Source organism: Myotis nattereri, assembly GCF_964212035.1.
Source record: "Myotis nattereri genome assembly, chromosome: X".
NCBI classification, from domain to species: domain Eukaryota; kingdom Metazoa; phylum Chordata; class Mammalia; order Chiroptera; family Vespertilionidae; genus Myotis; species Myotis nattereri.
In genome coordinates this window covers 2406049-2527944 of record NC_138078.1, presented here as the reverse complement: position 1 = coordinate 2527944, position 121896 = coordinate 2406049, and the positions used below count along the sequence as shown (strand labels likewise).

The 121896-nt window shown below is 58.7% G+C and overlaps 3 protein-coding genes across 3 annotated transcripts in view; 2 read left to right on the top strand and 1 right to left on the bottom strand.

Annotated features, from left to right (window-relative positions):
* Window positions 1-2628: 2628 nt before the first annotated feature.
* Window positions 2629-63982, top strand: ANOS1 (anosmin 1; the record flags this gene model as incomplete). Its single annotated transcript, XM_081081965.1, has 14 exons — window positions 2629-2832; window positions 21242-21289; window positions 36668-36730; window positions 37852-38074; window positions 40451-40635; window positions 43403-43532; window positions 45968-46170; window positions 48851-48995; window positions 52927-53073; window positions 54530-54627; window positions 56744-56915; window positions 58680-58900; window positions 60842-60980; window positions 62433-63982. 14 exons carry the CDS (start codon window positions 2629-2631, stop codon window positions 62489-62491), a joined length of 2037 nt encoding a protein of 678 aa, XP_080938091.1. The 3' UTR covers window positions 62492-63982.
* A 43655-nt stretch (window positions 63983-107637) lies between these two features.
* PNPLA4 (patatin like domain 4, phospholipase and triacylglycerol lipase) lies at window positions 107638-116850 on the top strand. The gene is made up of 7 exons (XM_081080909.1): window positions 107638-107698; window positions 108697-108885; window positions 110982-111076; window positions 112737-112872; window positions 114028-114093; window positions 115809-115961; window positions 116704-116850. Exons 2-7 carry the CDS (start codon window positions 108706-108708, stop codon window positions 116833-116835), a joined length of 762 nt encoding a protein of 253 aa, XP_080937035.1. The 5' UTR covers window positions 107638-107698; window positions 108697-108705; the 3' UTR covers window positions 116836-116850.
* A 4-nt stretch (window positions 116851-116854) lies between these two features.
* The window catches only part of STS (steroid sulfatase), a 189908-nt gene continuing 184866 nt past the window's right edge, over window positions 116855-121896 (bottom strand). The window contains exon 10 of the mRNA XM_081080908.1: window positions 116855-117048. Within this exon, the coding sequence (XP_080937034.1) occupies window positions 117008-117048 (41 nt within the window). The 3' untranslated portion in view covers window positions 116855-117007. The remainder of the gene's footprint in view (window positions 117049-121896) is intronic.

Here is a 121896-nt window from a genome sequence, read left to right as displayed (position 1 = left end):
GAGCCCTGAGCGCTGCGGCTGCTGTGCTTGCCAGCCGTGAGCCCGGCTCCTGGCCGAGCAGCGCTCCCCCTGTGGGAGTGCAGTACGTTGAGCGTCTGCCCCCTGGTGGTCAGTGCGCGTCATGGCGACCGGTCCTTCCGCCGTTCGGTCAATTTGCATAGCAGCCTTTGATTACATAGGAGGATATTAAGGACGCTGAAGGTACTTCTGAAAGATTGCTGTTTGCAATTCTCAGCATGTTTTTGTTTTTTTCTTAAAAGTTATATTTTTATTGATTCCAGAGGGGAAGGGAGAGGGAGGGAGAGAGAGAGATAGAAACATCAGTGAAGAGAGAGAATCGTGGACCGGCTGCCTCCTGCACACCCCCTCCTGGGGAGGGAGCCCGCAACCCGGGCATGTGCCCTGACGGGAATCAAACCGTGACCTCCTGGTTCATAGGTCGAAGCTCAACCACTGAGCCACGCCAGCCGGGCCTGAGCCCCTTTTTAAACACACTTGAGCTCAGGGGAGCTCACACCAGCACCCTCATGTTTCCGGCTGCAGTGGGCGAGACCTTGTCCTGCTAACGCCTACGGCTGAGTCGCCACATACCCGGACCTTCGTAGAAATGAACGTCGAGCTGGTGGCTGAGGAACCGTGAACTACATGCGGCCCCGTCTCTGGCACGGCCTGTCTGGTGATCACGCGGGCCACACACTCGCTGCCTGGGGGCCCTGGTGGACAGAAGTAGCACACGGAGCAGTTCCTTCCATTGGCCGCGTTGCCTGGACCACATGCCGGCGGACAGGTAAGCTGGTGAGCTGGCGGCAGACCCTCGGGTGTAAGGCAGTAGCTGCAGGTGGTGTCGAGCGGGGAAAGGATTGCACACTGCAACTTGCAAACAAACCCCACGCACTGCACAAAGAGGCCTGAACTCAGTGCTGTGTCCATGAGCAGGCTGGGTGCCCGGGGCCCTGGCTGTGCCCACGGAGGCCCTGGGAGGTGTGTCCCCCATGAGGCTGGGTGCCCTGGGCCCTGGCTGTGCCCACGGAGGCCCTGAGAGGTGTGTCCCCCATGAGGCTGGGTGCCCGGGGCCCTGGCTGTGCCCACGGAGGCCCTGAGAGGTGTGTCCCCCATGAGGCTGGGTGCCCTGGGCCCTGGCTGTGCCCACGGAGGCCCTGGGAGGTGTGTCCCCCATGAGGCTGGGTGCCCTGGGCCCTGGCTATGCCCACGGAGGCCCTGGGAGGTGTGTTCCCCATGAGGCTGGGTGCCCTGGGCCCTGGCTGTGCCCACGGAGGCCCTGGGAGGTGTGTCCCCCATGAGGCTGGGTGCCCTGGGCCCTGGCTATGCCCACGGAGGCCCTGGGAGGTGTGTCCCCCATGAGGCTGGGTGCCTGCTGGGTGCTCACAGGGTCCCTGGGTTTGGAACCTGGAAGCCCTTCTGGTTGGGAATGGGGTGACTTGAGTCAGTTGTTCCACATGGACTATGGGGGTGTGGGGCGGGGAGCATCCGTCTTGTTGGCTCGATTGGGCTGCATAAACACCCCAGGCCCAGATCCGGCCTCCAGGGTCCCCTCCTGCTCCCCCTGCGCCTGCACCTGGCCAGCCAGGGCTTAGCAGTGCCACTGCCCGCGGAGCTGGGTGGCGGGGGGTGGGGGGGTGAGGGGTGGGGGGGTGGGGTGGGTGTAATACATCCCCTGGCCCGTCTCCTGCACGGCCCTGTCTGCAGGGGGGACGTGTGTGGCGAACAAGCTTCGGGGAAGATCCCAACAGACGATGGCAGCCGTTTCACTGCTGAAAGGCAGAATGGAGGGGCGCGGGGCAGGTGCCAGGGGAAGAGAGGGTTGCGGACAGATTCCTGGTGTGAATAGCTCGCTCCCATGGGCGAGCGGCGCTTCTAGAAACCACACCTGGGGAAGCAGGTGTGGGCCCACTTAGCGCATGCCATGGGCTGTGTACTCAGGCCCCTTTCCAGGTAATCATAAGGGAAGGGGGGGGGGCGAAGGGAGGGAGGGAGGGAGGGAGGGGGAAGGAGAGAGCTGGGCGGGGGGCGAGGAGGGGGGAAGGAAGCAGGAGGGAGGGATGAAGGGAGGGGAGAAGGAAGGGTGCGGGAGGGAGGAAGGAAGAAAACCTGGACCCTTTCCAGCCTGGCTCAGCCCGTGCCCACCACCTGGGGAGGCAAAGCCAGACGCGCAAGGCGTGGACGGACGCAGTGGGGCCCCTGACCCCCCCTTCCCGAGGCCGCAGCTCCCGGCCCAGGCCCGGGCGTGTCCACACCTGACGTTGACCTGGATGGCGGGGCGGGAAGGAGCGAGCGCGGCGGGTGGGGTAGCCTGCGTGGGAGGCCGAGCCCCCCGGAGACGAGTGCGCGCTGGGCACCCGTCACCACCGCCCTCCCTTTGCGCGCGCCCCGGCTGGCAGCCCTCAGACCCGCCCACCTCCCGGCCCCTCCTGTCACTCACTCTCCTCCCAGCCAATGGCGCGGCGTCTGTCCCCACCTCCCCGCCCCCGAGGCCGCGCGGGGCGGGAGGCGGGCGGCGGGCGGGGAGCGCCGGGGCCGGAGTTGAATGATTGAACTTTGCAGCCGAGTCGCAGCGCCGCGCGGTCCCCGGCGGAGCTGGGAGCCTCGGCCCCGCGCCCCACCGCAGCCATGGTGCCCCGGGCGCCCGGCGCGGCGCTGACCCTCTGCCTCTGGCTGGCGGCCTGCGGGCGCAGCCTGGCGGCCGGCCCGGGGGCGGCGGCGCGGCGGCCGGACGAGTCGTGGTCGGCCGGGAGCGTCCCGCGCGCCCGCTGCGCCTCCCGGTGCCTCAGCCTGCAGCTCACGCGCCTCTCCGCCTTCTTCCAGCTCTTCCAGGTACGGAGACGCGCCGGCCTCCGCCGCTGCGGGCGCGCGGGGACGCACGGGGGCGCACGGGGGGCGCACGGGGGGCGCACGGGGGGCGCACGGGGGCGCACGGGGGGCGCACGGGGGGCGCGCGCCTCGGCCTCGGCGCCCAACTTCTCGCCAGCGCGGCCGGCAGGTCCGCTGTCCCTCCGCCTGGACTCGCAGCCCGGGGGCTCGGACCCTCTTTCCAGCCGCCTCCCGCCGCGGGAAAGAGAAGCCGGGCTGCAGCCCGCCTCCCCAGCTGCCTTCCCCCGGCGGCCGACCGCGGGCGCTGTCCTTGCGGAGGGAGCGCAGCCCGGCAGATTCCGACGGTGGGCGTGCGGGGTCGGTAGTTTCCCGGGACTGCGGCGCGCGCGGACCCGGCGCTGGTGGCGAGGCGGGGCCGGGTGCTGGGGGGGCAGCGGGGGGAGGGCGTCGGCGCCGTGGGCGCAGCGAGCGAGGCGGGAGGCGGGGGGCGCGCCCAGGACCCGCGAGACGTGCCCGGCCCCGCAGGTGCCGGCGGGCCGATGCTTGAAGCCTCGGGGAGGGCACCCCGGCCGAGGCGCGTGGGGCCGGGCGTGGTGGTGCGCGCGCCCCCGTTCCGAGCCCCAACGCTTCGGGGTCTTGTCAGTGAATTCGGAAGAGATGGAGGGGACGCGGGGCCAGAGGGGCGGCGTGCGGATGCTCCCAGCAGATCCGGGGGCCGTCATTATCCGCCCACCCCCGAGGGTGGGGAGCGTGTGTGAGTGTCTGGGGGGCGCAGGTGCAGGGGAAAGCGCGCTGGGCACAGTGGCGAGACCCCAATGGGGACCCGGGCGCCGGGTGCGGGGCGCACGGCCGCCGCGAGGGGCTGGGCGGAGGCGCACCGCGCAGCTGCCCGGCCCCAGGGCCCCGAGCGCGCGCTCTCTGAGCCCTTCCTCTCCGGCGCCCATGGCCTCCATCTGCCCTCGCCCCCGCCCCCGCCCTCACCTTCCCACCTGTTGTCGGGTCCGGCTTCTCGCCCGCGGAGGCCGGGAGGAGCCGGGCAGAGGCGGGGTGGGGGTGGGAGGCCTCTGCCCTGAAGATACAGGCTGGCCCCAGCCAGGGTGGCTCAGCCCGTCTTCGGACGGGAGGGTCCTGGGTTCGAATCCCGTCAAGGGCACTTTCCCGGGTTTGCGGCTCCAACCCCAGCCCTGGTCGGGGCGCCTGCGGGAGGCAGTCAATCAATGTCTCTCTCTCACGTCGGCGTTTCTCTCTCCCTGTCTTTCCTCCCGTCCCTTCCACTCTCTCTAAAAATCAACAATAAAATTTTTTTAAAAAGGAGGAAAAAACCCACTCCGGGTGGAGATTTCCTGTAGGATTTTAGGAATTTGCCTGAGTGCGCGGCTCTGTTTCTTCTCCGAGAAGCAGCACGTAGCGGTCCCCCTGGATGTGGGGGAGGGCGGACCGAGGCCCCCTCTCCCGCGGCGGTGGCATTCCTGGAGGGCTTCCTGGAGGAGGCGCCTCCCGCGCCACCAACCTGGCTCCGACCCCGCCCCGCCCCGCCCCGCCCGCCGGGAGGGTCACCCACGCTGCTGTTTCAACCACAGAAAGAGAAACAAAAAAAACAAACAAAAAACGCCACAAAACAGGGCCGCGCGCTCCCTCCCCGGGAAGAAACAGTCTCCTTTAATTTCTTGCTGCTTCTTTGTGCGGAGCCGCCGCCGGTGAAACCAGGGCAGCCAGCGCCCTGAAAGGCTCCCCTTGTGGGCTGTTGGCGGGGCTTCCCTCGGAAGAGAAACTGCTGACAGCGCGCGCAGCGCCCGGGAATCCTGATCACATTTTAATTAGCTGCCCGCGGGGCAGGCGGGCAGGCAGGGCGCGGTGCCCGCACGGGCAGGCGCTGGGAGGCTGCCCGCACCTGTATCCCGGCCCACTTACCCGCATGGCACCAGCACACGCTGCTTGCACATCGTCACGCTTTCCTGCTCCCCCCTTTTTTTTTAAAAAAAAAAAAAGTTTTATAGATTTCAGAGCGGAAGGGAGAGGGAGAGAGAGAGAGACATCCATGAGGAGAGAGCATCATGGCCCCGCTGCCCCCTGCACGCCCCCCCCCCTTGGGGAATCGAGCCCCCAGCCCCTCCCTGGTGCAGCTGCCTGCGGGCATGAGGATGGGCGAGAGGCCAGTTCCCGGGGACACTCGGACGCCAATGACTGGCCACCCACCAAACACAGCAGGTGCTGGCAGCGGGCGGGGGCGGCTGCGGGGGGGGGGGGGGTGAGGACAGCCAGAGCTATATTCTGGGATCCATCAGCGTGGGCATCGCCCGCCCAGGCCCTCCAGGCACCGCGCCCAGGTCCCTGCAGGCGGCAGAGGGTGACAGAGACCTGGGGCGAGGAGGCGTGAGCAGGGAGAGGTTGGGCGAGGCCTGGGGTGCCGGGGCGGGGCGCCAGGGAGCGGGGAGCCGGGAGCCGTGCCTGGGAAGGCGAGCGGGCGCCATGTGACCTGAGGCTCCAGCACCCACCTGACTTCACATACCAGACGCAGAGGGGAAGCCACTGAGGGCCTCAATCTGGGGGCGATGGAGCCCGAGCCCCGGGAGCAGGTGCCCTGCTGAGCACCGGCCACGGCTCCGGTTAATGCCGGCGGAGCTGGCGTAGTGGGTGCTGTACGTCTGGGGCGCAGAGTTCGGGCACAGGGCTGGCCCACTGGCATGGTGGCTCTGCATGGCACCGCTCATCGTGTGCCAGCCTATGATGCTCCCGTGAGCTCCCGTGGCACGGACCTGGGCCCGCATGGCACCGACCGGCTCTATGCCATTTCCTCAAACCACTAGAACTGCGGTCGGCAAACTCATTCGTCAACAGACCCAAATATCAACAGCACCACGACTGACATTTCTTTGGAGAGCCAACTTTTTTGAACTTCAACTACATAGGCAGGTACATGGTTATTCACTGAATGAGGGTGCTCCCAAGGCTTAGGAAGAGCCACACTCAAGGGGCCAAAGAGCCGCATGCGGCTCGCGAGCCGCGGTTTGCCGACCACGGCCCTAGAAGGTGAAAGGAGAGGGGAAAGGGCGAGATCTTGCGGAAGACAGCCCGTCCCTGTTAAGGCGACTCTCCTTTCGCTGGAGAGGGACTCCCTGCCCTGTGCAGGCTGGGGGGTCGCCGTGGAGACCACGGGTGGTGACAGCGGCCAGCTGAGCCTCGGACCTGGCGGGAGGGCCACCCCAGTGTGGACTGGCACGCCCGCCACTCGCTCCTTCCTGGCCTCTGCTTCCTCAGAGGCGGCTCCAGCGCTCTGCCTGCCTCCAGCGGCCAAAACGCCGAGGTCCAGCAACACCGTGGAATACTACGCAGCCATGAAAAAGGAATAACTCTCACCCTTCGCCACAGCACGGCGGGACCTGGAGGGCATCACGCTGAGCGAAACGAGCCGATCGGAGAAAGGCACGTACCCCACGACCTCACTCCTACGTGGAATCCAAGTAACAACGTGAACTGATGAACGAAAACAGACTCTCAACGATAAAGATTGAAAAATAAAACCGCTCGGCCTGCACGGAAGGGAGGCGGTGCAGCTTCTCTACTGGGACCGGGAGAGGCGGGTGGGACCTCGCGGGAAGCTACATGCAGGTGCTGGCAGCCTCGGGTGCCCCCCGGCCCTAGAGAGGTATTCGTGGTGTCCCTGGGGTGGCTAGGCTGCCGCTAGACACGGAGGCTGCGCCCAGCGGTAATTGGGAGCTGTTTGTTTTGGCAAAAGGGAGCTAAGCCGCCAAGGAAAAGCAAGCAAACAATTAAGATGTGCGAGGCCCCAGGTCAGCCTGGCTCGAGGGTTTGTGGGGAGTGCACTCAGCCGGGGCGTGGCCTCGCCTGTGAGGAGGTGTCTGCGGGCGGGCGGCCAGGTGTTTGGGGAGCCCCCGGGGCGGGGGGAGGGTGTGGTCGGGTGAGGGGGGGCGGGGGGAGGGAGGGAGAGAGGCCACCCTCAAGCTTGTGCTGTACATTCGCGGCTGGGGCCTCTGCATCCCCGGACGCGTTCGTCAGGACCCCCGAATTTGACCCAAACTGCACATGAGGCCACTCATGGCCAGTTTCTGTGTTTTTAACCCAGTGCTTCTCCTTGAACATGAGTTAAAAGTCAGTCTTATTGTGCCCGGCCGGCGTGGCTCAGTGGGTGAGCGTTGACCTAGGAACCAGGAGATCAGGGTTCGATTCCTGGTCAAGGGCACAGGCCCTGGTTGCGGGTCGAACCCAAATATGGGGCGTGCGGGAGGCAGGCAGATCCATGATTCTCATCATTGGTGTTTCTACCTCTCTCCCTCTTCCTTCCTCTCAGAAATCAATAAAACATATATCTACATATCTATAAAAATAAAGCATAATATGCCAATTAGACCAGATGAAGCGTGCAAAGACATCATTCCAGAAGTCCTTCCAGATGACCTTCCAGATGACGCTGCGGCAGTGGGGGCTGAGGCAGAGGCGGCCACCATGGGGCAGAGGCCAAGGCAGAGGAGGTTAGGGGCGATCAGGCAGGCGAGTGGTTAGGGGCGATCAGGCAGGCGAGTGGTTAGGGGCGATCAGGCAGGCAGGCCAGTGGTTAGGGGTGATCAGGCAGGCAGGTGAGTGGTTAGGGGCAATCAGGCAGGCAGAGTGGTTAGGGGCGATCAGGCAGGCCGGTGAGTGGTTAGGGGCAATCAGGCAGGCAGAGTGGTTAGGGGCGATCAGGCAGATAGGCGAGCTATTAGGGGCGATCAGGCAGGCAGGCCAGAGGTTAGGGGCGATCAGGCAGATAGGCGAGCTATTAGGGGCGATCAGGCAGGCAGGCCAGTGGTTAGGGGCGATCAGGCAGGCAGGCAAGCGGTTAGGGGCGATCAGGCAGGCAGGCGAGTGGTTAGGGGTGATCAGGCAGGCAGGCGAGCTGTTAGGGGCGATCAGGCAGGCAGGCGAGCGATTAGGGGCGATCAGGCAGGCAGGCGAGCTGTTAGGGGCGATCAGGCAGGCAGGCGAGCGGTTAGGGGCGATCAGGCAGGCAGGCAGGTGAGCGGTTAGGAGCTGGCAGTCCCAGATTGCAAGAGGGCTGTGTGGGATCGGGCCTAAACCGGCAGTCGGACATCCCCTGAGGGGTTCCGGATTGTGAGAGGGTGCAGGCTGGGCCGAGGGACACCCCCCCCCCCCCCGGCTCCCATGCACCGATTTCGTGCACCGGACCTCTAGTATATCTACATTTAAAAAGTCAGTCTTATTGTAGAACGTTTTAAAAACACATTGGAAAACACTTGCGGCCTTCTTCGTGTCCATTTTGCCCCGTCCCGTTAGAGGACAAACGCTGTGTGTATATTTATATAGTTTGTATATTTTAAAACGTGTGTGTGTGTGTGTGTGTGTGTGTGTGTGTGTGTGTGTGGAGGCCCGAATTAAAAAGTTAGCGCTATGGGTGCAGATGCTCACACCTTAAAAGCATCCCCATGAACGCGTCCGTGGTGATATTTCTCTCGAAGGGCCTCACGCGAGTTCATTGCGTCAGCTCCCCGTGTGCGTGTCCCCGTGCGTGGGTGCCGACGTGAGGGTTGGGGAGAGAGGCTTAGGAGCCTGTTACTGGCACGGCGGGTACTGACCTAGAAACGGGGGCGTTTCCTTGTGCAGTTGGCGCTGCTTTCCCGAAATCTGACTCTTACACGGTTTTGCGAGTGGGGGGCGGGGGCTTGAAATGACAGTCGGTGAAACGTATCCCTGTTACCCAAATCTTTAAAAAATATATACCATTAGCCCCGGCCGGTGTGGCTCCGTGGATAGAGCGTCGGCCTGCGGACTGAAGGGTCCCGGGTTCGATTCCTGGTCAAGGGCATGTACTTTGGTTGTGGGCACCTCCCCAGTAGGAGATGTGCAGGAGGCAGCTGATCGATGTTTCTCGCTCATCGATGTTTCTAACTCTCTATCTCTCTCTCCCTTCCTCTCTGTAAAAAATCAATAAAAAATATATTTTTAAAAATCCATGGAAAAAATATCCTCCAGTGAGTCGCTTGCTCGTTGCGCCAATCAGATACATCCCTGGGTCTCCCCGGCCCAGGCCAGCGTGCGGCCGCCGTGAACTGGTCCAACGCACGCTCCCGACATTGCCGTTCTCTGCACCGGCGTCTTCGGAAAAAGTGGGGTTTCCTTCGGATTCGCAGAGACAGTGAGAACAGGTCCAGGGCAGGTCCCTCGGCAGCTGGGCGTGGCGACCCCTGGCCCTGGCCGGCTGCCGGCTCCCGCACCGGCTGCTAATGGCTTGCAGACGCTGCCTCGGAGATGAAGCTTGGACCCCGTGCATCCTGCAGGAACGGGAGGCGTCGCCCCCTGGATGAGGGCCGGTCACGGGCAGGGCTCGCTGCTGAGGGCAGAGGGAGGCCAGCTGGCCGGTCAGCTCAGGGCGGGGTGGGGGGGCCTCCACGCCCCTGACCATTGCCTGGGACGGGCTCCGGCAGGGCTGTGGCTGAGACAGACCCCTACCAGCTCCCCCGCCAGCTCTCCTGCCTGCCCCTCCCCTCCCCGAGCTGCACCCCCTACATCACACGCACACACCCAGCCGCCTGCCTTCAGGGGCACCTGACGGGGTCACACGTGTGTGCTGGCGGTCAGGCACATGCACAGGGCACAGGCCCGGGTTGCGGGCTCCAGCCCCAGTGGGGCGCGTGCAGGAGGCGGCCGATGCATGATTCTCTCTCATCATCGATGTTTCTCTCTCTCTCCCTCTCCCTCTCCCTTCCTCTCTCAGAAATCAACAAAAACATATTAAAAAATAAAATAAAGAAGCCACACAACATCCGGGGATCGCAGCCTTTACTTTAGGCAAAGGGCCATAGAAAAGTTAAAACAAAAAAAAAAAAAGCAAGTTCCTCCTCACTGCCGCCGTCTGAAATCCCGCGGCTAATTCCCAAACAAGTGACAGCCCCCCGAGTCCAGAAACGGAGACGCAGAGCGGGGAGGGCATCCGATGAGGCGGGCAACGTCCGTTCCGCCCGCGATTCATCACTGTCCAGGCCCCCACCCGTCATCCCGGCGTCCGTCCGTCCGTCCGGGGGACGAGAGCAGGGGCCGGAGTTCGTTGCCCCGAGGGGTTCAGGGATGTTTCCTCTGTCTCCAGTTCGCACCTTCTTTCCTGCTCCGCTGTCAGAGTCTGCAGCGCCGGTCACTGATGTTGGGGACACGCCCACTGGCCTCCTGCACGCCCCCTGCTCCTTCTCCCTTCATCTCCTCTTCTTCCTCCTCATCCTCCTCCCTCTCCTTTTTTTAAAAATATATATTTTATTGATTTTTTACAGAGAGGAAGGGAGAGGGATAGAGAGTTAGAGACATCGATCAGCTGCCTCCTGCACACCCCCCACTGGGGATGTGCCTGCAACCCAGGTACATGTCCTTGACCGGGAATCGAACCCAGGACCCTTCAGGCCGACGCTCTGTCCACTGAGCCACACTGGCCAGGGCCTCCCTCTCCTTGTTCTCCTCCCGTACACACCCCTCCCAAACAGGGCTTGGGATCGAGCCTGCAACCCAGGCCCACGTCCTTGACGAGGAATCGAACCCGTGACCCTTGGGGTTTGAGCGCCTGCCACCGGGGCATGTCCCCCGGACTGGGAATCCAACCGCGACCCCCCTGGTGCATAAGCGGCCGCTCAACCCCTGAGCCACACCAGCCAGCCCGTAGCCCGCTATTTGTGCCGCGGCGGACATCTGGTCGACCCACTCCTGTTCCGGCATCCTGCCCGATGGACAGACGGACGGACGGACGGACGGACGGCTCACACAGAGACGGAGTCACAGACTGTGCCTGGCCAGCCGGCCGCAAGGGGCTTGCCTCTGGAGCTGAACAGGGAGGAGGACAAGGCCAAGTTTATGCCGGGGGCGGGGGGCGGGGGGAGGGACCGGTTACCATCAGAAAAGGGGGAGCAGGGAGTTGGAGGCGGTTGCCACGACAACGCGGTGGGAGCCGGGATGCTTTTCAGTTTCTCCAGCGGCCGGGAAGGGCCGCGACGCCCCCTGAACACCGCCCTTGTCTGGTTCCCATGTCCTCCCACCGCCCCCCCCTCCCACGAGTGGGGCTGGTGGGGCCCATAGAGCGAGGACTCGGCCTCTCAGATCCAAACTCCGGCCCCAGAGGCCCGTGCTCACTCCTGAGGCTGGCGGCCCTCAGCAGACGCCATGCCCACACACGTCCTCCGTGCGCACAAATGCCTGCTCTGTCCCCCCGTCTCCCCCTGCCTCCCCTCCCTCCCTCTCCCTCCTCCCCTGTCCCCTCTCTCCGCTCGGACACTTGGCCGATGACCCCAGAACAGGGCCCGCACGTCTGGGAGGCCCTTTTCCCACGGGGCCCCGGAATCTGTGAGGCAGTGGGGACCGTCGCCTCCGGGGTCGTTTCTGCGTTTCTGTATCTGGAATCGGGAGATGGCGTCCTTGCAGCTGCAGGGGAAGGAGGGAGACCGCCGGACAGAGTGTGTTCACAGCCGTCACCTGGACCACGGGCCAGCGCGGTCAGAGGGGGGCTGACCGCACAGGACAGACATCTGTCCGCAAACTCACCTTCCTGTTACTCAGGAGGCGTGCGCTTGGATAATACACAATCCTGCCTAATAAAAGGCTAATATGCAAATCGGCCGAACGGCGGAACGGCCAGTCGCTATGGCGTGCACTGGCCACCGGGGGGCAGGCACTCAATGCAGGAGCTGCCCCCTGGTGGTCAGTGCGCTCCCACAGCCAACCACCCGGGGGCCCTTCTCCCCGGCCAACCTCCCCTGGCCCCGATCAGCCCCGATCTCTGGCCAGGCCGAGGGATTGATCCCATGCACAAGTTTGTGCACTGGGCCTCTAGTATTTAGATATGTATACATTCATCTGAATACCATATCTATCTATCTATCATCTATCTATCTATATCTATCTATCTATCTATCTAAGTATCTATCTACACATCTATCTCTCCACATATCTATCTATCTATCTATTATCTATCTATCTACATATCTAAGTATCTATCTACACATCTATCTCTCCACCTATCTATCTATCTATCTATCTATCTATCTATCTATCTATCTACATATCTATGTATCTATCTAGACATCTATCTCTCCACATATCTATCTATCTATCTATCTATCTATCTATCTATCTATCTATCATCTATCTATCTATCTATCTATCTACATATCTATGTATCTATCTACACATCTACCCCTCCACATATCTATCTATCTATCTATCTATCTATCTATCTATCTATCTATCTATGTATCTATCTATCTACCTACATATCTAAGTATGTAGCTACACATCTATCTCTCTATCTACATATGTATCTACCTACCTATCTACATGTCTATCTATGTACATATTTATGTATCTATCTACATATCTATGTATCTATCTACACATCTATCTCTCCACATATCTATTTATCATCTATCTATCTATCCACTGACCTATCTATCCATCCATCTATGACTCTTCTTACATGTTCAGATTTCTTCGTTGAAAGAATAAACTCCAATATGCCCACCCACCCACCAACGGATTGCACCCACAATATCCTCTTTCGCACACAACATGGGCGTTTGGAAAGCTGCTCCCTCATGCCTCCCCCTGAGATGCAGGAAAGGGTGAGGCACTTGCGTCCGTAAAATGCAACGAGGAAAAACCCTGCTTCCATCATTGCCAGCCCTTCGTTTGGTTTTTGTTTTGTTGATTTTTTAAAAATACGTATTTTTATTGATTTCAGAGAAGGAGAGAGAGAGAGAGAGAGAGAGAGAGAGAGAGAGAGAAACATCCATGAGGAGAGGGAATCATGGACCGGCTGCCTCCTGCGCGCCCCCTACTGGGGATCGAGCCCGCAACCCGGGAACCGAACCCTGACCTCCTGGTTTCTAGGTCGACGCCCAACCACTGAGCCACCCTGGCCGGCCGGGCCCACCTCCCTGCCTGCCTGCAGCCTCTTTCCCTCCAAACGTCGGCTAGGGCTTGGTCTGTTCTTTGTTTTTACTTACTTGGGGGACAGCCCTGACATCCTGGCCCCGTAGAACTTCTCCGCTGAAGCAGGATGCCTGACCGGAGCTCGAGGTCCTAGCTGGATCGCCTCTGTGTAAGGAGGCCAGCCCGCCGGGTCCTACGCTGTCCCTGTGGCTGGGACACCCCCCCTGGTGCTCGGGGTCCCGCCCGGAGCACCTTGTTCTTGGAGCTGATGTCTTTGGGGGCGCGGTCTGTCCCTGGCCAGTGACTGCCCTGTCTCCGCCATCGCCCTCCATTCATCACGTCCTCCCCAGCGACCGCTCATTAAAGCACGTTCCCCCTGGAAGTCGGCGGGAAGGTAAGGCAGAGCCGTGATGAATGGCCCCGACCCCGCTAGCCCGCGGCCGGCACGACGGCTCCCAGGCCCCCCGTGGGTGTGATTAATCGCCCCGCACTCTCCAACCGACGGCGCATACATCAGCGCCAGGAGGAAGCACGCGTCGCCGGGAAGCAGCGAGACACAAATCCCATTTTTCACACAAAATCGGGAAAAACGGGGGTCTCTAGTCATTCTTTCACCTGCTTACATTCCCCCCCTCCCCATGCAAATGAAACGCAACGCGTCTAAATCTTGACTCTCCGGCCTCTAGGGGTCGAACAAGGTGGGAGATTTCGCCCTGACATTAGCCTGGCATTTATGGGGTGTATTCCAGGATGTGTTCCTAAAACTTTCTGTAGAGCCTGACCTAGGAACCAGGAGGTCCCGGGTTCGATTCCCGGTCAAGGGCACCTGCCCGGGTTGCAGGCTCGATCCCCAGCAGGGGGCGTGCAGGAGGCAGCTGATCCGTGATTCTCTCTCCTCGCTGACGATTCGCTCTCTCTCTCTCTCTCTCTCTCCCTCTCCCTCCCTCTTTGAAATCAATGCAAATATCTTAAAAAAACACTCTGAGCCCGGCTGGTGTGGCTCAGGGGTGGAGCATCGGCCTGTTAACCAGGAGGTCAGGGTTCGAGTCCCGGTCAGGGCAGGAATGTCACGGAGGACTCCCGGGGGCTCCGTGTCCTGCCGTTGCGCGTTATGAAATCGAGTCACATAGGACCTTCCCTCTGATACTCCCAACACATTGCCCCTGGAGCTGATGTCTTTGCACAATGTGTGTTTCTCGTTTGGCGTCTCATTCGGTCTGGGTCCCAGGTGGTCCTGTGGTTCTCGTGTGGTGTCGGCCTTTGTCTTGGGCCTTGCAGTTATTTTGGGAGGAGTTATTAGAGTTAGGGAATGAGCATCAAATGTCGGCAGGTAGAAGGTCCCCTTTGCTATGTATCTAGTTACTAGAGGCCCAGTGCACGAAATTTGTGCACAGCTAGGGGGTCCCTAGCGGCTGCCGGATGCCGGCTGCTGGCCAGGGCCTTCCTTCCTTCTGCACTGCCCCCTGGTGGTCAGTGCACGTCATAGCAAGCGGTCGAGCTCCCAGTGGGTTGAATTCCCACCCAAGGGGACAATTTGCATATTAGGCTTTTATATATATAGGTTTATTTACTTTTATTGATTTCAGAGAGGGAGAGAGAGAGAAAAATATCCATGATGAGAGAATCATGGGTCGGCTGCCTCCTGCATGTCCCCCACTGGGGACGGGGCCTGCAACCCGGGCCTGTGCCCTGACCGGGAATCGAACCATGACCTCCTGGTTCCTAGGTCGACGCTCCACCCCTGAGCCACTCTGGCCGGGCCCCTTTGCTCTGCACTGGATCTGAGAGGTTTGCTAGGAACTCAGGGGTGGAAACGCCAGTACGACGGGTACCAGGCCCCGGGGACACTGTACCCCCTCTCCTTGGAAAGCCCCTGGTGTTGGAAGACAATGACATGTCATTAGCGCGTTCTGCGCGTCTTGTTTTCGGCCGGGAGGCGGATTCCGTGGCCCTCAGCGCTCTTCTCCGACGAGTAATTGCACGGTGTCATCGGGGCGGAATGCCACGGTTTACAAACATTTCCAGGGGGGTTTGGGATCGCATTCTGGTCGGGGCGGCCGGGCCTGGCCCTGCGGGGAAAAAACCTCACGCCGTCGCAGGCGGGGTGACAGGGGTGCCGGCCACACAGGCAGTTGGCGTAGAGGCGGCTGTTGGCCACTTCCAGGAGGGCCGCAGGGTCTGGGTCCCGGGTGGACCTGTGAGTCACGGCGAGGAAGCCAGAATTCCAGGAGCTCAGGCCGCCGGCTGGTGTGGCTCAGTGGTTGGGCGTCCACCTAGGAACCAGGAGGTCAGGGTTCGATTCCTGGTCGGGGCACGTGCCCGGGTTGCGGGCTTGATCCCCAGTGGCGGGGGGCGGTGGGGTGCAGGAGGCAGCCGGTCCATGATTCTCTCTCATCATGGATGTTTCTCTCTCTCCTTTTCTCTCTGAATTCAATCAAAACATATTTTTTAAAAAATCAATGGAAAAAGATCCTCAAGTGAGGAATAAAAAAACAGCTTTTGCCCTGACCGGTGTGGCTCAGTGGATAGAGTGTCGGCCTGCGGACTGAAGGGTCCCGGGTTCGAATCCAGTCAAGGGCATGTACCTGGGTTTGGGCTCCATCCCCAGTGGGGGGCGTGCAGGAGGCGGCTGATTAATGTGTCTCTCTCATCGATGTTTCTCACTCTCTATCCCTCTCCCTTCCTCTCTGTAAAAAATCCATAATATATATATATATATGTATATATATATATATATATTTAAAAAAAACCCCAGCTTTTAATTGCTCATGCTAACGGCTCACGCACAAGAACACCTCCCGCACGCCACCCTTCCCGGGCGGGACAAGGTCGAACGCCCAGCGAGCTTGGCGACCTCCCGAACCCTGACCCCCGGCTGGCGGTCGGCCTTTGGTTTCTGCTAAAATTCCTCCTCTGTGGCGATGCGTGAGCACCCCTCGTCGCTCAGAGCCACTCACAGCAATCAGCAGCGGCTTGCGGGCTGGCGCCCGTGTATGTTTCCAGACAGCGACAGTCCGGGGGGGCCGCCGAGGCCAGCCTCGGTGACGTCTCCAGGTGGCTTTCCCCGTCCCTCGGGCATTTTTCTCTGCTTCCTTCACGGTGTCGGCTCCTCGCGGAAACTGCCAACGGCGCTGACCTGGCTTTTTCCAAACGCGTCGCTGGTTGGGGCGCCCAGCGTCCTGCTAGAGCTGCTTTTATTTATCTAGTTTGTTTCTTAAAATTATATTTTTATTGATTTCAGAGAGAAAAGGAGAGGGAGAGAAACATCCATGAGGAGAGAGAATCACGGATCGGCCGCCTCCTGCACGCCCCGCGCTGGGGATGGAGCCCGCAACCCGGGCCTGTGCCCCTGACCGGGAATCGAACCCGGGACCCTTCAGTCCGCAGGCCGACGCTCTAGCCGCTGAGCCACACCGGCCGGGGCTGACGCTGCTTTTAAAAGCCTGGATGAGAGCATGGCCCAGATGCAAGTGGAAACATACTGAGATGATGTGTTTTGTGGTGGATATTCTGGGGAGAAACAGTTCTTATTTTCAGGAAAAAAAATGAATCAACCTGAAGGGAGGCGGCCACCATCCCAAACGACCTCGGCCCCTGGGGGAAGGGCTTGCCGGGCCCGGCCGGCGTGGCTCCGTGGTTGAGCATCGACCTAGGAACCAGGAGGCCTGGGTTCGATTCCCGGTCAAGGGCACAGGCCCGGGTTGCGGGCTCCATCCCCAGTGGGGGGCGTGCAGGAGGCAGCCGATCCGTGATTCTCTCTCATCATGGACGTTTCTCTCTCTCCCTCTCCCTTCTTATCTGAAATCAATAAAAAACATATTAAAAAAGAGACAAAAGGTCAACACATCAACGAATGACAAGTGCTGGTGAGGATGCGGAGAAAAAGGAGCCCTCATGCACTGCTGGCGGGAATGCAGACGGGTGTTTCCTCAAAAAACTAAAAATGGAACTCCCATCGGACCCAGTGATCCCACTTCTAGTCAAGGAATATATATCCCAAGATCCTAGAAACACCCACCAGAAAGGACATATGCACCCTATGTTCACAGCAGCGCCATTGACAATCGCTAAGAGGTGGAAACAGCCCAAATGCCCATCAGCAGAGTGGATTAAAGATCTATGGTCCATCCACACCATGGAATAGTGTGCAGCCCTGAAAAAGGAAGACCTCTTACCATTGGCTACAGCACGGAGGGACCCGGAGAGCAGGACGCTGAGCGAAATAAGCCGGTCGGAGAAAGATACACATCACACGACCATTTGTGGATTATAATGAACAGCATAAACCGATGAACCCAAATAGAGCCAGGGAAGCATCGAACATACCGTCCGACCTCAGAGGGAAGGCGGGGGAGCGGGGCTTCGGGGAGGGGGTAAGACGTCAACCAAAGGACTTGTGTGCGTGCCTCTGAGCATAACCCCTGGACACAGACAGCAGGGGGGTGAGGGCATGCGGCTGCCCTTCTCCGGGGACCTGTCTGTCTTCATGGATCAGGTCCCGGGAACAAGGCCCCGGCTGTTCCACCCACAGCCGCCTGCCCCTGGCTCACACGTCCGCCCTGTGTAACCTGAGTCCCGTGGGAAAGGTTAGCCATTACGTTTCATGAAAACCGGTCAGCCCTGGCCGGTGTGGCTCAGTGGGTAGAGCGTCCACCTGCTCAGGGTGGGCCGTCTCTCGGCAAAACCCATGTCTCCCGTCTCGAAGGCTTCCGGGCGTTCGTGGCATTTTGTGGAGCAGACGTGACCCACTGGCATTTTCTCCTGGTCACATACATTTTGTAAAATCCGTTTTTATTGCCCCCCTGGCTGGTGCGGCTCAGTGGGTAGGGCGTCGGCCTGCGGACTGAAGGGTCCCGGGTTCGATTCCGGTCAAGGGCATGTACCTTGGTTGCGGGCACATCCCCAGGAGGGGGTGTGCAGGAGGCAGCTGATTGATGTTTCTCTCTATCCCTCTCCCTTCCTCTCTGTAAAAAAATCAATAAAATATATTTTAAAAAATAAGATAAAATATATGTTTATTGATCTCAGAGAGGAAGGGAGATGGAGAGAGAGAAACATCGATGACGAGAGAGAATCATGGACTGGCTGCCTCCTGCACGCCCCACACTGGGGACCGAGCTCGCAACCCCAGGCCCGTGCCCTCGACCGGGAATCCAACCCGAGACCCTTCAGTCCGCAGGCCGGCGGTCTACCCACTGAGCCGCACCGGCCAGGGCTGACCGGTTTTCTTCCCTTGAGCTTTTTGAAGGATTATGTTTGCTTCAAGGGGAAAGATATCAGAAGGCCGGGGACGGGGAACTCAGCATGTGCTGTGCAAAGGGCGTCCGGGGCTGGCGACGACGGCGCTCTGTCAGGCCTTTGATGGCCTCGCCGGCAACATCCACGTTTGATCTGGCAACGCCGATGAGAGACGGTGCGACCTCGTTATTGCGTGCGATCCCCGCTGTCTGATCCCCACCCCCCGGGGGGGGTGTCGGGGGCCCAGGGATGATCCTCCAAAGCCAGCGTCTCTCCCGCCTAATGCGCTTGGCCCTTTCATGTGCCTGGCTTTAGGCCAGAGCAAGACTTCGCCGCAAACCCCGTGGTCGGGCGGCTTAGCGGGTGAAGGGATTGTGCTGCGCCTGAACCCCCCCTCAGCCCCCCATCCCACCCCCCGGGGGCGGGAGGTTGCAATGCAATGGCTGCGGGTGTTTCTGCAGGGCCCGCCTGCCCAGGAGCCGGCCAGGTGGGCGGCACAGGGGAGGGGCCGGTGCGCACAGCTGGGCCCCACACAGCGGTGGTGGCGGCCGTCGGCGAGTTCATCGGGGCTTTACCCACACCCCTGAGGGCGGCAGGCAGGCCCCTTAGAAGTCCGTCCTCTGTGGAGGCCGCTGAGTGAGGGAGGAGCAGGCATGGCGGGTGCAGGAGCTCAAACGGGGAGGGGCTGATTTGAGAGAGCAGGAGACTCCCAGCACGAAGAGGAAGCAGACACATTTCGGGGTGTGTGTGCGCGTGTGTGCGTGTGTGTGTGGAAAACTTCTGCATGGAAAAGCCCCTTGAATGAGGTCTCAGGACAGATGAGCCCGGCCAGCGTGGCTCAGTGGTTGAGCGTCGACCTGCGAACCAAGAAGTTACGTTCGATTCCCGCTCGGGGCACGTGCCCGGGTTGGAGGCTCGACCCCCAGTGGGGGGCATGCGGGAGGCGGCCGGTGGATGTTTCTCTCTCCCTCCCTCTCCCTTCTTCTCTGAAATCAGTAGAAACGTATTGAGAAAACAACAATGACAAACAGTAACCATGCAGACCAGCAAAGGAACATCGATAACCCAGCCGTGGCCTCCCCCGGACGTCCGCCTCTGTAGTTTGCTAAATACCTGGCATGGATTATCTTTTAATCTCCCAGCCTCCTGCCCCATGCCCTCTTCAGTCATAAATAAGAGCCATTTCCAATCAAATCCTCTTCTGTGCTTGCTCGCCGAGGTCCCAGATGGCTTGTTCTAACGACAGAGCTTTTTGTGTTATGGCCAGAGGCCTGGTGCACGAAATTCGTGCATGGAGGGGAGGCCCACAGCCAGGCCTGCACCCTCTCCAATCCGGACCCCTCGGGGGATGTCTGACTGCCGGTTTAGGCCCGATCCCACACTAAACCGATAGTCAGACATCCCTCTCGCAATCCGGGACCGTTGGCTTCTAAGCACTCACCTGCCTGCCTGCCTGATTGCCCCCAACCCCTCTGCCTGTTGGCCTGATCGCCCCTAACTGCCCTCCCCTGCCGGCCTGATCGCCCCTAACTGCCCTCCCCTGCCAGCCTGATCGCCCGTAACTGCCCTCCCCTGCAGGCCTGATGCCCCTAACTGCTCTCCCCTGCCAGCCTGATCGCCCCTAACTGCTCTCCCCTGCCTGCCTGAATGCCCCTAACCCCTCTGTCTGCCTGATCACCCCTAACTGCTCTCCCCTGCCTGCCTGATCACCCCTAACTGCCCTCCCCTGCCAGCCTGATCGCCCGTAACTGCCCTCCCCTGCAGGCCTGATCGCCCGTAACTGCCCTCCCCTGCAGGCCTGAATGCCCCTAACCCCTCTGTCTGCCTGATCACCCCTAACTGCTCTCCCCTGCTGGCCTGATCGCCCCTAACTGCCCTCCCCTGCCAGCCTGATCGCCCGTAACTGCCCTCCCCTGCAGGCCTGATGCCCCTAACTGCTCTCCCCTGCCTGCCTGATTGCCCCTAACCCCTCTGTCTGCCTGATCACCCCTAACTGCTTTCCCCTGCTGGCCTGATCGCCCCTAACTGCTCTCCCCTGCTGGCCTGATCACCAATAACTGCTCTCCCCTGCCGGCCTGATCACCCCTAACTGCTCTCCCCTGCCTGCCTGATCACCCCTAACTGCTCTCCCCTGCCTGCCTGATTGCCCCTAACCCCTCTGTCTGCCTGATCACCCCTAACTGCCCTCCCCTGCCTGCCTGATCGCCCCTCACTGCCCTCCCCTGCCGGCCGGATCGCCCCTCACTGCCCTCCCCTGCCGGCCTGATCGCCCCTCACTGCCCTCCCCTGCCGGCCTGATCGCCCCTCACTGCCCTCCCCTGCCGGCCTGATCACCCCTAACTGCTCCCCCCTGCCGGCCTGATCACCCCTAACTGCCCTCCCCTGCCTGCCTGATCGCCCCTCACTGCCCTCCCCTGCCGGCCTGATCACCCCTAACTGCTCCCCCCTGCCGGCCTGATCACCCCTAACTGCTCTCCCATGCCGGCCTGATCGCCCCCAACTGCCCTCCCCTGCCGGCCTGATCGCCCCTAACCCCTCTGCCTTTGTCCTAACACTTGTTTGCTATTGAGCGGGCGCCAGGCCACGTGATGTGGTCTGTGTGTGTGTGTGTGTGTGTGATTTCGATCGTTCCTGCGACCTCACCCAGGAGGTGTCGTCCTTTGGGACCTGGGGGTAAACTGAGACCCTGGGCTCCTTAGTCCCCGGCTGCTGTCACCCCTCCTCTAACGGGGAGAGGCGGCTTTTCACCTGAGGCCCGGCTGCGCCGCTCGCCCGCGCTGTGAGCCGCGTGAGATGAGGAGCCGCGTGAGATGAGGAGCCGCAGGGCGCCCAGCTCCTGACTTGGCGCAAATCTCTGTAGGCAGGAGCTGTCTGCGGCCCATCGTCCTGCGGGTCTGCGCTCCGTGCTCGGAGGAAGGGAGAGGGAGAGAGAGAGAAACACCCATGATGGGAGAGAACCATGGACCGGCCGCCTCCTGCACGCCCCCCACTGGGGACGGAGCCCGCAACCCGGGCGTGTGCCCTGGAGCGGGAATCGAACCCGGGACCTCCTGGTTCCTAGCTCGCCGACGCTCAGCCACGGAGCCACGCCCCCGGGCCCCACTTACCGGTTTAGGGAGAGAGAAACGACCCAGGAAGCCAGCGTCCGGCTCCTGTCGGTGCAGATCTTTCAAAACGCCGCCCGCACCCACGGCCACGCGTGCGGGTCCCGCCGGGCGGCCCTGTAACCTGTCCACGTGTCTTTCTCTCGTTGCAGAGCAACGGCTCCCTGGACTGGTGCCAGAGTCACAAGCAGTGCTCCAAGGTACGTGCGTGCGTGCCGGGGTTCCCCTAAAAAGCGGCTAATTTAGCAAAAATGACAGAGTCCCAGGGAGTCGCCGACGTGGCAGAGAGAGAAGGCAGGCACCCTTCGCCCGGCGCCCACCGGCCGTTACACGTGAGGCTTTTGTAGGACGCGACGGAAGCACAAAATTGATGCTGGTGCAACGTGCACACACGCACGCTCTCTCTCTCTCTCTCTCTCTCTCTCTCTCTCACACACACACACACACACACACACACACACACACGTCTGTGGGGTTTATCACAGGTGCAGCTGCAACTAGTGTAGCCACCGCTGAAATCAAGATCCATGTGCCTTATATTTCCTCTTTATTCTGTCAATATTTTAAAAAAATAGACTTTTATTGATTTCAGAGACGGGGAGAGAGAGAGAGAGAAACACCCATGATGAGAGAGAATCATGGCTCGGCCGCCTCCTGCACGCCCCCCACTGGGGATCGAGCCCCACAACCCGGGCGTGGGCCCCGGGCAGGAATCGAACCCTGACCTCCTGGTTCACGGTTCGACTCAGCCACCGAGCCACGCCCGCCAGGCCCGGTTTCGCCTTTAACATGCTGTTCCCTGCAACCCGGGCACGGATGGTGGTTGTCTGGGTGACAGCCGGCTGGGCCCTGGGGTGCACGTCTGCCCTTCCTTCTCCTTTCAGGGGTCGTGACTCACTCCCTTGACGTAGCTTTCCATTGGGCTGCGGGGAGACGTGTGGAAAAGCCGCGGTTACGGCCGGGCCGGTGCCTGGCCTGTCGCTCTGATCTCAGCGGGCGTTGGGTTCTTGGCGGCCACAGGGCCAACCTCCTCGTCGCGCTCCTGGCGGCTCGGAGCCGGTGGAGAGGCGGGGAGGGCGGGCTGTGCTGGGGTGAACATCTGGGCGGCCTCCTGGGGCACTCGGGGGGGGGGGGGGCTCAGGCCCCGGGAAGGCACCCCACCGTGGCTCTTGAGGGTCTGTGTTTGCTGTGAGATGCTCGCTGGCTCACGTGGCAGCAGCCGGGGGTCCGTCGACAGGGCCCAGGGGCACCACGTCTCCCGCAAAGGGAGGGGGCGGGAAAACGGGGCTGGCGATGCCAGGAAACCGCCCATCGAAATCACGGGTGCGTTCCCTGTCGGAAGGCACCCTCCGACCCCGGTTTATCCGACTCTCACAGACTCTCTGTAGCCGACTGCAAGGAAAGCTCGTGTTCATTAGCACCTCTTGCCCATCAGATTTTTAAAAAATATTTTCGTTGATTTCCGCGCAGAAGGGAGAGCGAGAGAGAGAGAGAGAGAGAGAGAGAGAGAGAGAGAGAGAGAGAGAGAGACATCCATGAGGAGAGAGAATCACGGATCGGCCGCCTCCTGCATGCCCCACACTGGGGGTCAAGCCCGCAACCCGGGCCTGTGCCCTTGACCGGGAATCGAACCCTGACCTCCTGGGTCCTAGGTCGATGCTCAGCCGCCGAGCCACGCCAGCTGGGCACCCGTCCATCGTGTTCCAACCGTTGGCGAATGACCAGTTATTTCATAGGCGGAGCCCTCGGGGCCAATGGTCGTCCGGGGCTGGTTACGTTGGTGGAACCGGGAGAGAGAGCTCCTTGCAGGAAACTCACCGAATGGGGCAATTAGTTCATCCCCTGGGGTGCGAAACCCACTTTGCACCAGTGACCGGCATCCCCGTGGGCATCACCCCTGACTGCGGGGAGCCGGGGCGACCCTGGGCACGTAGGCTGTGACCGGGCTCAGAAGCCGGGAAATGCCACGAAAACGGGGATAGGGTGCGGATTTGTGGGATGAAACGGGGTCCGGGCATGAGGGCGAGTGGCTTTTGTCCGCCTGCAGCGCTGGGCGCCCTGGTCGGCCTGGTCCTCACAGACCTTCATTCCCCAGGAGCCGGTCGGTCGGGGGGACGGGCTTTCACGGCAGATAACGAAGGGACCGCTCTGCAGGGCGCCTTTCAGAGCTCAGAGCCGGCGGTGGGGGGCGGGGGGTGGGCGAGTTCATTCTCCATTTGTGCAGCGAAGGAACGCTCACGGGGTACGGTGTGTAAAGACCCCCCCTCCCCCGTCTCCAGCGCCTCAGGGGCAGCGACGAGGGCGATTTCCGTGACCCCCAGGCCTCCCTTCCCCGGGCGTAGCCGCAGGCTGGCAGGACGTGGGGCACGAGTGGGGCGCGCAGGAGAGCAGGCCGGGGTCGGAATGCGGGGTCGCAAGCGTGGCCTCATTAAACAGCACGCGTTTCATTCGGGCCACAGCAGGCACGGAATCCCGGCCGGGTCTCCCACGGGGAGCGCTCTGTCCGGGAGCTGGACGCTTGGCCAGGACAGCTGGGCAGGGTCAGGCATCAGCACCTGCAGACGTGGCCGGTCAGCCTCTCGCAGGCTTCCATGGGATATGGTCCAGGGGGCAGGGGGCTGTGGGCCTGCACGGGGCATGGTCCAGGGGGCAGGGGGCTGTGGGCCTGCACGGGGCATGGTCCAGGGGGCAGGGGGCTGTGGGCCTGCACGGGGCGCCGTCCAGGGGGCAGGGGGCTGTGGGCCTGCACGGGGCGCCGTCCAGGGGGCAGGGGGCTGTGGGCCTGCACGGGGCGCCGTCCAGGGGGCAGGGGGCTGTGGGCCTGCACGGGGCGCCGTCCAGGGGGCAGGGGGCTGTGGGCCTGCACGGGGCGCCGTCCAGGGGGCAGGGGGCTGTGGGCCTGCACGGGGCGCCGTCCAGGGGGCAGGGGGCTGTGGGCCTGCACGGGGCGCCGTCCAGGGGGCAGGGGGCTGTGGGCCTGCACGGGGCGCCGTCCAGGGGGCAGGGGGCTGTGGGCCTGCACGGGGCATGGTCCAGGGGGCAGGGGGCTGTGGGCCTTCACGGGGTGCCGTCCAGGGGGCAGGGGGCTGTGGGCCTTCACGGGGCGCCGTCCAGGGGGCAGGGGGCTGTGGGTCTGCACGGGGCATGGTCCAGGGGGCAGGGGGCTGTGGGTCTGCACGGGGCGCCGTCCAGGGGGCAGGGGGCTGTGGGTCTGCACGGGGCATGGTCCAGGGGGCAGGGGGCTGTGGGCCTGCACGGGGCGCCGTCCAGGGGGCAGGGGGCTGTGGGCCTGCACGGGGCGCCGTCCAGGGGGCAGGGGGCTGTAGGTCTGCACGGGGCGCGGTCCAGGGGGCAGGGGGCTGTGGGCCTGCACGGGGCGCCGTCCAGGGGGCAGGGGGCTGTGGGCCTGCACGGGGCGCCGTCCAGGGGGCAGGGGGCTGTGGGTCTGCACGGGGCGCGGTCCAGGGGGCAGGGGGCTGTGGGCCTGCACGGGGCATGGTCCAGGTGGCAGGGGGCTGTGGGCCTGCACGGGGCGCCGTCCAGGGGGCAGGGGGCTGTGGGCCTGCACGGGCATGGTCCAGGGGGCAGGGGGCTGTGGGTCTGCACGGGGCATGGTCCAGGGGGCAGGGGGCTGTGGGTCTGCACGGGGCATGGTCCAGGGGGCAGGGGGCTGTGGGCCTGCACGGGGCACCGCCAGGGGGCAGGGGGCTGTGGGTCTGCACGGGGCATGGTCCAGGGGGCAGGGGGCTGTGGGCCTGCACGGGGCCCGGTCCAGGGGGCAGGGGGCTGTGGGTCTGCACGGGGCATGGTCCAGGGGGCAGGGGGCTGTGGGTCTGCACGGGGCCCGGTCCAGGGGGCAGGGGGCTGTGGGTCTGCACGGGGCATGGTCCAGGGGGCAGGGGGCTGTGGGCCTGCACGGGGCGCCATCCAGGGGGCAGGCGGCCGCCTGGCCGGCCCTGGCCCCATGTGTGTCCCCACAGGCCTGCCTGAAGCTGGCCCTTGGCCGGCCGCTGGCTCTCCCGCTGAGAAGTTGATTGAACTTGGGTGGCTGCCGCTGCCGGAGCTGTTTCCCAAGAGAAAGCAAATGCACAAAAGACGGGGGACCCAGGCCCCGCGCTGGGCGGGGGGACGGAGGGGGGTGTGTGTGCCTGGCTCCCGGGGAGGGCCCGCCTGGGTGCTGCGTTTCGCATCCCAGGGCAGTGCATTGTCCCGTCCTGTGTGAGCGAAGAGCCTGCACTCGGGGTAACCCTCGCTCCCCCGCCCCCCCGCCCAGAGATGTGGGGGGGGGCACTGTGGGAACCAAACGCCCCTTTCACGCGTTTGTCTGCCTCAGTGAGCACAGTGTCCTGCGCCCGGGTCCGGGGCCCTGCCTTTCTCCAGCACCGCGGGCACGGAGCACCCCCCCGCGCCCCCCATGCTCTGGGGAGAGGGGACGCCAAGTGTGCGGCCTCATCCGTGAGCTGGACGTCTCGCCACCTCGAACCCCGTCCCTCACCAAGAGCCGGCCGCCCCGTTAACACAGACGGGAGTTGGAGGACCCCGTGCCCGGCCGGCCTGGCTCAGGGGGTGAGCGTCGGCCTAGGAACCAGGCGGTCAGGGTTCGATCCCGGTCCAGGGCACAGGCCCGGGTTGCAGGCTCCTCCCCGGCCGGGGCCCTGGCAGCCACCAGCTCTGCCCGCAGCCCCCACGGGGAGCCAGGGCACCCTGGCCGGCCGGGGAGATGGGCCGGGGAGATGGCCTCCTGGCCTGGCGCCTCGCAAGGAGCCGCGGGTGGGTCAGGGCAGATACTGCAGGAAGCCAGGAGCGTCCGTCCTGCTCGCGTGCCGGGGAAGGACACGGATCCCGCCCCCAGCCTGGCGAGGGTTCGGCAGAAGATCAGAGCGGCCTGATTCTCTGGTGCCGGACGCGGCTCTCTGTGCCGGGCGGGGTCGGGCCTGGGCGGGCCCCGTGGATTCCGTGCGTCTCCGGGCGCAGGCCCGGCCTCTCGGCCTGGCGAGGGCTTTGGGCCGGACAGCGCGCTCTCTGGGTATAAACAGCCTTTGCTGTGGTACGTGACCGTCCCCTCAGACCTCCTCCTGCAGACCCAGGGCTCAGGTTCCCGGCTGGGGGCGGCGGGCAGCGTCAGCTCCGGCCCTGGGGCTGTAGGTGCAAGTGCGGGCGGGCAGGGCCTGGGGCCACAGCGGCCAGGAGGTCATTCCCCTCAAGGCCGAGGCCAAAGGGACTTCGCTGCATGATCCCCGAGGGCCACAGCCGCTCTGGTCAACAGCCTGGCGCCCCCCGGCCATCTCCCCTGGAAACAGCCGCGGCTTCCCAGCTGCACATGAGTGACGGTTTCGAGTCTCCTCCTTCTCTCACGCCTTGCGCGTTTCCTGCGCACCTACTGTGTGCCCAGGACGGTGTCGGGTCCCGGCGATGCCAGGAGGAGGAGTGGGCATGGTCACGGAGCTGTGTGACAGGGGGGCGGGCGGGGGGGATGTCAGGGGGATGGCGCCCTCTGGGGCTGCCCGTTGGACCCCCCCGCCCCCCACTCCCGTCCTGCTCCTTGGATCGCGCAGTGTGGCCGCAAGGCCGCCGCCTCTGGCTGACACGCGTCCCCACGGCCCGGGCCTGGTTCTCCGACTGTTACAGGCATCCCTCCGTCCCTCTCTGTACTGTTTCTGTTTAAAAAAAAAAATACTTTCATTGATGTGTCCCCCCGGCAGGTGGGGCACCGGCAGACAGGCTCAGGGGCCGAGCGTGCCAGCTGCCGGTGGCTGCCCCGGGGGCACCCGGCTCAGCCCCGTGGCCTCTGGAGGAAGGTCAGTCCCCATGAGACGCTGGACTCCCTGCAGCCGCGCTGGCCCCCGGGCAGCCGTCATGGGCGGCAGACGTCTCTGACACGGGTGCCCGGTCAGCGTGGGCGACCGTCAGCTTACGAGCCAGGAGGTTACGGGTTCGAGTCCCGGTCAAGGGCACAGGCCCCGGTTGCGGGCTCCATCCCCAGTGGGGGGCGTGCAGGAGGCGGCCGATCGGCGATTCTCTCTCGTCATTGAGGTTTCTATCTCGCTCTCTCTCTCTCCCTTCCTCTCTGAAATCAATAAAAAAATACATTAAAAAGCAAGCTGACGCTGATTTGAGGGGCGTCCCTGCACCCGACGGTCCCCGGGTGGATTCCCGGGCGGGCACCTGCCGATTAAACCTGTTGTTTTATTATTATTATTATTTTTATGTTGTTGTCTGAGCAACAGGTGAGACCGCAGCCAGCAGCAGGGAGGGGGCCGGGCTCTGGGAGACTGATGGGTGGGCATCAGGCGGTGGGCAGCCCTGCAGGGCGGGGAGGGGGGCGGGAAGGGGGGAGGGGGGAGGGCCCCCGAAACAGGCCCCGCTCTGTGTCCCTCCCTCCCCCCTCCCGTGAGGGGACCCAGGCGGGAGGGAGGACAGACGGATGCGCCCCCAGAAGGCAGGCCTCCCGCACCCCCCACCTGCTGACAAAGCAGCCTTTCAGGTCCCCGGGGAACAGCCCTGCCTTTCAGCCCGGCGTGAAATCGGGAAATCGCCCGAGAGGCCCAGCCAGGGCTGAGCGAGCCGCCGGTGGGGGTGCTGGGCCCTGGGGGAGGGGGTGGGACTGAGCCCTGGGGGGGGGGGTGCTGAGCCTGGGGGTGTGGGGCTGAGCCCTGGGGGGGTGTGCTGAGCCTTGGGGGTGTGGGGCTGGGCCCTGGAGGGGGGTGCTGGGCCCTGGGGAGGGGGTGGGACTGAGCCCTGGGGGTAGGGGTGGGATTGAGATCTGGGGGTGTGGGGCTGAGCCCTGGGGGTGTGGGGCTGAGCCGGGGGGGGGGGTGCTGAGCCCTGGGGGGGGGTGCTGAGCCCTGGGGGGGGTGCTGAGCCCTGGGGGGGTGCTGGGCCCTGGGGGTGGGGGTGGGACTGAGCCCTGGGGGGGGGTGCTGGACCTGGACAGGGTGCTGAGCCCTGGGGGTGTGGGGCTGAGCCCTGGGGGGGGGGTGCTGAGCCCTGGGGTGGGGGGCTGAGCCCTGGGGGGGGGTGTGCTGAGCCTTGGGGGTGTGGGGCTGAGCCCTGGGGGGGGGGGGTGCTGGGCCCTTGGGAGGGGGTGGGACTGAGCCCTGGGGGTAGGGGTGGGATTGAGATCTGGGGGTGTGGGGCTGAGCCCTGGGGGTGTGGGGCTGAGCCCAGCGGGGGGGGGGGGGTGCTGAGCCCTGGGGGGGTGGGGCTGAGCCCTGGGGGGGTGGGATTGAGCCCTGGGGGGGGGGTGCTGAGCCCTGGGGGAGGGGTGCTGGGCCCTGGGGAGGAGGTGGGGCTGAGCCCTGGGGGGGTGGGGCTGAGCCCTGGGGGGGTGGGATTGAGCCCTGGGGGGGGGTGCTGAGCCCTGGGGGGGGGTGCTGGGCCCTGGGGAGGAGGTGGGGCTGAGCCCTGGGGGGGTGGGGCTGAGCCCTGGGGGGGTGGGGCTGAACCCTGGGGGGGTGGGATTGAGCCCTGGGGGGGGTGCTGAGCCCTGGGGGGGGTGCTGGGCCCTGGGGAGGAGGTGGGGCTGAGCCCTGGGGGGGTGGGGCTGAGCCCTGGGGGGGTGGGATTGAGCCCTGGGGGGGGGTGCTGAGCCCTGGGGGGGTGGGGCTGAGCCCTGGGGGGGTGGGATTGAGCCCTGGGGGGGGTGCTGAGCCCTGGGGGGGGGTGCTGGGCCCGGGGGAGGAGGTGGGGCTGAGCCTTGGGGGGGTGGGATTGAGCCCTGGGGGGGGTGCTCAGCCCTGGGGGGGGTGCTGGGCCCTGGGGAGGAGGTGGGGCTGAGCCCTGGGGGGGTGGGGCTGAGCCCTGGGGGGGTGGGATTGAGCCCTGGGGGGGGTGCTGAGCCCTGGGGGGGGGTGCTGGGCCCTGGGGAGGAGGTGGGATTGAGCCCTGGGGGGGGGGTGCTGAGCCCTGGGGGTGGGGGTGGGGCTGAGCCCTGGGGGTGGGGGTGGGGTTGAGCCCTGGGGGGGGGTGCTGAGCCCTGGGGGGGGTGCTGAGCCCTGGGGGGGGTGGGGCTGAGCCCTGGGGGTGGGGGTGGTGCTGAGCCCTGGGGGGGGGTGGGGCTGAGCCCTGGGGGTGGGGGTGGTGCTGAGCCCTGGGGGGGGTGGGGCTGAGCCCTGGGGGTGTGGGGCTGAGCCCTAGGGGTGTGGGGCTGAGCCCTGGGAGGGGGTTCTTAGCCCTGGGGGGGTGGGGCTGAGCCTGGGGGTGGGGCTGAGCCTGGGGGGGGGTGCTGAGCCCTGGGGGTGTGGGGCTGAGCCCTGGGGGTGGGGCTGAGCCCTGAGGGTGGGGCTGAGCCTTGGGGGGGGGTGCTGAGCCCTGGGGGTGTGGGGCTGAGCCCTGGGGGGGTGGGGCTGAGCCCTGGGGGTGGGATTGAGCCCTGGGGGGGGTGCTGAGCCCTGGGGGTGTGGGGCTGAGCCCTAGGGGGGTGGGGCTGAGCCCTGGGGGGGGTGCTGAGCCCTGGGAGGGGGTTCTGAACCCTGGGGGGGTGGGGCTGAGCCCCGGGGGTGGGGGGCTGGGAGGGCCCTGGGAGCCACAGGAGAGGCAGCAAAGTGTTCGGGAAGGCCCCGCCCCGCTGGACTCTGAGGGGCTTTAGGCCCCCCGCCCCCCAGACCCCACCCATCCCCCCCCCCCCCGTCCTTGGGGTGTGGACGCAGGGGAGGGGCCGGGCGGTCCTCTCTGCCCCGGGGTGGGGGGGGGCCGCCGGGTTTGCGCCGTAAGAACCCGGGAATCCTGGTGGAGAAGCTCGTCCCCCCACGCACGGCCCTGCCCGGGGGTCGCGCGTGGAACCGGAGGACCCGCCTGGCCTCGCGCGCACGGCAGCGGCTCACGGGCTCCACGCGGGGGTCATCGGGGGTCCAGTTCCCGGCGTCCGGGACCCGCTCCCGCAGCTGTTCCCGGGGAGGGGGGCGGGGGGGGGCGTCGAACATACCTGCGCCCCGAGGCAGCCCTGGCCGGGGTGGCTCAGTGGGTAGCGCGCCGGCCCGCACACCCCGGGCTCATGGGCTCCCTTTGCGGTCAGGGGCACATCCAAGTTTCTCTCTCGCCTCGATGTGGCTCTCTCCCTCCCACCCGGACTCTTAAATAAAGAAATCGAGCCCTGGCCGGGGTGGCTCAGTGGGTAGCGCGCCGGCCCGCACACCCCGGGCTCATGGGCTCCCTTTGCGGTCAGGGGCACATCCAAGTTTCTCTCTCGCCTCGATGTGTCTCTCTCTCCCTCCCACCCGGACTCTTAAATAAAGAAATCGAGCCCTGGCTGGGGTGGCTCAGTGGGTAGTGCGCCAGCCCGCTCACCCCGGGCTCATGGGCTCCCTTTGCGGTCAGGGGCACATCCAAGTTTCTCTCTCGCCTCGATGTGTCTCTCTCTCCCTACCACCCGGACTCTTAAATAAAGAAATCGAGCCCTGGCCGGGGTGGCTCAGTGGGTAGCGCGTCGGCCCGCACACCCCAGGCTCATGGGCTCCCTTTGCGGTCAGAGGCACATCCAAGTTTCTCTCTCGCCTCGATGTGTCTCTCTCCCTCCCACCCGGACTCTTAAATAAAGAAATCGAGCCCTGGCCGGGGTGGCTCAGTGGGTAGCGCGCCAGCCCGCACACCCCGGGCTCATGGGCTCCCTTTGCGGTCAGGGGCACATCCAAGTTTCTCTCTCGCCTCGATGTGTCTCTCTCTCCCTCCCACCCGGACTCTTAAATAAAGAAATCGAGCCCTGGCCGGGGTGGCTCAGTGGGTAGCGCGCCAGCCCGCACACCCCGGGCTCATGGGCTCCCTTTGCGGTCAGGGGCACATCCAAGTTTCTCTCTCACCTCGATGTGTCTCTCTCCCTCCCACCCGGACTCTTAAATAAAGAAATCGAGCCCTGGCCGGGGTGGCTCAGTGGGTAGCGCGCCGGCCCGCACACCCCGGGCTCATGGGCTCCCTTTGCGGTCAGGGGCACATCCAAGTTTCTCTCTCGCCTCGATGTGTCTCTCTCTCCCTCCCACCCGGACTCTTAAATAAAGAAATCGAGCCCTGGCCGGGGTGGCTCAGTGGATAGCGCGCCGGCCCGCACACCCCAGGCTCATGGGCTCCCTTTGCGGTCAGAGGCACATCCAAGTTTCTCTCTCGCCTCGATGTGTCTCTCTCTCCCTCCCACCCGGACTCTTAAATAAAGAAATCGAGCCCTGGCCGGGGTGGCTCAGTGGGTAGAGCGTTGGCCTGCGGACTGAAGGGTCCTGGGTTCGATTCCGGCCAAGGGCATGCACCTGGGTTGCGGGCACATCCCCAGTGGGGGGCGCGCAGGAGGCGGCTGATCCATGTTTCTCTCTCATCGATGTTTCCGACTCACTATCCCTTCTCCCCTTCCTCTCTGTAAAAAAATCAATAAAATATATTTAAAAAAAATAAAAATAAAAAGCAATTGCTGGTCCCCAAACAGCCCCAACCCCGGGATCCCCGCCCCCCCCCCGACGGGCAGCTCAGTGTCGCCCGTGATCAGGGCCCCCCCTCTCCATCACGCACACGTCCCCGCCACCCCCTGTTCCCGCTCCACCTCTGGGGAGCCGTGGAGAGGACGCCCCGTTCCCTGCAGCAGGCGGCCCCCCAGGCCCAGCGGAACGGGGTCGGGCAGGGGTGCACGAACGTGTCGGAGGCAGGGCCCGCAGACACCCCCTGGGCTTGTCACTCGTCAGGTGCCACCCGCCGGGCTGTAAATGCCGACGAAGCAGGGGACCCATCGCCCTGCAGAGGGAGGAGGGAGATCATTTCCGCCCTTCACGGTGGGGTGGGCGAGGCTTGGCTTTGATGCCGGAGGAGGGTTTATGGGGTGCAAAGCCGGGCGGGGCGCGGCCGGAGGCTGATGGCACCCTGGCCGGTGAGCGCAGTTCCTGGGTTATATCATGAGAAACGGGGGGCATCACACAGCCACGGGAGCCGACCTGGGACCTCCCGTCGGCCCGACAGCCTGGGCCCAGATTGGGGGGCCCCGGAGGCACCTGGCCCCCATGACTCTCTAGCCCTGGACTTGGGGCCCCCGGGACTAGCTGGCCTCAGACCAGGGAATTCCCAGGACGGCCTGGCCCCAGGCTGCGGGGCCCCCCAAATTGCCTGGCCCTGGACTGGGGGGCTCCCTAGCTGTGCTTGACCCACTCACTCACTCACAGGCGGCACAAAGCCTGCAGGAGGCTGGCTCGGCTGCTCCTGGGGGGACGCGCTGTCCAGGCAGCAGGAGGCCGCCCCTGCAAACTGCTCACCCCTCCACCCCCATTTCCTCTCTTGGACGGACGGCTGCTAAGTCAGGGCCCATCTCCTCCGCCCCCAGGCCCGTGCCCGCGGCGGTTCGTCGGCCGGAGGAACGTGTGGCCTCTGAGATGTCTGGTCGTTTAAGATGACGTGATGCATTTTAAGTTTGGACCGGGTTTGCAACGTTCTAGAAAAGTTATGAGAAGAGCACACACTAATATGTCTATTTAATTATAAAGCTGTACTGATAAAAGGGTAGTATGCTGATTAGACCGGACGGACTGGACGTCTTCCTGGCGTCATTCTGGACATCCTTCCTGACAAGGCTGGAGCCCAGGGGAAGCCACCCGGGGTCCCGGGTGCCTGCAGCCGGCCCGAGGAGGGGAGCCTGGGTCCCGGGTGTGGGGGCCGAGTCAGAGGCAGTTAGGGGGTGAACAGGTAGGCAGGGGAGCAGTTAGGGGGCGAACAGGCAGGCAGGGGAGCGGTTAGGGGGCGATCAGGCCAGCAGGGGAGCGGTTAGGGGGCAACCAGGCCAGCAGGGGAGCGGTTAGGGGTCGATCAGGCCAGCAGGGGAGCGGTTAGGGGGCAACCAGGCCAGCAGGGGAGCGGTTAGGGGGCGACCAGGCCAGCAGGGGAGCGGTTAGGGGGCAATCAGGCCAGCAGGGGAGCAGTTAGGGGGCAATCAGGCCAGCAGGGGAAAAGTTAGGGGGCAACCAGGCCAGCAGGGGAGCAGTTAGGGGGCAATCAGGCCAGCAGGGGAGCGGTTAGGGGGCAACCAGGCCAGCAGGGGAGCGGTTAGGGGGCGATCAGACCAGCAGGGGAGCGGTTAGGGGGCAGCCAGGCCAGCAGGGGAGCGGTTAGGGGGCGATCAGACCAGCAGGGGAACAGTTAGGGGCAATTAGACAGGCAGCCAAGCAGTTAGGAGCCAGCAGTCCCAGATTGCAAGAGGGATATTTGCTGGTTTAGACCCGATCCCGTAGTCGGACATCCCCCAAGGGGTTCTGGATCGGAGAGGGTGCAGGCTGGGCATTTGGACACCCCTCCACCCGTGCATGAATTTCGTGCACCGGGCCTCTAGTAATTGATATAATAACAGCATTATAAATACATTGATATTAAAACAATAATATATTAACAGTATAACTACAATAACAATGCTTATACATAATTATTATTATATACATAATTGTTATATACTTACGGTTTCTCTCCCCACCCCCCGCCCCAACACAGACCATTAAAAATAAGTTGAATGGCTTGGCCAGTGTGGCTCAGTGGTTGAGCGTCGACCTAGGAACCAGGAGGTCAGGGTTCGATTTCCGGTTAAGGGCACATTCCCGGGTTGCAGGCTCCATCCCCGGGGGGGGGGGGGGGCGTGCGGGAGGCAGCCGATCCATGATTCTCTCTCATCATGGATGTTTATCTCTCTCTCTCCCTCTCCCTTCCTCTCTGAAATCAATGAATATATATATACATTTTTTTTAAATTAGCATGATCACTTGGAGAAGCCGGAAATGTTTTCCTCTTGGCGGATGTGGGAGCGGCTGTCATTTCCCTGCTCTGTGGCTTTAGTTTAAATAATTTAGCTGGCGGAGAGCACGGTGGGAGATCGAGCTTTGGCACTTGGACTCTGGGGTCTACGTTTGGCAGCTTGCACAGGGCGCCTTGGACGGAAAAGGTTGTGCGCCCCTTAGTACCACTAGAGGCCCCGCGCACGGCATTCGTGCACTGGGTGGGGGGGGTCCCTCAGCCCGGCCTGTGCCCCCTTGCACTCCGGGACCCCTCAGGGGGTGTCCGACTGCCTCAGAGGCGGGAAAGACTCCCACCACCACTGCTGGGCTCACCAGCCATGAGCCCGGCTTCTGAGAGCGGCATTCCCCCTGTGGGGGCGCACTGACCACCAGGGGGCAGCTCCGCATTGAGCGTCTGCCCCCTGGTGGTCAGTGCACAGCATAGCGACCAGTTGTTCCACCGTTCGGTCGATTTGCATATTAGGCTTTTATTATATAGGACTAGAGGCCCGGTGCACAAAAATTTGTGCACTTGGGGGAGGTGAGGGGTCCCTCAGCCCGGCCTGTGCCCTCTCGCAGTCCGGGACCCCTCGGGAGATAACGACCTGCTGGCTTAGGCCTGCTCCCGGGTGGCAGAGGGCAGGCCCAATCCCTAGGTGCAGCCCCTGGTCGGGCTCAGAGCAGGGCCGATTGGGGAGTTGGGGCACCGCCCTGTCATGCACAGAGCAGGGCAGATCTGGAGGTTGCAATGCCACCCTCAGTCACGCTCAGGGTAGGGCCGATTGGGGGGTTGGGGCGCCGCCCCCTGTCACACTCAAGGCAGGGGCGATGGGGAGGTTGTGGTGCCACCCTGTCATGCACAGAGCAGGGCCCATCAGGGGGGTTGGGGCGCTGCCCCCTGTCACACACAGAGCAGGGCCCGTCAGGGGGTTGGGGAGCTCCCCCCTATCAGGCACAGAGCTGGGCCCGTCAGGGGGTTGGGGCGCTGCCCCCTGTCACGCACATGATCACTTGGAGAAGCAGGAAGTGTTCTTGGCGGATGTGGGAGAGGAGCGGCTGTCATTTCCCTGCGTTGAGCGTCTGCCCCCTGGTGGTCAGTGCATGGCATAGCGGCCGGTTGTTCCGCCGTTCGGTCGATTTGCACATTAGCCTTTTATTATATGGGACTGTGAGATGTAGCGTCAGGCACGGCTGATGGGAGGTTATGGGGAGGGGGGCACGCAGGCAGCTAAAACTGAACCCACGATGAATTGCGTGGGCCGCGCCCGGTCGGCAGACAGATTCAGGATGAGCAGGACACGTGCGCCACGGATGGCTGCCATCAGCAGCTCGGAAACACGCCCTGTGGGTCCACGACACGTGTTCTTCAAGGGGCGTGTGGCTGACCCCCACGCCGTGAGGATGGGCTGCCCGGGACTGCGGGTCCCGCCACGGAGGACGGACACTCCAATCCGTGGGTGTCTGTCGGCGTGAGCGTGCACCCACGCGCATACGTGTGGGGTCGCGTGCTGGTCACACAGGTTCCACTGTGGCAGAAGGCAAGGACGGCAGCCCTGGCCGGTCTGGCTCGGGGGTGAGCGCGTCAGACCGGAGGGTCTCGGGTTCGAATCCCGGCCACGGGCACGCGTACCTCGGTCGCCGGTATTGCTTATCCAAACTGCCCTGCGTGTCGCCTGCGCACCGGGCACCTTCCCGTTGGGCGGACGTGGGCGTGGGGGTGCGTCTCTACCCTGGCTCCTGGTCGGAATCACATCCCATCCCACGAGTAGAATGCAGGGCCCTCTGTCCAGGCAAGTGGTCCCCAACCTCGTCTTGGCCACGCCCCCCGACCCAGCATCTCTAACGTCCAGATGTCCCCCCCACCCCAACCGTAACATGGAATTCTTATTCTTCCAAAAGTGAACTCCGGCACTGGCTGGTGTGGCTCAGTGGATAGAGCGTCGGCCTGCGGGCTGAAGGGTCCCGGGTTCGATTCCAGCCAAGGGCACACACATGCCCGGGTGGCAGGCTTGATCCCCCCAGTGTGGTGCCTGCCGGAGGCAGCCCATCCATGATTCTCTCTCATCACTGACGTTTCTGTCTCTCTCTCCCTCTCCCTTCCTCTCTGAAATCAATAAAAATGTTTTTTTTTTAAAGAGAGCTACTCCTGTAAAATAAGTAAATAAATTTTTTTAAAAAGTGAACTCCTATTCACACAGAGGAAGCCTGAAAGGCCGTTCACTTGGTCTACACACACGTCCAAAGAACACGGCCTCCATGAAAGGGAAAAGTAAAAGAACGGAAGGACCACGGGAGTCCTGAGGAAGAAATCACTAAGAAATGGTTAAAACAATAATAATAATAATAGTAATAATAATAATAATATGAAGGGATAGGAAAAAATAGCCAATAGTTTCAGAACATAGAACAGATGCCTGAAATGCATAAATATGCCACCATATATATTTATACTAGAGGCCCGGTGCACGAAATCCGTGCACTGATAGGATCCCTAGCGGCTGCCGGCTGTCGGCCGTGGCCTCCCCCCTTCCCCCGGCCGGCCCCGCCCCCTGGTCGAACTCCCGGACGGACGCCCTCCCGGTCGAGGGGACAATTTGCGTACCACACTTTTATTATATAGGACACTGCATAGGGTGCCCCGAGGGCCGTAAGAAATGCAGAAAATTCACTGTGAATCACTCATTCGCGAATTGCCCCCCTTAAGAACCAAACGACCCCCCTGGGGGGGGTGTGCCCCAGGTTGAGGACCGCTGGCCCAGGAGGGGGGGGGCGTGGAGAAGTGAGGGGCACAGGTGAGCTCTATCTTCCTGCCGTGGTTTCTCCCCGTGTTGCTAATGCCTCTTACTGTCCATCTCCCAGTGCCTGGCGCCCTGCAAGGAGACGCGGGACCTGCAGAAGGAGGGGTGTCTGAGCTTCTGTGAGGTAAGTGGGGCGGCCGCCCAGGTGCCTGCGTGTGCCTGCGTCCCGGCTGACGGGGACCAACGGGGGGTCACCGTCCGTCTGTAGCTGGGGGTCAGTTACTGTGTGTGTGTGTGTGTGTGTGTGTGAGAGAGAGAGAGAGAGACAGAGAGAGAGAGACAGAGAATGCAGATAAAAAAGAAAAATACTTCCCTGGCCTGTGTGGCTCAATGGGTAGAGCATCGTCCGGCGGACTGAAGGGTCCCGGGTTCGATTCCTGGTCAAGGGCACATGCCCGGGTTGCGGGCTGGATCCCCAGTAGGGGGCGTGCAGGAGACAGCCGGTCCACGATTCTCTCTCATCACTGATGTTTCTGTCTCTCTCTCTCCCTCTCCTTTCCTCTCTGAAATCAATAAAAAAAACTTTTAAAAGAAAAATCTATCCCCAGTATGCCGTCTTCTTGGGCTCCCTGGGGCTACCGCTAACCTGTCGTGGGTCATAATCCTGTAGGACGCGAGCATAAATAGGACTTCTTCTTTTTTTTAATCCTCCCCGAGGATATTTTCCCATTGATTTTTAGAGAGAGTGGGAGAGAGAGAGAGAAACATCGATGCGAGAGAAACACATGGACGGGTTGCCTCCTGCATGCACCCTTCGACCAGGGCCCAGGCCGGGGAGGAGCCTGCCACGGAGGTCCGTGCCCTTGACCGGAATCGAACCCAGGACCCTCTGGTCTGCAGGCTGACGCTCTATCCACTGAGCCACGCTGGCCAGGGCTAAACACGACTTCTGCAGTGGGAAGGAAGGGAGCGCATTTGCTCTGTCTACCATTTGGACGGAAGAATGGTTCTGACTTCCCTCCCTTTGCGACGTTGTGTGCGGGGCTGAGCGGAATTGCTCTGGTCTCCCTTTGCGACGTCGTGTTCAGGGCTGAGCGGAATTGTTCTGGTCTCCCTTTGCGACGTCGTGTGCGGGGCTGAGCGGAATTGTTCTGGCCTCCCTTTGCGACGTCGTGTGTGGGGCTGAGCGGAATTGTTCTGGTCTCCCTCTGCGACGTCGTGTGCGGGGCTGAGCAGAATTGCCCTGGTCTCCCTCTGCAATGTCGTGTGCGGGGCTGAGCGGAATTGCCCTGGTCTCCCCCACAGCCTCTGTTCCCCAAGCGGAGCCACGAGTGCCTGACCAGCTGTGAGTTCCTGCAGCACGTGCTGGCCGTCAAGCAGGGGGACTGCCCGGCCCCCGAGAGGGCCAGTGGCTTTGCGGCCGCCTGCGTGGAGAGCTGTGAGCGGGACCGCGAGTGCTCGGGGGTGAAGAAGTGTTGCTCCAATGGCTGTGGGCACACCTGCCAGGTGCCCAAGATGCTGTACAAAGGTAGGAGCCTGCGGGTATAGGAGGGCGCCGTTTCCCGCCCCCCCACCCCCGTCCCCTGCATCCCCGGGGTCCCTGTGTGCTGGGGAGGGGTCAACCAAGGGGCCCGATTGCACAGAACGATAAAAGCCTAAGGAAATCTACTCTGGGAATCTAACAAACAAAACGAATTAGCCAACAAAATAAGCCCCGAGCCCGGCCGGCGTGGCTCAGGGGTTGGGCGTCGACCTATGAACCAGGAGGTCACGGTTCAATTCCCGGTCAGAGCAAATGCAGGGATCGGGCCTAAGACGGCAGTCGGACATCCCCCGAGGGGTCCCAGATTGGAGAGGGTGCAGGCTGGGCTGAGGGACACCCCCTCCCATGCATGAATTTCATGCACCGGGCCTCTAGACTATAATAAGAAAAGCATGATATGCTAATTAGACCGGACAGCCTTCCAGACGTCCTTCTGGACGACCTTCCGGACAAAGCCGAGCCCCTTGCACGCATTTCGTGCGCCATGGAAGTCAGTGTCATAAGATGTTCCCCCGCCCCCCTGGGGTCATGGGGCTTACAACGTTTCTGTAAAAGGAAAACCCCTGAGCCCCAACAGAGAGCGGGCGGGGGCCGAGCTGTCATGACCGAGCCCGCTGTGTGGGCGAAGGACTTGCAACGCTGGAGGGTGTCCCTCCTGTGAAGCCCACATCGGCCTCAGGGGACGCCCCGGCAGCGTGAGGAACACACACAGAAAAGGCCGTGGAGCCCGGGCCGGTGTGGCTCAGTGGTTAGAGCGTCGGCCGGCGGACCGAAGGGTCCCGGGTTCGATCCCCGGTCAAGGGCACAGACCTCGGTTGCAGGCTCCTCCCCGGCCTGTGCCCTGGACGAGGCCCGTGCAGAAGACGACCCATCGAGGTGTTTCTCTCTCCCTTTAATGTTTCTCTCTCTCCCTCCCTCCCTCTCTCTTTCGCTCCCTCTAAAAATCAATGGGAAAATATCCCCAGGCGAGGATTCTCTCCCTCTCCCTTCCTCTCTGAACCCAATGGACATTTATCTACACTAATAACATCTCGTGCACTAGGGGCCCGGTGCACGAAATTCATAAAAAAACGAAAGAAAGCGAAGGCCCTCCAGGTTACTCGGGGGGACGCGTGTCCGGAACCAGGGACCCACGTGGACCCTGTTAGAACCAGGGGCCGAGACTCCTGGGAGAGGGGCCGGTCTGGCCTCGGGGCCTGGAGGTCGCCAACGTGAAACCGCGATGGGAACGGGGGCGGGGCCCGGCCGGGTGGCTCAGTGGGTGAGCGTCGACCGATGGACCAGGAGGTCACGGTTCGATTCCTCGTCAGGGCACTCGATCCCCAGCAGGGGGCGTGCAGGAGGCAGCCGGTCCAGGATTCCCTCTGGTCACTGATGTTTCTCTCTCTCGCCCTCTCCCTTCCTCTCTGAAATCAATTTTAAAAAAGTATTTTTTTTTTAAAGAAAGGAGGCAGACGAGAATTGCCTGTGGTTCCTCCTCCCCCTCAGCCTGGGTCTGAGCGCCCCACACCCCCGCAGTTGGGGGCGATCAGGCCGGCGGGGGGGAGGGCAGTTGGGGGCAATCAGGCCGGCGGGGGGGGGGCCAGTTGGGGGCAATTAGGCTGGCGGGGGGCACAGTTGGGGGCGAGCAGGCCGGTGGGGGTGGGCAGTTGGGGGCGATCAGGCCAGCGGGCGGGGCAGTTGGGGGCAATCAGGCCGGTGGGGGGGCAGTTGGGGGCAAGCAGGCCGGCAGGGGAGGGCAGTTAGGGGCGATCAGGCCGGCGGGGGGACAGTTGGGGGCGATCAGGCCGGCAGGGGAGGGCAGTTAGGGGCGATCAGACCGGCAGGGGGCAGTTGGGGGCGATCAGGCTGGCAGGGGGGGCAGTTGGGGGCGATCAGCCCAGCAAGGGGGGCAGTTGGGGGCGATCAGGCCGGCAGGGGAGGGCAGTTAGGGGCGATCAGACCGGCAGGGGGGCAGTTGGGGGCGATCAGGCTGGCAGGGGGGGCAGTTGGGGGCGATAAGCCCAGCAAGGGGGGCAGTTGGGGGCGATCAGGCCGGCAGGGGAGGGCAGTTAGGGGCGATCAGGCTGGCAGGGGGGGCAGTTGGGGGCGATCAGCCCAGCAAGGGGGGCAGTTGGGGGCGATCAGGCCGGCAGGGTCGGGCAGTTAGGGGCGATCAGGCTGGCAGGGGGGGCAGTTGGGGGCGATCAGCCCAGCAAGGGGGGCAGTTGGGGGCGATCAGGGTGGCAGAGGGGCAGTTGGGGGCGATCAGGCCGGCGGGGGGGGCAGTTGGGGGCGATCAGGCAGGCAGGGGAGGGCAGTTAGGGGCGATCAGGCTGGCAGGGGGGGCAGCCGGCAGTCACGGGCGCGGTCCCGTTGCAGGCGTCCCCCTAAAGCCCAGGAAGGAGCTGCGGTTCGCGGAACTGCCCTCCGGGCACCTGGAGGTCAGGTGGTCCTCGAGGTTCAACGTGTCCATCGAGCCGGTGACCTACGTGCTGCAGCGGAGGTGGAACGCGGGCCTGCACCCCAGCGAGGACGAGGCCACGGCCTGGCAGACAGTGGGGCAGGTGAGTGCGGGGCTGGGGGGTGCTTCTCCTTCCGGCCGGGCCCCCCACACCTGCAGGTGCCGCACGGACCCCGGCCGGCAGGGCTCGGTGGCTGAGCATGGACCTAGGAACCAGGAGGTCAGGGTTCGATTCCCGGTCGGGGCACATGCCTAGCTGTGGGCTCCATCCCCAACCAGTGGGGGGCGTGCAGGAGGCAGCCGATGCATGATTCTCTCTCATCATGGATGTTTCTATCCGTCTCTCCCTCTCCCTTCCTCTCTGAACTCAATAGAAATATATCTATACTACTAAAAGGGTAATATGCTAATTAGACCGGGAGACCTTCCGGACGTCCTTCTGGACAAAGCCATGGTGGCAGGGCTGAGGCCGAGGCGGTTAGGGGCGATCAAGCCAGGAGGGGAGGGCAGTTGGGGGCGATCAGGCCGGCACGGGGGTGGGGTTGGGGGCGATCAGGCCTGCAGGGGGGTGGGGTTGGGGGCGATCAGGCCTGCAGGGGGGGGCAGTTTGGGGTGAGCAGGCCGTCAGGCAGAGTGGTTAGGGGCGATCAGGCAGGCAGGCAGGTGAGCAGTTAGGAGCCAGCAGTCCCGGTTTGCGAGAGGGACGTCTGATTGCCGGTTTAGGCCCGATCCCTGTGGACATCCCCCGGGGTAGGGGGTACCAGATTGGAGAGGGTGCAGGCCGGGCTGAGGGACAACCCCACCCCCCGTGCATGAATTTCGTGCACCGGGCCTCTAGTATTTTTATAAACTAGCGATCTACGCCGCCGTCCCTCCGGCAGCCCGAAGCAGGGTCCACGTGGGCGTCGCGTGGGCATCTGCTGGAGACGGGCTGGCCAGCTCCTCGCGACACCTGACTGTGGGCTCCTTGTGCTGCAAACCCCGTGCAAGGAGATAACTTTCTAATCCGAGTGCGGACACTTCCTCCGAGAACTGCCCTTCCTGGAGATAAGCCGGCAGCCGGCGAGAGCCAGGCCAAGGCCACCGTCCAGGACCCGTTCATCCGACATGCAATCAGGAAGTGCCTTCTCTCCGTGTCTCCTGAGTCTGAGCCTGTGTTCCGCCCGGACCCGCGTGGCCGGGCAGACGCCTATCCGCCGGCCGGGGGGAGCCCCCCATGGCTCGCCAACCCTGCCAGGGGCTGTCTGCTCTGTCTCGGCCCCTTGACAAGGCGATCGGCCGCGTTTATCTCGGCCCGGCCCCTGCCTCTCGGCCCCGGGCGGAGAGAGCACAATATCCCCTTTTCTTTCCAAAGCTGTTAAACGGACACCGGGTGCAAGGCGTCTATCCCGAGATAGAGAGAGAATAAAGCAGCCCTGCCGGCGAGGCTCAGGGGTTGGGCGTCGACCTAGGAACCAGGAGGTCAGGGTTCGATTCCCGGTCAAGGGCACAGGCCCGGGTTGAGGGCTCGACCCGCAGTGGGGGGCGTGCAGGAGGCAGCTGATCCGTGATTCTCTCTCATCATGGATGCTTCTCTCTCTGAAACCAATCTATACTAATAAAAGGGTAATATGCTAATTAGACCGGGAGACCTTCCGGGCAGCCTTCCGGACAAAGCCATGGTGGTGGAGCTGAGGCAGAGGCAGATTAGGGGCGATCAGGCAGGCAGGGGTGGGGCAGTTAGGGGTGATCAGGGTGGCAGGGGGAGGAGTTGGGGGCGATCAGGCCGGCAGGCAGAGTGGTTAGGGGCGATCAGGCCGGCAGAGGTGGGGCAGTTAGGGGCGATCAGGGTGGCAGGGGGCAGTTGGGGGCGATCAGGCCGGCAGGCAGAGTGGTTAGGGGCGATCAGGCCGGCAGGGGTGGGGCAGTTAGGGGTGATCAGGGTGGCAGGGGTGGGGCAGTTAGGGGTGATCAGGGTGGCAGGGGTGGGGCAGTTAGGGGTGATCAGGGTGGCAGGGGGCAGTTGGGGGCGATCAGGCCAGCAGGCAGAGTGGTTAGGGGCGATCAGGCCGGCAGAGGTGGGGCAGTTAGGGGCGATCAGGCCGGCAGGGGTGGGGCAGTTAGGGGTGATCAGGGTGGCAGGGGGCAGTTGGGGGCGATCAGGCCGGCAGGCAGAGTGGTTAGGGGCGATCAGGCCGGCAGGCGTGGGGCAGTTAGGGGTGATCAGGCTGGCAGGGGGTTGGAGTTGGGGGCAATCAGGCCGGCAGGCAGGCGAGCAGTTAGGAGCCAGCGGTCCCGGATTGCGAGAGGGACGTCCCAGATTGGAGAGGGTGCAGGCTGGGCTGAGGGACACCCCCCACCTGTGCACAAATTTCGTGCACTGGGCCTCTAGTAAATATATATTTTAAAAAGCACACACTGCCATGCCCAGGTGTTCAGCGAGGGGATTCGGGCCTTTTGTCAACAGTAGGATCCCCCCAAGCAGAATAAACTCTGAACTAATTTAAAGGCCCCAACATAACTGAGACGTTCGATGCAAAAGAAGCATCTTAAATGGAGGGGGAAACCTGGCCAAGTGAATCCCGTAATTCTATTCTCTACCCATTTTGTAAAAAAAAACAAAACAACCACCACCCCTGGCCAGTGCGGCTCAGTGGTTAGAGCGCCGGCCCTCGGACCGAAGGGTCCTGGGTTCGATTCGCGGTCAAGGGCGTGTACCTTGGCTGCGGGCTCGACCCCCAGCTCCGGTTGGGGTGTGAGAGGGAGGCGCCCCAGCCTCAGGGTGGGAGGGGGGCGAGGTCTCAGCTGCCCGGACCCTCGAGCTTGTCTTTGGAAACGGACCCCCTGCCGTGTGAGAATAAGGGGCTCCCCTGTGCTTTGTGACCCCCCAGACCACGGACGAGCGGGCGCGGCTGGCGGACATCCGGCCCAGCCGGTGGTACCAGTTCCGGGTGGCGGCCGTCAACGTGCACGGGACCCGCGGCTTCACGGCTCCCAGCAAGCACTTCCACTCCTCCAGGGGTGAGCATGCCCACTCCTGTACCCCACTTCCTCCCAGGGACCCCAGCAGGCACTTCCGCTCCTCCAGGGGTGAGCATGCCCCTCCTGCACCCCATCTTCCCCCAGGCCCCCCAGCAGGCACCTCCACTCCTCCAGGGGTGAGCATTCCCCTCCTGCACCCCACCCTCCCCCCAGGCCCCCCAGCAGGCACCTCCACTCCTCCAGGGGTGAGCATGCCCCCTCCTGCACCCCATCCTCCCCGCAGGCACCCCGGCAGGCACCTCCACTCCTCCAGGGGTGAGCATGCCCCCTCCTGCACCCCATCCTCCCCGCAGGCACCCCGGCAGGCACCTCCACTCCTCCAGGGGTGAGCATGCCCCCTCCTGCACCCCATCCTCCCCGCAGGCACCCCGGCAGGCACCTCCACTCCTCCAGGGGTGAGCATGCCCCCTCCTGCACCCCATCCTCCCCGCAGGCACCCCGGCAGGCACCTCCACTCCTCCAGGGGTGAGCATGCCCCCTCCTGCACCCCATCCTCCCCGCAGGCACCCCAGCAGGCACCTCCACTCCTCCAGGGGTGAGCATGCCCCCTCCTGTACCCCACCCTCCCCCCAGGTCCCCTAGCAGGCACCTCCATTCCTCCAGGGGTGAGCATGCCCCCTCCTGCACCCCACCCTCCCCCCAGGGACCCCGGCAGGCACCTCCACTCCTCCAGGGGTGAGCATACCCCCTCCTGCACCCCATCCTCCCCCCAGGCCCCCCAGCAAGCACTTCCACTCCTCCAGGGGTGAGCATGCCCCCTCCTGCACCCCATCCTCCCCCCAGGCCCCCCAGCAAGCACGTCCACTCCTCCAGGGGTGAGCATGCCCCCTCCTGCACCCCATCCTCCCCCCAGGCCTCCCAGCAAGCACTTCCACTCCTCCAGGGGTGAGCATGCCCCCTCCTGCACCCCACCCTCCCCCGGATTCCCCCAGCAAGCACCTCCACTCCTCCAGGGGTGAGCATGCCCCCTCCTGCACCCCACCCTCCCCCGGATCCCCCCAGCAAGCACCTCCACTCCTCCAGGGGTGAGCATGCCCCCTCCTGCACCCCACCCTCCCCCGGATCCCCCCAGCAAGCACCTCCACTCCTCCAGGGGTGAGCATGCCCCCTCCTGCACCCCACCCTCCTCCCGAACAACCCTGAAAATAACCGTCAGATTAAGTAGAGAAAGAAAGAGCAACTTGACGAAAGGGCTTCCGTGAAGCTCAGGCTCGCTGCCCAGCATTCCTGGGCCCGAACCCCGATCTTCATGGAAAAAAACCCCAAATTCCTGTCGGTCTCTCCTTTACGGGGAAACTTCAATACATGAGTCTACGGTTCACCGGGCTGGGTTGGCGAACAAGCGAGTTAATTTCCTTTTAACGCATTTGCTTCCCCAAAACATAGAACACCTATTTTTACAGAAACGTCTCACTTTTCACACATGGGGTAGGCAGTTTCCACGCTTTTTCTTTTCGAGACGAATACCATTTGTGGGTATTTTTTTAAAATATATTTTTATTGACCTCAGAGAGGAAGGGAGAGGGAGAGAGAGAGAGAAACATCCATGATGAGAGAGAATCATAGATCGGCTGCCTCCCGCACGCCCCCTACTGGGGATCGAGCCTGCAACCCGGGCACGTGCTCTGACCTGGAATCGAACCCTGACCTCCTGGTTCATAGGTCGATGCTCAACCACTGAGCCACACTGGCCGGGCAAGAGGGGCCTTATTTATTACTGGTTTCCAGCTGGTATTGTACATACCGGGTGTCCCCCCAAGGGGTATACACACTTTCACAGCCGTGAGCTCCATTTCGAAAATGAAATGTATCCTATATAATAAAAGCCTACTATGCCAAGTGTCCGGTCGACCGGTCGGCCGTTCAACCAATCAAAACGTAACATGCTAATGATATGCTGAGGCTGCTCAACCGCTCGCTATGATGTGCACTGACCACCAGGGGGCAGTTGACTGGTCGACCAGTCGCTATGACGTGCACTGACCACCAGGGGGCAGATGCTCTGACCGGTAGGTGAGCTTGCTGCTGGGGTCCGGCCGATCAGGACTGAACGAGATGGGCCAGACATGCCCTGGAGCCCGCCCACAGTCCCTCCCCCACTGGCCAACCTCCCGTGTCCCTCCCCAGCCCAGATCGTGCACCAGTGGGGTTCCTCGGCCCAACCTGTGACCTTTCACATCCAGGCTGAGGGCCTCCCCCTCCACCCCCCGACTGCACGAATTTCGTGCACCAGGCCTCCGGTTTTAATAAACACGGCCTTCATAATTATTCAAAGTGTGTGACCACATTTTGGGGGGACACCGTATGGAGAGGACAGTGCCCCGTGCCCTGTGGTCAGCACGGGTGCACAGATCCCCACTCCGTGTCCCGCTCGGTGCGGGGCTCCCATGGCCGCCCCTCTCCTGGGATTCCAGACCCGTCGGCCCCTGCGGCTCCCGCCCGCCTCCGGCTCGCCAACGCCACCAGCCACGGCGACGGGAGTGTGACTGTCACGCTGGCCTGGGACGGGCCCCAGGAGCCCGACGTCCCCGTGCACCACTACAAGGTCTTCTGGAGCTGGGCCGCCCGCGGCGTGGGGGTTCCTGCCAGGAAGAGGCGCAGGACGTCTGTGGACGGGGTAAGAGGTCGAGTGCCCTTGGGGCCATGCCAGCTCCTGGCTGCTGCCCGCCGAGCTAACGCAGGGCCCATGTTCCACAGTCCGTTCGCGCTTCTGTGACTCCGGGTCTGTTTCTGGTCATCGGAGGGGAGGCAGGGGAGGTTGGGAGGGGCGAGACCAACCAATGAACGTGTGTGTGTGTGTGTGTGCATCAGCGTGGACACAGACGATGGGGTGGGGAGGGCCTGGGCGGGGGGCGGGGGGGAACGGGAGCGGCTGTAAGAGGTCAATGAGGGAAGAAGGAGGACCTATGTCATACCTTCAACAATAAAGATTAACAGAAAAGAAAATATTTTTACAGCAAAAAAAAAAAAAAGAAAAAAGGAGCAGATGGAGGAAGTGGAACGTTCCCCCTTCACCCTTATAGTCTCACCCAGGAGACCATAGAGAGTCAGAGTGGAAGAGGTCAATGAGGGAAGAAGGAGGACCTAGGTCATACCTTCAACAATAAAGATTAACAGAAAAAATATATATTTTTTTACAGCAAAAAAAAAAAAAAAAAAAAAAGGAGCAGATGGAGGGAGTGGAACGTTCCCCCCTTCACCCTTATAGTCTCACCCAGGAGACTATTGAGAGTCAGAGTGGAAGAGGTCAATGAGGGAAGAAGGAGGACCTAGGTAATACCTTCAACAATAAAGATTAACAGAAAAAAATATATATTTTTACAGCAAAAAAAAAAAAAAAGGAGCAGATGTAGGGAGTGGAATGTTCCCCCCTTCACCCTTATAGTCTCACCCAGGAGACTATAGAGAGTCAGAGAGGTCAGAGAGTCCCGATGCCTTCTTTTTATTTTTTATTTTTTAAACAATTAGCGATAATCGTGCCTCGTCGGCTACGGTACCGCCACGGCTCACAGCGAGGACGCTGCCTTTGGCGTCGCAGGTGCCGACACCTGCATGTAGCCCAGGGAGCCGCTCGCTCCCGAAAGGCCAGCGGCAACGGGCACAGGCACGATCCCCCGGGACCCCGTCCGCGGGCCGGCGCAGAGCGTAGCACACGCGTGGTCCATGGCACGGGAGCCGCCACTTCCTTTCCTCGCGGCTGAGACCGCGTTGCTTCGAGTTGTTACAAAGTTGCACAAACCCGGTTCCCCCGGGGCCATAAGGAAACAAACACACGTTGGAAAGTCAGCAAAAATAGCAACAGCGTTTATCTTATTTATTTTTTATTTTTTGCGCTGAAGATGCAGCATCTCTGCCATGTGTTTATTAATTTTTTAAAATATATTTTTATGGGATTTCAGAGAGGAAGAGAGGGAGGAGAGAGAGAGAGAGAGAGAGAGAGAGAGAGAGAGAGAGAGAGAGAAACAATGTTGAGAGCGAACCATGGACCGGCTGCCTCCTGCACGCCACCTACTGGGGATGGAGCCCGCAACCCCGGGCATGTGCCCTTGACCGGGAATCGGACCCTGACCTCCTGGTTCCTAGGCCGATGCTCAACCACTGAGCCCTGCCGGTCGGGCATCTGTGCCATTTAGAATTATAAAATACGTCTCCAAAAGCTACCCTTGATATTTAGCTGTGATAGTCTTTGGGGGTTATGCTATTTTAGTTTATTATTATTATCTATAATAATAAAAGCATAATATGCTAATTAGATCGGACAGCCAAAAAACCTTCAGGATGACCTTCCGGACGAAGCCAAATTTCGTGCATCAGGCTTCTAGTTTTAGTTTATAATCATCATCATCATCATAATCATAATAATTATTATTATTAAAAATAAATATGGTTGTTGGTTTTGAGAGAGGGAGGGAGGGATAGAGAGAAACATCCATGTGAGAGAGAAACGTTGAAGGGTTGCCTCCCATACCTGCTCCAATGGGGGGTTGAACCCAAAACCTGGGCACGCGCCCGGACCAGGAAATCGAACGCGCAACCTTTTGATGCACAGGATGATGCACCAACCCACCGAACCACTGGCCAGGGCTCTCCCTCCGTTATTTTTATTTTTATTTTTTTAAAATATATTTTATTGATTTTTTACAGAGAGGAAGGGAGAGGGATAGAGAGTTAGAAACATCGATGAGAGAGAAACATCGATCAGCTGCCTCCTGCACACCCCCTACTGGGGATGTGCCCACAACCAAGGTACATGCCCTTGCCCAGAATCGAACCTGGGACCCTTGAGTCTGCAGGCCGATGCTCTATCCACTGAGCCATACAAGTTAGGGCTGGATTTGCAGGTCTTAAAGAGGAACTCAGGCCCTGGCCAGTGTAGCTCAGTGGCTAGAGCATCAGCTTGCGGACTGCAGGGTCCTGGGTTTGATTCCGGTCAAGGGCACATACCTCGGTTGCAGGCTCCTCCCTGGCCTGGGTCCTGGTCAGGGCGCGTGCAGGAGGCAACCCATCGATGTGTCTCTCTCACATCAATGTTTCTCTCTGTGTCTCTCCCTCTGTCTTCCACTCTCTCAAAAAATCAATGGGAAAATATCCTCAAGTGAGGATTGAAAATTATATATATATTAAAAATTAAAATTAAAAAAAGAGGAAGACAGGGGTGAGCTTAGAAAGTTATCTGTGAGCATGAGGAAACTGTGGTCTGACTCTGGAATGGGGGAGCGGCCTCCTGCGGGAGGGGTGGGGGTGGGGCTGGGAGGCGGGGTGGCCTGTGACTGGGGTGCCCTCCACCTGTCCCCCAGTCCCAGAACTCCGTGGTCCTGGAGGGCCTGCAGCCAGACTCCGACTACAGCGTGGAGCTGCAGGCCGTGGCCTACTGGGGGCAGATGCGCCTCAAGAGCGCGAAGGTCGCCCTGCACTTCACCCCGCCGCCCGCCGCCAGCAACAGTGAGTATCTCCCGGGCTCATCAGCCCCGCGCCCACCTGCCCAGCAACCATGGGGGGGTTACCGTGCAGAGAGAGAGCATTTCATTTGCAATCTACATGTGGCCGACTTTTTACAATATCTACACTAATAAAAGAGAAAGATGCAAATTGACCGTACCTTCGTGACGCCTACCAGCCAATCAGGAGTGAGTATGCAAATTAACCCAGCAAAGCTGGTGGGTTAATTTGCATACGCACAGTGGCCATGGGTGGGGTGGGACACAGGCGGAAAGGTGGCTCCGGCCAGAGCGAAGGCAGTGCTGGCAGCCAGGGGAAGGAAGGCCCATTCTTGCACGAATCTTCATGCATTGGGCCTCTAATATATATATATATATATATATATATATATATATATATATATATATATATATATATATATATTTTTATTTACAGACGAAGGTTGAGGGAGAGAGAGAGATAGAAACATCCATGAGGAGAGAGAATCATGGACCGGCTGCCTCCTGCACGCCCCCTACTGAGGATCGAGCCCACAACCCGGGCATGTGCCCTTGACCGGGAATCAAACCTGTGACCTCCTGGCTCCTAGGCCGACGCTCAACCACGGAGTCACGCCGGCCGGGCCTGCCACTTCTTTTCTTATAAAATTAAAGTAGTAGCCAAACTAGGAATTCTGTGTCTACTCTTCCTCAAATACCCATTTTGGACCCAATGTCCCTTGGGAGGTGTGAGTCGTATAGGAGATTTCTCCCTCTTTTCAGCCCCGCCCACCAGATCCCCACCTGCCCGCCCCCCCCCGCCTCACGGCTCCCCCTCCCTCCGCCCGCCTCCTCCTCTCCTTCTGCTTTTTTTCCAACAAACAAACCGCATTCCTTCCCGGTGAGCAGCTGGAATGGGATTGCAGGCTCCCATCACGTCATGTATTCATTCCTTCCCACAGCCAGGAACCAGGAGGAAAAAAAGTCCCCATTTGCTTGGGTGCCATCGGAGCATTTTCTGGTTTATGTACTGGAGGCCCCGGTGCACGAAATCGGTGCACATTAAGGTCCCGCGGCCTGGCCTCCCCGGCTACCCGCCTCCCCCTTCCCTCGCTACCGCCGCTGGTCGCCCGCCATGTTCAGCGCCACCCCCTGGTGGTCAGCGCACGTCATAGCGATCGATCGAACTCCCGCTCTCCCGGTTGAACTCCTGCGCGGACAATTTGCATGTTAGCCTTTTACATACATAGACTAGAGGCCCGGGGCACGGATTTGTGCCCCGGTGGGGTCCCTCGGCCTGGCCTGCGGGGATCGGGCCGAAACCAGCTCTCCGACATCCCCCGAGGGGTCCTGGATTGCAAGAGGGTGGGTCTCAGGTGACACACCCCAGAATCGGGGTCCCTCCTCTCTGGTTCTGGGTGCATCACCCAAGAACTGCAGCTGCCAAGTCATCGCAGCTCATCAGCTCCTGTGCTGACTGCCTGCCCCCTGGTGGTCAGTGCATGTCATAGCTACAGGTTGGAGCGTCTGCCCCCTGGTGGTCAGTGCACGTCATAGCTACCAGTTGGAGTGTCTGCCCTCTGGTGGTCAGTGTGCGTCATAGCGAACGGTCAGGCGGTCAAATGGTCAGATGGTTGCTTAGGCTTTTATATATATAGTTTTGTGTTGTTTTTAATCCTCACCCGAGGACATTTTCCCATTAATTATTTTTTAGAGCGAGTGGGAGAGAGGGGGAGAGACAGAGAGAGACATCCATGTGAGAGAGACACATCGATGGGTTGCCTCCTGCACGCGCCCCGACCAGGGCTGGGAAACCTGCCACCCAGGCACGCGCCGCCCTTGACCGGAATCGAACCCGGGACCCTGCAGTCTGAGGGCCGGTGCTCTGCCCACTGAGCCACACTGGCTAGGGCCACTGGGTACTTGTAACCCCATCCGCAGGCCACACACAACGACCCATTTGAAAGGGAGCCTGTGGTCTTCAGTCCGACGGTGAACTAACGCCCGCTGATGCCTTGGCCGGACCAGACCCCATGATGGCAGGGGGGGCTGGGGAGAGCCCTTTGCAGGGAGCTGGGTGATTGTCGGCCCCCCATTGCCCCCTTACCTCCCCCTCCTCCTCCCCCCGCCTCCTCCTGGCCCAGCCGCTGCCTCTCCAGCTGTTGGCAGGGTGCGGCTGCCTCTCCCGCCGGAGCAGCCGGCCAGGTGGTGACGTAGAATAAGAAGTATGTGTTGGGCGTCGGTCTAGATTCCCAGCACCCCCTGGAATTTCCCCAAGCGGTGAGCGGGATGAAGGCGTCTTTGTTGTGGGGCTGCTGGAGGCTCCTGGGGGGAGGGAGGCGGGGGGGGGGCTGGTCTGCACCCACCTGGGGTTAGAGGACAGGAATGGCCAGCCCCACCCTCCCCTCCCCAGCTGGGGGCAGCGGGCGGGGCTGCATCACGAGGGGCACCTCGAAGGACCCATGGCCATCAGTCGCACCTGCATTAGACAGCCTCCTTAAGAACAGAAAGGATGGGGTCGGAGAGCTTGGGGTGGGTGCCCGGGAGCCGATTGGGGGCCTGTGGGGTTCCCGGGAGCCGATTGGGGGCCTGTGGGGTTCCCGGGAGCCAATTGGGGGCCTGTGGGGTGCCTGGAGAGGGTGAGGGGCTGTACTCCCCACCCCCTTCCTCACCCCGTTGGCTATGTGTCTCCTCCATCTGCCTGTGCCTGAGTTTTCTAGTTGGTTTTTTTTTCATTTCATTTCTTAAAAATATATATTTTTACAGATTTCAGAGAGGAAGGGAGAGGGTGGGAGAGTTAGAAACATCAGTGATGAGAGAGAATCATGGACCGGCCGCCTCCTGCACACCCCCTACTGGGGATGGAGCCTGCCACCTGGGCCTGTCCCCTGACGGGGATTCGAACCCTGACCTCCTGGTTCCCAGGTCGACGCTCACGCACTGAGCCACGCCGGCGGGGCCTGAGCTTTCTCCTTTATCATAAACCCGTGACCGAGTGAGGAAAGGGTCCCCGGGTTCCGGAAGCCGCCCCAGCAAATGCGTGGAGTCTTGCTCCTGGGTCTGGGGGTGTCTGATTGACAGCCCTGGGTCCCAGGATGGTGGGTGTGTGGGATGGGGACTGAGCCCCTCACCTGTGAGCCCCTCACCTTTGAGCCCTTCCACCCTCTGAAGGTCAGAGTGAGCAGTCGAACTCGCGCTCTGCCGGTCGAACTCCTGAGCGGACAATGTGCATATGAGCCTTTTATATAGAGAGAGAGGCTAGAGGCCCGGTGCATGGATTCGTGCACCAACCGGTGGGGTCCCTCGGCCTGGCCTGCGGGGATCGGGCCGAAACCGGCTCCCCGACACCCCCCGAGGGTTCCCGGATTGTGCGAGGGCGTCAGCGCTGCGGTGCACGTCTGCGCACCGGCTGGGGTGCAGCAGACCCGCCTGGGGGCGCGGGAGGCACCCTGAGGCACACCCTGCATTCGGGTGAAGGGCGCTTAAGCCGAGGACGTGCGCCTCAGCTCTGCAGACACGGATGCGAGCCATTTAAGCTGAAATATTCCGAGTATGCGTCTGGCCCATGTCCTGGGGCCCTGGGGGGGGGGGGGTGCCTGAGCAGCACCTCTCTCTCTCTCTCTCTCTCTCTCTCTCTCTCTCTCTCTCTCTCTCTCTCTCTCTCGGATTCTGCAAGCTATGCCTTCACACCGAATCCAGCCCCCGTCTGTTTTTAAAAATCTGTTTTCATTCATTTTTAGAGAGAGAGGAAAAGAGAGAGAGAGAGAGAGAAACATCAAGGATGAGAGAATCATGCATTGGCCGCCTCCTGCACGCCCCCCACTGGGGATCGAGCCCGCAACCCGGGCCTGTGCCCGTGACCGGGAATCGAACCCCGATCTCCTGGTTCCTGGGCCGACGCTCACCCTCGAGCATGACCTCTGACCCGTCCCCCGGACCCTTGTCCTTGGTTGCAGACGACCCGCTCAGGAAGGACAGAAGAGGGCCGATGCGGCCACAGCCCCCTGCTCCGCGGCGCCGGCCCGCCCGCCGGCTGGAGGTGGGCGCCCCCTTCTTCCAGGACGGCCGGCTGCAGGCGAAGGTTTACTGGAAAAGGACAGCAGGTACGCGGGGGCCTGGTCACTGCCATCGGCTCCCGGGCGGCCGGTCGGCCGGTCGCACAGCCTGTCAGGGTCCTGGGGGGTGGGGTGGGGAGTCGGGGGGCAGGGTGGACGCATGTCGGGCCACACGATGGCTCTCGAGGAACACGGCTGCTCCACACAACGCCGTTCCGTTGAGACTGGGGCGGGGATCCAACCTGCAACTTGTCGACGTGCCCTCGGCCGGCAGTCGAACCCGGGACCCCTTGGTGTGCCGCCGGAGCGCTGACCATTGAGCCGCACCGGCCAGGGCTGCTCCGGCCTCCTGTCCTGGGAGGCGGCCTCACGCCCGGTGCCCAGGGCGGCGTCGCTGAGGGGAGTGCCGTGCACTCACTCCCTGCAGACGGGCATCCCGCAATCCTGTTAAAAAGCCACAATTCTTGCCCTGGCCGGTGTGGCTCAGTGGATAGAGCGTCGACCTGCGGACTCAAGGGTCCCGGGTTCGATTCCGGCCAAGGGCATGGACCTGGGTTGCGGGCACATCCCCAGTGGGGGGTGTGCAGGAGGCAGCTGGTCGATGTTTCTCTCTCATCGATGTTTCTAACCCTCTATCCCTCTCCCTTCCTCTCTGTAAAAATCAATACAAAATATATTTTTAAAAAAACCATAATTCTGTTAAAAAAAAAACCCCACAATTCTCTTAAAAAAAAAACCAACCAACCAGCAGACTGGCCTGGATGCGTGGCTCAGTGCATGGAGCGTCAACCTGCGGACCGAAGTCGGTCCCGGGTTCGAGTCTGGCCAAGGGGCACGCTCCTGGGTTGCAGGCGCGATCCCCGGCCCCGGTCGGTCCCCGGGGCGCGTGCAGGAGGCCACCCACCGACGCGTCTCTGCCGTTGACGTTTCTCCCCCTCCCTCCCACCCTCTGGAAAAGAATCCGAAGGAAAATACAACCAGCACAGACCCAAGGCGCCCTCGGCGGGTCCCCTCGAACCCGGCACCACGGGGCCTGCCTGCTGTCCCTTTTGTTTTCTGATGTGAGTTTTTTTCCTCCTCCCAGGTCCCAGTCAGGCACCCGATCCCATCAAACACTCTCCCCTCAGAAGCCCCCCTACCCCACCCCCGTCAGACGAGGATGAGATGCTAGCATCTTATTTAAAAATATCTTTTTACATTAATTTCAGCGAGGAAGGGAGAGGGAGAGAAACATCCTGCACGCCCCCTGCTGGGGATGGACCCCGCAACCTGAGCCTGTGCCCTTGACCGGGAATCGAACCCTGACCTCCTGGTTCCTAGGCCGACGCTCAATCACTATATCCCGGAATAATAGTGGGATCTGAAGTCCCCGTGCGTCCCCCCTTTGCTTCAGGCATGCACTTGGGGGTCACCTGTGCTACTTTAGTTCCTTCCTTCCTGTTCGGTCACGTCTTGGGGACCCGGGACTGGGTGGGACGTGACCCCGGACTGTTCTCCGTTGCAGACCCCGGCGCCAGTCGCTACCAGGTGCGGTGGGTCCCGGAGGCCTGTGCCCGCAATGACACCACCCGGCCAGCAGCGACGGCGTCCGCCACGACACAGGTGAGTCCGCGACCCCGCGGCTCCGTCCGGAATAGACATTAGACTCCTCCAACGTGCGTACAGAATTGGACCCAGACACGTGTAAGTCGTCTGTCCCGTGGGTACGTCGTGCTCACCAATCCCCTATCGAGCAAACGCCAGGCGAAGACGGAACAGGTGAGGGTCCCCGTTCGCGCCTCCTCTCCCCGGACACCGCGTCCCCTCGAGAGCTCACCGACGTGTTGCTCACGCCGGTCCACGGGCAGACGCAAGGCTCGTTGCTCAGGGACACCCAGCCCACCCGGAAGGGCTCGGCGTTCCATGCAATTGGACAAAAGCTTTGAATTGTCCTCTGAGTGCTGACTTGGCTGCACGTCTGAAGGTGTCGCTCTCCCAGGGGCCTTCTATGCGGTCCTGGGGCTCAGCGCCTCACACGGCCACGTCCCCAAGTGCCACCAACGCACCCAGCAGCGACAGGCGTTACCTGTCCACGCCACGCACCGACGACGCGGCTCTTAACTTTATTTATTTATATTATTGATTTATTATGTATAGACTAGAGGCCCGGTGCACGAATTCGTGCATGGGCGGGGTCCCTCGGCCTGGCCGGCGATCAGGGCCGATGGGGGCCATCTCGCCCAGTCCCGATCGGGGCCGGCTGGCCGCGGCGAGGGAACGCAGGAGGTTGGCCGTGGGAGCGCACTGACTACCAGGGGGCAGATCCTGCATCGAGCATCTGCCCCCTGGTGGTCAGTGCACGTCATAGCGACCGGTCGCTATGGTTAGGCTTTTATATATAGAGATGGAATATCTATAATAATGGTTAGGCTTTTATATATATAGATGGAATATCTATAATAATGGTTAGACTTTTATATATATAGATGGAATATCTATAATAATAAAAGCATAATATGCTAATTAGACCAGACAGTCAAATAACCTTCCGGACGACCTTCTGGACGGAGCCGGGGCTCCAAGGGCGAGTCCCTTGCATGAATTTCATGCATCGGGCCTCTAGTACAACATATAACTAATATGTAATATATATATTGATCTCAGAGAGGAAGGGAGAGGGTGAGAGAGAGAGAAACATCCAAGATGAGAGAGAATCACGGATCAGCTGCCTCCTGCATGCCCCCAACTGGGGATCGAGCCCACAATGTGTCCTGACCGGGAATCGAACCCTGGCCTCCCGGTTCAGAGGTCGATGCTCAACCACTGAGCCACACTGGCCGGACTTTCTCTGACTTCCTGTCTCTCGCTTTTCACGAATCCGCACTGCTGTCCGGCGGCAGTGCCCCCTTCCCTCCCCCCAAAAGGCAGGTGAGCAAGGACCCCCCCCTGCCTATTCCACACCCCAGCCCTGGGGAACCCCGCCGGCGAGAGTGGGTGAACGTCCCTAACGCCAGTGAGAGCCCTCGGGGTCCCCTGTTCTGGGGCTGGACAGTCACCTCCGAGCCTCTCAGTCCTCGGACTTCAGCCGTTGCTTGTGTTTCTGTTCCAGCGCCATGTTGGGCGGGAAGTAGTCACAGAGCCCTCTCCCTCCCGAAACGGGGAGAATACGGACAAGAGAGATCCTGGTCAAGGACACATGCCCAGGTTGCGGGCTCGATCCCCAGCAGGGGGTGTGCAGGAGGCAGCCGATCCATGATCCTCTCTCATCATGGATATTTCTATCTCCCTCCCTCTCCCTTCCTCTCTGAGATCAATAAAAACCTATCTATATAAAAGCCCAGAGACCGAATGGTGGAACGACCAGAATGACCGGTTGACCGGTCGCTATGACAGGCACGGACCACCAGGGGGCTGACGCTCAACACGGGAGCTGCCCCCTGGTGGTCAGTGCACTCCCACAGCGAGAGTGCCGCTTGGCTGACCGAGATGAGTATCGCCCCCAGAGCGGGCCGATCCCCGTAGGCCACGCCCCCGACCAGTGCACGAATCCGTGCACCGGGCCTCTAGTATTTTAATAAAATAAAAAGCCTGGACAGGGTGTCCTGTGCTCCTTGCAGAGGCCACATGGCAACCCCCCCAACATCGGGCAACACCCTAAAGGGGGGACCGTCTCGTCTCCTGCCCCGGTTTCCACCCCCAGTGAGCTGTACCGCCATCGCGTCCCTCTCTCTCGCCGCAGGAGAACTACATGATCCTCCGAGACCTAGCGTTTTCCTGCAAGTATAAGCTGACCGTGCAGCCCACGGGGCCGAGGGGCCCCTCGAAGGCCGAGACCCTTTCCTTCAGGACCCCGCCCTGCGCGGCGCTGCAGGGGCAGGGCCGCGCCCACCTCAGCTGCCCGGGGGAAGCAGGTGCGTGGACGGGCCATCCGGCCACGGGGTCGGCCGCTTTGAGGTGTCCCCAGGCCACTTCGCGCAGCGCCCTGAACCCAGGCAGTGTCCTCTGCCTCTGTGGGAGGGCCCGGGTATAGGCTGTTCCCCAAAATGTACACACACACCTTTAAATATGTATACACTAGAGGCCCGGTGCACGAAATTTGTGCACGGGGCAGGGAAGTGTCCCTCAGCCCAGCCTGTACCCTCTCCAATCCGGGAGCCCTCGGGGGAGGTCCGACTTGCAATCTGGGACCGCTGGCTCCTAACCGCTCGCCTGCCTGCCTGATCCCCCCTAACCGCCTCTGCCTGCCGGCCTGATCGCCCCCAACTGCCCTCCCCTGCCGGCCTGATCGCCTCCAACTGCTCTCCCCTGCTGGCCTGATCGCCCCCAACTGCCCTCCCCTGCTGGCCTGAACGCTCCTAACCACCTGTGCCTGATTGGCCTCTAACTGACCTGCCCTGCTGGCCTGATCCTCCCCAAGTGCTCTCCCCTGCCGGCCTGAACGCCCCTAACTGCCCTCCCCTGCCGGCCTGATCGCCCCTAACTTCCCTCCCCTGCCGGCCTGATCGCCCCTAACTGCTCTCCCCTGCCGGCCTGATTGCCCCTAACTGCCCTCCCCTGCAGGCCTGATCGCCCCTAACCACCTCTGCCTGCTGGCCTGATCGCCCCTAACTGCTCTCCCCCGCCGGCCTGATCGCCCCCAACTGCCCTCCCCTGCCGGCCTGATCGCCCCTAACTGCCCTCCCCCGCCGGCCTGATCGCCCCTAGCTGCCCTCCCCTGCTGGCCTGATCGCCCCTAACTGCCCTCCCCCGCCGGCCTGATCGCCCCTAGCTGCCCTCCCCTGCTGGCCTGATCGCCCCTAACTGCCCTCCCCTGCCGGCCTGATTGCCCCTAGCTGCCCTCCCCTGCTGGCCTGATCGCCCCTAACTGCCCTCCCCTGCCGGCCTGATCGCCCCTAGCTGCCCTCCCCTGCTGGCCTGATCGCCCCCAACTGCCCTCCCCTGCCGGCCTGATTGCCCCTAGCTGCCCTCCCCCGCCGGCCTGATTGCCCCCAACTGCCCTCACCTGCCGGCCTGATCGCCCCCTAACTGCTCTCCCATCCTGATCACCCCTAACCACCTCTGCCTCGGCCCCGCCACCGTGGCTCTGTCCGGAAGGACGTCCGGAAGATGTACGGTCTAATGGGCATATTACCCTTTTATTACTATGAATTTGTATTGACTTCAGAGAATAAGAGAGAGGGAGAGAGGGATAGGAGCATCGATGACGAGAGAGAATCACGCATCGGCCGCCTCCTCACGCCCCCTCCGGGGATCGAGCCCGCCACCCGGGCGTGTGTCCTGCAGGCGGACAGCCATCCCCGGCCGCTCCCACGCAGTCCCCTCACCTCCTTCTAGGAGCTTCTAACGCCTTCCACACCGACCCTCCCCCTGCAGGCCTTTCCTCTCCTCTGAGAGATGGCCACGTCCTGGCAGATTTCGAATCCTTCCTCCGCCTCCTGTCCCCGGATTCTGACAACAAACTCCAGGGGATGGAGGGGCAGCCGGTTGCCCGGGGGGCCCTGACCCGGGGCCGGCTCCCTCGCGATCCCTGTCCATCTCAGCGCTGGTCCCTGGAGACCGCGCTTCCTGACAAGATGAGTCAGTCTTGCACCAGCCTTCCCCACCCCCTGCCCAGAAGGCACCCCGTGGTGCCCGGCCCCCCCCACCTCACCGGCCCCACCTTCCCACCCCAACAGGTCCCGACCTCCCCAAAGTGCTGGCCACCCCCCAGGACCTGTCCGCCTCCTTCGCCGTCCAGGACGGGAACGTCACCGGCCACTTCGCCTGGACGACGGCCCAGGCCAACCCCGACCCGCCCGTGACCGGCTTCCAGGTGACCTGGGCGGAGGTGACGACCGAGAGCAGGCAGAACAGCCTGCCCAACAGCATCATCTCGCAGTCCCAGATCCTGCCCGCGGTAGGCGCCCCCGCCATGTCCGTGCCCCCCCATGTCCGTGCCCCCCACACCCACCACGCCTCCTCCTGTCTTCTTCCCACCTTCCTCCTTCTGAACGTTTGGTTTACTTATTTATTTATTGTCCGTAATCCTCACCCAAGGATATTTTTCCATTGGTTTTTTAAAATATATATGTATTTTTATTGATTTTTAGAGAGAGAAAGGGAGAGGGAGAGAGAGAGAGACATCGATGATGAGAGAGAATCACGGACCGGCTCCCTCTTGCACGCCCCCTACTGGGGATCGAGTCCACAACCCGGGCAGGTGCCCTTGACCGGGAATCGAACCCTGACCTCCTGGCTCATAGGTTGATGCTCCCTCTCCCTTCCTCTCTGAAATCGATAAAACTATTTTTTTTTTTTAAAAAAAAGAATCATCTGCCCTCTACACAGATTCCGGGACCAGAGCCCCTGCTCCCATCTTGACTGTACGAGTGTGAGACCCTCTCCTCCCGCCTTCGTCTCCGGCGTCCCTCTCGCCCCAGTGCACACGCACAGCCAGTGGTCTTCACTGGGGAGAAAAGAGCCGGAAGGAGCTGTTGTCTCTCTTCCTGCGCCCCCGTCCGATCCGCTCCAGCCCCTAATGAGCTGGCCCGTCTCCCACGCCACTCAGGGCCTTGGCTTGAAAAACACCCCCCCCATCCCCCATGAGGGTTTCACAAACGCTCTCAGAATCGCCAAGGCCTGCTCCAAAACGAAGGGAAAGAACCCAAATCCCAGAAGAAAAGTCCCACGGAATGAGGAAGCAGGGATGCTGGGAGTGGGTGGGTGTGGCTGAGCCATGAGGAAGCATGTTGGGGTCCAACCCCAGCAGGTTCAGGGGTTCCCAAAGGTGTGGACGGAGTCAGCGAAGAAGGAAATACATGGAGACAGCTTTCAGTTGATCATCAGCCTAGCCAGGTTCTAGCCAGGTTCTAGCCAGGTTCCATGTTTATTGTCCTGTTACATCTGTATTTATACCAGTGGATTTTAATCCCATCCATTCTATTCCAAAGGTTAGGGCGTTTCTTATCTCCATTCCAAGGCCACTACTCTATTGTTCTGTTAAGCTACAAGGAAGTAACTGAAAGATTATCCTACGTAAAGATTATGTAACTTAAGCATGATTGTTCGTAGTTAAGGTGATTAACTACCCGCCTGGGACTTAGTTAAGGGGTTTTTACTGATTTATTCCTTTCCTTCGTCCTGTTAATCCCTATAACTCCAGGGAAAAAACCCCACCTGGGGAAACAAGCTTTCTCGGAGAGGTGACCTTGGTTAGAACACATGGCGCTAAGACGGGGAGCAAACATTAAGAACAGGATGCCATAGACACCAGGCCCCTTGAAGCATACACTGTGCAGATGTCTCTTCCCTGCGGCGACTGTGTCAAGCAGCAAGGATGGACCGGCTTCCGGCAGAAGCAGGGATGCTGGGAGTGGGTTGGGTGTGCGTGAGGCATGGGCCATGGGGTCCAAGGGGGACCCAGGACCGGCCTCAGGGGTGAGCTCCGCCCAGGGTCTTGGGCTTCCAGGAATTGAGCCCGATCCTGGGACACCACCCAGCAGAGGACCCCAGAAATCAGGGCCAGACTCTAAGTTACCTGGGGACCGGACACCACAGCCTGTCGCCCAACATGCATGCATTATGTATCATCTTCTTCTTTTAAATGTATTTTTGTTGATCGCAGAGAGGAAGGGAGATGGTGAGAGGGAGACAGAAACATCCACGACGAGAGAGAATCATGGGTCGGCTGCCTCCCGCGCGCCCCCGACTGGGGGCCGAGCCCACAACTTGGGCCTCGAACCGTGACCTCCTGGTTCTGCCGAGGTCAACGCCCAACCACTGAGCCACACCAGCCGGGCCGTGGTCTGTCTTCCTTCCCCAGCGTCTCTGACGGCCTCTCGCTTGGTGTCGCCCCCAGAACCACGCCTTCCTCACCGTGCCCAACCTGAGGCCGTCCACCCTGTACCGCCTCGAGGTCCAGGTCCTGACCGCCGCGGGGGAGGGGCCGGCCACCCTCCAGACCTTTCGGACCCCCGACCGCCCGCCGCCGGGGCACGGTAAGAGCCGCCTGCCTTCCCCACACGGGGCAGTCCTGGGGGAAAACCAACACCCATAGCCGCAGGCCTGTGAGATGGGGCTCTCGTCCCCCGGGGAGTCCTTCTCCCCATTCGCGTCTGCTCACGGGGGGTTCATTTTAGCATAAATCGTAGGGTCGACGTTTAATTCCCTTCTCCCGCCCTCTTCTTCTATTCCTTTTAACTTTCCTTTTATTTTATACAGAATGCTTGCTTTTCTTTGTCTTTTTATAAAATACTAGTGGCCCGGTGCACAAAATTTGTGCATGTGTGGGGGGGGTGGTATCCCTCAGCCTGGCCTGCACCCTCTCGCAATCCGGGACCGCTGCCTCCTAACTTCTCACCTGCCTGCCTGCCTGCCTGCCCCTAACCACCTCTGCCTCGGCCCCGCCACCATGGCTTTGTCCGGAAGGATGTCCGGAAGGATGTCCGGAAGGTCTCCCGGTCTAATTAGCATATCACCCTTTTATTAGTATAGATATTTTTCTTGATTTTCAGAGAGGAAGGGAGAGGGAGAGAGAAACATCCATGATGAGAGAGAACCATGGACCGGCTGCCTCCTGCACGCTCCCTACTGGGGATCCAGCCCACAACCCGGGCATGTGCCCTGACCGGGAATCGAACCCGGGACCCTTCCGTCTGCCGGCCCCACACTCTGTCCAGTGAGCCGCACCGGCTGGGACTTCTTTGTCTTTTAAACTATAAATCCATACGGAAAAAAAAAAATCTATAATCGTATGAAGCAGAAATGTTCTCGAAATTAAGATTTTCCAATACGAAGTGCAGGAGATAATATTTGGACAAGAAGCTTATTTTCTTATTACACACATTTTACTGAAATATACGATGTGCGTTTTCTTCAAAATATGACCCCAATGGAATTAGCTAAACCCAGTAACATGGTCTTTAAAAAGTGTTACCGGCTATTTAAGGAGCGTCTCACTGATTTTTCGTTACGGACTTTACCGTCCTCCAGCCGACCGTACAAAGCCATGTCTGAAGGTGTGTGTTGATTTAAAATAATGGAGAAGCGATCCCAGATTAACGTCTGATGTTTTCAGAATGACGGGTCCGCCCGGCCGGCGTGGTTCCGTGGTTGAGCGTCGACCTAGGAACCAGGAGGTCACGGGTTCAAATCCTGGTCAGGGCACATGCCCAGGTTGCGGGCTTGATCCCCAGTAGGGGGCATGTGGGAGGCAGCCGATCCCTGATTCTCTCTCATCATGGATGCTTCTCTCTCTCCCTCTCCCTTCCTCTCTGAAATAATAAAAAAAAATTATATTAACAAAAATAAATAAATTTGCATTTGCTTTTTGCAACCCGGGCAGGGAGAGGCCGGACGGAGAAAGGGGACGGGGCGGTCTGCGACCTTTAGGGGTCAGGCGGGACCCCAGGGGGCCAGGGGACTGACAGGTGTTTTCCGTCTCTCCCCAGGGGCCCCCCTGAAACACCACCACCCACACCATCACCGCTGGGCTCCCCAGAGGCCCTGAGCTGCCCTCCAGGCGGCTGAGCCCTTGGGTGTGCCCTGGCCTCACCCCCAGGAGCCTCTCTCTACCCCGAGGCCTCCGGACACGGCGCCCCACGGGAGTCTGCGTCGGCCTCAGCCACATCCCCTGGGAGCGGAGAGCACGCACACGCGTCCCAGCCCATGCAAATTCCGTGTCCAGGCGTGGCGCGGCCAGCCGACACCGCGTCCTCACAGAACTGTGGGCTCCCGGGGTCTCTCCCATCAGACCCCTGCGGCCAACGCCCAGATCATACTGACTCCAGGCCTCGCCTGAACCGGGGCAACTTTCCATTTGACTTTCTAATAGACTAGCAGCCCTGTGCACGGAATTCGTGCACCGGGAGGGTCCTAGGGCTGGCTGGGGATCAGGGCCGATCGCGGCCTTCCCTCATTCCACGCCCCCCCCGGTGGCCAGCGCACATCATAGCGAACGATCGAACTCCAGGTCTCCCGGTCGAACTCCCGCAGGGACACTTTGCATATTAGCCTTTTATATATATAGATCCCTTTATTTCCGAGAGGAAGGGAGAGGGAGAGGGAGAGAGAGACAGCCACGAGGAGAGAGAATCGCGGACCGGCTGCCTCCCGCCCGCCCCCTACTGGGGATGGAGCCCACAACCCCGGCGTGTGCCCCTGGCCGGAATCGAACCCTGACCTCTGGTTCATAGGTCGACGCTCAGCCGGGCACCAATGCAACTTTTTACGCTAAAATGACCGATTCCATTCGCTGCTCCCCCCACGGCCCCCGGGGGAAATGACAACTCCTTTCTCGCTGCTTTTTTACGGTTTTCTCCTCCAGCGCGAGAGGTGGCCCCGATTTCTCACTTACATCTCCCCTCTTCCTTCGCGAGACACCTGCCGATGGGTCTTGATAACACGCCTGTGCGTGCAAACACTTACCCAGCCTCTCGCTTGAAACGAAATCATTGCAGCGACGGCATCTTCTCCTTCCCCAGCGTGGGGCGGGCGGGAGGCAGCCGATGCGGGATCCCCTCCATCACGGATGTGTCTCTCGCTTCCTCTCTGACGTCAATAAAAACGTAGTCATCAACAACAACAAAACACCCCAGGAAACTCAGAGAGACGGTGGCTCCGTCTGCGCGTCCGTGCGGCCAGACTCGCCGTTTCCCTCCTGACGAGTCTCTCGGCCCCTGGCCCCATGTCGTCATCCTCCCTCGCCCGGACGGACGGTCCGCGGGAATCCGTCCCTCCCAGCGGCCACGCAAACTCCATAATTTATTTATGTCTGTAATTAGGATGTTTCCCGTGTGTGTGTGTGTGTGTGTGTGTGTGTGCGTGTGCGTGTGTCATGGTATCTAGAGATGTAATCTTGTAAAAAAATAAATGGTAAAAAAAAAAAAAACACCCCAAAAAGTTATTGTAAACAGCCCGATGTGCTGGGATGCATTCGTTATATCCACATGGGAACGTTTGTACATACGGACGACGACACAATAAAGTCTCCTGCAACTGCCCGGTGGGCTAGACCCATTTATTGGCTCAAAAAAACCCCCCCACAAAAACAAAAAACGCCCGGCCAGTGTGGCTCAGTGGTTGGGCATCAACCTAGGACCCAGGAGGCCCCGGGTTCGAATCCCGCTCAGGGCACAGGCCTGGGCTGTGGGCTCCATCCCCACTGGGAGGAGCTCTGAGGACGAACAGTGACGCCCGCCTCCTCCAGCTCTGAGTGCGGCGGGGACCCCTGGCTGTTCTACAGGGTCCAGGCTCATCGGAATGCAGACCGCGAAGAGGTACGGGACGGACGGATGGACGGACGGTCTGTCACGCTCATCCGCACTGCAGGCCCGAGGAGGCTCACAGCTCTGCGGACACAGACATCGCCATGCAGACTCCCTCCGGGTGGCATTCATCGAGGGGGGTTAGGGTCACACGGGGGCCGGTCAAAGCCAGGCTCGAATATTCTAGTTTTTTGTTTTTTTAAAAAAATGTGTCTTCATTGCTGAAAGTATTGCAGCTGTTTCCCCACGAAGCCCTTCTAGACCCACACCGGCCCCTCCCCGGGCCTCCCCAGCCTGCCGTCTGAGTCCGTGGGCTGTGCATCTGAGTTCGCGCCTTAGCTCTTTGATTCCCCAACAGATCTGTCCGTCCGTTCTTTTTAAAAACAAAGATATATATTGATTGATTCCAGAGAGGAAGGGAGACGGAGAGAGAGGGAAGCATCGATGATGAGAGAGAATCTCGGAATCGGCCGCCTCCTGCACGCCCCACGCTGGGGATCCAGCCCGCAACCCGGGCCTGTGTCCTGACCGGGAATCGAACCCGGGACCTCCTGGGTCACAGGTCGACACTCAGCCACGGAGCCACGCCGGCCGGGCCCTTCTCGGATCCCTGGCCCGTCTGTTCTCGCCGCAGGTGGATACTCCTGGGGTTGCCAGGCCCCCTCACCTCCCGTTTCAGTATCTTTCCAGCTGTTTTATCCACAAAGCGAACCCGGCTGCTGGGGTTTGGGATGTTCATCGATGAATTCAGGGAGGACCCGCATTTTATAGCAACGAGCCGTCTCCGTGACAATGACGCCTCCGTTCTCAGGGGCACCTTGCTTTTCGCCAGCTCTGTGGCTCTGTCCATCATGCGACCGGCAGCCGAGGGGTTCTGGCCGCCTGTCACCACCTGAGCCAATTCAGCAGAGACAGGGGTGGATCCCGGACGAGCCTTTATTCACCCACAAAACCTGCTCTGTGCCCCCGTGTCCTGCCCCTGCCCCCCCCCCCCCAATCCCCACGAGCCAGCTGCTTATATTGGGCAGAAGGACAGATTACGTGGGGAAGTCGGAATCACAGGCTGGGGAAGGAGGGAGAGCGGGCTGGGGCCCCCGGCCCCATTGTTTGGGCAACAAGGTTCCTGTTTCCATGACAACAGCAGCTCTTGAATGTGAATGGACCACATTCCAAGGCTGACTTCCTGGTCCCAGGCTGACTCTCAGGTCCCAGGCTGATGACTCCCAGGTCCAGGCTGACTCCCAGGTCAGAGGCTGACTCCCAGGTCTGAGGCTGACTCCCAGGTCCCAGGCTGATGACTCCCAGGTCCAGGCTGACTCCCAGGTCCAGGCTCTGACTCTCAGGTCCCAGGCTGATGACTCCCAGGTCCCAGGCTGATGACTCCCAGGTCCCAGGCTGACTCCCAGGTCCAGGCTGACTCCCAGGTCCCAGGCTGATGACTCCCAGGTCCGAGGCTGACTCCCAGGTCCCAGGCTGATGACTCCCAGGTCCCAGGCTGACTCTCAGGTCCCAGGCTGATGACTCCCAGGTCCAGGCTGACTCCCAGGTCAGAGGCTGACTCCCAGGTCTGAGGCTGACTCCCAGGTCCCAGGCTGATTACTCCCAGGTCCAGGCTGACTCCCAGGTCCAGGCTCTGACTCTCAGGTCCCAGGCTGATGACTCCCAGGTCCCAGGCTGATGACTCCCAGGTCCCAGGCTGACTCCCAGGTCCAGGCTGACTCCCAGGTCCAGGCTGACTCCCAGGTCCAGGCTTCCAGGCTGACTCCCAGGTCCCAGGCTGATGACTCCCAGGTCCAGGCTCTGACTCCCAGGTCCCAGGCTGATGACTCCCAGGTCCAGGCTGACTCCCAGGTCCAGGCTGACTCCCAGGTCCCAGGCTGATGACTCCCAGGTCCAGGCTGACTCCCAGGTCCAGGCTCTGACTCCCAGGTCCCAGGCTGATGACTCCCAGGTCCCAGGCTGACTTCCTGGTCCCAGGCTGACTCCCAGGTCCGAGGCTGATGACTCCCAGGTCCGAGGCTGATTCCCAGGTCCCAGGCTGATGACTCCCAGGTCCCAGGCTGATGACTCCCAGGACCAGGCTGATGACTCCCAGGTCTGAGGCTGATGACTCCCAGGTCCCAGGCTGATGACTCCCAGGTCCGAGGCTGATGACTCCCAGGTCCCAGGCTGACTCCCAGGTCCCAGGCTGATGACTCCCAGGTCCCAGGCTGACTCCCAGGTCCCAGGCTGATGACTCCCAGGTCCCAGGCTGACTCCCAGGTCCCAGGCTGATGACTCCCAGGTCCCAGGCTGATGACTCCCAGGACCAGGCTGATGACTCCCAGGTCCCAGGCTGACTTCCCTCCGGGCCTCATGCCAACGCAGCCGGTGTCCCCGAGGTCAGGGTGCGCAGGGGCAGCAGCTGTTGGTGCTGATGGTGTCCCCGGGACCAGCCTCCTACCCTGTCGACCGACATTCGTTCGGACCCAGGTCTCCGCAGCGGGCAGCTGGGATGGGGTCCGAGAAGGGGCCGACTCCAGGTGCATCGGGCAAGACGCAGCCGTCGGCACACACGGTTCCATCCCAAGGCACGCCCTGCAGCGGGAGGTCATGAGACAGGGTAACCAAGGCAACGGGAGGTCATGTGACCTGGTGATGCAATGCAACGGGAAGTCATGTGACCTGGTGACAATGCAATGGGAGGTCATGTGACATGGTGACCAAGGCAACGGGAGGTCATGTGGCGTGGTGACACAATGCAATGGGAGGTCATGTGACAGGGTGACCAATGCAATTGGGAGGTCATGCAACCTGGTGATGCAATGCAACGGGAGGTCATGTGACATGGTGACACAATGCAACGGGAGGTCATGTGACGTAGTGATGCAATGCAACGGGAGGTCATAATGGGGTGACACAATGCAACAGGAGGTCATGTGACGTGGTGATGCAATGCAATTGGAGATCATGCCACCTGGTGACGCACTGCAGCGGGAGGTCATGTGACGTGGTGACGCAATGCAACGGGAGGTCATACCACCTGGTGACGCACTGCAACGGGAGGTCATACCACCTGGTGACGCAATGCAACGGAAGGTCATACCACCTGGTGACGCACTGCAACGGGAGGTCATGTGACCTGGTGACGCAATGCAACGGGAGGTCATACTACCTGGTGACTCACTGCAATGGGAGGTCATACCACCTGGTGACGCACTGCAACGGGAGGTCATGTGACCTGGTGACGCACTGCAACGCAAAGCAGCCTAATCAATCTCCTGCAACGTAACGCCAGCTGGCTGATACCATCTAATTAACATACCGTGAAGTAACTTAAGGGGATGCAACAGAACGTAAAGTAACCTAATTAACGTAAAGCCATGGGACATAACTTAAAAGTGATGTAGCAAAACGTCAAAGTAATCTAATGAATGTAAAATGGCGGGACCTAAGGGCAAGTAACGTAATTGACGTAAAGTGACGTAACACAACGTAAATGAACCTACTTTAACGTACAGCGACGTGGTACAGTAACGTAAAGTAATATGGTGAACATAAAATGGTGAGACATAACGTAAAGGAACCTACTTTGATGTAAAGCGATGTGGTATAATGTAATTTAATTAATGTAAAATGAAGTGACATAACGTAATCTAACTAAAGTGACGTGACATAACGTAAATGAACTTAACACAATGTAATGTAAAGTGATATAAGAAAACTAATTTAATGACGTAAAGCGACGTGACATAACATGAATGAACCGACTTTAACGTAAAGTGAAGTAATATAACGTAAAGTAATGTACTTAACGTAAAATGACATGACATACCGTAAAAGCAACCTAATTAACATAAAGGGACGTGACTTTAAGGTAAAGTAACCTGATGAATGCACAGTGGCTGACACGCTGTCAACGAACCTGCTTTAACGTAAAGCAACCTGGTATAACAACGTAATCTAAGTAACGTAAAACGACGTGACATGACGTAAATGAAACTGTTTTAACGTAAAGCGAGGTGGTATAACGCAAAGTAACCTAACTACCGTAAAATGACGTGACACAACACAAAGCAATCGCATTAAAGTGACGGGGCATGACGTAGATGAACATAATTAACATAATGCAACTCCTGATAACCTGACGTCATGTAATCCAGGTAAAGGATGACGATAACGGCGACGAAGGAGGCGGAACGTGACATCAGCGAAGGGGTGTGCGGGACCAGGCTGCAGAGTCACCCAGGGGCACCCGGTGGCCCAGCCCGAGGCGGGTGGGGGTGCCGTAGGGGTGGCCCCGGCCCGGCTTTGGGAAAGGGGCCCTTTCAGGCGCCGGAGGAGCCGGGTGCTGCCCGGAGCTGACGGGCACCTGCCTCCCTCCTGAACGAAAGTGACTCCGGCCCCGGGTTCAGGGCCGCATTTCACGCTCGGCCGGAAACGACACTTTCAGGTCCCAGCGCGGGAGCTGCGCCTGCGCGGGGAAGACGGTGTCACGTGATCCCCGAGGACAGGGGTGTGGGGGGGGCTTCGCAGGCAGAACAGCCCTCGGAGCCCGACACACACACACACACACACACACACACACACACACGTGTCCATGCGCTTTGTTTCTACAGCAGGTGCCGCCTCGGAGCAAAACGGAGCGGAAAAGAGAGATATTTCCCTACAGCCCTCCCCCCATGCACGGCCCCTCCCCCCACGCACGGCCCCTCCCCCCATGCACAGCCTCCTCTGCAAGCCCCTCCCCCCATGCACAGCCCCCTCTGCAAGCTCCTCCCCCCATGCTCAGCCCCCTCTGCAAGCCCCTCCCCCCATGCACAGCCCCCTCTGCACAGCCCCTCCCCCCATGCACAGCCCCCTCTGCAAGCCCCTCCCCCCATGCACAGCCTTCTCTGCAAGCCCCTCGCCCCATGCACAGCCCCCTCTGCAAGCCCCTCCCCCCATGCACGGCCTCCTCTGCACAGCCCCTCCCCCCATGCACAGCCCCCTCTGCAAGCCCCTCCCCCCATGCACAGCCTTCTCTGCAAGCCCCTCGCCCCATGCACAGCCCCCTCTGCAAGCCCCTCCCCCCATGCACAGCCCCCTCTGCAAGCTCCTCCCCCCATGCACAGCCCCCTCTGCACAGCCCCTCCCCCCATGCACAGCCTCCTCTGCACAGCCCCTCCCCCCATGCACAGCCCCCTCTGCAAGCCCCTCCCCCCATGCACAGCCTTCTCTGCAAGCCCCTCCCCCCATGCACAGCCCCCTCTGCAAGCCCCTCCCCCCATGCACAGCCTCCTCTGCACAGCCCCTCCCGCCATGCACAGCCCCTCCCCCATGCACAGCCCCCTCTGCAAGCCCCTCCCCCCATGCACAGCCCCCTCTGCACAGCCCCTCCTGCCATGCACAGCTCCTACCCCATGCACAGCCTCCTCTGCACAGCCCCTCCCCCATGCACAGCCCCCTCTGCAAGCCCCTCCCCCCATGCACAGCCCCTCCCTTATGCCTGCACAGCCTCTCTCCTACGCCTGCACAGCCCCTCCCCCACTCATGCATAGCCCCTCCCCCCATACAAGCTCCTCCCCCAATGATGCACAGCCCCTCCCCTGTGCCTGCACAGCCCCTCCCCCCTATGCAGAGCCCCTCCCCCATAATCAGCACCCCCACCAGATGGCACATTTGTGGCCAAGGCTGCCCCCCCACGGACAACGTCCTCCTCACCCGAAGCCCACAGGTGACCCTCGGGTGGGAGCAGACACCCACCCTCACAGCATCATCACAGCTCATCTCCCGGCCCTACGAGACCCCCTCCCCCCCCCAGCTACCCTATATAATAAAAGGCTAACATGCAAATTGACCAATGGTGGAAAGACCGGTTGCTATGACACGCCCTGACCACCAGGGGGCAGACGCCCGACACAGGAGCTGCCCCCTGGTGGCCAGTGCACCAGAAGCCATGGGGAGTGGGCCTAAGCCGTCAGCTGGACCTCCCCCGAGGGCTCCTGGACTGCCAGAGGGTGCGGGCTGGGCTGGGGGCCCCCCTGAGTGCACGAATTCTGTGCACTGAGCCTCTAGTATTTTTGAAAAAATTTTCTTGCTGCCGCAGAAAGGCGATACTCCCATGAGCTCCTGTTGTGTGTTGCTTCTTGCACTCATTTCTTTTCTTAAAAAAACTGCAATGATTTTGATGGTTGTTAGATGTGACACTTAAAATACGTTTAAAAGTTGGAAAGCTAAGCCCTTTCTTCGAAACCAGGCTGCCCCCCCCCCCCCCCCCGAGAGGCCTGGCTGCACAGCACCAGGAGAATATTCTGAATCGCGAATCCAATGGGCCTGGCGGCCTGCCTCGCCTCGGCCACCACACGGGCTACGCTAGTTTCAGACGTTAAAATAATATTTTTATTGATTTCAGAGAGGAAGGGAGAGGGAGAGAGAGAGAGAAACATCCATGAGGAGAGAGAATCATGGATCGGCCGCCTCCTGCACGCCCCCCACTGGGCATGGAGCCCGCAACCCAGGCATGTGCCCTTGACCCGGAATCGAACCCTGGTTCTAGGTCGATGCTCAACCACTGAGCGGCACCAGCCAGGCTTGAACTTTTTAAAAATTATAAAGTTCTTGCCCTGGCTCAGTGGATAGAGCATCGACCTGCGGACTGAAGGGTCCCGGGTTCGATTCCCGGTCAAGGGCACACGCCCGGGTTGCGGGCTCGATGCCCAATAGGGGGCGTGTGGGAGGCGGCCGATCCGTGATTCCCTCACATCATGGATGTTTCTCTCTCTCTCTCTCTTCCTCTCTGAAATCAATAAAAATATTTTAAAAATAAATAAATTATAGAGTTCTTTTTATATATTTATTTTTTCAAACCTGAGGCCCAAATGAAACAGATGGACGTGACCCAGGCGAGCTCTCTCGGCCGGATTTCTGTGGGTGCCCCCCCCCGCCCCCCACGTCCCTAGGGTCAGGGGGCTGGTCAGGGTCTGGGATGTTGTCAAAAGCAAACGCTCGGAATCCTGCTCTCTCGATTCTCGCATCTGAGCTCAGGGCGTGTTTCTGCACCCGAGGCCGCCCCCTCCCAGGAGCAGGGCCCGTAAAACGCAGCCCTGTGTCCCCTCCTAGGAGTCCAGCCACCCAGCTCCGTGGGCCGTTCGCAGCCACGCGTGTCTGTCTGCCCTGTGAACACGTCTCATGCAGACCAGCTGGTCCCGACGTGAGCATTTCCCTGCAAACTGTCATTCTCCGGGCGGCATTTCCAATGCCCCGCCTCCTCTCCCATCGGCGTTATTTGGTAAACCAGAGGCCCGGTGCACAAAATTCGTGCATGACTTGGGGTGGGGGACAATCAACCCGGCCTGCACCCTCTCGCAATCTGGGCCCCCTCGGGGGATGTCCGACTGCTGGTTTAGGCCCGATCCCTGTGGGCATCTCTCTCCCAATCCAGGACCACTGGCTCCTAACCACCTGCCTGCCTCATCTCCCCTAACCCCTCTGCCTGCCTGATCGCCCCTAATCCCTCTGCCTGCCTGATCGCCCCCAACCCCTCTGCCTGCCTGATCACCCCCAACCCCTCTGCCTGCCTGATCACCCCCAACCCCTCTGCCTGCCTGATCGCCCCCAACCCCTCTCCCTGCCTGATCACCCCTAACCACTCTGCCTGCCTGATCGCTCCTAACCACTCACCTGCCTGCCTGATCGCCCCCAACCCCTCTGCCTGCCTGATCGCCCCCAACCCCTCTGCCTGCCTGATCGCCCCCAACCCCTCTGCCTGCCTGATCGCCCCCAACCCCTCTGCCTGCCTGATTGCCCCCTAACCCCTCTGCCTGCCTGATCGCCCCTAACCCCTCTGCCTGCCTGATCACCCCCAACCCCTCTGCCTGCCTGATCGCCCCCAACCCCTCTGCCTGCCTGATCGCCCCCAACCCCTCTGCCTGCCTGATCGCCCCCTAACCTCTCTGCCTGCCTGATCGCCCCCAACCCCTCTGCCTGCCTGATCGCCCCCTAACCTCTCTGCCTGCCTGATCGCCCCCAACCCCTCTGCCTGCCTGATCGCCCCCAACCCCTCTCTGCCTGCCTGATCGCCCCCAACCCCTCTGCCTGCCTGATCGCCCCCAACCCCTCTCCCTGCCTGATCACCCCCAACCCCTCTGCCTGCCTGATCGCCCCCAACCCCTCTGCCTGCCTGATCTCCCCTAACCCCTCTGCCTGCCTGATCGCCCCCAACCCCTCTCCCTGCCTGATCGCCCCCAACCCCTCTGCCTGCCTGATCGCCCCCAACCCCTCTGCCTGCCTGATCACCCCCAACCCCTCTGCCTGCCTGATCACCCCTAATCCCTCTGCCTGCCTGATTGCCCCCAACCCCTCTCCCTGCCTGATCGCCCCAACCCCTCTGCCTGCCTGATCGCTCCCAACCCCTCTCCCTGCCTGATTGCCCCCAACCCCTCTCCCTGCCTGATTGCCCCCAACCCCTCTCCCCGCCTGATCGCCCCTAACCCCTCTGCCTGCCTGATCGTCCCTAACCACTCTGCCTGCCTGATCGCACCTAACCCCTCTGCCTGCCTGATTGTCCCTAACCACTCTGCCTGCCTGATCGCCCCTAACCCCTCTGCCTGCCTGATCGCCCCCAACCCCTCTGCCTGCCTGATCGCCCCTAACCCCTCTGCCTGCCTGCCTGGTCGCCCCTAACCCCTCTGCCTGCCTGATCTCCCCTAACCACTCTGCCTGCCTGATCGCCCCTAACCACTCTGCCTGCCTGATCTCCCCTAACCCCTCTGCCTGCCTGGTCGCCCCTAACCCCTCTGCCTGCCTGATCGCCCCTAACCACTCACCTGCCTGCCTGATCGCCCCTAACCCCTCTGCCTGCCTGCCTGGTCGCCCCTAACCCCTCTCCTCAGCCCCGGCCATGGCAGTTTCGTCCGGAAGGACGTCTGGAAGGTCGTTCGGCTGTCCGGTCCAATTAGAACATCACGCTTTTATGACCACAGATGAGCCTCCTGGAAATAATTAACCCGAGACCCGTGGCCCTCACGTCCCCGCCGACGCGGGAGGCCACCTGCCACCCTGTCCTCGCGCCTCGGCCTGACCCCTCGCCCTCCGTGCCCGCGGAGGCCGCCCCGGCTTCAGGCCCCCTGGGTTAGAGGTCGACGCTCAGCCACGAGCCACGCCGGCCGGCAAGAGCTCCTCCCTCCACAGACGGACCAGCCCTGATTCCACGGGACCCAGACCCAGGGGCCAGGGTTCGATTGCCCGGCTGCAGGCTCAGTCCCCAGTGCGGGGCACGCGGGAGGCAGCCGACCCACGGCTCTCTCCCATCATCGACGCGTCCCTCTCTCTCCCTCTCCCTTCCTCTCTGAAATCAACAAACATATATTTATTTTTTTAAAAAAGGATGAAAACATCAGGGCAAACTCAGACGCGTCCCGCACGCCCACGACGGGGGATCGAGCCCACAACCCGGGCGTGTGCCCTGGACCGGAATCGAACCCGGGACCCTTCCATCCGCAGGCCGACGCTCTAGCCACTGAGCCACACTGGCCAGGGCTGTTGCCATGTTTCTATTTGACAATCTAAGACCTGCCGTCTGCCAGCACCTGGGTCTCCTACGTCCACTCATACACTTGGCGTGTTAGGCTTTTATTATATAGGATTGATTAACTTAAATTAAATATTTAAAAATAAAATAAAATAGAAAATAAAATGTAAGAAATAAAATAACGGAGAAATGACGGGGAGTCTGCAGGTGTAAGGAGCCAGGCAGAGACGACCATCGCTAACGACGAAGAGGGAGGGGAATGCAAACGGTGGAACGGAGGCCTCTGTGGCCCTGAGCCCACGGTTCCGATTCCAGCCCCGGAGAGTGTGCGCTGGGACGTGTGGCGGGGCCTGGCCGGCGCTGACACGTGTGTGTGAGCGTGTACTTAGTATGAGAGGCCACACAGCCAACATACATCTCTCGGCAGCCTTTTATTTTATTTTATTTTATTATATTATTTCATGTTATTTTATTTTTATATTTTATTTTATTTTATTATTTATTTTATTTCCTGTTATTTCATGTTATTATTTTATTTTTTATTTTATTATTTTATATTTTATCTTATTATTTTATATTTTATTTTATTATTTTATCTTATTATTTTATATTTTATTTTATTATTTTATATTTTATCTTATTATTTTATATTTTATTTTATATTTTATTTTATTATTTTATATTTTATTTTATTATTTTATATTTTATTTTATATTTTATCTTATTATGTTATATTTTATTTTATTATTTTATTATTTTATATTTTATCTTATTATTTTATATTTTATTTTATATTTTATTTTATTATTTTATATTTTATTTTATATTTTATTTTATTATTTTATATTTTATTTTATATTTTATCTTATTATGTTATATTTTATTTTATTATTTTATTATTTTATATTTTATCTTATTATTTTATATTTTATTTTATTATTTTATTATTTTATTATTTTATCTTATTATTTTATATTTTACTTTATTATTTTATATTTTATTTTATTATTTTATATTTTATTTTATTTTATATTTTATTTTGTATTGTATTTTATATTTTATCTTATTATTTTATATTTTATTTCTTATATTTTATTTTCTATTTTATATAATTTTTCAATATTTAATTTAATTTAAGTTAATCAATCCTATATAATAGCCTCATACACTAAGCGTCCGACTGTCTGTTCGACCAGCCGACCAGCCGCCGTCTATGACGCGCACTGACCGCCAGGGGGCAGACGCTCCAACCGGTAGGTAAGCTTGCGGCTGGGGTCCGGCCGGTCAGTTGTGATGAACGGTGATGAATGAGTGACTGTAGGCCAGATGGAAACTCTCCGGGGTACCCTTGGCCTGGGGGGGGGGGGTGGTGCCCGAGCCAAGACAAAGGAGGGGAAAAGGTTTACAACCCCTTGGAGGCCGTGAGGGGACCGTGGAGATGTCTGCCCGTTTGCTCAGGCCAGATCCGGCCACCCCCGAATGCAGGTGAGCGAGCAGGTGACCAGCCGCCGGGGTGAAGGCGTGGGGGGTGCCGCTGGGTGTGGGACCCTCCTGGGGGACCCTGGTTCTGAGCTGAGCATCTCACCCCCCCTCCCCGTGTAACTCAGCCGTCACCGTCCCCAGGCCGAGGCAGCCCTCCTTGCCCACCCACCTCACCTGTCAATCAGAGCCACCTGCACCTGTCAATCATGCACCTGCACCCCCTCCCCACCTGGCTCCCTCCAGGCCCACCGCCCCTCCTCCACGTCCTGTGTGGCACCCCCGAGCCCTGTTCCCGCGCGCCATGCCCATCCTGGGGGTGCATGAAAGGGGCGCCTGTCTGCACCCCTCACCGGCCTGCCAGCCAGCCGGGGAGCGGGCCAGCCCCCGGACACAGAACCCATTCAGCCCCGCTGGCCGGGAGACAGACCTCTGGGGTTCCGGCCAACGGGAGGGGAGGCTGACAGGCTGTGCGTGTGCCAGGGCCCTCGCCCGGGAGGGAGGCACCTAACAGTCACCGTGGGGTGGGCAGAGGTGCTGGCAGAGTGTGGGCCTCCCCGACGGTGGGGGAGGCAGGGTGCCCCCCGGGCCAGATGCCTGCAGAGGAGGACCCTAAGCTCAGGCACCCTGGGCGGCAGCAGGAATGGGTGCATTTTGAGCTCGATGACCAGGGTTTGGGAGAGCCTTTCCCTTCGAGCCGGGGCCTCGGGGTGGGGGGCTGGATCGGGCCACCTGCAGACTGAGGACATCACCCAGGGCCCGTACACCCTCACCCACTTGGAGACCAGCCTGCGCTATCCGGTCAGACGTCGAGTTAACTCACCCCGAGCACCGTGGCGGGAATAGACCACATGGTTTCGCGGGCCTCACACGGACGGTCGGACGGACGGTCGGACGGACAGACGGACGGACGGACGTTCCCCACCCCAGCTGCGTTAGAGGGAAATTCACGCTCCGATGAGCTGGGGATCCGATGGCGGGGGCCATCTGCAACACGCAGGCAACACCCTCCCGGTCCAAGAAGCTGCTGATGAAAAACCAAAATAACAGCCCGGCTGGTGTGGTTCAGTGGTTGGGCGTCGACCTAGGAACCAGGAGGTCACGAGTTCGATTCCCGGTCAAGGGCACATGCCCGGATTGCGGGCTCCAGACCCAGGAGGGGGCGTGCAGGAGGCAGCCGATCCGTGACTCTCTCTCTCCCTCTCCTCATGGATGTTTCTCTCAACCTCTCTCCTTCCCCCTTTCTTTCTGAAATCAATCATCATAGATATTTAAACAAAATTTTTTAAAAAAACAATGCTCTGATTTCTCTCCTGACCGTATAAATCTCTCGCCTTTTACTAAAAAGAGAAAGCACCGATTTCTGCAGGTGGATGTTACGATCTTAGCAAGGTCCCCCTCCTACAATCTCTGGCCGACGTTCCCAAATTTAATCATTTTTCCGTTTTCCGTCTGAGGAGAGAGCCCAGGACACGACCACTGCCCCTCATGAACGCCTCGTCAATGTGACATCAAACGCCAGGAGACCCTCGCGTGACCAATGGGCGCGACCCAAAAACTACCCCCCCAAAAGCACGCATTTGCCGGTTCCATCTGCGGATTTCTTCATCCTTTCTTATTTTTTAAAATATATTTGTCTTGATTTCAGACAGGAAGGGAGAGGGAGAGAGAGAGAGACAGAAACATCAGCGACAAGAGAGAATCACGGATCGGCCGCCTCCTCCATGCCCCCGACTGGGGATCGAGCCCACAACCCGGGCATGTGCCCTTGACCGGGAATCGAACCCGGGACCCTTAGGTCCGCAGGCAGACGCTCTATCCACTGAGCCACACCAGCCGTCGGACTTCCCCAAGGGGTCCCGGATTGGAGAGGGTGCAGGCTGGGCTGAGGGCACCCCCTCTCCTGTGCACGAATTTCGTGCACCGGGCCTCTAGTGTTTTAAATAAATCCAAGTGTAGATATGTTAACAGTCACAGGACCTTCGACATCCTGTAGCTCGCACAGCCGACGTTGCAGACAAACGGAGACACAGGGTTATTTGCCCAAAGACGTGAGGCGATCAGCCGCAGACTGGACGTGAACACCAGCTCTGGGTGTGGTAGGAACGGAAGAGGGAACCGTTCTGACTCGCACGATCCATGTGTCGGCGTCAATCCACACGGAAATCTAGCGAATAAAACGCCACCCGTGAAAACATTCGTGGAAAGCATTTCACCGACAGCTCTTTCCACAGAACACAATGTGCGACGACGAACTTGCACGCGATATCTTTCCGGTTAGAAAAAATACGTCTTTATGTCCACTTTTTAAAAAAAATCAGGTCTTCGACATTGCATTTACAACGTCTGGCATCTTAAAACACACTCCTTCAGCCCTGGCTAGTGTGGCTCAGTGGATAGAGCGTCAGCCTGCGGAATGAAGGGTCCCGGGTTCGATTCCGGTCAAGGGCACATGCCCGGGTTGCGGGCTCGATCCCTGGCCCCGGTCGAGGTGCATGCAGGAGGCAACTAATGGATGTGTCTCTCTCACATCAATGTTTCTCTCTCTCTCTCTGTCTCTCTCCTTTCCTTCCATTCTCTCTCTCTAAAAAAATTAAAAAAATCAAAATCAATGGAAAAATATCCTCACTTGAGGATTAACCAAAATCAAACAAAAAACCATACCCCTTTAAATTCTGTGATTTTAGGGTCTCAACGAACCCACAGAGGTGAACTTCGTCGGACCAACATTGGCAAATAAATTCGTCTCCAAGCGGGAGGACTGGCCTTCGAAAACAGCTATTTCTACCAACATGGAGAAAAGATATTGCTGTTGGCCTGAACTACAATTTTATTTCTAAACTAGAGGCCCGGTGCACAAATTCGTGCACCAGTGGGGTCCCTCGGGCCGGCCTGTGGGATGGGGCCGAAACCAGCTCTCCGACATCCCCCGAAGGGTCCTGGATTGCGAGAGGGCACAGGCTATGCTAAGGGACCCCACGGGTGCACGATCGGGGCCTGGGAGAGACGCGGGAGGGCATCCAGGGCCTGTCCGGCCCATCTCGCTCAGTCCCAATCGGCCGGACCCCAGCAGCAAGCTAACCTACCAGTCATAGCATCTGCCCCTGGTGGTCAGTGCACGTCATAGCGACTGTTCAAATGTCTGCCCCCGGTGGTCAGTGCACGTCATAGCGACTGTTCAAACGTCTGCCCCTGGTGGTCAGTGCACGTCATAGCGACTGTTCAAACGTCTGCCCCTGGTGGTCAGTGCACGTCATAGCGACTGTTCAAACGTCTGCCCCCTGGTGGTCAGTGCACGTCATAGCGACTGTTCAAACGTCTGCCCCTGGTGGTCAGTGCACGTCATAGCAGCTGTTCAAATGTCTGCCCCCTGGTGGTCAGTGCACGTTATAGCGACTGTTCAAATGTCTGCCCCTGGTGGTCAGTGCACGTTATAGCAACTGTTCAAACGTCTGCCCCCTGGTGGTCAGGGCACGTCATAGCGACTGTTCAAATGTCTGCCTTCTGGTGGTCAGTGCACGTTATAGCGACTGTTCAAACGTCTGCCCCCTGGTGGTCAGGGCACGTCATAGCGACTGTTCAAATGTCTGTCTTCTGGTGGTCAGTGCACGTTATAGCAACTGTTCAAACGTCTGCCCCCTGGTGGTCAGGGCACGTCATAGCGACTGTTCAAATGTCTGCCCCCTGGTGGTCAGTGCACGTCATAGCAAGCGGTTGAGCGGCCTTAGCATATCATCAGCATATTATGCTTTGATTACACTTAGCATATTAGGCTTTTATTATATAGGATGTTTTTTTTTTATTGATTTCAGAGAAGAAGGGAGAGGGAGAGAGAGAAACATCGATGATGAGAGAGCATCATGGACCGGCTGCCTCCTGCACACCCCACACTGGGGATGGAGCCCGCAACCCAGGGATGTGCCCTTGACCGGGAATCGAACCCTGACCTCCTGGTTCCTAGGTCGACACTCAGCCACCGAGCCACGCCGGCCACGCCCGTGCGTTTGTTAGCAGTCCTAACGCCTGTGGGTTCACCTTACCCGCCAGGACGTACGGGCCATAGTCTGATCCTGCAGGAGCAGTGCTCACCCCCATGTCAGCGAGGCCGATGTCCCTCCTAATTCCTCGCTGGGGTCAGGGGAGCCCAGGCCCCTCGTAACTGCTTTGGGGGACGAAGGTGTCCCTCTCCTCCCAGGCTGGCATCTGAGAAACACATCCCAGCCCTGACAGGTGTGGCTCAGTGGCTAGAGCGTCGGCCTGCGGACTGAGGGACCCCGGGTTCGATTCCGGCCAAGGGCATGTACCTTGGTTGCGGGCACATCCCCAGTAGGGGGGCCTGCAGGAGGCAGCTGATCCATGTTTCTCTCTCATCATTGTTGTGTCTGACTCTCTATTCTTCTCCTTTCCTCTCTGTAAAAAAATCAATAAAATATATTTAAAAAATATAAAGAAAGAAACACGTCGCAGCAACCACTGGGGGAACATGAGGGAAGCATTAAGCTTTTTCCTCCAGACGCAGCCCCGGGGACACCACGACACCACGGAGGAAGGCGGGATTGCAGCCCCGGGGACACCACGACACCACGGAGGAAGGCGGGATTGCAGCCCCGGGGACACCACGACACCAGGCTGCTGCTCGGAGGAAGGCGGGACCGCATATCGGGCGACACTTTCCCCCTGAGTGGCTGTGAGATTGCATCTAGAACAAATAACCCCGCCAGCACACAGCAGGCGCCCGAAGGGAAACCATCGGCTCTCGGGGGGTGGGGGGTGGGTGTTGGGGGTCAGGGATCGGGGTCCGCCCCAGCTCCTTCTGTGCTCCCACGGAATGACATGTGGGTGACCCGTCGGATGGAGCCCTGCGTCCAGGTAGGAAAACCGTGTTCCCCTCCGGACCCACTTAAGACGACGCCCCGGTCGGCTGACACACGTGGGAAGGGCCGCGGGCCTTAGGAATGGCCGAGGGGTTGTATTTCCTTAGGAAGTCAAAACAGCTCTGGGAGGATTCAGGCCACGATCAGGATCAGGCTCCTTGGAGAAGCAGTCTGTCCTGCGATGTCAGCGGGTTTTCATCACGTAGGAATCGGACATGCATCACAGTTATATATTTTTTAAAAAATATATATTTTTTTATTGATTTCAGACAGGAAGGGAGAGGGTGAGAGAGGGAGAAACATCAACGATCGGAGAGAATCTGATCAGACACCATCGACCTATATGACCCAGGAGGTCACGGGTTCGATTCCCGGTCGGGGCACACGCCCGGGTGGCGGGCTCGATCCCCAGTGGGGGGCGTGCAGGAGGCAGCCGGTCCATGGTTCTCTCTCATCATGGATGCTTCTATCTCTCCCTCCCTCTCCCTTCCTCTCTGAAATCAATAAAAATATATTATTTTTAAAAATAAAAGAGGTGCACTAACAAAAACCACCCCAGTGGGAGCCAGTGATTGGGGTTTGCAAAGAGGTGGGGGTCTGCCAAGAGCTGGGAGTTTGCAAAGAGTTGGGGGGGGGGGGTAGCAAAGGGCTGGGGGTCTGCAAAGAGCTGGGAGTTTGCAAAGAGGTGGGCGGGGTAGCAAAGAGCTGGGAGTTTGCAAAGGGCTGGGGGTTGCAAAGGTTGGGGGTTTACAAAGGGCTGGGGTCTGCAAAGGGCTGGGGGCCTGCAAAGGGCTGGGGGCCTGCAAAGGGCTGGGGTCTGCAAAGGGCTGGGGGCCTGCAAAGAGCTGAGGTTTTCAAAGGGCTGGGGTCTGCAAAGGGCTGGGGGCCTGCAAAGGGCTGGGGGCCTGCAAAGGGCTGGGGTCTGCAAAGGGCTGGGGGCCTGCAAAGGGCTGGGGGCCTGCAAAGGGCTGGGGGTCTGCAAAGGGCTGGGGGCCTGCAAAGGGCTGGGGGTCTGCAAAGGGCTGGGGTCTGCAAAGGGCTGGGGGTCTGCAAAGGGCTGGGGTCTGCAAAGGGCTGGGGGTCTGCAAAGGGCTGGGGGTCTGCAAAGGGCTGGGGGTCTGCAAAGGGCTGGGATCTGCAAAGGGCTGGGGGTTTGCAAATCTGCTGGACTGAAGTCCCCCCTTCATCCCCCCCAAATCAGCTCGCCTGTCGGTGTGAATCACAATGAAAGGCCGTGTTGGAAACTGTACGACCCTCAGATTTCGTTGCTTTTCCTTCTCTGACAAACTTGGATTTGATTCCTCGCGATGAACTGGGAACAGACCCAGTTCAGATCAAACCCAATCAAGCTCATGGGACAAGCCTTCAATCCTTCTCTCTCTCTCTCTCTCTCTCTCTCTCTCTCTCTCTCTCTCTCTGTCTCTCTCTCTCTCTCTCACAAGCTGGCTTCCCCCACCTACCAAGACACACACACACACACAAACTCCGAGAAGCATAAACAACGATATTGATGACAAATGCGGAAAGGACGTAGAATTGGTCTCATTCTATTCACCAGAAAAAAAAAAAGATATAAAATATACCTGAGATGATTGATACGCACACAGACGTTCTCTTTCCTGGGCTTATCTTAGCTAAATAATGTATTCTTTAAAATGTATATATATATATTTATTGATTTCAGAGAGGGAGAGAGACACATCGATGAGGAGAGAGAATCATGCATCGGCCGCCTCCCGCACGCCCCCACCCGGAGATCGAGCCCACAACCCGGGCCTGTGCCCCGGACCGGGAATCGAACCCTGACCTCCTGGCTCACAGGTCCACGCTCGACCACGGGCCCAGTTCCCTCTGTCCAGCTCCCCCACCCCCCCACCCCAGTCGTGTCCTCACGGGCTAAGGAAAGAACCACACAGGGAAATTTGCAGGCAAACAGCGAGGTTAGTATCCAGGATATTTTTTCTCGCTGCGATGGTGGGTCTCCGAGGGTCAGGAACCGGCCAAGACGTGAGTCACGGGCGTCCGGGGTGTGCACTGCGGTCATTCTCCCCGTCTTCTCGGCGTCTCGGCCACACTCACTCACGCCTCGTTCCTGTGCCCATGTCACGGAGAGCCGGGAAACCGGCCAGGAGCTGTCTCCGCAGATGCATTTCTACCCGTGAGTGGAAATTCCATCATTTTTCCACGTCCTGGTCGTCCTGGCTCAGAGGCAGGGTGCCCGCGGGGCTTGCAGGCGGCCGCTCCAAGGACAGACCCGGGAATAAATTAACCCGAGGAGGCCTGATAAGGGCCTTTTTTTCCTCTTTTTTTTTTTTTAAATTTCCTGGAGATTCTGGGGGAATCATGAAGCTTTGATTTCCTCGGGAAAAGATGAAATTCATTGCAAATGCCCCGCAGTTTGGGGAGAAGAAAACGAAATGGACTGGCCTGGCTGGTGTGGCTCAGTGGTTGAGCGTCGACCTACGAACCAGGAGGTCAGGGTTCGAGTCCCGGTCATGGGCACAGGCCCCGGTTGCAGGCTCCATGCCCAGTAGGGGGCGTGCAGGAGGCGGCCGGTCCATGATTCTCTCTCCTCATCATCATGGATGTTTCTCTCCCTCTCTCCCTCTCCCTTCCTCCCTAGGCCTGACCGGCGATCAGGGCCGATCCGTGGGGTGACCGGCGGGGCAATCGGGGGGCCCCGCTGGCACCCGCCTTGGCTGGCCAGGCGCCTGCGAGCTGGGGGGCAGCTCCCGCGTTGAGCATCTGCCCCCCTGGTGGTCAGTGCACATCATAGCAACCGGCTGTTCCGCCGATCATTCTGGCGTCTGCTCTATTTGCATATTAGGCTTTTATAATATAGGATTTTTGTTTCCTCCTCACCCGGGGATGTTTTCCCATTGATTTATTTTTTAGAGAGAATGGACGGTGGGGGGCGGGGGAGAGACAGAGAGAGAGAGAAACATCGATGTGAGAGAGACGCACGGATGGGTCGCCTCCCGCACACACCTGGGCCAGGACTGGGGACCCAGCCTGCCTCCGAGGCCCGTGCCCTCGGCCTGGAATCGAACCCGGGACCCCTCAGTCCGTGGGCCGGTGCTCTACCCACTGAGCCACACCGGCTACGTGGTCAGGGCTGAATCCCACATTCTCAAACGTGAGGCGTGGGGCACGGCGCTCAGGGTCCGAGAGCAAAGAGGTGTGTTCAGAGCAGCCGGTTCGGGTAAAATCTATCAAACTCGGGCTGAGAAGGGGACCTACGATACGGATGGACGGCCCGAGAACAGACCCGGATGGAATGGGGGAGGGACGGAGGGTATGTCGCTGCCTACGGCGCCCACAAGCCGCTGTTTCGGCCGAAGGGCACGTGGTTTTCATGCATCAGAAACAGACAGATGGGGATTCTGCATGAGGGTACGTGTCGCACTCAACGGCGGACACGGCCAGATCCACGAGGTTCACGTGTCCGTGGGCCGCACGCAAACAAAGGCTTCCCTTTCCATAGACACTTAGGTGTGTTCCCAGAGACCTGCTGAAGGCAAAGGGCTGAAATACACGCGTCACCGGTCACGTAAAACAATAGCACATTTTAGTATTAACATTTTCCCTTGAACATGAACCAACCAGACACTGGATAACGGCACAGATGAACAGGCACAACGTTCTCCAAAAGCGAGATATTTCCCGCTGCGCACACCAAGCAAGTCCGTCCGAGACAAAGGACGAGGCCGTCGGCTGCTAAAGCATTCGCTGCCAGTATCAGCGGAGAGAGATGGCAGCGCGCCTGCGCGTAAGGCGCGTGAGGGGAAGGAAGGCAACACGATGAGAGCCATCGGTCATTAGCGGGCATTGTAGTTCGTGATGAATAATGATGTATAACAGGATATTGTAAAAATTAAGTGATGAAATTTGTATTAAAACATTTCTTACGTAGCGTTCCATAGGCTGGGCTGCAAAAATATGACGTGCACTGACCACCAGGGGGCAGACAGTTGACAGGTCGGCCAGTCGCTATGACGTGCACTGACCACCAGGGGGCAGACAGTTGACAGGTCGACCAGTCGCTATGACGTGCACTGACCACCAGGGGGCAGACAGCCGACTGGTCGACCAGTCGCTATGACGTGCACTGACCACCCGGGGGGCAGACAGCCGACTAGTCGACCAGTCGCTATGACGTGCACTGACCACCAGTCAACTGGTCAACCAGTCGCTATGACGTGCACTGACCACCAGTCAACTGGTCAACCAGTCAGTATGACGTGCACTGACCACCAGTCAACTGGTCAACCAGTCAGTATGACGTGCACTGACCACCAGTCAACTGGTCAACCAGTCGCTATGACGTGCACTGACCACCAGGGGGCAGACAGCCGACTGGTCGACCAGTCGCTATGACGTGCACTGACCACCAGTCAACTGGTCAACCAGTCGCTATGATGTGCACTGACCACCAGTCAACTGGTCAACCAGTCGCTATGATGTGCACTGACCACCAGGGGTCAGACAGCCGACTGGTCGACCAGTCGCTATGACGTGCACTGACCACCAGTCAACTGGTCGAACAGTTGCTATGACGTGCACTGACCACCAGGGGGCAGACAGCCGACTGGTCGACCGGTCGCTATGACGTGCACTGACCACCAGTCAACTGGTCAACCAGTCACTATGACGTGCACTGACCACCAGTCAACTGGTCAACCAGTCGCTATGACGTGCACTGACCACCAGGGGGCAGGCAATTGACTGGTCGACCAGCCGCTGTGATATGCACTGACCACCAGGGGGCAGAGAGTCAACTGGTCGACCAGTCGCTATGACGTGCACTGACCACCAGGGGGCAGACGCTCTGGCTGGTAGGTTTGCTTGCTGCTGGGGTCCGGCTGATCGGGACTGAGCGAGATGGTCCGGACTCGTCCTGGAACCCTCCCACAGTCCCTCCCTGGCTGGCCAACCTCCCACGTCACCCCCTCCCAGGCCCCGATCGTGCACCCGTTGGGTCCCTTGGCCTGGCCTGCTCCCTCTCGCAATCGGGACCCCTTGGGGGATGTCAGAGTGCCGGTTTCGGCCCGATCCCGCTGGCCAGGCCGAGGAACCCCACTGGTGCACGAATTCGTGCACCGGGCCACTAGTTATTTTAATTATAATAATAATAAAAAGAAACCAGAAAGCAGGCAGCTGGAGGGGCGAAGCATCCGGCCGGCCACCGGGACTCAGAGCTGAGGGAGAGAGTGCCAAAGACGCGGGTTTGAAACCGGGGCCCCAGTGGAATTGGGGTGGGACACACATCCCTTTCCCACCTCCTGGGTACCCGGGTGGCACCGTGTACCATTTCAGTCTGAGGCCAGCGTTGGAGGCAGGGACAAGTGTGACTGATCGCTGACAATCCCTGGACCTACTGTGCGCTGATGTCCGGGAGAGTGTCAACACGTCACCAGGCGTGACAACCCGTGAGGCCGCCTCGGGGACCTGGGGGGTTGGCCGGCCGCCCCGGGCGCTTTTAGGGTGACGTGCTCAGTCATTTTTGTTGGCCTGGCTTCGCAGGTCCCCCGCGAGGAACCGTTGGCACGGATGCAGGAATTCAGCCGTGTCTTTACCCAAGATTTTCTCCTTTGTGGGGGGCAATCGTGGATAAACCTTTTCCTCCCACTGTGAGGCTGTCGGCTCATTTATTCATTTGTGTTTATATTTCCATTCATTTCAGAGAGAGGATCATGGACGGGCTGCCTCCCGCACGCCCCACACTGGGCATCGAGCCTGCAACCCGGGCGTGTGCCCTTGACCGGAATCGAACCCGGGACCCTTCCGTCTGCAGGCCCACGCTCTATCCACGGAGCCAAACCTGCCAGGGCCTGCGTAGTTTTTTAATCAACAAAGAAAACACATTTATGTACAGAAAACCCAACAAAGCCTGGCCGGTGTGGCTCACTGGCTGAGCGTCGACCTATGAACCAGGAGGTCCCGGGTTCGATTCCTGGTCAGGACACATGGCGGGGTTGTGGGCACGATCCCCAATAGGGGCCGTGCAGGAGGCAGCCTCTCCGTGATTCTCTCTCATCATGGATGTTTCTCTCTCTCTCCTCCTCCTCTCTCTTTCTCTCTAATCAATTAAAAATATATATATTTTAAAATATTGAAGCATTAGGAATCCCCAGTCATTCTCCAAGGATGCTTGGGGGAATGCCTGTATGTGCCCTGACTGGGGATCAAACCCGCAACCTTGGCGTATCGGGGTGGCGCGCTCACCAACTGGACCTACTGTGCGCTCACACCTGTGATAGACCCTGATGGGGGAGCTGCCCGGACAGGGCTGTTATGACTGAATACAATTCTTCACGACTCGCCAAAACCAAAGACAAATGTGAAGTCAGGCAAGGGGAGGCGGGAACATCCTAGCAGACATCCCTCACGCGGCCAGTTCCCCACCTGGACCATCTCCGGGCAGCATCTCCCGGGCTGGGGTTCGAGAAACGGATGCCACACTCGCCAAGACCCCCGAATCCCAGCGACGCCTTTTATTGAGTGCGGCCGTGCCGCCTCTTCAGCCGGGGCTGGCTGATTTCACAGGCGCTGGGGCCTTGGCGCCGATGTTCTATTCTATTCGCTGCCCCGAATGCCTCCGGGTCCTACCCACCCGCCCGCGTGCAGGTGCTGGTTCTTGTCATTTCACACGGGCACCTTCCACCCTCAGTGGTACAGAGTGAGCCGCTGGTGCCCAAGATAAATTCCTGACGGGGGAGAGAGTCATCTTCTGGACCTACTGTGTGCTCACACCTGTGATAGACCCTGATGGGGGGGAGAGACATCTTCTGGACCTATTGTGTGCTGGTGCCTGAGATAAATTCCTAATGGGGGAGGGAGAGTCATCTTCTGGACCTACTGTGTGCTCATACCTGTGATAGACCCTGACGGGGGGGTGGGGGGCGACATCTTCTGGACCTACTGTGTGCTCATACCTGTGATAGACCCTGACGGGGGAGAGAGTCATCTTCTGGACCTACTGTGTGCTCACACCTGTGATAGACCCTGACGGGGGGGGAGAGACATCTTCTGGACCTATTGTGTGCTGGTGCCTGAGATAAATTCCTAATGGGGGAGGGAGAGTCATCTTCTGGACCTACTGTGTGCTCATACCTGTGATAGACCCTGACGGGGGAGAGAGTCATCTTCTGGACCTACTGTGTGCTCACACCTGTGATAGATCCTGATGGGGGAGAGAGTCATCTTCTGGACCTACTTTGTGCCAGTGACTGTGATAAACCCTGACGGGGGAGAGAGTCTTCTTCTGGACCTACTGTGTGCTGGTGACTGTGATAGATCCTGATGGGGGAGAGAGTCATCTTCTGGACCTACTGTGTGCTCATACCTGTGATAGACCCTGATGGGGGAGAGAGTCATCTTCTGGATCTACTGTGTTCTGGTGACTGTGATAGATCCTGATGGGGGAGAGAGTCATCTTCTGGACCTACTGTGTGCTCATACCTGTGATAGATCCTGATGGGGGAGAGAGTCATCTTCTGGATCTACTGTGTTCTGGTGACTGTGATAAACCCTGACTGGGGAGAAAGTCATCTTCTGGACCTACTGTGTGCTGGTGACTGTGATAGATCCTGATGGGGGAGAGAGTCATCTTCTGGACCTACTTTGTCCTGGTGACTGTGATAGATCCTGATGGGGGAGAGAGTCATCTTCTGGACCTACTGTGTGCTGGTGACTGTGATAGACCCTGATGGGGGAGAGAGTCTTCTTCTGGACCTACTGTGTGCCAGTGACTGTGATAGACCCTGACTGGGGAGAGAGTCATCTTCTGGACCTACTGTGTGCCAGTGACTGTGATAAACCCTGACAGTGGAGAAAGTCATCTTCTGGACTGTGTGCTCACACCTGAAATAAACCCTGATGGGGAGAGAGTCATCTTCTGGATCTACTGTGTTCTGGTGACTGTGATAAACCCTGACTGGGGAGAAAGTCATCTTCTGGACCTACTGTGTGCTGGTGACTGTGATAGATCCTGATGGGGGAGAGAGTCATCTTCCGGACCTACTTTGTCCTGGTGACTGTGATAGATCCTAATGGGGGAGAGAGTCATCTTCTGGACCTACTGTATGCTCACACCTGAGATAAACCTGACAATGGAGAGAGTCATCTTCTGGACTGTGTGCTCACACCTGAAATAAACTCTGATGGGGAGAGAGTCATCTTCTGGACCTACTGTGTGCCGGTGACTGTGATAAACCCTGACTGGGGAGAGAGTCATCTTCTGGACCTACTGTGTGCTGGTTCCAGGAATTAGAAATTAAATGTTTGTTGTTGCTCTTCACGCTTAGTCTGTGCAGCATGAATGCCATGGCCCAATGGACCAGGAGAAGGCAGTCACTCTGTACCTGGGTCCCATCACTCATTGAAAGCGTAGAAACTGGGACCCACGAGTACTTTCATCCCGTGGACATCTCCCTCTCTCCCCAGGCAGGAGAGCAACGCTGGCCATCTAATCAAATGTTGAAAAAGGGAGGACTCAGGACAAGAAAGTTTTGTTTCCAATTCGGTCAAACCCAAAATATAATCTCTCAGCAAAGCGGAGGGGCAGGCATTTGGCTGTTCCAGCATTTTCTGAATTTTATGTAAGACTCACTTGGCTCTGCTGTGACCTATGGCAGCCAAGAGCCATTAGAACGCCAAAGAGGGTTTTGCAAATATTTGAAGTTAATTCACAAAGTTAAACGTCGGTGGACTTTATGGAGTTAGAAGCCAGCCTGTGAGCAAGAAGTAAAATATATACTGCACAAACGGCTCCCTTGAAGTTTCCTCCGGCCACGGCCATCGTAAAAATTCCAAATTTCCTGACGCCAAACCCAACACGCGGCACCTGGCGAAGAGGCCCCGTGTTAAACACACCCTGATGTTTATTTTCTGTAACGTTGAAGCCGGCAACGTCGGCCCAGACCGCTTAGAACATTCCAACGTTACTTCACTTCGAAAATATGCAAGTGGACGTGTATCTGGTCCCACAAATGTCTGTATTATTCCTTGAAGCATAACTGAAGATCTTTTTAAAGTATATATATATATATATATATATATATATATATATATATATTGATTTCAGAGCAGAAGGGAGTGGAAGAGAGAGAGAGAGAGAGAGAGAGAGAGAGAGAGAGAGAGAGAGAGAGAGAATGAATCAGGGATCGGCTGCCTCCTGCACACCCCCTACTGGGGATCCAGCCTGCAACCCAGGCAGGTGCCCTTGACCAGGAATCGAACCCTGACCTCCTGGTTCATGGGTGGATGCTCAACCACGGAGCCACGCCGGCGGAAAATGCCCCATCTTTAAAACCCCTCAAACCCAAGGCCCGGTGCGTGCTCTTCTAAATAATACATTTAATTACATATATACATATAGTCCCAAAATTCACGCAAGAAGTAATTTTGATAGAAAACACAGGTTTATCATTAAAAATTGTAAATTTCTTATTGATGCATAAAGGACACAGTCTAGGGTTTATGGATGGAACAGCATATCGGGTCCATGGCCTCCCCGGCTCTGCTGGCACAGACGCAAAGCCGTGGTCTCCATGGGTCTTCCTTGTCCCTGCTCCTGGGCCGTCATTGGTACTTGGTGATGCTGATCGAATTGAAGGGATTGACATCCAAGGGCAACAGATATTAGAATCTGATTCAATCAACCAAGGAAAATTAGGCTTTTATGTTTTTTGTTGTTGTTAATGCTCATGCAGCATTCAAATCTTGCGTGAATTTTGGCACACCCTTTATATATGTGTGTGTGTGTGTGTGTGTGTGTGTGTGTGTGTGTGTATATATATATATATATATATATATATATATTTTTTTTTTTTTTTTTAAAGAAGCTAGCTTTAACATAAAGCATGGGCTCCTACGCCCTGGCTGCATAAAACACTCAGCCATGCGCACGCACGCACCTGTCCTCATGCCCTAAGACACAGACGGTGGCCACCATACCTCCACCAGGATGGAAACGCTGCAAGAAGACCCCAGTGGCATCGGGGAGGGGAGGGGCATCGGACGGCGCCCGCCCCGGGATTCCTGGCTGCCAGGCACGTGGCCCCAGATCCCCTTCCAGGGAGGAACAAATTCCTCTCTGTCCCCACAGACGCCGCGTTGACAGGCCTGCTCAGCGCCTCCCGGCCCTTGAATGGGTCCTCACAGCAGGCTTGGGGAGCCGGCACATTCCTCAGGGGTTTAACTTTTCTTACAAACTCCCACCCCTTCTCTGTCGGCCCTGAATCAGGCCCGCCAGGCGGGTCACTGACAGCAATTCCATTCGTGATCACAGCCTCCTTCCCCCGGCACCTGCCCCCAGCCCACCACACAGCTCAGGGAATAAAGGCACTGACAAGGCCTGTAAAGTAAGAGGGTTCCACAGCCACAGAGGAGGCGGCTTGATCAAGCGATAAAAGGTAGACGGGGTGCCCCAATGGTGTGACTCGGTGGCTGAGCATCGACCTAGGAACCAGGAGGTCACAGTTCGATTCCTGGTCAGGGCATGTGCCCGGGTTGAGGGCTCCATCCCCATTAGGAGGCAGCCGATCCATGATTCTCTTTTACCATTGATGCTTCTATCTCTCTCTCTCTCTCCCTACCTCTCTGAAATCAATTATATATATAGGATAAAAACCTACTATGGTAAGTGTCCAGTTCATCCGGTCGTCCATTCAACCAAAGCGTAATATGCTAATGAGATGCTAAGGCCGCTCAACCGCTCGCTATGACGTGCACTGACCACCAGAGGGCAGACACTCAGACCAGTAGGTTAGCTTGCTGCTGGGGTCTGGCCGATCGCCCCTCTGAGTGCACGAATTTCGTGCACCAGGCCTCCAGTGTATATATTAAATGCAACTGCAAATGGAAGGGCCTCCCAGGGCCTGGAGCCCATCGCCCTCCTGGCCGCTGAGGCTGCCCACGCCCTTATCGAACACGCGGGTTCCGCCTCCCTCCCATCGGCCACATCCTGATTCCCGTCATGGCCGAATCATCGCGTCTGTTTCCTCCACCGAGACGTTCCACGAAATCTCCCCATGAAATCGTGTTCTCTCTCCTTCGCCTTTTTTTGGTTTGTTGGTTAATTCTCACCTGAGGATATTTTCCCATTGATTTTCAGAGCGAGAGTGCAAGAGAGAGAAACATCGATGTGAGACAAACACATGGATGGGTTGCCTCCTGCTCGCGCCCCGATCAGGGCCCTGGCTGGGGAGGAACCTGCTACCGTGGTACCTGCCCTTGACCGGGAATCGAACCCGGGACCCTTCGGTCTGCAGGCCGACGCTCTATCCACTGGGCCACACTGGCTGGGACTCCTCTCCTTTGTTCACAAGTTGAGCAGAAATTCCCCTGCTCGCCCCACCAAGGCCTGCCTCCTGCTCTCATCCTCCCACCGGCCACCGGCCATCGCTTCTGACAGCCAGACGGGGAATGTGGGAAACAGAAGCCGCCACCCCAATCAGACTCCCGCCCACAGCTCTCGGGTCGGCCTCTGCTTCCCTCCAGTTCCTCCCTCAGGTTCACCGTATCGAATTCTGTGCCCTCCGCCACGACATGTCATCTCCACCTGGCAGCCAGAAGATGACTCTCTCCCCCGTCAGGGTTTGTCTCAGGCATCAGCACACAGTAGGCCCAGAAGATGACTCTCTCCCCCGTCAGGGTTTGTCTCAGGCATCAGCACACAGTAGGTCCAGAAGATTACTCCCTCCCCCGTCAGGGTCTATCACAGGTGTGAGCACACAGTAGGTCCAGAAAATGACTCTCTTCCCCCATCCGAAGCTAGCACAGGAACCAGAACACAGTAGATAACTCTCTCCCCCATCAGGATCTATCACAGGTGCGAGCACACAGTAGGTCCAGAAGATGACTCTCTCCCCATCAGGGTTTATCTCAGGTGTGAGCACACAGTCAGTCCAGAAGATGACCCCATCAGGGTTTATCTCAGGCATCAGCACACAGTAGGTCCAGAAGATGACTCTCTCCCCCTTCAGGGTCTATCACTGTTGTGAGCACACAGTAGGTCCAGAAGATGACTCCCCTGTCAGGGTCTATCACAGGTGTGAGCACCCAGTAGGTCCAGAAAATGACTCTCTCCCCCTTCAGGAGCTAGCACAGGCACCAGCACACAGTAGATGACTCTCTCCCCCATCAGGATCTATCACAGGTGTGAGCACACAGTAAGTCCAGAAGATGACTCTCTCCCCGTCAGGGTTTATCTCAGGCACTGGCACACAGTAGGTCCTCACGTCCCCCCTTGGTGTCCCCGAGGCCTGCGGCATTCCCACTCCCACACGACCTCAGATTTCTTCTCGCAGGGACCCTAGAGCTGGTAGCCGACCGCTAACTTGAAACGCATTTCCCAACCCCTCCTTCTCCACCCACCCCCCCGCCCCCAATTAGGCAAATAATCGAATAAGAGCAATTGTAAAAGCCAGCAGGCATTTCCAAAAGCAATGTCTGCTGGCTTGGCCACAAAATATGCGTAAAGGTATGTCGAGAGCCACAACAAAGCAAATACTTGCCGGATGGGCCAACAGCCCCTCAGACGTGCCCCCGAATTCCTTTCCCAGCACCTGCGGCTGCCCCATGGCCGGCCCATCCAAGAGCACAGCAAGCCCCGGATACGATCATGTGCTCCCCAACTCCTCCCGTCCATGCACAGCAAATTTAGTAAAAATATCCCGTGACTGAGAGCTTAGGCCCCCTCCCCAGGCCCAAGCCGGCAGTCGGACATCCCCCAAGGGATCCTGGACTGCGAGAGGGTGCAGGCCAGGCTGAGGGACCCCGCTGAGTGCACGAATTTCATGCACTGGGCCTCTAATAAAAACAGATATTTTAAAATTTTTAATTTCCTTAGAATGATAATGTGTGATTTCTTTATTTTAAATATATTTTAAAAAATCAATTTTAGGGAGAGAGGAAGGGAGAGGGAGGGAAATATCGATGTGAGAATGAAGCATTGATCCGCTGCCTCATGCTCGCCCCCTACTGGAGGGTCAGGAGGGTGAGTCCCAGGGAAAGCCCGCCCAGACCCAGGCAGCAGGGGGCGCTGCATTCTGATGGAATTGAATGCCTGGAGGCTTCAGATAGCACCACACCCAGGTAGACACCCAGCAGGGGTGCGGATGGAGGGCTGATTGGGCCCGGAGGTAACGGGTGCCCGCAGCACAGGTGTGAGCACACAGTAGGTCCAGAAGATGCACATCGGCTGGGCCTGCACAGACAGCGGGCTGTCGGAGGAGGACGGTTAGAAGGAGAGCGGACAGGATGCGCCTCCACCCCGTCTGGGAGCCGGGGTTCCCAGGGCCCCCTCCCTGGGCCTGGGCGGCTGGCCACTCCGATTTGCATTTGAATCCCCACCCGGGACGGCAGAGGGCCAGCTCTCATCTCACGTCAAGTGGAGATCCAAGTTGGCCATGGTGTCCCAGCTTCGGGCCGTTCCAAGGGGACAGACAGACAGACGGACGGACTCCAGGTTTCCGGAGGGGATGAAGCTGCCCAGTCCTGGGAGGTGGTCAGAGCGAGCCCCCAGCCAAGGCGGCCGCCTCTGTAGCTGACATGAGGCGGCCTCCGGCCTGGGACCAGGCATCCCAGCATCCCCCGGGGTCTATACCTGCAGGCCACCACCCAGCTACATTCAGGAGAGCTCAGCACGCCTGGGGAGCATTGCATGAATAATAATAATAATAATAATAATAATAATAATAATAATAATCTATACATATAAAAACCTAAGCAGCCATCCGGCCGTCCGACCGGTAGCTATGACGCGCACTGACCACCAGGGGGCAGACGCTCCTACCGGTAGCTACGACACGCACTGACCGCCAGGAGGCAGGCGCTCTGACTGGTAGCTATGACGCGCACTGACCACCAGGGGGCAGGCGCTCCGACCGGTAGCTACGACGCGCACTGACCGCCAGGGGGCAGGCGCTCCGACCGGTAGCTACGACGCGCACTGACCGCCAGGGGGCAGGCGCTCCGACCGGTAGCTACGACGCGCACTGACCACCAGGGGGCAGCCGCTCAACGCAGGAGCTGCTGAGTTGCGGTGACTTGGCAGCAGCGGTTCTTGGGCGACGCACCCCGAACCAGAGAGGAGGGAGCCCCTATCTGGGGTGCGTCACCCGAGAACCGCCCTCTCGCAATCCAGGACCTCTCAGGGGATGTCGGGGACCCAGTTTCGCCCCAAACCCCAGAGGCTAGGTCGAGGGACGCCACCTGCTGAAAGGACCCTGCTCACTCCACAGACGTCCTTTGAGCCACGGCGCCACCCCAGGTACGGCTGGCCTGGGAGGTGGGGGCGTGGACCACAGGAGGTTGGCTTCAGGGCGTGTCCGGCCCATCTCACCCAGTCTCACCTTGCCTGCCACCTTCTAATTAATTTCCTTTCAATCCGTGCACTGGGCCACTAGTTATAATAATAATAATAATAATAATAATAATAATAATAATAAAAAATTCCAGAAAGCTAAGGCATTATTTTGCCATTCGGATACCCTTAAAAAATAACTGTACTGAAAATAAGAATTTGATGCTCAACAGCAAAAGTTCAAACTATATATTTCTCTAAAATAGAGAAATGAGCCCAGCCTGTGTGGCTCAGTGGTTGAGCATCGGCCTAGGAACCAGGAGGTCCCAGGTTCGATTCCCGGTCAAGGGCACATGCCCGGGTTGTGGGCTCGATCCCCAGAGGGGGCGTGCAGGAGGCGGCCGATCCAAGACTCTCTCTCATCATTGATGTTTCTATCGCTCTCTCTCCCCCTCTCCCTTCCTCTCTGAAATCAATAAAAAAAATGTATAAAAATTTTTAAAGGAAAAAAAAAACTGTCCTAGAAATAAGACTGGGATGTTCAACCGCGAACGTTCAAACGATTCATTTTTCTAAAATATGCGAACGAGGCGAGTCGCCAGGAGACGTCACCACGAACACGCGTGTTTGCCGTCACGCTGGTGGGCGGGGGGGAAAGCGCATTTTTAAACCAAGAAATCAAGAAGCTTTGCGTGAAGAGGGAGGGCAGGGCATCAGGGAGCCTGCAGGGGGGTGGGCTGGCCTGTTCCACGGTGGCACAGCGCCCCCTGCTGGGCCAGCTACACGCTTGTCGGCAAATCTTTCTTTTTTTTAAAAAAAAATATATTATTGATTTTTCACAGAGAGGAAGGGAGAGGGATAGAGAGTTAGAAACATCGATGAGAGAGAAACATCGATCAGCTGCCTCCTGCACGCCTCCTACTGGGGATGTGCCCGCAACCAAGGTCCATGCCCTTGACCGGAATCGAACCCGGGACCCTTGAGTCTGCAGGCCAACACTGGCCCGAGGGAGCGATTTTCTACAGCAGGAACCATGCAATGTGGACGCTCACCACCAGGGGGCGCCGTTACACAGCCGGAGCCGTGCAACTCTGCACTCCCGGCACCAGGGGGCGCCCTTATACAGTGAGAGAGCATGCAACTCTGCACTCCCAGCACCGGGGGGCACCCTTATACAGTGAGAGAGCATGCAACTCTGCACTCCCAGCACCGGGGGGCGCCCTTATACATTGAGAGAGCATGCAACTCTGCACTCCCAGCACCGGGGGGGCGCCCTTATACAGTGAGAGAGCATGCAACTCTGCACTCCCAGCACCGGGGGGCGCCCTTATACAGTGAGAGAGCATGCAACTCTGCACTCCCAGCACCAGGGGGCGCCCTTATACAGTGAGAGAGCATGCAACTCTGCACTCCCGGCACCAGGGGGCGCCCTTATACAGTGAGAGAGCATGCAACTCTGCACTCCCAGCACCAGGGGGCGCCCTTATACAGTGAGAGAGCATGCAACTCAGCACTCCCAGCACCGGGGGGCGCCCTTATACAGTGAGAGAGCATGCAACTCTGCACACCCAGCACCAGGAGGCGCCCTTATACAGTTAGAGAGCGTGCAACTCTGCACTCCCAGCACCAGGGGGCGCCCTTAGACAGTGAGAGAGCATGCAACTCTGCACTCCCAGCACCAGGGGGCGCCCTTATACAGTGAGAGAGCATGCAACTCTGCACTCCCAGCACCAGGGGGCGCCCTTATACAGTGAGAGAGCATGCAACTCTGCACTCCCGGCACCAGGGGGCGCCCTTATACAGTGAGAGAGCATGCAACTCTGCACTCCCGGCACCAGGGGGCGCCCTTACACAAGATTCCTGGGAACAGTTGGTGTATTTTAATTTTTATTTTAAGACACAGCACAATGCCATCCCTCCTGAATACAAAGAACACTGCTACGCCCATAATAGCAGCTCAGAGAGGCCCTTTAATATTGAGAGGCCGCGTGCAGAGGGAAAGAAATGATCATCGTTCGGTGATTTTTTTTAATCCGGACACACTGTTATCCAATCTTCGGCAATTGGAGACGCTGTGGGATTTATCCGTCTTTTGTAAATAACTGAAGAAACACCGCAGCCTTGGGTTGTCATTATCTCCACGGCCATCAGAAAAATCAATATGTCACTTCACGTCGGGTAAAAGGAGTTTTTTTTTCTGAAGGCCCCTTCTTTGGGCGCGAGAAGCATGTTTTCTACACAGAAAAGACGATAGACTGGCTCTCTCTTTTTTAAGTTTTCTAGTTTACATTTCTTATGCTACTCTTTTTTCCTCTGGTGGTTTGTAAGTGTCATAAAACCTTGGTGAAATATCGAGGTGCTTTCACTGAGAAAATCGCCGTTACTGCCCTGGCCGGTGTGGCTCAGTTGGTTGGAACGTCATCCCGTGCACCGAAAGGTCGCAGGTTCGATTCCCCATCGGGGCACATGCCCAGCATGCACTCCCAGCACCAGGGGGCGCCCTTATACAGTGAGAGAGCATGCAACTCTGCACTCTCAGCACCGGGGGCGCCCTTATACATTGAGAGAGCATGCAACTCTGCACTCCCGGCACCGGGGGGCGCCCTTATACAGTGAGAGAGCATGCAACTCTGCACTCCCGGCACCAGGGGGCGCCCTTATACAGTGAGAGAGCATGCAACTCTGCACTCCCAGCACCGGGGGGCGCCCTTATACAGTGAGAGAGCATGCAACTCTGCACTCCCGGCACCAGGGGGCGCCCTTATACAGTGAGAGAGCATGCAACTCTGCACTCCCGGCACCAGGGGGCGCCCTTATACAGTGAGAGAGCATGCAACTCTGCACTCTCAGCACCGGGGGGCGCCCTTATACAGTGGGAGAGCATGCAACTCTGCACTCCCAGCACCGGGGGGCGCCCTTATACAGTGAGAGAGCATGCAACTCTGCACTCCCAGCACCAGGGGGCGCCCTTATACAGTGAGAGAGCATGCAACTCTGCACTCCCAGCACCAGGGGGCGCCCTTACACAAGATTCCTGGGAACAGTTGGTGTATTTTAATTTTTATTTTAAGACACAGCACAACGCCATCCCTCCTGAATACAAAGAACACTGCTACGCCCATAATAGCAGCTCAGAGAGGCCCTTTAATATTGAGAGGCCGCGTGCAGAGGGAAAGAAATGATCATCGTTCGGTGATTTGTTTTAATCCGGACACACTGTTATCCAATCTTTGGCAATTGGAGACGCTGTGGGATTTATCCGTCTTTTGTAAATAACTGAAGAAACACCGCGGCCTTGGGTTGTCATTATCTCCACGGCCATCAGAAAAATCAATATGTCACATCACGTCGGGAAAAGGAGTTTTTTTTTTTCTGAAGGTCCCTTCTTTGGGCGCGAGAAGCATGTTTTCTACACAGAAAAGACGATAGACTGGCTCTCTCTTTTTTAAGTTTTATAGTTTACATTTCTTATGCTACTCTTTTTTCCTCTGGTGGTTTGTAAGTGTCATAAAACCTTGGTGAAATATCGAGGTGCTTTCACTGAGAAAATCGCCGTTACTGCCCTGGCCGGTGTGGCTCAGTTGGTTGGAATGCCGTCCCGTGCACCGAAAGGTCGCAGGTTCGATTCCCCATCGGGGCACATGCCCAGCATGCACTCCCAGCACCAGGGGGCGCCCTTATACAGAGAGAGAGCATGCAACTCTGTACTCCCAGCACCAGGGGGCGCCCTTATACAGTGAGAGAGCATGCAACTCTGCACTCCCAGCACCAGGGGCGCCCTTATACAGTGAGAGAGCATGCAACTCTGCACTCCCAGCACCAGGGGGTGCCCTTATACAGTGAGAGAGCATGCAACTCTGCACTCCCAGCACCAAGGGAGACCTTATACAGTGAGAGAGCATGCAACTCTGCACTCCCAGCACCGGGGGGCGCCCTTATACATTGAGAGAGCATGCAACTCTGCACTCCCAGCACCGGGGGGCGCCCTTATACAGTGAGAGAGCATGCAACTCTGCACTCCCAGCACCGGGGGGCGCCCTTATACAGTGAGAGAGCATGCAACTCTGCACTCCCAGCACCGGGGGGCGCCCTTATACAGTGAGAGAGCATGCAACTCTGCACTCCCAGCACCGGGGGGCGCCCTTATACAGTGGGAGAGCATGCAACTCTGCACTCCCAGCACCGGGGGGCACCCTTATACAGTGAGAGAGCATGCAACTCTGCACTCCCAGCACCGGGGGGCACGCTTATACAGTGAGAGAGCATGCAACTCTGCACTCCCAGCACCGGGGGGCACCCTTATACAGCTGAGAATGTGCAATTGTGCACTTCCAGCACCGGGGGTGGGGGGTGGGGCGGGGGGCGGGCACCATTATACAGCAGGAAAGCGTGCAGCTGTGCACTCCAGCACCAGAGGGCACCGATATAGAGCAGGAGAATGTGCAATTGCGCACGCCTGGCACCAGGGGGCGCCCTTATACAGCAGTAGAGCATGCCGCTCTGAACTCCGGGCACCAGGGGGCGCCATTTACAGAAATCTCTAGGGCACCAGAGCCCTGGGAGGGTGGGAGGAGATGGGTGCAGGGGCGAGGAGCCTGTTTCCTGCCAAAGGCCATTGGGTTTTTACATCATTCATGGCCCTACAGAATCATCAGCTTCAACACCAGCCTGCTCTGTGTGGTCCGACACCGGATGGACTCACCCCTGACGCCTTGGCTGAGGTCAGACCCAAAGATTTCCCGGTCCATATACGGCCCGAGGGCCAGGCGTTCCCCATGCCTGGATCCCCTCCACCCCCCTTAGGGGACCCTCACCCTGGGTATGTGCCCTGACCCGGAATCAAACCCGCAACCTTTCGGCCTGCGGGACTATGCTCCAACCGGACCGAGCCATCACGCTGGCCAGGGCAGGGCGAGAATGTTGTTTTCCTTTTCCTAAATATTTTTCATTGTTATTTTAAAAACATCCAAAGATTCTGTGAGCCAGGAGCATGACTGAAACCCACAATTCAGGATCCAAAACGCAGGCCTGACCGGGCAGCGGCCAGTCTCACCGGCTGCAGGCTTGTCCCCGGCAGGGCCTGGGGTTGCAGGGCCTGTCAATTATTTCCTCTCTGAGCCCTGCAGACACCCTCCGCTGTCCCAGCAGCAGCTGCAGAAAGAATGAGCTGACCCTGGCCTCGGCTTCTCCCTCTATTCGAGGGCTTAAGTGAGGCCTGACGTTCCTCCTTTGATATGGGGACCCGGCTATAAATTCCCCCCTTTTTTTTTCTGGGTTAAAAGCCTGACTTTTAAGATCGGTGGGCGGCTTCCCCTCAGGTTCTCAGAGGAAGAGAGGGCTTTGGGAGAACGGGGACAATGGCCTCATTATCTCTGCTTCCACCCACCCGGCTTCAGCGATCCCTGTGGGCGTGTCAGATAACGGATGACCCTGCTTTGTGGGGGCCGGAGAGCTGTGCCTGAGGGCACCCGTGGGCACAGGAACAGCATTCAGACAGGATCAGGGAGGGCACCACCCTAAACAGGGGCAGGGGTGTTGGGACAGAGGGGACAGATGGGAAGGAGCCGGGTGCCTGAGGGGCACAGTCAGGGTCGGATGATGGTGAGAGGAGAAAGCAGGAAAGGTTAGGATCAATAACGTCGGTATTCGCCTCCCCACTGGGGGCTCAGCCCGTTGCTCCGATCCTCCGTCCACCTGAGGTTTGGGGACACGTGTCGGGGGCGGGAATAGAATGGTGGGGACCGGCTAGAATGATAAGAAATAGTCATCATGCTTGTTCGGCAGGAAGTTGCACCCGGGACCTGGGGGCTTCCCTCCTTGGAAATGCAGCCCATCGTCCCCCCCATCTGGGAGCTGCCTGTGATGACGGAAAGATGAAATGCGCTCACGGCAAGAGGACCCATGCCTGGGACGCTAACCAGAGTTGCAGGAACCAGCCCTTGGCTCCGGGGAACGGCGTGTTTTTTTTTTTTTTAGCGTGTTTTCTGCATGACAGTCAAAGGAGGGACGTCCGTGGTTCCTATGGAATCCACTGGGGACGGATGAGGGAGGCGGGAGAAAGCAGAGCAGGGAGACCCCTGGGATTGGATGAAAAGTAAAATGACGGACACCTGCTTCCTTTACACTAGTGGCCTGGTGCATGAAATTTGTGCACAGGGCATGGGGAGTATCCCTCAGCCCAGCCTGCACCCTCCAATCTGGGACCCCTCGGGGGATGTCCAACTGCCGGCTTAGGCCCGCGGAATTGGGCCTAAACCGGCAGTCGGACATCCCTCTCTCGGAATCCGGGACTGCTGGCTCCTAACAGCTCGCCTGCCTGCCTGCCTGCCCCTAACCACTCTGCATGCCGGCCTGCTCGCCCCCAATGACCCCCCCCCACCAGCCTGCTTGCCCCCAACTTCCCCTCCTGCCGACCTGCTCACCCCCAACGACCCCCCCCTCCTGGCCTGATTGCCCCTAACCGCCTCTGCCTTGGCCCCGCCACCTTGCCTTTGTCCAGAAGGACGTCCGGAAGGTCTCCCGGTCCAATTTGCATACTACCCTTGTATTAGTCTAAATGAGTGGGTGCAGGACAGTGAACAGCCAGCAATTAACTCAATAACAACGGGGGATTCAGGGTCTCACAGAGCAGTGCCTGTGCCCTGAGGGGGTCCGGACAAAGGGCAGTTACAACGTCCCCCGACATTTCACAGGGAGGTGTTGCCGGAGATGCAAATGGACAGACGGCTCCGTTAAGGTGGGGACTGACCGCGTCTGGGAAGATCTGGCCGGGACGCGACTTCCCTCCGCACACGCCTTTCGTTAACGTTTCCACGCCAGACCCCCCGGCGAGGGGACCTGAGCTCTCGGAGTTGGCAAGGCCGCCAGGCAGGCCTCCCCGAGCTGGTCGAGGTCCCACGTGGCCCGTTTCTTTCATCGACACGACACAGATGCAGGGGTGTGGGGACAGAGGGGAGAGAGGGGAACGAGCCAGGTGTCTGAGGGGTTCCCTTTCCCCAGGCCACACGCGTGCGATGTCTTGTCTCCGTCACGGCCGTGTTTATTCCGGCAGCCTCCGCTGACACCTGCCTGACAACACTGAGTCCCGGGTAAAAATCACCGACATGAGCCCTAGCCAGTGTGGCTCAGTGGATAGCGCGTCGGCCTGTGGACTCAAGGGTCCCGGGTTCGATTCCGGTCAAGGGCATGTGCCTGGGTTGTGGGGGGCGTGCAGGAGGCAGCTGATCGATGTTCCTCTCTCATCGATGTTTCTAGCTCGCTGTCCCTCTCTGTAAAAAAATCAATAAAATATTTGAAAAAAAAAAATCACTGTCACTAAAGCAGGCAACTCCTGGAAATCTCCAAAGCACGGAGAAGCACATGCCCTTGATCGGAAAATCGAACCTGCAACCCTTTCAGTCTGAGGGCCGGTGCTCTAACCACTGAGCCACCTGGCCAGGGCGAGGGTCCCCGTGTTTGAATCGAGGCCACACCCCTCCTGGGGAAGCTGCCAGCCAGGGGCGAAGGCCGGGCCCCAGAACTAGCATCTGGCCACCGGCCCCGCCCGGTCCCCCGCTCCGGGCCATCTTTGCGCCGGGCCCCCAGGGACCTGCTGACCTCCTCCGGGTGCAGTGCATTCTGGGGTTCTTTCTCTACCCAGTGCACCCCCGTCCCCCGTCTTTTCTCAGGACCAGATTACGCTGCGGTGTGAAGACTTTCTGGTCAAAATAACCTCCCAAGCACCCCTGTGCATTACTTTTTAAAAAATAAATATATTTTTACTAGAGGCCCGGTGCATGAAATTCGTGCACTCGGGGTGGCTGGGTGGTACCTCAGCCTGGATTGCGAGAGGGCGCAGGCCAGGCTGAGGGACCCCACTGGTGCACGATTGGGGCCGGGGAGGGACACGGGAGATTGGCCAGCTGGGGAGGGACCACGGGAGGGCTCCAGGGCGTGTCCATGCCGGACCCCAGCAGCAAGATAACCTACCAGTCAGAGCGTCTGCCCCCTGGTGGTCAGTGCACGTCATAGCAAGCAGTTGAGCGGCCTTAGCATATCATTAGCATATTACCCTTTGGTTGGACGCACAACCGGACAACTACACACCTAGCATATTAGGCTTTTATTCTATAGGATTGATTTCAGAGAGGAAGGAAGAAGGAAAGAGAATCATGGACCGGCCGCCTCCTGCACGCCCCCTCCTGGGGCTCGAGCCTGCAACCCCAGGCATGTGCCCTGACCGGGAATCGAACCCGGGACCTCCTGGTTCATCGGTCGATGCTCAACCCCTGAGTCACGCTGGCCCTGCACCCCCATACATTTCCACCACCCCCCCCCCCGACCAGAGCAGTGGGGTTGTATTCTGCTGAGAAACACTGGAAAAGAAATATTCTGAGCAAATATTTTGTTTCGGGATTCTGTTGTTTTCTGACTTTTCCTAAGCGTGTATTTATTTGGCAAGTTCCACGGCGTTATACGGATGACTAGTCTGTGTTTCTCGTGGAGGGCTTACCACAGGAGGCTCAAGGGGGGCTGGGGGAGTGATTATGGATCATGTTCTATTCATGTCATCCTCGTTTTGAAAATTAAATCTGTTATGCCACATGAGCTCAGAGATATGAATATTTTATTAACGCCAGCGCTATAAATTGCAGGGGGAAAAAAATGACTTAGAATGCTAAAACGCACTCAGTTCCAAGGAACTTAATTTCTTAAGGATATATTTCTCATCTGGAGACAAAATGTATTCCAAATGACTGCATTTCCCTCGTTACCACATCATTTCACTGTCGTTTTAATAATTCATATTTCTCAACATATTTTAAGACCCTTGAAAATAATCAAAAGCTCCATGCAAACGTGAAACGATTTGAAAATACTAGTTTCATCTAGGAATCTACATGTTTTTTTTAAGAATCACAATAATAAGCCCGACCAGGTGGCTCAGTGGTTGAGCGTCGACCTATGAACCAGGAGGTCACAGTTCTATCCCGGTCGGATATCCTGGATGGGAGAGGGTGCAGGCTGGGCTGAGGGACCTCAAACCCCGTGCACGAATTTCATGCACTGGGCCTCGAGTACATGCATATGATCCTATATAATAAAAGCCTAATATGCTAAGTGTCTGGCCGTTTGTTCAACCGCTCGCTATGACGTGCACTGACCACCAGGGGGCAAACGCTCTGACTGATACGTGAGCTTGCTGCTGGGGTCCAGGCGATCGGGTCTGAGCGAGACAGGCCAGACACGCCCTGGAGCCCTCCCGTGGCCCCTCCCTGCTGGGCCAACCTCCCACATCCCTTCCCGACCCCGATCATGCATTGGTGGCATCCCTCGGCCTGGCCTGCGCCCTCTCGCCATCCGGGACCCCTCGGGGGGTGTCGGAGAACCGTTTTCAGCCCCAGCCCTTTGCATACCCGAGGGCCTTTGCAAACCCTCAGCCCACATTCCCTGTAAAACTCCCATTCGGCACCCCCTTCCCCATGCAATCCTCGTCCTGCCCCACATCAGCAGCTGGCTGAGGTTGGGGTGCAGAGCAGGTTTCGTGGCGAGCCTCCCTCGCCCCGGACCTCTCTGTTTGCACGCCAGGGGCGACCCAGGGCTAAGGGCTCCCCACGCGTTAGCTCAGCGCCGACACCCAGAGCAGCCGTGCATGGCTCGGCCCTCACGCCTCAGGACTGACACAGCCCAAGCCGTCCAACACGCGACTAAACAGACATGCCGCTCCGCAACAAACAAGGACAGAGAAGCCAATGCGTGCCAATAAATTCCTGGAAAAAAACAAACCCCACAAAACTCCTGCTAGGGCGGTTAAATTCTTAGAGACTCGCATCGCAAGAGCCACTTACTCAAACCCAACATCCAAAACCCAATGTGTATTGATCGGATTCTGTGCTCGGAGGGTGACTGTCGTGCTAACATCACAAAGACAGATGTGGATGGATCCGCTCTTCTTGCTCATCTTAGCGAGTGTTTAATCGATCGCATGAGAATATATGGGGCGGGCCGGGAAAACAAGAAAAGAGTTTCAATGAGTGTGAGACTCTCAGCCCGGCCGGCTGGCGTGGCTCAGTAGTCGAGAGCCGACCTACGAACCAGGAGGTCACAGGTTCGATTCCCGGTCAGGGCACACGCCAGGCTGTGGGCTCGATCCCCAGTTGGGGGGGGTGTGTACAGCATAAGGAGTCCTATATAATAAAAGCCTAATATGCTAAGCGTCTGGTCGACCAGTCGGCCGTTCAACCAACCAAAGTGTAATATGCTAATGATATGCTAAAGCCGCTCAACCCCTTGCTCTGACATGCACTGACCACCAGGGGGCAGACAGTTGACCTGTCGACCAGTTGCTATGACATGCACTGACCACCAGGGGGCAGATGCTTTGACCGGTAGGTCAGCTTGCAGCTGGGGTCCGGCCGGTCGGGACTGAGTGAGACAGGCCGGACACGCCCTGGAGCCCTCCCGTGGTCCCTCTCGGGCTGGCCAACCTCCTTAATCCCTCGCAGACCTGTTCATGCACCGGTGGGGACCCTCGGCCTGGCCTGTGCCCTCATGCAATCCGGGACTCCTCGGGGGATGTGAGAAAGCCGGTTTCAGCCCGATCCTACAGGCCAGGCCGAAGGCCCCCCCCGCTCACTGGTGCACAAATTCGTGCACCGGGCCTCTAGTCTATCTATCTATATAAAAGGCTAAGTGACCACCCGTCCGTCCACCCGACCATCCGACCAACCGACTGGCTGAACATATGATGCATTCTGGCAATTTAAAAATAAAAGTTGATTTGTGCATGCTCAATACATATAATGCTCTCGCTGGCGCCACTAATATTCTAACTAGAGGCTTGGTGCATGAATGTGTGCATGGGTGGGGTCAGGCTGGCCTGCCCCAGCTGTGGGAGGGGCCTTTGGGGGCCAGGGGGAGGGGCCAAGGGTGGTTGGCAGCCGGCCCAGCCCCTGGTCGAACTCCCGGTCAAACTCCCGGTGGAGGGGACAATTTGCTTATTAGCTTTTTATCCCATAGGATACCTGTGTGTGGTATGAGGGGTATGAGATTTTTTGGGGGGGAATGATCAGTTTTATAATGTCTAACCCCAGGGGTGCACACCGGAAACTAATGTAACAGTGTATGCCAACTGTAATTGAAAAATAAAAAATGATTTAAAAAAAAAAGTGGGGTGGGGGGGGCGGGAGAGGGGACCGGGGCACCTTGCCCCTCGAGGCCTGAGGTTCCTGAGGGGTCGCTTCTTAGGGTGAAGCAGGGAGGCGCTGTTCATGGAGAGAAAGGACTGGTCAGAGGCCTTTGGATTCGGGGGGGGCGGGGGGGGTGTGTCAGCCTGCTTGGCCACCAGGTAAAGCTGCTCCGAAAGTGCATGGCGGGCGCGCGAGGGGGCAGCAGCTTTGCAATGGACCCCAACTCAGATTCCACCTCCCCCTCTTGCAGCGGAGTCACTGGGAGAGCTCAGAGAGGTTGAGCAACCTGCCCAGAGCCACAGCCTGCAGCGGATCGAGGAAGTGGCCGCTCCCCCCAGCCAGCAGCCCGGCCTTCCCAATAACGCCCCGTAAAAAGCACTGATGGGCCCAGACATGCGACGTGGCACCCCCAACCCTGGACACAGCCTAGTCCCTGGGGTCCGCCCCCTGGGACAGCTGGACCGCCCGGAGGGGGTAGGGGAAGAACCACTTCCGGGAAGCAGCCGCGAAGGGGACCAAGAACTTCCGGTGCTCCGTTCCTGAGGGTCGTTCAGGGTTAGCGCACTCATAAGTGACTGAAACGCAGAATACAGGGCTCCGGAGGAGACAGTCTGGGCCCTTGCCCGGACTGGGGTCCTTTAGGTCTAGCGGCGCAGTGCGCGCAGCCATGATGAGTCCAGCCATTTAAATAGCGTAGGCGGGGCCCAGCGGACCCTCGCGTCGGCGCGATGACGTCACGGATCCGCGCGGGTAGGCGGGCCTCCCTGGAAGGGCCCACGTCAGACGTGGTCGGGCTTGGTAGGCGGAGCCGTATTGAGTGACGGCCAGGCTCCGCCTTCCGGTTGAGGCAGGGAGGTGGGGCGTTCACCACGGAAGTGTCTCAGGCCTGCTTGGGTAGGGCGGGGCGGCATTGAGTGACGGCTCAGCCCTGCCTTCCAGTTAAGGCGGGGGGCGGGGCGCCATTCAACGCGGAAGTGTCGCAGGCCTGCCTCCATAGGTTTGAGTGACGGCTCGGCCCCGCCTCTCGGTTAAGGCGGGCGGTGGGGTGGAGGGGGCGTTCCACGCGGAACGGAATGGGTAGGCGGAGCCGCATTGAGTGCGGATTCAGCCCTGCCTTCCAGTTAAGGCGGGGACGGGGGGCGGGGGTAGGGAGGAGGGGTGGCCCGTTCAACACGGAAGTGCCGCAGGCCTGCAAGGGTAGGCGGTGCCGCACTGAGTGACGGCCTGGCCCCTCCTTCCGGTTAAGGCGGGGAGGTGGGCCGTTCAGCATGGAGGTGCCTCAATCTTGCATTGGAGGGCGGAGCGGGATGAGGGCAGAGCGGGGGTGGTAGGCGGAGCTGCATTGAGTGACGGCCCGGCCCCTCCTTCCGGTTAAGGCGGGAGGTGGGGCGTACAGCACGGAAGTGCCGCAGGCCTGCATGGGTAGGCGGTGCGCATTGAGTGACGGCCAGGCTCCTTCCGGTTAAGGCGTGGAGGTGGGGCGTTCAGCACGGAAGTGCCTCAAGCCTGCTTGGGTCGGGCGGGGCGCCATTGAGTGACGGCTCAGCCCCGCCTTCCAGTTAACGCGGGGCGGGGAGGGACCGCCCAACACGGAAGTGCCGCAGGCCTGCGTGGGTGGGCGGAGCCGCATTGAGTGACGGCCTGGCCCCTCCTTCCGGTTGAGGCGGGGAGGCGGGGCGTTCAGCACGGCAGTGCCTCCCGCCTGCATTGGTAGGGCGGAGCGGGGTGAGGGCGGGGCGGGTTTGGGGCGGGCTCCGGCCCCCAGACTTTGCTAGGGCGCCTTGTGGGCTGGTTTTGTCGCCCTGGGCCTGGCATGGCGGCCACCTGGGTCCCGTCTCCTCCAGGCCGCGGGTGCACAGTGGGCATGCGCGGTCCGGGGCGGCCACCTGGGTCCTGCCTCCTCCAGGCCGCGGGTGCACAGTGGGCATGCGCAGTCCGGGGCGGCCGCCTGGGTCCTGCCTCCTCCAGGCTGCGGGTGCACACTGGGCATGCGCGGTCCGGGCGGCCGCCTGGCCACGGAGCCCCCATCCCTCCCCCCCTCCCATCTGCAGTCATTAAAGCAAAGCTGAGGCTCGGCTGCAGAGGCCGAGCTGCCTCCCTCACGGGGCCCAGCCAGAGGCTGCAGAACAAAGGTTGTAGGTTCCTAAATTGGGGGGCCTGGGCCTTGCGCCTATTCTGATGGCCCCGGAATTGGGGTCCCGGAGCCCCAAGTGGGGATCCTAGTGAGCAGCAAGCTGGGGGCAGGATTTCAGCCACGGGGCTGGGGAGGGGGGACACATCTGCCCTTCGAGGCTCCAGCAAAAGGAGCCATTTAGTTAGATTCCTTACAGGTATCAGGGGGTGCGGGTGCCATTGCTTGGAGCCTCCAGCGCCCTGGCCAATCATGACCTCAGATTGTCCCAAGAAACTCGGGGGGCGAAAAATATCGCGTGATTGAATAATTGGGGGCATCCATTATTTTTTTATTTTTTTTTTAAGAAAACGTGGATGCCCTGAATGGAGATGGGAGGAGAGGGAGCAAGGATCTGTCTTTGCAACTGAAGGATGCATTTGCAATTGATGGATGCATGTGCAATTAATGGATGCATGTGCAATTGATGGATGCATTTGCAATTGACGGATGCATTTGCAACATGCAAATGTGTGCATCCTTTGGGATGTGCCCTGGTCCAATGATTGGAGGTCTCCCCAATACAGCGCTCCTTCCCCCCCCCCCGCCCCCTCCCCCCCCACCAAAGTTGCAAAAAGGTCAAGAGAAAAGACCAGATGGCCAGCCAGTTGGCACGGATCCATCTTCCTCTTGCCAAGAAATGGAGTAGGAGGCTGCGCGATCTAATGAATAAATCGCGTATTATGCAACCCCCTGAACAGATATGGACTGTTGTAACCTCATTTTTTTTTTCATGAATAAAACTCTGGGGTCAAGGTGGGAGGGATAGGGAAAACGTATCCTTGAAGGATTTGGGTGTTCGATGAGCCTTTAATTGTGCAAATTGGAGCTCAGCACCAAGAATTGTCTACGCAACGAAAGGCTTAGAGTCATGATTATCGTATTATACCGACTTAGAGCATTTATCGGTATTTTTTTTTCTTTTTTTTCCCTGGTGTGTGTGTGTGGCCACCTTCACAGGTGGAAGGAATGAAGCACATCAACCTTTCCTTCGCTGCGTGCGGATTCCTGGGCATTTACCAGTTGGGGGCAGCCTCGGCCTTCTGCAAACACGGCCAGAAGCTGCTGAGGGACGTCAAGGCCTTTGCCGGGGCTTCCGCCGGGTCCTTGGTGGCTTCGGTCCTGCTCACAGCACCAGAGAAAATAGAGGTAATGGGGTGGCCGCCTTCCTCGGCCAGAAATCAAATCCAGCAACAACACCGGACGCTCACGCTCAGCTAGCTGCATGCTTTGCCTGGGAAACAGAAAAGCTTTTAACATTTAATCATCAGGGATCTGGGCTCCGGATTTGGGAGAGGGGACTGTTCTGGGTGACAGTGAGACAGATAAGATAATGCCTTATTTTACCCTCTTTTTTAAAAAAGAATATTTGTATTGATTTCAGAGAGGAAGAGAGAGAGAGAGTAAGAGAGAGAGAGAGAGAGAGAGAGAGAGAGAGAGAGAGAGACATGTCGATGATGAGAGAGAATCATGGATTAGCTGCCTCCTGCACGCCCCACACTGGGGATCGCGCCTGCAACCCGGGCCTGTGCCCTGAGCAGGAATCGAACCCTGACCTCCTGGTGTATTTCGGGTGGGCACTGGAAATATCGGGGGCGTCCCTTCGTAAAGCATACGATTGTCTCATCCGGTGGTTCTCAACCTTCCTAACGCCGCGACCCTTTAATACAGCTCCTCATGTCGTGGTGACCCCCAACCATAAAATTATTTTCAAGGCTACTTCATCACTGTCAGTTTGCTACTGTTATGAATCGTCACGTAAACATCTGATATGCAGGATGGGTTTTCATTGTTACAGATTGAACATAATTGAAGCACAGTGATTGATCACAAAAACAATATGTAATTATATATGTGTTTTCCGATGTGGACATGATGAGGGGGAGGGTGGCTTGATTCTGTCTCCCTCCCAGGCGCTCTCACTGTGAATGAATGAATGAACGAACGAATGAATGAATGAAAGAATGAATGGAAGACAGGCCTGGGTTCCAACCCTGCCCATGGCCCTCACTGTTGACGGCCAATCAGGGAAGACCCTTAATCTCTTCAACCTGTTTTCTTATCATACTGTGAATGAATGAACAAATGAAAGAATGAATGAAAGAATGAGTGAAGAACAAACGAATGAATGAATGAAACAATGAATGGAAGACAGGCCTGGGTTCCAACCCTGCCCATGGTCCTCACTGATCACGGCAAATCAGGGAAGACCCTTAATCTCTTCAACCTGTTTTCTTACCATACTGTGAATGAATGAACAAACGAACGAATGAATCAGTGAATGAATGACAGAATGAATGAATCAATGAAAGAATGAATGACAGATGAATGAATGACAGAATGAATGAATCAATGAAAGAATGAATGACAGAATGAATGAATGAATGACAGAATGAATGAATCAATGAAAGAATGAATGACAGAATGAATGAATGACAGAATGAATGAATGACAGAATGAATGAATCAATGAAAGAATGAATGGAAGACAGGCCTGGGTTCCAACCCGGCCCATGGCCCTCACTGTTCATAGCAAATCAGGGAAGACCCTTAATCTCTTTAACCTGTTTTCTTACCTGCCAACTGGGAGGTTACGCATATAACCACCTCGAACGGTTTGTGAAGATGAGCTCACGGAGGTGGGTTCCCAGGACCCACGAAACGCCAGGGCCAAGACCGCCCTCCCACGACTCTGAGCCGGTGCTGACAAAGGACAGCCCTCAGGACTCCTCCCTCTGCTGTCCGTGTGGTCGCTGGCAGTCGGCGCTGCTGCCCCGGCCGGTTTAGCTCAGTGGCCAGCGTGTCGGCCTGTGGACAGAAGGGTCCTGGGTTCGATTCCGGTCAAGGCATGTACCTGGGTTGCAGGCTCCACCCCCGGACGGGGTGCACGCAAGAGGCAACCTATCCATGTGTCTCTCTCACATCCATGTTAGTGGTTGAGCGTCCTCCTAGGAACCAGGAGGTCACGGTTCGATTCCCGGTCAGGGCACAGGCCCGGGTTGCGGGCTGGATCCCCAGTAGGGGGTGTGCAGGGGGCAGCCGATGCATGATTCTCTCTCATCGGTGATGTTTCTATTTCTCTCCCTTCCTCTCTGAAGTCAAAACAAATATTTAAAAAGAAAACAGCAGGATTGGGGACAACAGTGGCTCGCTTGGGACCAGGAATGGTGGGTGAGGGTCAGAACGCTGGAACCAGAACGGACCTTTTGACGAAATGTCGAGTCGCCCGTTCACGTCCTTTTTCAGGAATGCAACCAGTTCACCTACGAGTTCGCTGAGGAGCTACGAAGGCAGTCCTTCGGGGCCGTGACGCCCGGCTACGATTTCATGGCCCGACTGAGGTACGGGTGTGTGTGGGTCCCCGAGTGCACTCCCACCGCGGTGTGAGGACTCTATCGACCGTGACAAGGCCAGCCCTGCCCGTCGTCACCAGACAGTCGGGAATGAAAGGCCAGGCTCCGTGCCTGGAGTGTCGGCCTGCCGCCAAAGGGTTCGGGTTCTATTCCGGTCCAAGGCTTGTTTCTTGCTTCAAGTTGCATCCCCAGTCTGGGTCGGGGTGCATGCAGGAGGCAACCAATCAATGTGTCTCTCTCACCTTGATGTTTCTCTCTCTCTCCCTCCCCTTCCAGTCTAAATAGCAATGGAAAAAATATCCTCGGGTGAGCATTAACAACAAAAACATCCTATATAATAAAAGCCTAATATGCTGAGTGTCCGGTCGTCTGGTCGTCCACTCATCCAATCAAAGCGTCATACGCTAAGGCCGCTCAACCGCTTGCTATGATGTGTACTGACCACCAGGGGGCAGACAGTCGACAGGTCGGCCAGTTGCTATGACGTGCACTGACCACCAGGGGGCAGACAGTCGACGGGTCGACCAGTCGCTATGACGTGCACTGACCACCAGGGGGCAGACAGTCGACCGGTCGACCCGTCGCTATGAGTGCACTGACCACCAGGGGGCAGACAGTCGACAGGTCGGCCAGTTGCTATGACGTGCACTGACCACCAGGGGGCAGACAGTCGACGGGTCGACCAGTCGCTATGACGTGCACTGACCACCAGGGGGCAGACAGTCGGCTGGTCAACCAGTTGCTATGACGTGCACTGACCACCAGGGGGCAGACGCTCCTACCAGTAGGTTAGCTTGCTGCTGGGGTCTGGCTGATGGGGACTGAGCAAGACGGGCCGGACATGCCCTGGAGCCCTCCCACGGTCCCTCCCCAACTGGCCATCCTCCTGCATCATTCCCCGGCACCAGTCATGCACCAGTGGGGTCCCTCGGCCTGGCCTGCACCCTCGCGCAATCCAGGCCCCTTCGGGGGATGTCGGAGAGCCGGTTTCAGCCCCATCCCACAGGCCAGGCCGAGGGACCCCACTGGTGCACGAATTCGTGCACCGGGTCTCTAGTATAATAATAATAATAATACCCGGCCGGCGTGGCGCAGTGGTTGAGCGTCGACTTATGAACCAGGAGATCAGGGTTCGTTCTCGGTCAGGGCACATGCCCGGGTTGTGGGCTCGATCCCCAGCGGGGGGCGTGCAGGAGCCGGCCGGCCCATGATTCTCTCTCATCATGGATGTTTCTCTCTCTCTCCCCCTCTCCCTTCCTCTCTGAAATCCATAAAAATATATTTAATATCACAAAAGTTGTAGGAAATACACTTTTGTGATATTGTATATGTTAGTACAGTTTTGGTAATATTATATTTAAAGTCTTTTGTGTGAAATATTAATGTTTATTGCATTTAACCTATTATAATTAAAATAGTTTTTCTTGAAATATTGATTATTATTGCATGGAACATTATTATACTTAAAATCGTTTTTCTTGAAATATTAATTGCATGTAGCATTATTATACTTAAAATCCTTTTTCTAGAAATAGTAATGATTGCATGGAGCATATTAAAAAATAAAAAATTAAAATATATACATATTTTAAAAATAAATACTAACAACGACAAGAGGGGAGTGACGCGGCCACGTTCTCTCCCCCAGACACGGATTGGAGTCGATCCTGCCCCCCAACGCCCACCAGCTGGCCCACGGCCGCCTGCACGTGTCCGTCACCAGCACCAGGACGGGGAAGAACTCGCTGATCTCCAGCTTCTCCTCCAGGGAGGACCTCATCCAGGTGACGCACTCCTGGGGGAGGCAGTGGGCAGCCGTGCCCTTCGCGCCCGTGGCTTCCTGTCCTGGCTGGGATGGGCCGGCCGGTCCGCCGTGGGACCCATGAACGGGTCAGTCTTGCCACGTCCAGCACCCTTGAGTTTATTCTAGAAGCAGGTCTCCTGTGCCTGGATTAGCAACAACAGGTCCTTAGATGAACGTAGCTGACACGTGGCAGTTTAGGGAAGACGTTGTACCTGTACTGTTTATTTTTATTTCTTTATTTCAGAGAGACAGGAAGGGAGAGGGGGAGAGAGAGAGAAACATCCGTGATGAGAGAGACTCATGGACCGGCGGCCTCCTGCACGCCCCCCACTGGGGATCGAGCCCGCAACCCGGGCATGTGCCCTTGACCAGGAATCGAACCCGGGACCCTTCCGTCCGCAGGCCGACGCTCTATCCACTGAGCGAAACCAGTTATGGCATCTTCCTTTTTTTTTTTTAAAAAAAAAATACATATTGAATTTCAGAGAGAGGAAGGGAGAGGCCATCCATTGCTGAGCCAGACATTATCTCTCTAGGGCCCTTTCTGATATCCTATAGAACAAAAGCCTAACAGGCTAAGAGTCCGGTCTTCCTGTCGTCCGTTCAACCAATCAAAGCGTCCTATGCTAATGATATGCTAAGGCTGCTCAACTGCTCACTATGATGTGAACTGACCACCAGGGGGCAGACAGTCAACCGGTCGACCAGTCGCTATGACATGCACTGACCACCAGGGGGCAGACCGGTAGGTTAGCTTGCTGCTGGGTTCCAGCCGATCGGGACTGAATGAGACGGGTCAGACACGCCCTGGAGCCTTCCATGGTCCCTCCCCAGCTCCGATCGTGCACCAGTGGGGTCCCTGGGCCTGGCCTGCGCCCGCTCGCAATCCGGGCTGAGGGACCCGCCCCCCTCCCCGAGTGCATGAATTTCGTGCACCGGGCATCTAGCTGACTATGTTTTCTTCTACGTAAGCCCCTGCCTTGTGCACTTACAATGGACGTAACGTTTTCTTTCTGACAGCAATTTAAAATTTTTTCTTAACGACGTAGAATTTTGTAGGAAATCACATACCCAATCTCCGGTCTGAGTGTGAGCGCCTCTCCGTGCCTGAGCCGTTTTCCGTTTCCTCCCTCAGGTCCTCCTGGCCAGCAGCTTCCTGCCCCTCTACACAGGCCTGAAGCCGGTGGTGTACAAAGGACAGGTACGCCCTGATCCCTGACCCATGATCAGGGATCCCATGGGGATAAGTCCCCTTCGATGAACCCAATGCTATAATTACGCTTCCTGGTGGTTCTGAATCAGCCCACTGCGCCCTCGTGGTTCTGCTTAAGTTCCAGACAGAAAATTCTCGTCTCCAGCCCGGCCGGCGTGGCTCAGTGGTTCAGCCTCCACCTAGGAACCAGGAGGTCACGGGTTGATTCCCAGGCAGGGCACATGCCCGGGTTGTGGGGTCGATCCCCAGTAGGGGGCGTGCAGGAGGCAGCCAGTCCATGATTCTCTCTCGTCATGGATGTTTCTCTCTCTCTCCCTTCCTCTCTGAAATCACCAAAAAAAAGTTTTCCCCCCAATATTCAATATTTATTTATTTTTACATACAAAAATATTTTACCGGGCATATGGAATCCCACAGATTGAACATTTCAGTAATTTTTGTTTGGGGCACTTTATGGAAATAGGCGAAAAGAAAAATTTCATAGGGGCAGCTTCTGAAAAATCGATAATTGGATTACAGAAAAAATTTTATGTATACAAGGACAGTTACTATCTCTTTTACACAGGACTTAGCAAAAACAATGACTTGGCAAGCAGTCGCGATTAATTTTTATTTTTAAACTTTTCATCAGAAACATACTTTGGCCGCTTGCCGAGCTTTGAGTTTAGGTTGCCGACAAAACCTTAAAAAAAGAACGGAACAACTTCGCAGACTAGAGGTTATAAAGAGCTTGCATTTGTGTTAAAATATGAAGGTATACCAAAAGAAAATGGGGTAAATCCCCCCAAAGCAAGGTTAAAGTAAATATATTTTAAAAAGAAACAAAATGTTGGTTTCCAGCGAAATAATAGAACCAGGGGCCCAGTGCATGAAATTCATGCACCCGTAGGGTCCATAGGCCTGGCTGGCGATCCGGGCTGATCTGGGGGGCGATCAGAGGGCCCCCTGCTGGCACCCGCCTTGGCTGGCCTGGGGCAACTCAGAGCGTCTGCCCCCTGGTGGTCAGTGCACGTCATAGCGGCCGGTCATCTGCCATTCGGTCGATTTGCGTATTAGGCTTTTATTATATAGGATTGTGTGCAGTGGTGGATGGTGAAATGCCAGAGTAATCGTGGCTTCCCACTGTGATTCGAGGACTCGTCCTGACCCAAGGACAGGGCCTCGGACGCCTGCACCGGCATCCGCACAATCTGAGCCTCACCCTCCTGAACACAGTCAAGTTAACTTCTTTTTTTTTAATAAAATATTTTTATAGATTTCAGAGAGGAAGAAAGAGGGGGGAGAGAGAGAGAGAAGCATCCATGACGAGAGAGAATCATGGACCGGCTGCCTCCCGCACGCCCCCTACTGGGGATCGCGCCCGCAACCCGGGCATGTGCCCTTGACCGGGAATCAAACCCGGGACCCTTCAGTCCGCAGACCGACGCTCTACCCACTGAGCCCAACCGGCCAGGGCCAATCGAGTTAACTTCTAAACCATTGGCCAGATTCCCCGGTTCTGGCCGGTTCTCATGCACCCGGGGGGGTATGCTATCAGCACAAACATTAGTTTTTCTCTCCACGCAAACCCCCTATGGGACTGGCCCCGGTCACTGGTAATCCAGGAGCAGGTCCCAGGCAGGGACCGTCGAGGTCTCCATACACACGCCCTCCGCCTGGCAGCCGGGTCCGGCCCACGTGTGACGACGGGTTTCCCTCCGCAGACGTGGGTGGACGGCGGGTTCACCAACAGCCTCCCCATCCTTCCCGGGGGCCGGACGGTCGCCATCTCCCCCTTCTACGGCCGCCTGGACGTCTCCCCACGGGACAAGGGGCAGCTGGGCATCTATGTCACCATCGCCAAACAGGACATCCTGGTGAGTGAGAAGCATCGCCCCTAAAATCCTCCCCGTGCTCCGAGATGGTGAGCTCACGTACCGTCTTCTGTACAAACCGCGTGTTCTCGGCGGCAGGTTTCCTATTTTACTTTATTTTTTTTTTTTGAAAATACATTTTTATTGATTTCAGAGAGGAAGGGAGAGGGGAGAGAGAGAGAGAAACATCCATGATGAGAGAGAATCATGGACCGGCTGCCTCCTGCACGCCCCCTACCTGGGATCCAGCCCGCATCCCAGACACGTGCCCTTGGCCGGGAACCCAACCGTGACCTCCTGGCTCCTAGGTTCACGCCCAACCACGGAGCCACGCCGGCTGGGCCCTCCTCGTTTTATTTTTTATTTTATTTTTATTACTAGAGGCCCGTGGCAGGAAGATTCCTGCAAGAATAGGGCTTCCTGCGGCCGAAGGGAGGCGGGCTTTACTTCCATCTCCGCTGCCTCGCTCCCTCCCTTCTCCACCGCTCTGCTCCCTTCTGCAGCGCTTGGCTTCCATCTACGCCGTCTGCAGTCTTCGCTCTGCGCCTCCGTATGCAAATTCACCACCATCTTTGTTGGGTTAATTTGCATACTCGCTCTGATTGGCTGGTGGGCGTCGCGGAGTGACACCCATGTGCATGTTTCTCTTTCGTTAGCGGAGACTGCTATTCGTCAGGTGACAGATGTCACGCACGCCGACCCTCATGGCCCTGCCCTACAGCCCCACCCTGTCTCTCTGTCCTAGCTGTCCGTGGCCAACCTGGTGCGGCTCAACCAGGCCCTGTTCCCGCCCGGCAGGCGGGAAATGGAATCCCTGTACCATGGCGGCTTCCAGGACGCCGTCAGGTTTTTGCTCAAGGAGAACTGGTTCGAGTAGAGGGCCCCCAGGCACGTCCCGCGTCCGGTGGGATCGACGATGAGCTTTCCGTGAGCCGTCAGAATTCTGTCACAGTTACCGGACTTGGTCACAGTTTGCGTCATTTTGAAAAGTTCAATGTTCCCTGGCTGCAAAGAAAGACGAGGCATTTCATGAGAAGGTGGCGACGTTGTTAAGGGCACAACCCGGGATGCGCTGAACGCAGACGAACTCCTGCAAAACACGGAGACCCAAGCCAACCTCGAAGCCTTGGGAGTGAGAGGTGAATCCCGCTCGTTCGGTCAGCGTGGCTCAGCAGTTGAGCTCTGACCTTGGAACCAGGGGGTCAGGGTTCGATTCCCGATCAGGGCACATGCCCGGGTTGCAGGCTCCATCCCCAGTCGGGCGTGCAGGAGGCAGCCGATTGATGCTTCTCTCTCCTCATAGATGTTTCTCTCTCTCTCTCCCTCTTCCCCCCTCTCCCTTCCTCTCTGAAATCAACAAAAAAATGTTTTATTTTTATTTTAAAAAGAAAGCGACTGCAGATGATCATTCCTTCATGAGTTCCCATTCATTTAGCAGGTTCGGACTCGAATCTTCCATCTTTTTCCCTGGGGTCTGCTGAGCGTGACTCCTAACGTCTAAGAGGCAGTTACCAACGAGCCCGTTTCGAGGGCCAGCCCTTCCTGGTTATGCACCTGTCTTTTCTGCTGTTTGAAACCATCCTTTCGATCAATGTTATGGCCCTTAAAAGCCTCCGATACCCGGCATTGAGCACCCACGCCCCGACTGCTGTCTCTCTTCTCCGGATCTGGGCACAGACTGGGCGAGCAGTGGCGTTCCCTGGCGGGGGTCCGGCTTCGTCCGGAAGGTCACCTGGAAGGTCGTCTGGAAGGTCGTTCGGTCTAATTAGCATATTAGCTCTTTATTCTATAGGGTTCTATCTGTGTGAGCGTTTAATGAATTCTTTACGGATGCCTTCCCAAGCAAAAACGCATCTTTTCTTTTTTAAGGTATATTTTTATGGATCTCAGAGAGGAAGGGAGAGGGAGAGAGAAACATCCATGATGAGAGAGAGCCGTGGACCGGCTGCCTCCCGCACGCCCCCTGCTGGGGATCGAGCCCGCAACCCGGGCATGTGCCCTTGACCGGGAACCGAACCCTGACCTCCTGGTTCCTAGATCGACGCTCAACCACTGAGCCACCCCGGCCGGGCCAGAAACAAATCTGAATGCTCTGGATGTTGTAAACGTATTTGGTGCCGACAGCCTGCACCCGTGACCGTGTGGCTGGCTGGCGTCTCCCTGGAGGACGGGGTAGGAGGGGTGACACGGGTCTGCAGAAGCCGGTGGGGAAATGAGACCTGTCACCAGGCGCATGGCCTGTGTCCTCCAAGCGTGTCAAACTCGCGGCCCATGGGCCGCCTGCGCCCACAACGAATATTTCTGCGGCCCAGCCAACAGGACGGTCTGTAAGAAACGTTTTAATACACGTTTTCTCACTTAATTTTTACACTATCCTATTGTACGTCATTATTAATCAGGAAGTACGACGTTCGCTAATGACTGATGACTCTCATCGTGTTGCATTCATGTCCCTCAGGCGCCTTACACAGGCGCACCATCTCCCCCCACTGATACCGGCAGCGAACGTTCTAGCAGCCGATGGCCGCGTCCTTCGTCTCGGACTGACGTGCCTGGTGTGAGCAACAGGAAATACCTCGCTTCCGGAGAACGAGAGAAACAGGTTTATCTGCCTGACGCTGATTCATGGGTGCCGTTATCCGGTGTCTGGTGAGTTCAGGTGCGAGAAAAAAACACTAATTTTTATTAAAATGTTCTATTATTTTCGCTTCCTCTTTTCAGGAACGCTCCTTGCTTTGTAACTATGGCAACCCGCCGACAATTAGGGAAGATCGATGTGCCTGTCAGGGTAAGCGATGCTCTGACAGGCCAGGCCGTATTAAACAACAAAACTCCGCCACCCGGGGGCCTGGGATGTCGCCCTGAGCGTCAGAAGCTGGCAAAGCGCCCGTCGTAGGCTCGTGGCATCGGCGGGGTGGGTACCCGGTTCCCGCCGATATTTATAACATCCTTCACGGCCATAAAGAACCATCCACTTTAAACATGGGCCTGCTCCACGGGTTCAGACGGTGAGTAAACTCACCCCATGGCCTTGGCAGGGCCAGGCCCCATGCTCTCCTGGGGCTTACACGGCCCCCTGGCCGGACGTTCCCCACCCCCAGGCCACCGGCCTCTCAGGTTTTCCGATGCCTGTGACGTGTGCCCTATACACATGCAATTTATTTACAAATAAATAAGCAAAATGGGACGCATGGGAATGATTTTCTAAGCAGAACAGGGCCATGACAGACAGTTTGCAAACGCCACGCTAACCCGATACACACGGTATCTCAGAATGACTCGCCGGAGGCCCACGTCGTGCTGTTAGCCAGCCTCACCTCCGTAAACTTTAAAAAAAGATGCACATAAAGACGTCCCCTCTGGTATTTATGAACTAGAGGCCCGGTGCATGAAATTCCTGCACGGCTAGGGGGGTGGCCCTCAGCGCAGCCTGCACCCTCTCCAATCCGGGACCCCTTGGGGGGTGTCACTCTGGGATTGGGCCTAAATTGGCAGTCGGACAACCGTCTCACAATCCAGGACCACTCACCTGCCTGCCTGCCTGCCTGATTGCCCCTAACCACTCTCCCCTGATGGCCTGATCGCCTCTAACCGCCTCTGCCTGCCTGATCGCCCCTAACTGCCCTCCCCTCCTGGCCTGATCACCCCTAACTGTTCTCCCCTACCTGCCTGATCACCCCTAACTGCTCTCCCCTGCCGGCCAGATCACCCTAACTGCCCTTCCCTGCCGGCCTGATCACCCCTAACTGCTCTCCCCTGCCGGCCTGATCACCCTAACTGCTCTCCCCTGCCGGCCTGATCACCCCTAACTGCCCTCCCCTGCCGGCCTGATCGCCCCTACCTGCTCTCCCCTGCCTGCCTGATCACCCCTAACTGCCCTCCCCTGCCTGCCTGATCGCCCCTAACTGCTCTCCCCTGCCGGCCTGATCGCCCCTACCTGCTCTCCCCTGCCTGCCTGATCACCCCTAACTGCCCTCCCCTGCCTGCCTGATCGCCCCTAACTGCTCTCCCCTGCCGGCCTGATCGCCCCTAACTGCCCTCCCCTGCTGTCCTGATCGCCCCTAACTGCCCTCCCCTGCCGGCCTGATCGTCCCTAACTGCCCTCCCCTGCCGGCCTGATCGCCCCTAACCGCTCTCCCCTGCCTGCCTGATCGCCCCTAACCGCTCTCCCCTGCCGGCCTGATCGCCCCTAACTGCCTCTGCCTCGGTCCCTGCTACCGTGGCTTTGTCCGGAAGGACGTCCGGAAGACGTCCAGCCTATCCGGCTAATTGACATATTACCCTTTTATTAGCATAAGTATTAATTGTACGAAGGATTCCGGTCCGTCATTTTTATCGCCGAGGAGCCAGTAGTCGGAAGGTCACGGTGTGGAGGCTGCCCTGGCCTCAGCCGCGTCTGCGCCAGAGCAAACCACAATGGAGAAGGCAGACCTCGCAGCCGCCGCGGATCAGGAAATCAGTCACAATCGCCAAGGCTACTATTGGCCGAGACACGGCTTACGTGGCCGAGCTCACCACGTCATCAGCTCTGCCCACATCGGCCCCTGGGACACAGCGCCCGCCCGCCCGCCTGCCCGCCGTGAATCCGGACGTGCAGGCATTCCTCCCGCACCTCCCCTCCGGTCATGCCCCTGCTCCCACTGCGTCAGGAGAGGCAGCCGCGGGATTCCAGCACGCAGGCCGGCACAGCTCAGAATCGCAGCGTCCTGTCCGCCTGCGTCGGGTAAGGGGGCCCGAGGGCATCGTGCCAACCGAGAGAAGCCAGTCAGAGGACGACGAGGGTCCCCCGACCTCCCTCGTCTGTGGGGTCGAATGAGCAGCATAAACGGACGGAGAAACTAGAAACAGAGGCCTGGGAGCTTGGCACAGACGGACAGGTCCCAGAGGGAGGGGGCGGGAAGACGAGAGATTTGCCAAAGAACATACCTGCGTGTAGGCATCGCCCGTGGGCACAGCCAACAGGGCGGGGAAGGCCTGGGAGGGGTCAGGGGCCGGGAGGAGGGAGGCAAGGAGGGAGAGAGGGGGACAATTGTAACACGATCAGCCATAAGAATAGATATCCCGCCCTGGCCGGTGTGGCTCAGTGGATAGAGCGTCGGCCTGTGGACGGAAGGGTCCCAGGTTCGATTCCTGGTCGGTCAAGGGCACATGCCCGGGTTGTGGGCTCGATCCCCAGTCGGGGGCGTGCAGGAGGCGGCCGATCGATGCTTCTCTCTCAGCATGGATGTTTCTATCTCTCTCTCCGTCTCTCTTCCTCTCTGAAGTCAATAAAAATATATTAAAAAAATAAAAGAATAGTTACCCCTGGCCAGTGTGGCTCAGTGGATAGAGCACCGGCCTGAGGACTGAAGGGTCCCGGGTTCGATTCTGGTCAAGGGCACTGACCTGGCCGGGCCCCGGTTGGGGGCGGGTGCAGGAGGCAACCCATCGATGTGTCTCTCTCACATCGATGTTTCTCTCTCTCTCCCCCTCTCTCTTCCACTCTCTCCAAAATTCCACGGGAAAAATATCCTCAGGTGAGGATGAACAGCAACGAACAAAAAACAACGATAAGAATAAATAAAAAATAAAAAGCATGACGTTTCCGTGATTTTAGGAGCACACGATACATCACCACCTCTGAAGTCCTCCGACTGTGTGGACAGAGATTTATTTCCGAACCTGCTCTCGGGTCAACACGGCACGATAGAGTGATCGGTGCTGCACTCGAAACGGGCTCCTCTTTATTTCTCCGCTCAGCACGAGTCTTAATTATATTTTACCTACTTCCAGGGCGGCCGGCCGTCGCACAGAAAATCATTTCTGCTTGAAAAAAAACACCAAACTGTTTTCTGTTACCGTAGTTTTCTACGGCTGCTCTAAATAGAAATTCCTTAGCGTGTGTGTGATCCATCGGTGTAAGTCTAAAACGGGGACGGTCACCCCCCACTAACACCCT

Bases quoted from the DNA above. Each gene is read 5' to 3' on its own strand.
- PNPLA4 (XM_081080909.1), top strand. From the start codon at position 108,706: ATGAAGCACATCAACCTTTCCTTCGCTGCGTGCGGATTCCTGGGCATT. The intron at 112,873-114,027 runs GTGACGCACTCC...TTCCTCCCTCAG, and splicing joins CCAGGGAGGACCTCATCCAG to GTCCTCCTGGCCAGCAGCTT. The intron at 114,094-115,808 runs GTACGCCCTGAT...TTCCCTCCGCAG, and splicing joins CGGTGGTGTACAAAGGACAG to ACGTGGGTGGACGGCGGGTT.